The sequence below is a fragment of the Chenopodium quinoa genome, unplaced genomic scaffold, assembly GCF_001683475.1.
Source record: "Chenopodium quinoa cultivar QQ74 unplaced genomic scaffold, ASM168347v1, whole genome shotgun sequence".
NCBI lineage: Eukaryota > Viridiplantae > Streptophyta > Magnoliopsida > Caryophyllales > Amaranthaceae > Chenopodium > Chenopodium quinoa.
The window spans coordinates 1,551,176-1,695,354 of record NW_018744895.1 but is presented as its reverse complement, the minus strand read 5'-3'; the positions used below and the strand labels follow the sequence as shown (position 1 = coordinate 1,695,354).

General features: G+C 37.4%; 2 protein-coding genes, 3 long non-coding RNA genes and 1 pseudogene across 6 annotated transcripts; 3 read left to right on the top strand and 3 right to left on the bottom strand.

The window, feature by feature from the left end:
- Positions 1-8,644: 8,644 nt before the first annotated feature.
- On the bottom strand, positions 8,645-10,684 carry LOC110706016. The gene is made up of 2 exons (XR_002508186.1): positions 10,451-10,684; positions 8,645-9,130 (listed from the first exon to the last, which is right to left on the bottom strand). It is a non-coding gene; the product is annotated as an uncharacterized LOC110706016 (long non-coding RNA).
- A 196-nt stretch (positions 10,685-10,880) lies between these two features.
- On the top strand, positions 10,881-12,660 carry LOC110706015. Its single transcript, XR_002508185.1, has 2 exons — positions 10,881-11,060; positions 12,300-12,660. It is a non-coding gene; the product is annotated as an uncharacterized LOC110706015 (long non-coding RNA).
- Positions 12,661-25,018: 12,358 nt separating this feature from the next.
- On the bottom strand, positions 25,019-33,142 carry LOC110706014 (metal tolerance protein 11-like). Of its 2 annotated transcripts, none has more exons than XM_021883928.1 (6): positions 32,257-33,142; positions 31,021-31,130; positions 30,658-30,903; positions 28,307-28,387; positions 27,928-28,161; positions 25,019-25,846 (listed from the first exon to the last, which is right to left on the bottom strand). In XM_021883928.1, exons 1-6 carry the CDS (start codon positions 32,456-32,458, stop codon positions 25,499-25,501), a joined length of 1,221 nt encoding a protein of 406 aa, XP_021739620.1. In that variant the 5' UTR covers positions 32,459-33,142; the 3' UTR covers positions 25,019-25,498. The 2 variants fall into 2 exon arrangements, with proteins under 2 accessions (XP_021739620.1, XP_021739621.1); XM_021883929.1 differs by lacking the exon at positions 32,257-33,142 and adding an exon at positions 31,569-31,760.
- Positions 33,143-73,956: 40,814 nt separating this feature from the next.
- On the top strand, positions 73,957-76,595 carry LOC110706099 (annotated as a pseudogene).
- Positions 76,596-81,972: 5,377 nt separating this feature from the next.
- Positions 81,973-83,066, bottom strand: LOC110705983. The gene is made up of 2 exons (XR_002508164.1): positions 82,646-83,066; positions 81,973-82,089 (listed from the first exon to the last, which is right to left on the bottom strand). It is a non-coding gene; the product is annotated as an uncharacterized LOC110705983 (long non-coding RNA).
- Positions 83,067-99,039: 15,973 nt separating this feature from the next.
- Positions 99,040-105,214, top strand: LOC110706012 (potassium transporter 8-like). Its single transcript, XM_021883927.1, has 8 exons — positions 99,040-99,228; positions 99,425-99,911; positions 100,059-100,118; positions 102,751-103,011; positions 103,089-103,141; positions 103,224-103,347; positions 103,456-103,710; positions 103,878-105,214. The coding sequence occupies exons 1-8, from the start codon at positions 99,193-99,195 to the stop codon at positions 104,921-104,923; spliced, it is 2,322 nt and encodes a 773-aa protein (XP_021739619.1). The 5' UTR covers positions 99,040-99,192; the 3' UTR covers positions 104,924-105,214.
- The last annotated feature ends 38,965 nt before the right edge of the window (positions 105,215-144,179 follow it).

The following is a 144,179-nucleotide window of genomic DNA, read 5'->3' as shown; positions in this document are numbered from 1 at the left end:
GTTGGGAGAAGCAAGATTGTGGCTATGAGATTCATGAAAGACATAAACCATCCATTTTCCATCTAACGTTCCCTAAACCCAATCATTGCATTGCATCCAACACGATTTAACGTTCTTTTTCTAGCTTTAGGCTTTTCATCTTTCTTAGCAACTCTTGCTTTAATTTCACCATCCTTCGTAAACCCTTGATATTACAGTATGAATATTTCAAGTAGACTTTATCACTATCCTTAATTCTCTTTTCAGTACCTAGTCTTACCACAAACCCACCAAATCTAGCATATTGCTTATAAAAATCAACACCTTTAAGTAAGGAATCAAAAAGCATACCAAGTGTAGGCTTTAGTTCAGGGGGACAACACGGTATGAACTCTTTTGTTCCTCTAGGAGTGTAACACACACTTGGGCCCTTTAGTGACGGCAAGTTTTCAGCAACATTGGTAGTTGTAGATGTATTTGAGGAACTACCTTCTTCTGATTCCTCTTCCATTATCTGCATATAAAATCAAATAATATGGTTTAAAATGGGTACCGTAATAAAATAAATATGACCATTCCATGGTGCAACTAACTGAGCACCAACAAAACAATCTACAATATATGGTTATAGTATCATAAAAAAGAGTTACTGTATGGTATTGAGCAAGGTGTTAGTCATTCAAGCAAATACACAAACACCTTATGTGCGACAATTTCTCCTAGTGTCTAATATCATATATCCAAGAAAAAAACTTCAATACAAAAAAAAAATATTTATATTGCAAATTATATTGGTTGAATCGTTACAAAAACGAAAAAAGAGCATAGAAAAAAAAACTTCATTTGAAACTAAAAAACAGAGCAAATAAAGTCATTCAAGCAAAATCACAAACACCTTATGTGCAACAATAGAAACCTTCACAGATGAAATGATTGAAACTTGTAACCTAAAAAATCAAGGAAATAATATCAAAATAGCATATTTATATGAAAAAAGAACATAACATAAACTTAAATTCATGGAAAACGAATAAAAATCAAACGTGATACATAGATAGTGATTTCAGCAACATTGATAGTGAAACGAATTGGATGAAAAAATATACCTCAGAATCCATTCGTCAATGTGATTTAACAGTTCGTGATTCTTAATTGAAAATTTTTCGTGGAAATTTTGATAACTAATCAATGAATTTTTCACAAAAAAATTTGGGGGAAAAAGGTTAGTTGTAGGAGAGAAAAAGCTTGGGTAAATCCCTTTGAAATTTCTGGGTTGTATTTCAACCGTCAGATTATCTCATTAATCATCAACGGCTGAGATTTACTGTTTTTAGTTTTCACTATAAGCCCTATTTTCAGCAGAACCCTCATATATATATATATATATATATATATATAGGGTTGGGATCCGGTGAGAACCACCCTTTATGTGAGAACTCACACCTTATGTGAGGACAAATCTCAGCCGCTATATTAGATCAAATCCAACAGCTGAGATTTTCTCTCTTCTCTTCAGATTTTCTCTCTCTTCCTCCAAGTTCTCTGATTTTCTATGCTCTTCCATTTCTTCGCTCTTCAATTTCTTTGCTTTTGCTCATCAATTTCTCGCGATAATCTGTTAAGGTATGTAAATTTCAATTTAATTTTGAATTTGATCGATTTTGAAACATGTTTTTGCGATTTTGATTTCGAATGAGTTCAAGTCGATTTTTGATTTTTCTGATTTGATTTTCAATATTTTTGGCGATTTTAGGGTTTAAACTTCAGTGATTTGAGGGCTGGAATTTTCAGCAGATTTAATGTTCGAATTTCAATGATTTTAATGTTCGAATTTCAGTGATTTTAGTGTTCGAATTTCAGCGATACTACGTAATTTCAGCGCTACTCTTGATTATTATTGTTTGATTTTTTATTTTATTTTTTGCGTCATTTTACCATTTTTTGTGCGGTTTATGTGCAGTTTTATTGAATAATTTTGTTGTGATTAATTAGTTGGTGTGCTTGTATTTTGATGTTACTGTGTTAATTGAGAATAATTTATATTGGGATTCTGGGTTGTGTTGAGGATTGAGAATAATTTGGCTACTTCTATTGTTCTGTGTAGGACTCTAAAAGAATTGGTATGGTCACACACTCACACTTCGATTAATTATGTATATGTATATACTTTTTTTTTCAGTTCCTTCTAGCAACTACATGAGAACTTCAAAGGTCGGAATGTTTAAAATCTCGGAGGGATGTTGCTAATACTCTTGCAGAAAGAGCAGCTCGTGGTGATTTAAGTGGTGAAATTTTCCATTGGGCTAATGGTAATCATCATAATGTTCGTCTATATGAGAAGTTGTTGCTTAGTGTCTTTGACAGTCTGGATGAGGGAAAGCTTACTGAGGTCAGTATTCTTAGTCCCGTCTTCAAAAAAATCTGGGGATGCTGGAAATTCAAAGTGATCATTTGATATTCCTTTACTAATTATTCCATGATAATAGACTAAGAAGTATCAGGATTGTGGCTTTCAACTTGTCAGCTTTATAAATGAATCTCATTTGAATTTATGTTGTACTCAATCCTTGAGTTGCTGTGTATCATATTTTATTGAGATAGTTAATTTAATTTATTTCTTATAAATGTAGGCAGTAGGCCTCCCTAGCCTTTCAAGAATGTCACTTGATTACCTTTTAGTTTACCAAATATTCTCTTTGGTTTGATCTTTTGAATTGTCTGGTATAATGCATATCTTTTTTAATGCATTTATGTTAACAATAACCCATCTGTAATACAGGAAGTGGAAGAGATACTTGAGCTTTTGAAGTCAACTTGGCGTGTATTGGGAATAACAGAGACCATCCACTATACATGTTATGCTTGGGTATTATTTCGCCAGGTATATGAATTATGATACTCCTTTACCTTGAACTCATCAAAATATGCCTTATAAATTAGCATTTCATTATATATGATACACATTTCCTTGAAACTCATTGATGATTCTGCTTCATGTGTGTGTGTGTTTGTGCCAAAAAAGTTGATTGGGTGTAAGAAAAAGTTCCAAGTTCCAATGATGGGCTGTCGGTCCGATCCCATTTTAAGAGGGGTAAGATGGTGAAGGGGTATGCCAAAATTGAGATTGAGTAGAAAAAATAACCATAAACGAAATGCCGGCTTTTTTTCAGCTAATCGAAGTGAGAAACAAAGTATGTAGCTGAAGGAAATTGACTTCTAAAGGGTATATAATGTGATATATAAAAGAATAGATTATATAAAAATGCTTCTGTTGGTAAAATTGTTCATTGTGCTCTCCTCTTTTATCTGCCAGAATAGCAAACTCTATCAATCTCCAATCAAAAGATTATTGTCTAGGAATAAGATAAAGAAAGAAAAAAGGAGCAATACTTCCTTTTTCTCATATATTTTCTGTTTGGAGATCATTATTGTCAGAGCTGGAGCTCTTCAAGTTTATTGTGGAAATTAGGATTAAAAGTGTTCTTGCTCTTCTGTCAGTGTTTAACCTTGGTTAACTATTAGACTATTAGGTGATGTTGCCCCACTCCCCCTGCTAGCATCATGTTCAATATTCATTACTTTCAAGGTAATTTATCAAATGAGCAAACAATTCTTTGTTCATTTATCAAATGAGAAACAATTCTTTGTTCATTTTGTCAAAATGAGAAAACAATTCTTTGTTCATTTATCAAACGAGCAAACGATTCTTTTTTCATTTATCAAACGAGCAAACAATTCTTTGTTCATTTATTAAACGAGCAAACAATTCTTTGCTCATTTGATAAATGAGCAACAATTCTTTGCTCATTTGATAAATGAGCAAACAATTCTTTGCTCATTTATCAAATGAGCACATAATTCTTTGCTCATTTATCAGACGAGCAAACAAATCTTTGCTCATTTATCAAGTGAGCAACAATTCTTTGTTCATTTTATCAAATCAGCAAACAATTCTTTGTTTATTTATCAAATGAGCTGATTAAAAATTTATAACATAGAAAATGATTTAAAACATATGATAAACCTATTAGCTCAAATGGTAGAGCACTATGCAAATGCATAGGGAATGTAGGTTCAATTCCTACATAGGTTATCTCTATAAACAAAATTAATAAAAAAAAAATCAAATTCGTACTAAATTATATGAGAAAAAAATGGTTTGAAATGATTTATAACTATATAATTTTTTTTACAATTAAACTCTCATACAAACTTGTGTCTCCACATTACATAAATGAACTACGTGGGATTTGAACCCACATCTTTTGTGTATTTGCACAATGCTCTACCCTTGAGCTAGTAGGCTAACGTTTAAAACATTCAAACACACTAAAAAATGAGCATTAAATAGTTTGCTCATTTGACAAAGGAGCATTGAATTTTTTTACTTTTTTGACAAATGAGCAAAAATTAATTGCTCATTTGACAAATTAGCAAAAAACAATTGCTCATTTGACAATGAGCAAAAAATTAATTGCTCATTTGTCAAATGAGAAAATACTTAGTTGCTAATTTAACAAATGAGCAAACACTTAGTTGCTCATTAGTCAAATAAGCAAATAGTTAGTTGCTCATGTGTCAAATGAGCAAATAGTTAGTTGCTCATTTGTCAAATGAGCAAACATTTCTTTAATCAACAAGCATTTCTTTGCTCATTTGTGAAATGAGCAACCATTAGTTTGCTCATTTGTGAAATGAGCAACCATTAGTTTGCTCATTTGTGAAATGAGCAACCATTAGTTTGCTCATTTGTCAAATAATCAACTAATTAATTACTCATTTGTAAAATAAGCAAACATTCTTTGATCATTTAATTCGAGAAATGAGCAATCAATTTTTTGCTCATTTAGCAAATGAGCAAATAGTTAGTTGCTCATCTGTCAAATGAGCAAATACTTAGTTGCTAATTTAACAAATAAGCAAAAACTTAGTTGCTCATTTGTCAAATGAGCAAATAGTTAGTTGAAACATTTCTTCAATCAACAAGCATTTCTTTGCTCATTTGTGAAATGAGCAACCATTTGTTTGCTCATTTGTCAAATAAGCAAATAATTAGTTACTCATTTGTAATATAAGCAAATATTTTTTTAATCATTTAATTTGGAAAATGGGCAATTAATTTTTTGCTCATTTAGCAAATGAGCAAATAGTTAGTTGCTCATTTGTTAAATGAGCAAATACTTAATTGCTAATTTAACAAATAAGTAAAGAATTAGTTGCTCATTTGTCAAATGAGCAAACATTTCTTTAATTATTTATTAAATCAACAAGCAGTTCTTTGCTCATTTGTGAAATGAGCAATCAATTATTTCCTCACTTGACAAATGAGCAAATATATCTTTACTTGTTTGTCAAATGAGCAAATAGCTCGTTGCTCATTTGTGAAATGAGCAACCATTTGTTTGCTCATTTGTTAAATAAGCAAATATTTTTTTTGAAGGAAATAAGAAAATAATTAGTTACTCATTTGTAAAATAAGCAAACATTTCTTTGATCATTTAATTTGGGAAATGGGCAATCAATTTTTTGCTCATTTAGCAAATGAGCAAATAGTTAGTTGCTCATTTGTCAAATGATCAAATACTTAGTTGCTAATTTAACAAATGAGCAAAAACTTAGTTGCTCATTTGTCAAATGAGCAAATAAATAGTTGCTCATTTGTCAAATGAGTAAACATTTCTTTAATCATTCATTAAATCAACAAGCATTTCTTTGCTTATTTGTGAAATGAGCAATCAATTATTTCCTCACTTGAAAAATGAGAAAATATTTCATTAATCATTCGTCAAATGAGAAAATAGCTTGTTGCTCATTTGTAAAATGAGAAAATATTTCAAATAAACACTAGGTATAAAAGTCACCATAATATAACTACCACAAAAGTCACCATAATATAACCATCACAACAGTCATCATAATAAAAAGTCACCACAAAATATCCAATTTCGATTCAAATATAACCACCATTTTTACATCATTCAAAGACTAACAAAGATCTAACCACCATTTATAAAATGAGCAAATAATTCTTTGCTCATTTATCAAATGAGCAACAATTCTTTCATTCTTTGTTCATTTATCAAATGAGCAAACAAACAATTCTTTACTTGAAATTATATGAGCAAAAAATTAGCTTGAAAATAATTAATAACTATAGAAACTTTGTTACAACTAAACTCTCATACAAACGCTTGTCTCTACATTACACAAATAAAACCTACGTGGGATTTGAACCCACATCTTTTGTGCATTTGCACAATGCTCTACCAATTGGGCTAGTAGGTTGATGTATATAAAACAAATAAGCTGAAGGAAACTTACGCGCCAGTAAACTTTGGTATTACAAAAATATAAGATGTGAGTGTACAATTACTTGAAAGAGAAAAAAATATTGAAAACATTTAATAGAGCATGAGTTCACTTGCATCCTTATTGAACATTTATGAGTCAGAAAAACAAGCTACTACAATGGTAGCGAAGTTTATTCAAATGCTGATTTTGCAAAGCATGATTGTCAGCAACTTATTGAAAGGTCATAAATAACCATTATACTCATTATAAAGGGTCTCCAGTTTTTCCCATTCACAGTCTAAAAATTACTTAATAGATGTAAGCTGAGAAAGAAGAGCTTATATTCAAATTAGGAATGCACAAATTTTCAACAAACTACTTAAGATATGTCATATATATATATCATATCTTATTTGGGAGTATTTGAGGACTAAAAGCATAGTGAAATTTATTAGTAATTCTTAGTGTTCAGGCAATGCTCCTATTAAGATGAACATTGCACATTATCAGATGCACAAAATCCTCTCATTCCAAAGCAGAGTAAACAGAAAGAACACATATCAAAAACAAACCTGTATATACGAATTCGCTGCAGATACAAGATTCACATTCTTAACTCCCACAAAAGCTGAACGAAAACACGGAGATATGAAAAAAGAGATGGTGGCAGTCTGGGGATGGTGAAACAACACAATCTACTCAATAGCGGAAATCAAAATCAAAACAGAAAAATAAGTTATTTTCATGAGAAGTTGGCATGTGGATGTGGTAGCAACAAAGTTCCTATACTAGTTTCAATTACCAGTTAAAGCCCATTCACCGAAGCCTTTTGTCAGTAAAAACAACAGCAATCCACTTGCCAGACTTATGAATGTTAACATGGATATCTGATGCTGCACTTGATCCTCATCCTTTTTCAATTACATGCAAGTGAATTGTGACTTTGTGTGTAATATTAAATAGCAATTACGAATCACACTATATGCATATTAGTAGATTACACAGTCTGATTTGATAGTCATTGTTGTTCACAGATAGTTCCAATTCCCACAACTATTGGTATAAAGTATAGAAAATTGTTGGGTACCTTCAGTAGTTGTAATCAAATTCAGATATAGTTTTATAACTAAATTCTCTAAAGCTGTAAAAAAAACGACTATTTATGCCATTTGGAATCTCAATTACACATATATCAGTAGTCATCCATAATTTTAATCGCACTAAAACTCAGGATTCAATATAACTAGAAACAATATTTGCTTGACTAATAATTCTATTAACTTTATAAAAATCATCATCTCTATAATTTAAACCAAGTACAACTAGCACACAATCACATAACCGCATAACACCACAAAAGACAGGAAGGGAAGAAACAACAGGGAAGTAGCAGGGCCGCAGCAACATAGCGACATGTAGTAGTAGAAAAGGGAAAAAAAAACTAAAAATAAAAGGTCAAGAGATTATCTTACCTCATGAATTGTTTCAATGGATTAGAAGAGTAACTCTGAAATTGCTTAAATGGATAAGTTGGAGTTCCCGGAAGTAACTATTAGAATAATCCTCAAAATCCAAACAATTCAAAGAACAAGAACACAAACTTAATACAATTAAGTAGAAAAATTAAACACAATTGAAGAAATTAAGCCGAAAAATCAAACAAAAATCAAGGTAAAAACACAAATAATTAATAATTACTCAAATAAAACTAAAATCAACTTAATAATTATTCCAATAAACCTAAAATCAAACTAAAATTAACGTAATAGCACAAATAAGCATGATATCTAAGTTTTTCGAGAAAACAAATATATATACATATATATATATATATATACGAGGAGGTTCCGCTAAAAACAGGGCTTATGGTGAAAACTAAAAACAGAAAATCTCAACCATCCATTATTACTAACAAGATCTAACAGTTTAAAAAAATAATAATAACGTAGAGTCACTATATATAAAAATAATGTAACTATATACAAAAATAGGGTAACTATATCAATTTTTACAACATTTTTCACTATATACAAAAATAGGGTAACTATATCAATTTTGATCCTATTCATAGAAGTCACTATATACAAAAGTAGGGTAACTATATCAATTTTGACCACATTTACATAAAAGTCGCTATATACAAAGATAAGATAACTATATTAATTATAGCTTGCAATGTTGCTGAAAATCCAGCAAGCTTATGATCATCGCCATACCTATTACAAGACGACAAAAGTAATAAGTGATATTTTGGGGAAGAATTTGAAATAAGAATCATGATATGTTGCAAGTTGAAGCTTTAAAAATGGAAAAAATTAAAACCAAAGGAAAAACACCAAAATTAAAACATAAAGAAAAATTATAACTAACTATATATAAAAATAAGATAATTATATCAATTTTGACAACATTTACATAAAAGTCACTATATACAAAAATAGGGTCACTATTTCAATTTTGACCATATTTACACAGAGGTCACTGTATACAAAAATAAAGGGTAGTAAAAAAGGTTTTAACTCTGGCAGGCTTCTCCTTAGATTGCTTGACTACTTTATCTTAGCTTCTGCATTTGCATTTTGCTCTATTTTTGAAACCTCTTCATCCTTCTCTGTCTTTCTTTTCTTTTTCTTCTTCTGCTTCTTTTTCTTGTTCTCAGATGCATCTCCATTAGCAACTTTAATACAGCAAAATGCAATTACACAAACAAGCAGCTTACAAAGTAAGAACATCAATCAGGAGATCAAACATAGAAGACAATATTGCAAAGGTCCCTCCTTTTTTTAAAAGTCGCACCACCTCTATTTCTCACCATAGGAATATAATCTAATCCAAATCGAATGAAAATCCTTGTTGCACCCTGTAACAAGACATACGAAAAGATAAACAAAAGAAACCAAAGTAGTTACCTCTTTTTATAGCATAGTGACCTTTTTTTTAAACAAAACTTTAAAAAAAACATAGTCCAACACCCCTCCAAAACCGGACACATGAAACACAATCACCATCTGGTACAACTAAGCTAGCAAGGTACAAGCTAGGAAACAACCAAAGCCAAAACAAATAAAGGCAAACAACAAGACAACAAAACACCACAGCAACAAACAAAGCAACACAAATAAGCAAAGACAGGTTGTAAGAGAGGAACACAACAACATCAAGGAACACCAACGCAGGATCAGAAAACATCCAAGCATAACAGCAGCCCACAGCAACAGCACAGCTGAAAAACAAGCAGCCAGCAGCAAACAGAAGAAACAAAGCTTCACAGAACAGCACAAACAGCCTTGCAGCAGAGAGCAGCAAACAGAAGCAAGTCAGCTCCTAGGCAAACACAGCAAGCAGCACAGCATAACACAGCAAACCCCTGTCAAACCCAAACAAACCAGCACGCAGCAGAAAACAGAGATCACATAGGGCTATACATACACAGACACACACCCATAAATTGCATTTTAGCTATTCGCACCCCAAACGGCCATTAATTTGAAATCAAAATCAGCTAAAATCAAACCCTAAATTCGAACACTAAATCTCTGAAATTCGAAATCTAAAATCGAACTACATATCTGCAAAAATAAGCGAAAATCGAACCCTACATTTGCAATAATCGAACTTAAAAAAAAAAATCAAACTCCATGCAAAATTCTTAAAATCAAATGAAAAAAAATCGAACTCAGGAGCAGCAAACAGAAGCAAGTCAGCTCCTAGGCAAACACAACAAGCAGCACAAAGTAGCACAACATAACACATCTAACCCCTGTCAAACCCAAACAAACCAGCACGCAGCATGAACAGAGATCACATAGGGCTATACATACACAGACACACACACACAAATCGCATTTTAGCTATTTGCACCCCAAACAACCATTAATTCGAAATCAAGATCCGCAAAAATCAGCTAAAATCAAACCCTAAATTCGAACACTAAATCTCTGAAATTCGAAATCTAAAATCGAACTATAGATCCGCAAAAATAAGCAAAAATCGAAGCCTACATTTGCAAAAATCGAACTAAAAAAAAAATCAAACTCCATGCAAAACTCTTAAAATCAAATTAGAAAAATCGAACTCATGCAAAATTCATGAAAATCGAACAAAAAAAACGCAAATATCAAATCACAAAAATCGCTGAAAATTCGTGAAAAAACAAACAAATTGTCGAATATAATCATACCTGAATTGTGATATCTAGAGTTTTTTCGCCAAAATTTGCTCTTAACACAGTAGAGAGAGTAACAGAGAAGCTAGTTGAAGAGAGAGAAAGTACGAAAGAGGAGAGAATAGAGAGGAGAGAGAAAATAACGTGAAAATTAAGGAGGAGAGAGAAATTCAGTAATGTCTGAAAATAAGAGGAAAGAAATCTCAGCCATACAATTTGATGAACAGCTCAGATTAAAAGTTTTCAGTTTTTATTTTAACTCTTGTTTTTACATGATCCTATTCCTATATATATATAATCTCGATTCAAGACCTATAATATAAACTAGGAATCCTTATACACCGTTGATTGCATTTCATCGCACAGTGCAGATTTCACCCGCTTCATTAAGGGTATTTTCGTAAATATGCGTTATGAATGACTTCTGCTCTAATTTTTTCGCTGCTTCCCTCCTTTCTCTCTCTTCTTATGACTTTCTCTCTCTACCTTCTAATTCTCTAAACGACGATTTTGTTCTTCGATTTTGCCAATCTATTTCTTTGATTTTGCTCATCTATTCTGACGAATTCTTCAATTTCGTTCGTCATGTTGTTGAATTTGGTGTGATTTGATCATTTCTGCAGAGGTAATTCTTCCGACTTGGGTTTTGTTCTTTGTTTTTTTTTTTTTGAGTTAATTTTATTTATTAGGGTTTTTCGCATATTAAATTTGTTTATTTTTTCTTGGATCTTAGTTGTTGGCTAATTATGAGCAAGTGTGTTAATTGAAATTCGATTATCGTTGCTTTCTTCTATTGACTTTTAATCAAACTTAAGCGATTTAAATTGTGAAATTTAGGGTTTTTTTGCTTTCTTTATTTTATTGTTATTTTTTAGTAATGTGCAGTTTTACTTATTTTTGTTGTGATTTTATTGCGATTTTTTTTAGTTCTGTCACAATTTTCTTTCCAGATTGAAGAGTTTAATTTTTTTTTTTTTTTTTTTTTTTTTATTGTTGGTTCTTTAACTAGCTTTCGATTGAATTTATATTATATAATTTTGATTTTGTTTTGTGTTTCTCGATTTAGACTTTTCCTGTGTGGTGTATCTGTGACTGTTTATATTATGCTTTTATTTGGGGGTTTGATTTGTTGGCGGTGTATTCTTAATGCGTGTATTAGGGGAGTGAAATTAGAGTTGTGTATGGTGGTGTTTGAGAGTCCATTTGTATTACTTCTAAATAAGGTTTAATATGGGGGAGTTTAAGATGATTCCAGCCTTGTCTTATACTTTATAGATTAAATAGTTTTCTATTTACTTTTAAGTAATATTGATTTACTACAAATAGTGTTTAATGAAATGCCTAACTTAATGGAATGAATGTTATACTAGGTTGCTAGCTCAGGTAGTTAATGGTAGTTACTTTTGAGTTGTTGGTAGTGACTGAGTGTGGTATATACTTGTGTGCATGGAGTTGATGGTAGTGGCTGCGTGGGGAGTTAATGTGTGGGTAAAAGTCATGAGGGTGTCAAGGGTTTCTTTGTAGCCTTGGGTGTTGTGTGAATGGTGTGGCTCTATGTGGCCAAGGAGCACGAGGCAAAGTGTGTGATGCTGTGTGTTGGTAGCTATTGTTTGGGTGGGCAAAGTGTAAATTTGATGAATAATTGTGTGTGTGTTAAATCATTTTTAGAGGTTTTGCTTGAAGTTTTGCTAGATATATTTGAATAGGGTGGTTTAGTTACATTGGAATTAGAGTACCTTTCACTGATCCTTCTATTATGAAATTGATATGCTGTGAACATATGGTCTCATAGTAGCTTTTATGATCTGTTGGCTGATGCACCAACTTCCTTTTTGGCTGATCGGTTTTTGTGGGCTGCAAACAGGCTAGACAAAAAAGAACTAAGTCTATTCTGTACTCTGAGTTGGGCATCTTGGTTCTGCAGGAATATGAGAGTGCATCAGCCATCAAGAATCGGTGTCTGACCCCTGCATTGTGGCTGAGTGTAGCTATCTTGCCAAGGATGCTGCAGCTGCTGCCCTACCAAGGTTGCTGCAGCTGCTACCCTGCCATGGCTTGCTGCTTCTGCTGCTATGCTACTTCTGGTCTTCCACCTGCTGCTGTAAATGTTACATGCGTTTCTGTGAATAAACTATGTAGCCTTGTATAGTCGTATTATATTTTTGGATGAATTTGTAATATTACAGCTAAGTGTTAATATAAATATCCAAGTTTATATATATATATATATGTTAGTGTTTGTACATCAATTAAAGTGAAAAAAGTCCAAGTCTATATATATTTTTTATTTACTTCTAAGATAATTTTATTTACTTTTACGATTTTTTTTATTTACTTTTTCTTTACTTCAGATGTTAATATATACTAGCCTACTAGCTCAATTGGTAAAGCATTGTGCAAATGCGCAAAGGATATGGGTTTGAATCCTAAGTAGGTTCATTATGTGTAATTGTTTAACTAGCTTTCTACCAAAAATAGGATTATTTACTCTTTGTACTGTTTTATATACTTTTTAAATGAAATCGTTTACTTTAACTTAAACTCATATACTTCTTTTTTAGTTGATTACTATTCATTTTTATTTACTTTACTTTTGAGATATTTTGATTTACTTTTGCAAAATTTCGAATTTACTTTTTAGTATTTTGTATCTACTCTTGAGACATATTAGAGGATAACTCAAAGTATGATATGAGAGGGAATGCAAGTTTCTCTTTCTTACTAACAAATATTGAAATGATATCAGATTGAAATCATCAACTATTAAGATTATGTGCTATACAAGGCTATAACACAATTTCTAACTAACAAGTATCGAAATCATATCAGATCTTTATCAACATATATGGTGGATGGAGAGCTCATAGTGGTAATGCTTTCTATGGCAAAGACCCAACTAAGGTGGATCCTATGTTGTTAGAGTATCGTAGCCAATAGGCTGGCTAGAAAGGTTATTGTGCATGTATTATATACCATCGGTGTTTCTGACCCGTTGTTTGTATTTGTTAACACCTACGAAACCAGAAATATTCCAGCTGATCTGATAAGGTGATCCTTATGATTGTATTGTTGAACTTTTTTTTTTTTTTTTTTTTTTTAAGCTAGTTTGATTTACTTTTTAGTTATTTTAAATTAATTTTTAGCTACTTTAATTTACTTTTGAGATATTTTGATTTACTTTAGTGTGTTTTATATTTATTTTTAGAGATAACCTATATAGGAATCGAACCTACTAATAGGCTGTCGCACACCTAACAAAAATAATAAAAGCCTAACTAGACCTCCTAATTATGTAGTAGGGAAAGTCAGGGTCGATCCCACAGAGAAGGTAGTATCAATATTGAGTTGCTATGAATTATAACTAGTCGAGTCAATCAAAATACGGTTGAAAATATTATACTACTAAAGCAAGAAAATCAAATAATAAAAACATCTAGAATTAAGTATCACCACTAGCATAATCAATACAAAACAAATTCATACCCCAATCAATTAATTATATGTTCACAAGGAAAGGTACGCCTTATACATACCAAAGATCTCTCCCGAGTTGTCAATGGCTTCCCTAATTAACAATCAAACCTACTTCCGTGGAATCATGTAAATTAAAGACATTAAATCCGACACCCTAACTTCCTAACAATCCATTCTACCTACTTCCGTGGAGAATTTCATACCCTTAATTGATCTATTCAAATCCGTCAAAACCCAACTCCCGTTGCGATCAAGACAATGGAATAATAACAATACCAATTATCCCTAATCTAGTATTGGCATAAGCACAATCAATTAAGCATGAAAAATATAAATAATTAATTGAGAATTTAAAAGAATAAATCAAATATTAATCATGTCTAGGGTTTAACCTAACCCTAGAATAATAATCTACATGAGCATAATAAAGACAATAATAAACTACGTAAAAGAGAGAAAAACTAGGGTTTAGAGTAGTATAATACTAGGGAATAATAAAAGATGATTTCTAAGTGTGGTTACAAGGGGTATTTATACCCTTAAAAAGATAGAAATTCGAAATTAACTAAAACGAGTTCCGCGCAACGGTGTCCGGTCTGACCGGGCAAGGGCTGCCCGATCGAGCGGCTAGAGTACGGCATCTGCTTCTGCAATCCTCTTCTTCTGCCCGGGCAAGCTATGCTCTGTATGTAAATCCCTTATATATATATATATATATATATATATATATATATATATATATATATATATATATATATTTCAATGGGATTTACCTAAGCTTCTTCTCTCCTGCAACTAACCTTTTTCCCCCAATTTTTTTTTTGTGAAGAATTCATTAATTAATTATCAAAATTTCCACGAAAAATTTTCAATTAAGAATCACAAACTGTTAAATCACATTGACGAATGGATTCTGAGGTATTTTTTTCATCCAATTCGTTTCACTATCAATGTTGCTGAAATCACTATCTATGTATCATGTTTGATTTTTATTCATTTTTCATGAATTTAAGTTTATATTATGTTCTTTTTTTCATATAAATATGCTATTTTGATATTATTTCCTTGATTTTTCTGGTTACAAGTTTCAATCATTTCATCTGTGCAGCTTTCTATTGTTGCACATAAGGTGTTTGTGATTTTGCTTGAATGACTTTATTTGCTCTACCTTTTAGTTTCAAATGAAGTTTTTCTTTTTTTTCTATGCTCTTTTTTCGTTTTTGTAATGATTCAACCAATATAGTTTGCAATATAAATATTTTTTTTTTTTTTTTTTTTTTTTTTTTTTGTATTGAAGTTTTTTTCCCTGAATATATGATATTAGACACTAGGAGAAATTGTTACACATAAGGTGTTTGTGTATTTGCTTGAATGACTAACACCTTGTTCAATACCATATAGTAACTCTTTTTTATGATACCATAACCATATATTGTAGACTGTTTTGTTGGTGCTCAGTTAGTTGCACCATGGAATGGATCATATTGATTTTATTACAGTACCCATTTTAAACCATATTATTTGATATTATATGCAGATAATGGAAAAGGAATCAGAAGAAGGTAGTTGCTCAAATGCATCTACAACTACCAATGTTGCTGAAAACTTGCCGTCACTAAAGGGCCCAAGTTTGTGTTACACTCCTAGAGGAACAAAAGAGTTCATACTGTGTTGTCCCCCTGAACTAAAGCCTACACTTGGTATGCTTCATTCCTTACTTAAAGGTGTTGATTTTTATAAGCAATATGCTAGATTTGGTGGGTTTGTGGTAAGACTAGGTACTGAAAAGAGAATTAAGGATAGTGATAAAGTCTAATTGAAATATTTATATTGTAATAAACAAGGGTTTACGAAGGATGGTGAAATTAAAGCAAGAGTTGCTAAGAAAGATGAAAAGCCTAAAGCTAGAAAAAGAACCATAAATTGTGTTGGATGTAATGCAATGATTGGGTTTAGGGAACGTTTAGATGGAAAATGGATGGTTTATGTCTTTCATGAATCTCATAGCCACAATCTTGCTTCTCCCAACACAATGAATTTTTTGGCAAATGTTGGAAACCTTAAACTTGGCCAGAAAAAATTCATTTTTGACAACTCTAAATTGAACATTGGTCCAAACAAGTTGTATAAGTTGATGAAAGAACATCTTGGTAGCTATGATAATATAGGTGCAACATTGAATGATCTCAAGAACTTTAATCGAGATTTGAAAGCTTACATATAAGAGAAAGATGCTTCGTTGTTTATAAATAATTTGAAAGAAAAAGCTGAAAACAGTGAAGGTGCCTTTTTCGTTGAGCATTGTATGGATGAACATCAACGCTTGACAAGAGTATTTTGGGCAGATGCAATTAGTAGAAAAAATTATTTGTTGTTATGTGATATGATTACATTTGATACAACATGTGACACCAACAAATACTCTATGGTTTTTTGCCCCATTTACGGGTGTTGATCACAATGGTAAGTGTGTGACTTTTGGGATAGGCTTACTTGCAAAGGAGGATATTGAATCCTTTGAATGGTTATTTGAAACTTTCTTAAAGGCAATAGATAACTGTCAGCCTACCTGTATCATGACAGATCAAGACCCTGCGATGAAAGTGGCAATTGAAAAAGTTCTTGATAAGGCAAAACATAGGTTTTGTATGTGGCACATTATGAAAAAAGTGCCACAAAAGATTAGGCCCAAATTATGCTTAGAAACTGAATTTCTTCATAAACTGAACTCTGTTGTATGGGATAGAGACCTTGAACCAGAAGAATTTGAAATTGGTTGGCAGTCTGTGATGTCTGAATTTGATTTAGTGAATGAAGATTGGTTTAAAAATATGTATAATATAAGGAACATGTGGATTCCTTCCTACTTTCGTGACCTTTTTATGAGTAGGATTTTAAGGTCAACTCAAAGATCAGAGAGTGAAAATAGCTTTTTCACTAATTTCACAAATCAGCATTTGTTATTGGTTGAGTTGTGGTTTCGCTATGAATCTGCAATCGATGCTCAAAGGCACACACAAGACAAGTTGAATGCTACTTCGAAAACTACACATCCCCAACTTGTCACCCCCCTGCACTTGGAAAAGCATGCTGCATTAGTTTACACTCATAATGTATTTTACATATTCCAAAAGGAATTCAAGCATGCTTTGTACAATTGTGTTATAAGTAGTGTTACCATCAAAGAAGAAGAAAGGATTGAGTAATATAGAATTGTTGACAACACAAGGACAAAAACTTATCATGTCACATATGTTTTGTGTTCTAATGATGCCTATGCTCTTGTAAAATGTTTGAATCTATTGGAATATTATGTCGTCACATTCTCTTTGTCATCAAAGGAAAGTTCTTATTTGAGATTCCAAGGCAATATGTTTTGCATCGTTGGACTAAAGAAGCTATGAAGAAACCAATTTTTGGCTTACAAAACTTGCTTGATGGGGCAGAGAAGGATAAGAAGCAAAAGCTAGTTGGTGACTTATGGTACTGGTTTTTTTCATGTGTAAGTCTTTGTGAGGAGAAAGTTGAATGCCTTGAGTCATTATTGTCTAAGCCAATATCTTTTAAAAATGATATGAAAGACTTGGATTTTGAAAGTCCAGTTGATAAACGTGAGGCAAAAAATAAGCACATCGAATTATTTGTTGGATCTAATGACATTATTGTTGATATTCTTCCTCCAAACAAGTCTTCCAACAAAGGTAATGACTCAAGGAAAAAAATCTGACAAAGAGATTGCTATTGAGGAAAGCCAAAGGAAAGATAGACTTTGTAGAACTTGTGGTCAGAGAACAAACCATGATAGTCGGAATTGTCCCCAAAAAAAAAAAAAAAAATCCAACTTGAGTGAGGTATTTTTTTTAGAAAAAAATAAATAAATTTTGTACAGCGTTTACTTCCTACTAGATTTTCATTTTATATATGTTCATGTACATGATTTCAGGACTTCAAAGAAGAGTAGAAAGGCTGCAAAACGACTTCATATTTACAGGAAGCAACATCAGCTACTGACGGCCTAGTGCTAAAATAGAGGAGGTGAGAGGAGAGAAAGAACATAGTGTTATAGTGCCCTTTTTATGATACAGTGACTGTTATTGTTACACATATATTAAACAGGGACCTTTTATTGTTAAAATTTTATTGATAGGCTGACCTTTTATTGTTAAACTTTTTATTGACCTTTATATTGTTATTTTGATGTAGTGACATATTGGCATATAATAACTTCAATTTATATTATAGATGTGTTTTTAATGTCATAGTAAGAGATGTGTTTTTAATGTCATAGTGACTTTTTTTCATCGTATTGGAACCTTATTCTGTGGGAACCTTTTTAGTGATATAATGACCTTTATTATCATATAGGAACCATTATAAAAAATTCTCACATTTTCACAAATCTTCTAAGCCCCCCTCAGCTCCCCTAACCCACATAGATTAAGCCAATAAAAATTTAGGGAAGGAGGGGCTCGTTCTTTTAATTGATATACTAATTGAATAGCTTAAGAATAGATTAATATAAATACGACACTTTTACCTTACATAGTGACCTTTTTATTTAAATAGAGACAAATTGTTATAGAAATCTTTTTAATCACATAGTAATGCTCTTGCATCTCATAGTGATCCTTTTGCATCGCATAGTAATTGGCAACTTTTAACTCATATGATGCCATTTTACTTACATAGTGACTATAAAAAGTCATATAATATCCTTTTTCAAGTTTTTTTTTCTCTTTTTAAGAGATAAAAAAAGTTAGGTATTTTTAGGTACATATTTATTATAGGTCCTTGAAAACTTGTCACATATGTATACAAAATAGAATAATGAATATGATGATAATTTTGCATTATAACTTAATTATATATAACACATTAAACTAATAACATTTAAATATATAGTGACAAATAGAAACCTTTTAAATTACATAGATACCTTTTTAAATACATAGTAACCTTATAATATATAAACCTTTTAAATAACATAGATACCTTTTTAAATAACATAGATACCATTTTTTATAACATACGCACCAAATTTATAACTAATATATATTTCACTAAATTTCTTGAATGTCAATTAAGGATTACATATCAAAAAAACTACCAATACCACCAATTCAAAACCTTCATATGAACTGAAATCATATCATATTGTTCTACATTAACACTTATACAAATTCGTTGACTATTCATTAGTTGATGCAAACTAGATCATTACATTAGATTTCCTACTTATGAGCAAAAAACTTCATCCACATATTTGTTAGTTTGCCTATACTTTCTTTTCCTTTTTACCTTGCTTTATTTTCTTCTTCCACCCATCAAAAACATCTTTTGCAACTTGACTCTTTCTTGAACTGAATTCAGATAGCTTTTTGAGAACTTCATCTCTAACAGTATTCATATCAGACAATACCAGAGTAGCAGCAATCTGAGCTCTCAATACCCGTCTAATTGAAACCTAATATATTAATTTAAAACAAAAATTAGAATAAAAAAGCTAGTTAAATTCCATGCAGGAAATAGTTAATATAATAAAAATTGAAAGTCAAATAAAAAAAATGAAAATAATAACCATTCTCAAAACATCGCAGTTGATCACATTAGCTCCATCAAAGTAAAGCATGCTGACCATAGTATAAATGCCACTATCATTATTCTGTTTTCCACACTTCCAATTTAGAGAAGGTGACTCCAAAGTGTACTCAACCATGTTCTTCACTGAGTCATTTCTTTGAGGAAGGCATTGATCAAGAAAAGTACTCATCATATCACTCTAGGCAAAATATAATAATACTTTAGGTTCCACACAGCATATCCTAAATAGAAAAATACAAATAAAATCCAAAACATCACATTTTTACCAGAACATCAGAGGACTTCTCAACCTCACTCATGTACTTCGTATCATAACTCATATTATCAATTAACTGAAGCTTTTCTTCCTTCAAATTCACAACAATTAGGAAGAAGTGCTCACTCAAGAGTATAGGAACAAAAATTTGCAATAAATAAACAACTATTAAGCTTGAAAAACTTAATATAAAAGTACTTAGTTGAAAAATGATTGTCAACATTTGCAATGTATTACCAATTCAACATTTGCAAAATCAAAATCATTGCAAGGAATGAACAACCATCTTGACCAAATGTCAAATAGCTTGTCAATTTCTTGTGTGTTACTATCTTTGTTTGCAACTTCCAATAAAAAAGCCTAAAAAAGATCAATCAAACATTAATAAACATTAAAAAAAATAGAAGGTAGAGCTATTATTTTTAAATATGATTACTTGAATTATATAGTGAAATTAAATTATGAATCTTTTATAATGAGCAGCTACATTTATAATGATATAGTAACTAAACAGCCGAAAGATACTTACACTTTGAGAGACACCAAAATATAGTTCTTGAGGTCCATGTGCACTACTCTTCTGGTTTTCATTAAGCAACAAAGCCCAACAATCAATAATACCAGAAGATATAGCAATAGTCGGTTCACCTAATGAAAGGAATTCATTCCTTGTAATCTCAAATAGTTTGCCAGAAGATACCAACACCTCACTGTACAAGGAAATAAAAATACACATGTATATTAGCATAGTCACTTATTATTAAAATTTGAAAAATAAATAACAAAAAGAACCATGACATGACTTACTTGAGATTGAAACCATGGTAATCACTAATGTAGTAGTCAACAAGTTCCTGGACAACTGTATCCAAAATCTTCATATCCTTATTACTTGACTTCATATATTGAGTTACATATGTAACTTTATCACCAATTAGACTAACATCCATAGCAAGGGAACATTTAGATTTTCCATTACTCAAAACATGCTCAAAACCTATCCTTGGAACTTCACCAACTACAACATTAATCTCTTTTGCAGGTGCACCATTATCATCAATATCAATACCAACATCATCCAAACCATCAGGCATTACAAGAGACACAATCTCATCAACAATATCATGAACACGAGGATCCATAAAGAATAAATCGCTTTGGGACATTGGAGGTATCAAAGTGGAAGCATCATTAGGTTTACGAGTCTGAAATAAGACTTTCAACTCATCCATGTAGAAATTTGATACCACTTCCAAATCTCTTTTCACGAGCAAAAACTTTTTATAAACTTCCTATGAAAAAAAATGTAGCACTTAGATTTAGTAAAATAATTTGTGACCAAAAAAAAAAAAACAAAAAAAAAAAACGGGATTAAGGGCAAAATACTTACATCAATAGCGATTGAACGGATAACCTCATTAGAAATTGAACTAGCAGGTAGCTCAAACTGAATAACACCCTTAACATTGCTACGAACACCTTCATTAACAAGAGCTTCCTTGAATTGATTATTAACAACTTGTCCATCCTCAAATTGCAGCTTCTCGCTCACTGGATATGTATCAAACTCAAGAATGCACCACCTCTAGTTCTCACCATATGAATATAATCTAATCCAAATCGAATGAAATGAACAAAAAGTGAGAAAATCATTTTGAATTATTCCGAATAAAATATATACATTGGTACAAGTTGGACATGTCCATTTCAAGGCCAGAGTAGGAGTCATAATTAAGTACACCAGCATACATCTAAGTTCATGCAACTGCTCACCCTTCATCAATTAAATATTTTTACGGGCCTCGGTTTCTAGTAACTCATTGAATTACTGACATTTTGGTGAGTATGGTGACATTACAAATGAAACAGGAAGATCACTTCAAGTTTACAAGATTACTCTGTAAGTGTATTACTGGGACTTTAGTAATTTACTACGAAATTTGCTTGCTTCTCAGTTTTTTAGAATTTAGTAGCCAGATCCTAGAAAATACAGTGAAGGCCACAGAATGAGGAACTTTGAATAGAGTTCACTTCTTTTGTTCATTCGTATTCTCAATTTATCTGGAAACCTTCCAAGTTCAACCATTATCATGCATTATGCCACATTTATAACCACTTTTTCGTAAAACAAGAAGATATACTTCCTCTGTTTTCTTTTATAAGAAAATATGGTATACTGCTTTTTGAGGTGCAATGAAGAAAACAAAGTGGCATTTGACTCGGCCCATTAATTCATCAAGCTCTAACATTTTTTTTTTCTTCCAAAAATCTAACAATAACCAAATGAAATTCAACAAATTTAAAACTCAAATTCAACTCATTGATTCTCAAAAATGCAATAATATCTACACCTGAATACAATTGAAATCAATCTAATAAAAAGTATCAAACATTCAGAAGTAATAAAACAAAGCGCACTCCTCATCAATCAACAAAAGAAAAACAGAGCAAAGATTTCGATCAATAAAAAAAAATGAGTAAAAAAAATCTGGAAAAAAAAACTCTGAAATTATCAACTATCATTGATAAGTTATGATCAGATTTTCATGCTTCACTAATTTGATCGGCAAAATTCAAAATCACACTAAGGAATAAGGATCTCAATCGCTAAGAACTAACAAGAAAAGAATTAAACAACTAAAAAACAAATCGATTAACAACAATCAACAAATCGATTTACAACTAGTAAAATAATTAAATAGGCAATTTAACCAAGCCAATCAAAAAACAAAAAATAAAGAAAGAGGCAGACAAATTATAGCATATTTAATGACAAGATCGAATCGCATGAAATCCAAGCAAACAAAATTTCAGAAACTTAAGTACCTCAAATCATGCAAAAAATAGCGAAATTAACACAAAGAACTCACCTGATAATAGATCGCAGAGTTGAGAAATTGCTGAAAATCAAAGTAATTGAAGCTGGATTTGAAAAAGTAGCATGAAAATTGGGGGAAAAAATTTCGAGAAATTAGGAGAGAGAAAGTAGGAGAGAGAAGGTAGAGGAGGAACCTACATACATGCAAATGAAAGAGGAGAGAGAAATTGTAGACATTTTGCATGATAATTGGGGGAAAAAATCTCGACCGTAAGATTTGATGGGTCAATGGTAGATCACAATCTACGTTTAAGATGTCATGTTTTTAGTTTTCAGCGTAAGGTTGGTTTTCACATGATCCAACTCCTATATATATTATAATGTGGTATTTTGTTAAATTCGTCTCAATTAGTAACTTTTAAACGTCAATTATTATTATGCATTATTGAAGGACCGATATTAATGTTAAAGTATGCATTTTATCCGTTTCTTTTTACTTGCAACATCACTTCAACTTACACTATTCATATACGCTCTATAAAACTTTATAATTTTTACTTATTGATATTTAAATATGATAGTGTATAAAATATATTTCTGGACCTCAACCATAAGTTTAATTTTTTTTTTGTTGAGATGGCCTTTTAATGGTATTCGAATCGGCACGACAAAAGGTCACGAGTTCAAATTTAATTCGCCCCTCATTTTAAAGTGGAGTATTAAGCGCTGGGTATGGTGGAGTTCATGCTCATCTAGTCATCCACAATCTATAGCTCGATGAGCCCTCTTGTGAGGGACGTGGTAGAGTGTAAAATCTAAACCTGGTTTTCAACCATTAGCTTAAACTATACCTTTTGGTAGAGTTGGTCCTTTAATAAAATATATTAATTGTGGTAGCGCACGATAGCCCAATTTTATGATTAATATTTATAAATTTTGCGTTAATAATGATTATTTAGTTCGTAATGTACTGCACGATAGGCTAACTTTGCTAAATACTTGTAATAAGTTTATTATGGTTAATGTATACATAATGAATATTTGTTAGTATTATACTTGTACCATATTGCTTACGCTAGAAATGTTCATTTAATTGCGCAACTATGTAATTTTATATAATATACTTGTCTGTAGATTATTTATGGAATAGTTTGTAAGGGAAAAAAAATGTTAATTTGATTGATGGGTATGGGAGCAAGTATATTATATATCTATTTGATCAAATGATAAGAAAATTTGAGCAAGTATAAAAAAGTTTTGAGGATTGAGGAGTGGAGGGATGGTTGGTTTCTCTATCTTCTCTAGGCGTGACCTGGGTTTAACTCCTCATCCCCCTCCTGTGATCGATTAGATATGTTGATATTAAGTTGAGCAATGTAATGTAAGAATGCTTGTGGTTTAGCGGTATGATGCACATATTTTATAGAGAAGGTGTGGAGTTTGTTATTCCTAGTGTTTTTTTTTAGGTAATCCTAAATTCCTAATTCTTATATTTCTACTTCATAGTTTTAATTTTTTGCAAATTCAAGACTCTAACTACTTCGTATAAATTTGAGAATTCTTGACAAAAATTTGTGGATCGATAAGATTAAAGTATATTTATTCCTAAAATGTACAAGTTATCTTTTTTAGCTTCTTGCCTTCTTATATGTAGTTCTAATAGCCGATAGGACTTTGTTTATCATTTTCTTATTTTTTTAAGTCTTTTATTGTTGTTAGGAGTATTTTTTTTTTTTCATACGATTAATTATAAAAAGGCCCAATTTTATATCATCGCACAGGGACCCCAAATTTCTTTGCCACGCCCCTGTACAGAAAGAAATAAATGAGACGATAGATATTAATTTAGAATTAAATAATTTTATAATAGTGAGAGAAGATAGTGAGGAAAATATTGAAAAATGGAATGGTGGGGATCAATAGTGAGGACCAATGTATTAAAACATTGTTAAAACTTTCCAAAATTAGTAATAAATCACTTATTAAAAATAGAAGGGCTTGGTTCTTTTTTTTTTTTTTTTTTTTTTTTTTGAAAGAGTTTTCTAGATCACTTATATTGTATTCGTATTACATACTTATTGCTACAATTATGTAGCAATTAGCACCCTCTTCCGTTTAGACATCAGCTCGGCAGAAAATAATGCTGCATAGGAGATGAGATACCTCCAGGGCATCCTGACAAAGTTCAACCCTGGAATCTCTATTCAACTCTAGAAGCAACAAATTAGAAAACACTTTAGCAAATAAGTTGAATAAATACGGCAAGATAGGCCATCAGCTTTATAAGCACATTGTCGAACTACTAGATGATATTTCACACGCAAAGAGCTTGCATATAGAGCTACTCGTAGTAACTAGTAAGATATAAGCTTCTCACCCACCTCCTAGCATGTAGGTGAGTTGTATTTTTATGATTGTTGTTCTAAAAACAATATTTAGTCATCATCGGATAAACAGTTTGATGCAATGCGAGTTAATCATATACATTGAGAGAACAAAGTCATGATACATAGAATTTGGGTATAGCATATACACATCGAACCAAAAAAATCATTAACCAGATAAGAAGCTCAATACAACAATAAAGGGTTACAGAGCATATAACTTCCCTATAATTATCAACCTTGACTCCCTATGCATTCAGAAATTCCACAGCTTCACGGCTCAGAGTTAAACTCATTCTACTCATTACTTCCGAAGTTCTGATGATGGTAGATGGTTCTGGTATTGTAGAATGCATAACACCCAATTCCCATTTCAAAATATCATATACGGGCTCTGTTCAGTCAATTCTTCCTTTCAATAGTCAGACAACTTACTATCCAAATCTCACATTCAGACTTCCGTCATCAAGCATATCCAGCATAAATAAAGAAAGAATCCAGAAGGAAATGATTCCTTCACCTGTGGACATTCATAGATGAGCTTGAGCATGCTCAGGTTTGTGAGTGTATTCATAATCCAGGTGAACAAAAGCACGTTCAATCTCAGGTAAGAGTTCAAGTTTCTCTTGCAAAGTTTCCCCAATGTCATGCGCTTCTTGCAGAGGCATGCTTGCAGGCAGTACTATGTCAACCTCGACAAAGTAGTGGGATCCAAACGTGTATGCTCGAACTGTATCAATGTGCCGGATTGCCTTGTGGTGGTTCCAACACAGGTATGTTAATTTCTGCAGGAAGTCTGGTGTAGCAGATTTTCCAACCAATGAGTTGACATTTTCCAACACTGTCATTGACCAAGTACGTATTGTGTACAAAGCAAGCTACAAGAAGAGAAAATGTCTATGAGCATTTAAGTATATTTAATACGAAATAATGAGTTTAGGGGGAGGAAAAAGCATGTATTCATGATCAAATTTGCAAAATATTAGAAAGCTCTGAATTAAGGGAGCTGTAAGAACTTCATACCAATACGGAATCTTTTTGACAAAGAACCACGTAACAATGTAACATGGGCTTGCTGACAGTAATACTAATCATTATGGTTCGCTCAATAAGAAATAAAGATTGAATTTGAGTATGTCCAAAGAAACAAACACCCTTACCTCAATACCAAGATCAAGTATCATGCGTTTTTTGAACAAGTTCACCTCATCCCTCCTACTAGACAGCTACATCATATTCACAATACCAAGGACATCCAAACTCCAAGAGACCCCTAATACATGTTCAAGAGGTCATGCCAACATTCCAATACTCAAGAATCCTACAACCCTATGTTAAACATTGGCATGCCAGCTTCTCAAACATTAGCTGGACAAACCACACTCCTTAATCTGAACAAGATGATAAGAGAATCTCTAGAATTTTCCTTCATATAGAGTATAGACCACCATTCTATTATCCAAGACCTAACACTAGTTGAATACAAAGTAATAGATGAAGTATAGCATATAGTTTACATAAAAGTTTGAATTCAACATTAGAAAGTGATGAGCAGTTTTATCATATTACGTACTTGTTTCACAGTATATTTGAGATACATTAAGGTTATGAAGTTGACCCCTACTATCTTAATGTATCCATATAATTACACTGCCAAGATGTTATTTTTATCTGATAAAAAAAAAAAAAAAAAAAAAAAAAGTTGATGAGTGTAGTTTATAATTATAGCTAATATATGGCTGTCTTCCCACCTTATATCCCATTATGTGAACTTACCTCTTTAGCATTAAATTGAACATATTGGCCCTTATAAGTTTACATCTTATTGATACTTGTTTGAACTGACTGACCCCTATCTAAACTTTGACCCTTGTGCATTTATGCGTTATGCAAAAGTATCTTTATTGAAACCTTTCTTTTAAGGTGGAACGAATCAAAGAGCAAGCCATAATGGTGATAAACAATGGTCAAAAGTTTAGCCAACACGATTGCTTTGAAGCATCCAGAAAACTGTTTTGAAGCATTGGAAATATTAAATGTTTATTTGGTTGGAGGTACAAAGCTACTTTTCTAAAATGATAGGCACTGTTGGAAAAGTTTTTTCTTGTGAAGTTTAAAAACCTGTTTGGTTTGACGTAGGACATAGAGGCTCTTGTAGTTGTGAGAACTACTAACATATGTAGGGAGAGTGAGCAACAACTTGATTTTGAAGGTAGAAAATATACCAAAAATACTTGCAGATTGTTATGAAACAAACAACTTCATTAGTTATTATAATATCATTCCAACTTTAATACCAACATCAACACATGATCTAAACTACATTACTAACACAACTCAATGTACTTAAATTAGAATGTAAATAGTAAATAGTTTGAGAGTTATGGTTTTCAAGAAAATTATCATACGACCATACAAATAAAAAAATACTTATCGAATAATTATCAAGTATTCGAGTACCCGTTACTTTAAAATGATACTCGTAATAGTATCTAATAGAGAAATTGAGTTCTCAATATGAAAACCATATTGGTTTATGTATCCAAAATTTTGAATCGAATATTGGATTTAGATTTTCGGTTAATTTCACTTGAGATGGGGGTGTTTGTTGTGAGACAGGGGGAGTTTGTTTTTTATTCACTAGTACTCAACAAAACAAATGGTGGTCAGGGGGTGTTGTTGTGAGACAAGGGGAGTAACTACTTACAACGATATATAGTATACAAAGGCACTACTTGAAGTCGCAAATGCCTTTGACCCTTAATAATCACTTTCAGCTCTTCATGAGAATTTCCTATAAGTAACTACTTAGAAGATAAAAAAGCAAAGCATAAAAAGACATTGCTTGAAGTCACCAGAAACATCCAATCTAACCTGGTTATGGCATTAAATTACAGATAAAATTACTGTCTTACTGCAAAGCAAAATATGGAAGAAAGAAATTACTGATTGCACTTACAATGATAGCTCCAACAGGATCCATCCAGTCACTAACATAATTAGCCAGGAGAGCAGCAATAAGACCAATTATGTTTGTAATAACATCAAAGAAGTGGTCCTGGGCATAAGCTTTGACTATCTCATTAGTGAAAGAGCGGCAGTAAAGGACCAATAGAAGTTTAACAACAGTAACTGAAAGCATGATGCCCACAAGCCAGCTTTCTTGTTCCTTATTCAAGCTAAAATCACTCTCCTGAAACAAACAATTTAACAGTACATCATTTGCAAAGCAGATAGAATTGTGAGAGTTCAATAGACAAAAGCAATGATGATTCAGATGTGTAAAAACCCAACTACAAATCTACTTTATGACAAATACTTCTTAAAATATGACTTACATCAGATAAAAGCTGCCGAGTAGACTCCAAGATAATCTGCAATCCTAGCGTAGCCATGACAGAAGCAAAAACAAGAATTCCCTGCCCAAAAACATTTCCAATATACTAAATATTAGTGATTCTCTCACAGAAGTTGACATTGAGTCCACCAAATTAGAAGAAAACAAAATGAGCCAGTACAGGCAGCTCAAGCTATTTCAATAGTTCAGGCACGAATGTAATTACCAGCATCAAAATAAAAGAAAATAATAAAAAAACAAATAAAATTGACAAAAATGCATGCTATAAAATCAGCATTGTTAGTGTTGGATAAGTATACACAGTTACGATATTAGTTGAAGAACGGAAAATTATTTTTAAGCTTCTTGCTAAACAAACTTGACAAGAAGGGATAATTATGCCCCTTTTTTCCACTATATATCATATGCATCTCCAGCTAAATTATCTAGCAGTAGATTTCAAAGGCATACATACAATAGAACTGCATGGTGCTCCCCCTGGTCCATTTTATTTGTTACGCATTCCGATTAGGGTAATCCCCTTTGCTAAAATTTGGAATCATTCTACTTATATCATAAATCTAGTCTTTTTTTTTTTTTCCTTTCAAATTTACCTCTAATTTTCCACTAAAATCTGTGTCCCTCTAATAATTTATTCGTCAAATCAGCCTTTACTTACCTTTTGCCTAAGAATCATAATTCAAATCTCCCATATCTATTCCTTTTATCCATCACAACCACATCTCTCACTTCATATCCCCTCCTTTCCGTGTATTATGATGCTATGAAAAAAAAAAAAAAAAAAAAAAAAAAAACCAAAGTGTTAATGGCTGTTTGATGAAAATCAGTGGACTACAAATTTTTATTTATTTTATTTGGCTGTAAATGCCACCTTGTTGCTCATGACAATAAGTATCCAAGTGCTGATACCATGAGCAGCAATCAATACGTTAAAATCTTTATTTTTTATAGAAAATAAATAAATAAATTCTAACCCCACTTGGTTTTGCCTTATAGTGAGATATTCATATTGAACATCACTCAACCTAGCCTTTATAGTTTTCTAGCAACAGAAACTAACATGACCTATCCATAGTATATGTAAACAATAAAAAATCATAACAATTACCACACTACTAATCTAACCAACAAATATTAATGTTTCACATTATAATATACAATCATAGGTTCATAATGTGCATCCAGTAGGTGAAGAGTGCAGTATCATAATTCTTGACACACTGAGTCATTTCAATGAGGTGGTCCATTACAAGAGGGAAGCCTTAATGGAAAAGGAAAAAAAATATGAGGACTGCTACTGTTATATGGAGTAAACAATAAGGAACCAGCTTCTATACATGTTCTGCATACAAAGATAATATTTTTTTTCTTTGAAGGGCGTTCAAGGATAATGGAGAGGATATTAATTACATTATCAGTTTATCAGGGCCTGAATTCCTACCTTAACTAATCAACCAAGGTGAGACTATGCATAAATCATATTGTATGATTTGCATCTCATCAATACACAAAACATTATTGGCTGATCAACCACAATTAGAGAAAAATGTTTGGGATTGGTAATGTCGAATATAGTAATAGAAACAATCTGATGTTCCCACAAGCTCTTGGGTCCATTACAGTTTGTACTAATAGCTTTTAAGACCAAAGTTAATCAAAGACAGAAATAGTAAGCATCTTTTGGGTGGCCATCAATGAAGTCAAAATTTTAATTATACTATATACTACTCCCTGGTCTCCCTCTGTCCTAGTTCATTGAAATTTCTTTATTCATCAACCAATATCATCTTTCATGCATGAGGAAGCACAAGATTCCTTGTCAAATCTTTAAGATATGGGGAAATTGCATTACTCCATTCAACAGTAGGAGATTATACAGCCTACATGGATTCTTTACCATAGCCTACATGGATTTAGGAGGAGAGTCAAAAGTAAATCAAAAGCTTTCCAAAGCACAGCCCTTACTAACCCACTAGGTACAAAGGAACACAAACTAATGCTTTTGGAATAAGCAACTTTATTTACTTCAACCATCAAAGATACTTTACAATTGAGTATGTATTCCTATTACCTAAGACCCTATTTAATTAGGAATGTCCAAAATGCCCCTATGTATGCCGAAATCATCCTACCAATGCCTTTGTGAAGGAAGGGATTCCACTCTCAAAGATATGTCTATCAGCTTCAGATAATGTTTGGCAGCTCATTTCTACAACCTTTATACTCAATTAGTCACTCCATCCTTAAACGTAGATGGCTCTAGGGATACTTTGACATGCACAAATTAACAAAAGGTGCACATAAGATAATTAAGTTAAATCAAGAACTCACCAGTGGCTGCATACGTTTCTTTCCAATGGGGTATTGATATGGATTAGGTGTTGACATAGAAAATGCAGTGAACCACAGTATAAAACCCGATAGCAGATCAAGAAGTGAATCCAACGTGGACGCAATGATTGCTAAAGAACCACTTTTAATAGATGCATAAACCTTTGCAATGAAAAGAATCATATTGGCGATATTTGATATCCTAATAGCAAATGTTTCGCTTCTAGCCAAGCTTTCCCGTTCTTCCTGCAGTAGGGGAACAGTGACCTCAGACACAAATCTGGAGGACATTTCACTTCAAAAGAGCAGAAACTAGCATAAATCATGCTAAGGTAGAGACAGCCAAACTGTTGGCATACACACCTGTGACATCCCAGGAACAAACCCACGCTCAGCCAAGGCATCCATTTCACTAAAACCCTCCAGCATTTCTACCTGCTGCTGATAGTATTCGGCTATATCATCTTCTGGCCCTTAACATATCAAAATAAATAGATATAATTAAGTAATAAAAGAGTAAATACATATTACATGAGAATAATTCAGCTAGAGTAGCTCAACAACAATTCAACCTTCAAGGTAAACAAATAACAAATACCAAAATGCTCATTCGGCACTTCCTAAACTATCAACGCAAAGAAGTTTTAAAATACTAGCCAATAAGAGAAGCAAACTGCTAAATTATAGTATACAAACATTAAACAACCAGAAAACATATGACCAAAGAAGTAAACCTTATAAAAGAATTGCTTCCATCATCAAATCGTATAGCTTCAACTTGACCATTTTCAAAACACACTTCCTTTAACCATAAACTACAAAGTTCTACACACTAGCCAACTAGAAGCAAGAAGCAACAACACAACGAACAAATAAATTAAAATGACTAATAATCAACCGAACTAACTTACTATTACCATACTTCGGAGCTGAGTCTACCCTCTCCATCACACCTGAGCTGCCCGCGGTTGTTTTTCATACAAGTGAAACTCGAATTAGCTAAACCAATACTACCAAAAACTTCAACAGGTACCACAAAGCAGTCTTAAGCTACACCTTTTATACTGATTAAACAGCATCTAATACCTCCACATAGGTCTAATAAGTAATAATTAACCTACAAAGGCTATATAATTTTCAGAATCAGACATGACCGGAATCGAACCAGAAAAGTCGAATTCCCTGTCGACCACTCAAAACTCCATACCACTTATATCAATATACTACATATACAAGCACACAATATAGTCAAAACTGTTAACCAAAAAGACACCAAAAGCATCATCACAAACTATATAAGATAATTTCACATACTAATAGTACACTCAGAATCTATTCCAATACTTAAACAACATTATTAGAAAATCCAAATACAAGAATCTCACCAAAAAAATTACTCAAAACAATCAAAATAAAGAATTATAACCAAAATAGTAAACGAATCATTCAAAACCTTCAATTCCACCAAAATTCACTCCAACTAACTAAATTCAACCAAAAAAAACTATAAAATCCTTAACAAAACCAAAAGTAAATTAACAAATTACCACTAATAATCAAACTTTTTTAAAAATTTCAAAAATTAAGCAGTGAAATTACCTGACACTCCAAGACAATCATGAAGTTTACGAGGCGGTTTTTCCTTATGCTCAGTAGACACTTGATAATCATCAAAGTTCAACCGCCATGACCGGTCACCGGTTGCGCCGCCATTGTCGTAGCTAGTGGGCCCAGCATCGTTAAGCAAGCGTTCGTCAGAAGCGTCATCGTGACGTAAGTCTAGTCTCACCATTTCTCTCATTTTTTCTCCCTCCTGTTTTTCTTCTTCACTGAGAAAGAGGTAGAAAGTGAAAATTTAACCACAATGCAGGGGTATTTTACGAAAATGGAGGATATTTTCGGAGTTGGGCGGAAGTTTGGTGAGTGAAATTGTGAAAATCGTGGGAGGCGGAAAGTTTTGAGGAGGAGAGAGAAAATGGTGGGGAAGAGCTAGAAGAGAGGTTTACTCACGCGCTTCTTAAGGTACGCGCTTTGTGATTCGTTGATGTTGTGACGTGGCGGGATGTGGTTGGTGGAAATGGGAGAGTGAGAGTGGGGAAGATTTGAGAAGATACGAAGGGTTTTGTTTTTTTATTTGGAGTGTATCAAAAGAGAGTGAAAGGAGTGAAGGTGGAGATATTCATGAAGTGGGAAAAAAAGGGTACGTGGAAGGAGGTGAGTGGTTGATTAAGATGTGAGGGCTTTGAAGAGTGATTTAGTGATTGATGCAAATTGTAAGTTAATGTTATTTATTTGTTGAGATGATCTACTAGTTTTGTACTAGAATAATTAAACTTTGTGTTGTTGTTTGTTGAATTGTTGATAATAGTGGTAGTGGTGTATGAATGTTTTGGATAATGTGAGATGTGACAAAGAAATGGAAGGAAAGAACAAAACGTATGTTAGGGAAAAAGAAGTGGGGTATTTCATATTTGCGATAAGAATAGGTTTATTTTATTTTTTTTATTTTTTTGTGTTTTTAAAATTTTGTTCTTGTTCGGCATTAGCTTTTGAATAGCTTTTAATGGTTTAACTTATTCAAATCATTATTTTCGGCGTGTTCGACATTAGCTTTTGAATAGTTTTTAGGAAGCTTTTAGTGGTTTAACCACTCCTTAACAAAAAATGCTAAACACTAATATTTTTTACTAAGGGCGTGTTCGACAAAATATAGCTGTGAAAGAAGCGGATAGTTGTAGTTGTAATTGTTAGCAGTGTAGGAAGCTGTTAGCAGTCAACAAGTTGTTAGTTGTAAAGATAGATAATTTAGATATGAGTGTTCGATAAAGTAGCGGTTGACTAATCGTTACATATAAAAATCAATATTTTTTCGTAAAACTATAAATTAAATTTTCAACAGCTATCTCTAACTTCAAAAGTTAATATTTCTAACTTTTGATAAAAGCTACTTCCACCACTAAAAGCTATCCCAACCATTAAATTGCTAAACACTCATATATATATTTATAACGTGGCATAATGAAAAAGAGTCTAAGTGGTACATAGACGTTTGTAGGAATGCCTTTTAATAGATTAGTATAGATTATGAATTAAAATATTAATTTAATAACAATAATTTGCCAAAATAATCTATATTTTTTAATAAACAAAATAACTTTAATTTTATATGTATATTGATGTTAAGAGTTATTGATTCATTACACTGAAAAGAATGGTGTTCTTCGAACAAGTGTATTAGTTCGATAGAGGGTTCAGAATTAATTACAGAGTTAATTATTCAGTGCGGTCAAGTGATCGAAAAGTCGGGCTAGTGGCCATCTCCAATAATTGAGATTAATATAATTAATCTTACATCTTTCCTTTGATTGAACCCAACGGGTCACACCCAAGCGTGCAACCAAACTAAGACGATGAATTAAGCTAAAGGCTTTAATACGTCGATAAAGATAATTCGTAATCAAATGTCGGATTTCGAGCTTAGAGCATCGGAACCAAGCGTCAAACGTTAAGTCAATTCTTGGAATTGACTAGACGATAAAATTAGCCGAATGACAAATTGTACTAGGCTCGGAAGCCTAATACAAGGCCTTGCCATACCACGAGAGTGGGGCAAGGCCCATGGCGCAAATGCGTGCCAAAGGCACTAACCGCAAAGGCCGAGCATGCTAGCTAGCCTTGTGCGTGCTGGTTGGTGGCCTTAGCACGAGGCCTAGCTAACATGCTAGGCCATGCTGGTAGCAAGGCCGCCCAGAACAAGGCCCAGCGCGCTAGGCTGGCATGTGCATGGGCTGGCCGTAGCGCCGAGCAAGGCTGGCTGCCAACCAACCCTTGCGGCAAGGCCCAGCAGCAACTCACCTTGGAGCACAAGGCAACCAACGCAGCAAGCCTTACTGCCTAAGGCTGTTGTCACTTGCCGGTTTGTGGGCGGACAAACCTTGGTCCCCAAGGTTGGTGGTCCTCCCTCCTACCCTCCTTGTTTTACGCCACTTGTCATTTGCTAATTGGTTCAGGCTTTTAATTTATTTTGGAATTAAATTAAATGCTAGAATTTCACTTTTATTGAAAGTCGCACATGGAAAGATTACTAGGGATGTCAATGGGGCGGGGCGGGTTTCGGCATTCCCATTCCCATCCCCATCCCCTCCTCACATTTTCATCCCCATCCCCACCCCCACCCCCACGGCGGGTCTGAAAATTATCCCATCCCCGCCCGGGCGGGTCCAACTCTAAACCACTCCGCCCCATCCCCACGTGGATATCCATCCCCGTCTCAGCCCCGCATAATCCCCGCCCATCTATACCGATCTATGTAAGTTTTCTTCAATCTCTTCTCAATTTTGCTGAATTTCGAACATGTTCTTCACGAAATTTTCGAAAATTCAAATTGGGTTTTCGTTGTTAGCTCAATTTTTATTGAAATTCTTGTCATGAATTTTCTTGTATATGTTTGTATGTTAGTTTATGAGCAATTTGACTCTATAATTGCTTGATTTGGTGAAGAAACGAACGATCTGCCATTGTTGAACACCCTTAGTTCGTGAGTACAATGTAGTTTATCCTTCATGATTTTTCTTGCTTTTTTGCTCTTGATTTGTTGCAACAATTGTCATAGACTTGTAAGAAAGCATTTTAGCATGCAAAATCCTCATCGTTGTGCGAATCAAAATCATGCTCTGTTTTGTACTTTCGAACTCTATTTTTGACGAACATAGTATCATGCGACTAGGAGAACTTAGATACTCTTAGACAATTAATTTATTGTTGTTATATCAAAAATAGCATGCCTCGTCGCCGCGGTTTTGGTTCACATTCCCGTTCTTCGCACCGAGAGGACGATCCCGTTCGAGAGGTGGAAGGCGATGAGGGTCGCGCTTCTAACAGCCAAGCGTGGTCTCTTCCTGCCTGGGATAAGCACATCTTGGCTTTTGAGCCTGTTCACCACATTTACCAGCGATTTTGCTGGGTACAACAGAGGAGAACATGCGTTGCCACGGCTCGGGCAACGAGACTATCTCGTTTTTGTACCACCACCACATCGTCATGAACGATGCGGTGAGGATTATTTGGGAGTCATGTGGGTTGACTTCCTTACTACGTGCTACTGAGGCCTTCTAGTCTTTTCGGGAGAGCCGTTTCATTCTTCGAGGTGCCTTGGAGTTATTGTTCATAGGGCCACTATAGACGCGAGGGAGATGAACTCAAGTATGAGATCAGTTCGTACTCGCGGCTGCTAGCTCGCGCTTTCGACGACCCCAGGACCACGCCGGAATAGTGGGTATCGCATTTTTGTTCTTATCCTCTTGTTGGGGAATATCTCTCCTGACAGGGGGAGTTGCTCTTTGCTGTGTTATCTGCCCGCCTTGCGTGATCTTTCACGGGTCGACACCTTTGACTGGGCGAGCATTGGCTACGGTGATCTTCTTCTGAGTCTACGGCAGAGATGCCGTCAGCAGCACAGTGGGGTGGAGATCTCCGTCTGCGGTCTCTGGAACGTCATAGAGGTATATCTTCCTTCAATCTTGTGATTTCAACTCAAGTCTCGGTGTTCATTAGTTTTTAGAATTCTTGAATTCTTCGCAGGTCTAGCTCTACGAGTACTTTCCTTTCACTGGCTCCGAGGAGACCTAGGGGCAGAGGGCTTCCAGTGGCCGCTGTAGACACTTACTTTTGGCCTCTGGTCCCGACGGGAAGTTTGATGATGTTACAAAAACTCGTTCTTCATGCTAGATCAAAGTTAAAGTGTTTATGGACTTCGAAATGCATTATGAAGTAAGTTAAAACCCATATTTGAGACCAAATTATCGTAGAGCCTAGTCCGATTACTAATTAGGCCTAAAACATGCTCATACATGTTTAATATTGATTATTAACGGACCTAAATGCATCATATGCAATGATTGGATCAAATGGATCTTACATTGTTGAAAACCGAGCCAATCAGAACATTTAACCACCCAATATATGTTCAAGGCCTGTACAGTTGGATAAGTCTTCAAAGAGCTTTCCAACGGTTATAAGCCCAATTCTGAGTTAAAACGAAGAAGTTATCATCAAAATACTAAACCGGGCCCTAAAACCGACACCCTTGTACTCAAACGACTATATTTTTTGATCCATAACAGATTTTAACCTAATTCTAATGGCATTGGAAAGTAGACATTTAGAGCTTTCCAATTATATCTTATTTTCTTTAATCCGAATTTGCAATCAAAAGTTATGGAAGTTTTAAAAACGCGTTTTCGTATAAGGCAAACCGCACCGCGCGCAACTCTCAAAGTTGTGCGCGCCTGCCGCGCTTAAGTATTGGAGTTGCGCTCAGCACTCCAGCGCGACTTTAAGAGTTGCGCGTGGCACCTGACGCGCGGCTCTAAAACCCTAAATCTAGATTCCTATGTCTATAAATAGGGATCTTCGCTTAGACCTAAACACAACAGAAAAATCAGAATTAAAACCTTAGCATTGTGAAATCCCTAATCTCTCAAACCCTCTTACTATCATACTACTTTTCTCCTCTCTTCCCAAATACTCTCCAACCCTAATTGATTCCATTGAAGCCTTGGAGGTACGAAGATGAAGGAAGGTCTACAAGCATCCAAAACAAAGATCTAGCAAACAAAGGAGAATAGTTAGTTTCTTGAGCACTTAGATGATTCACTTTTCTTTTCTTGTTTAAATAACTTTAATCAATTAATTACTGTTGTTTGATCACTTTAAACAAACTTTTAATTAATTAATTTCACATAGTATCATGCGTTAATTAAAGACTAGAATTGGAATAATTAATTGTTGTTTTATCACTTAAGTCAAGGCGAATATTGTTTATTTCTTGTTTTTTTCACGAATTTGAATAACAAAGAATAACAACATTCGTTGCAATGTAATCTTTATGTGATTAATGCTTGTAAATAAAATCAACTAACTTAGTTTTTAGGAATCGTGTTGCATATATTGTTTAGTGATGAAATTGTTAAAAAGGAAGAGCTAGTAGAGACCGCACTTGGGCTAGGATAGTGATTCCCTCCTAAAGGGAACGATATTTTAGTACTCTCGCTCCCGAACTCATTTCTAGTACAAGTAGACCAATTTGGGCATGGGTAAACTTATGATTCATGCTATCCCTTGAACTCTATTTGGGAGAAAGGCATGAACGAGGTTTATGAGTTTTCCTAAAACTCATTGGCGACTCCCTATTAGTTTCTTACAAAAAAGTGTAATGATGATAGAATCAATTCTAATTCAAGGTCCCCCAACACAGTCAGGAATTCAAATCCTAACACACCTTCAAAGTGTAAAATCCCAGGCTTTTAAAGGGCCATGGGCATAGAGGAAGTGGGATCCCCAACGACGGGCTACCATCCTCACAGTGGCGACTCCGCTGGGGACTTAGAGGTGACAAGATTAGCTTTTGGTTATAGTTTAAGGTTTCCAACTTAGGTTACCTATGAGTTGTAACGAAGGCTAACTTGGATAATCTCTAGTTAGAGAGCGAGACTTGAACGCATAATATCTTCCTTTTTCACAAGTGTAAAAGCCAAATAAGCAACATTGCATCATGCATAATCATAGCACACTTTAACCATTGGGGATTGGCTCATTGACTAGGGGTCGCCAACACTAGGCTTCTATCCCAAAATCAATGACAATCATCCCACCCATATCGCCAACAAAATGTTGGGAGAACCATGCCATAGGTCAACTCATTGAGTGATTGATTCATACATCGTTCTTAAGATATGGTACCTTTGGACACCCAAGCCTTGACCATAGAACGACATTATATGCTTTGACGTTTCCTTTTATATGCTTATGTGACTACATGAATATATGCTTATATGTTTCGTGTCTAATCTAATTAATTCCAACTTGTTACCTAGAGATACCAAAAAATTCGAAATAATGTAGTTCGACAAAAAAATAAAAAAATAAAAAAAAATCAAAATATCAAACCTGTCAAGTAGCGCTCGCAACTGTCAAAGTTGCGCGCGCCCTCCAAGCGCAAGTCCAGAAGTTGCGCGCAGCTCTTCCGCGCAACTGTAGTTCTTGGGCGCGCCCACTATTCAATGTTAATTTTGACTCATTACGAGCAATATTATACGGAGAGAACGATATTACCGCTTCAAGGTTAATCATTAAGTAGGTGCTAATAATATCTTTTTGGCTAATGAGGTTGTCTAACTTAGTTGCTTTTACTTTGTTCGTCTTTTCTTTAAAAAAAATCCAAAAACTTGTCTTTTATCGTTATTTTATTTTTGTGTTTCGCCAAACAAAAAGAAAAAAAAAGCGTTATCTTTTATTTTCGCAAAAGAAAAAAAAAACAAAAACGTATGTGGCAGGCGCTAATCTCGAAGTTGCACTCTCCACCTTAGTGCAAGATGAAAAATTGCACGCGATACTATTTTCGACTATGATAATTCGGTTACATACCTTTAATCGAACAAATGACATTACTTCTTATAAGGTTCATCATTAGAATTTCACATCCCTTGATAGGACGTCATCAATATTCCCATTCTTAAACGTGCCTATTTTCGTGGTCGTCATCTTTAGCTGTAATTAATCAATCTTGATTTAAGAATATAATTTATTTACCTCTTCTATGGTTTAAAAAGAAAATTCAGAGAACCTCACTTGGGATGATTGCCTCAATAAAAAAAAAAGAGAAATAGAGCAAAAAAAAAAAAATTCAAGAAATCGTTCTAAAAAAAAGAGTATGATACAAAAAGAAAAACTCAAAAAAAAAAATTTATTATTTCTCAACAAAAAAATAAAGATAGAATAAAGAATGATAAATTCGAGAAAATGATTTAATTATTTTTTGGGTTTCACGTTCGAAGACAACCATTCTATTTAAACTTATAGTAATATCGTTTAATGATATGAAAATCTGAAAATAAAGATCCCTATTGTAATCTAAATGATCAACAAATACCACATTCTAATATATTGATCATTTTAATGAGTTTATTCGGGTTGATTAATATTTCTAAAAAATTTAATGAGCATTTTTTAATCCAACTTCCATTTTCATTCTCTTCTACCTTTTTCGAAAACAGTTCACCTAAAGTAAAATCCTTAGATGATTACCTTGTTAAAGTCAACATAAATCATAACATTCCATTAATGATTGTTCGCAAATTTATTGACATTCTTCATTAACAAACTTGCTTAAAGTGAATTCGTATTAGTAGGATAAAAAAAAATTATTTTGACTTTTGTTCATTGTTTGAATGCTTGGCAGAAAAGGCTTTAAGTGAACGCGCTCAATTTCTCGTGATACACATTACTAGATCATATTCCACATTCGCATCCTAGTCCAATCATGGGTGACAAAGCAGCATTGGAGAAACTTAGAGAGGAAATCCAAAACCTAAAGGCCCTACGAGAAGAAGAAGCCCAAATGAAGGCTCATTGAAAAGCATTAAAGCAAAAAAAAGGCTAAAATAAAAGCAGAGAAAGAAAAAGAAAAAATTTGCAAGAAAAAGCAAGAGCTGAAAGAATAGAGGCCTTGGAGAAACTTGACCTTTGAGCTAGCTCAGGGACTAAGTTCTTCAATCATGAGCTTGCACCACAACCTAGTGGCAAGACTCTCCTAGAAAAAGTTCTTGACTATGGATTTACCAACCTTTAAGGTTACGGACAATCCTAGGACTCACTTAATGAGCTTCCTTGGAATTATGGCATTGAAAGGGGTTGAGCATAGCTTATATGCATGTACTTTTCCTCTTTCATTGGACCCAACTACTAGATCATGGTTTTATAACCTTGATGCAAAACAAACTTCTACTTGGAGTGACGTTGTAAAAGCGTTTTTAGCCCAATATGGAGATAACATCGAGCTCATAACTACCTTGCACGATCTTGAATTACTCAAGCAAGGGGAAGAAGAAGGCTTCATTGACTTCTTTTCTAGGTGGCGATCAAATGTTGCTCTTCTTTCACAAAGACCTTCGGATCATGAACTTGTCCCAAAGTTCATAGACAATATGTCTCCACCATACAAGTGCCACTTACAATACCTTGGTTTAGACACATTTCGTAAAGTATATACCGTGAGAACATTAATTGAAAGGGACTTGGTAAATGAAACCATGAATCAAATAGATGGACTAGATTTTTAGAGGATCTCACCTACGTTAGAAACGGACAAAGCTCGAAGACACAATCTCAAGAAGTTGTCAAAAATTCAAGATTTAGCATTTTAGGTCTTGTTTTGTTTCTTTTCTTTTTGTTTTCTCTATGATAGACTAAGAGATTCATGCTGTCGAATCTACTTATTATGTACTCTCATTAATTAATGAATAAAAATTCTATTTTCAAGTACGTCTATTTTGTTCTTTTTTTTCAATCACTTTGTTATTATTAGCTTGAATTAAATGAAATACACATACAAACAGGTAATATCAAAAAAGGCATACATACTCATTACTTTAAGAATCTTGAGGAGCTTTGTCTTACAAGATTTATCGAATGAAAAGAGGCCCATTTTTGGCCCACAAAGAAAGGATATGATGACTACACCAACATATGAGGCAACTTGAAACTCCATGAAGATGACCCCATGTTTTTAACCCTAGAACAAATCCATTTTTTGGCAGCCCTTTTGAGCCTTGTTAATTTAGCCTTACTCATTCAACCTACATTATTCCAAACCTTGGGATGGAAATGGTGCAAAGACATACAAATGAAAATTGGGGGAACGAAACATAAGAGTAGGACAAAAAGTTAGTCTAAACCCAAAAAGAAAAAATCCCATGAAAAAGCTAAAAATCGTTCTAAACCCAAAACCAAACTTGCCAAAAAAAAGAGAAAGAGAAAGAGAAAGAAAAAGAAAAAGGCAAGAGAAAAGCACCTAATGTAGAAGTGGTTAAACAGACTAGGAAGGTTTTAATTGTAGAAGCACCAAAAGTAAGGGATTAAGGGAGTATACTTGAGCCTGTCCATTTTTTCAAACCCTGAGCCTAGCCGCGTTACAACATTGGAAAGGTCCTCCTTGAGGTAGACCATAACCATGTGCCACGAAAAATCATCATGCTACAAAAATACGGCCCACCTTAGGCCTTTGCACATGTGGACCTACTATTGAGTAGTTATGCCCATACATAAAGTGCATAAAATGTTGAGCAATGATTACAAAATCGAAAAAATTAGATGATTTGATAGCCATTGGCTTGATTACATAATTTTTGTAGAGCAATCGAATCAAATTTATTCGATGTTTTCCACATCTTTCGCCAAGAAATATTAGGTGACTACCACTTCCAAAAACAATCATCTTATTATCTTTTGATAATAGGGCTATTTATTACCAAGGTGATTCAAGTTCTATATACGTTGCCTAGAAAAAAGACGAGTGAATGCAGTTAATTGATTTGATATATTGACAGCCTCGACGTCAACTTTAGACGTCTCTTACACTTCTTGAGCATTAGCCATCTCATTTAGAGCAATTTATATGGCCGCCTGCGTGACATATATTCATCCTCTTTAAGCGAGGAACATTGATTGAACATGATCAATACATGAAAAAATGATCGTTATCGCTATTACACAAACACCTCACTGCCAAGTCATGACAATGATTCAACTATTAAGTCAATAATCCTTACTTTTCAAAAACATGTCTACTTCTCTATCTTTATTCTTCTATGGGAAAGTTGGATTCCCCTTCCTTTTTTTATGCAAATTCGTCTTTTTTGTTCATTTCTTTTTTGGGGGATAAGTCGGGATGATCCCTCCCATTTGCAACTAAAACTCCAAAAATGGTAAAATTTTTTGCTCTTTGCCTCAATGGGGGCTCAATAAAGCCAGGACATCCCCACTTCTCTCTATTTACAGATTTGAACACGCTAATTATGTTACAAAATCAAAGTCATGCAAAGCTTATTACGAACCATCTTAATAATTTTAAATGACAAAGGGAAGAACATTACTTCCTACTTGATCAAACAATTCATGATAAACATATGCAAAACCCCACAAAATGGAAATACAAATCTTGGGGCTTCAAATAAACATGAGAAATATCCCCTAGTATATGTATACATGAATTCCAAAAGTCACCTAAATCTACACATGGGGGCTACAAAAATATAGGTTTATTCTAACTTTTGTTTTGTATTAAGACCATATTTTGGAAAGTGATTCGAATGATTTTATGAATTATTCTAACACTCCATCAAACCTAAGTTTGATAAGTTTCATTTTCAAACCATGGTGCCTGTTTAATTGGAAAGAACTTCACTTTCAATTAACAAAAATATGACAATGATGACAAACACTAAAAAAAGGAGAAATAAAAAGATTAGATATACAAAAGTTTGCTCACATTTTCATATCATTTTTGAATTTAGTTGCAAATTACAACTTACTTTCATCAATTTTGGACAAAAAAGTCACACTCAATTACGAACTAGGCTTTTCTTTCCATTTTAGGTCTAGTTTCTAAAAGAACATGTTTTATGTACTAGAAATAATAGCTTTACTTTATTTTCAAAACAAACTTTCATTGGACCCTCTCCAAATTTTGAATTCTAGTTTGAAATAATGTATTTCCTATTTTCAATAAATAGTCTTCAAAATTCCTTTTCTGAATTTTGTTTTATTTTCTCAAAATATATAAATTTTCAGATTTTCCATAACCTTTTGGACAATATATGCGTATACATAAATATTTCCAAAAGGAATGAACTAAGATTCGACTTCTTCTTAACTCGAAGTTGTTCTCGCTTAGTCATCGTGTAAATATTGGCTTAGGAATGGTTAACGAACCACTTACAAGATCAAAATCAAAGATTGATAAGAACAAAGAAAATATACTAAACCTTAGGTAAAGTTTACTAAACCTTAAAAACAATTGTTTTTGGTTTATAAACAAGCAGAGAACTAACTTTCTTTCTTAAACAGGACTATAGCTAAAATGCGTAAGTCATGTTACAATCCTAAATGTTCCCAACACACAACACATGGGATACATAGGCCTATTTCAACATCGTGATCATATATAGCCTAAACAATAGCAAGTCTTTGGAATTACCCTAATTTCAGGGCTCCAACACTTGAGAAATAGCAAAAATTGCACATAACCCAACACATGGGGGCTCCAATATCCACAATAAACAAAATGAGATATCCATGCCATTCAAGCTACTTTCGAGAATCGCCTAAACTATAAATACTTTACGTAGATCTCAAGACTTCCAATTTTCAAATGCATCACAATGATTCAATAATTATTATGTTCACTTGAAAACTAAGTTTGCAACTGAACTTGGCAATAGAACAAGCTACATATTCAAGTCATTTTCAAGTTCAACGTCAAAAACTAATCTTAGTGCATAATTGTTGTTTCAATACTTCAATTTACTCTAAAGATTAGAGAGTATGACTAGTATAGAGTAAAAGAAACAAAATCATGAGTATAAAAAAAAAAAAAAAAATAAAGAACTCAAATGCGTACGACATGCCTTCTCAAACGAAAGTTTAATACTCAACCGTTCATCATGAAAATGGTATTGAAACACTTCATTAACATAAGACAAACAACTTCATGAGTTAAAACGTAAATAAGACTCCTAAGTTCAAAATTAAGGGGTCTTCATTTTAAATTCTCTACTGTTGCACGAATGAAAAAATTGAAAACATTGGAATTTTGCAAAGAGGATGATATCTACTTTTTTGAGCTTCAATCAGTAACCATGGATTTGAGTTCAAAGGAAAGAATTCAAAAGTAGCGAGAATAGAGGAAAAGTTAATCAACATTTCATTTTCCCTCTTACCTGTTCTAACGAACGACCAATATTACTAGACTTAGCAAGTTTCCTTTGTTAAATCTATAAATGGTCGAAAATGATTTAAACACACTCGTTTAATCGTTTCCAAGATCATAGTTGTTATCATAATAAGACGAAACACGGGATTTTTAGACCCATTTCGAGCAACATGAAAGGGTCTAATTCTTAAAACAATCAAAGTCATCGAAGCTACCCAATATTGGGGGCCACGACACTCAAAAATATAAAATGGGGGCTCGAAAGCCCGAAATATAACCAAATTACACCAGTTCGATGATGTCTTCAAATTTCTTAAACTAACTAGTTTTATGAAAATCTTAAAATCATAGTTTTATAAGTAAATAATAATAACTATCGATTATTGTTATCATTGATAAAACCAATTCTGCAACTTAAGCATGAGCCGCAAGAACAATTTTATGCCATTATCAAAGTTCAAAGTTTCAATCCTAATTTTAATGCATAATTGTCGTTCCAACACTTCAATTTACATTAAAATTGACAAGTATAGTCCATGTGAATAAAGAAAAAATAAAGAAGAAATAAGTTCAAGCACGAATTCGGAAATCAAATGAAGAAAAAAAAATATATATGCTTGTGTATGCTCATACATGACTCAATACTTGACCACTTCACCTGAAATTTGTTGCAATATATTCCTTAAACATGTCACAACGACATAGAACAACAAATTTATGAAAACAAGTTGAATCGAATACCCCCAATTTTAAAATTTAGGGTTCTTATTTCGATTTTCCCCATTTTGTTGACCAAATTCAAAATTTGGTACAATGAACAAGGAGCAAGATTTACTATCCTTAGCTTCAAACGATAGCGAAAATGGAGCACTAGAGAAAGAGATTGAAAATGGCGAATGATGAAGAAGAGCACGAGCCGCGGGTCATGTTTCTTCAGAATTGTTCGTTGTTTAAGTTCGGCGCGCAACTCGCAAAGTTGCGCGAGACAACTGCGCGCAACTTCTAATATTGCGCGCGACACCCCAGCGCAACCCTCGAAGTTGCGCGCGGATACTGGTCAGCCAAAATGACCATTTTCTTGGTTTTTGTTTTGTCTTCCAAACCAAACGTTTTAGCTCGTTGAATTCGCGCCTCAATAGGCTTTCTCGTGAAAACCATCAAAAACCTTTTATTGCTTTGCATCTAGTAGTTTCTTTTCTTCTTTGATAGTATTTGGCATCATCCTGCATGCACACCGTGCGTTGTGCCTGCCCCAAGTGATTAGGGGATTTTCACCCGCCACGTGGACCACTCAAGCCCTGCCACGTGTCATCCACGTGGACTAACTAGAGTCTTCCACGTGTCACCTCCTGAGAGATCCAAGGTGGACCAATCAGGCCACGACACGTGGCAAACAGATAGCCCATTAGGAAAATGGCCTCACACGACCCAAATTCCTAGGCAAAGCCCAGTCAGTTCTAGGTTTACTAAAACCTAGTACTGGGCACGCTTTCCAACACCCTATAAAAGAGAGATATTTCCCTCTGAGAAACATTATTCAAAAAAACATTTAATTCACATTAACTCTCCATCAGAGAAAGTCAAACACCTGACACCTCGAACATAGCAATTACACATTGCAGACACTCTCTTGGAATCCAAGAGAGACCTTTCACTTTCCGCACTTTACTCCTCAAACACGTTCTAACTTGATCGTCGGAGGTGGAACTCCCACCCACAGGAGTCTTCGTTGTTTTGCAGGTACAGGTAGCCGGAGGTGAGTCTTGGTGTCGTAACTCTCCTGTAGGACATAAAAAAACCCCGAAACATTTAGCGCCATCTGTGGGGAGAGTACTTCTGAGATGACTTCACAAGAACCTGTACCGCTTCTTAATGAGAAATGGCCTATGGCCGATGTCCAGGTCTACTCAGACCAGGATACAAATGACGACTATGAAGTCGCCACCCACACAGCCCCTGACGGGTCCCTAAGAACACGGCGCATCCGTCCCACTGAAAGGAAGGAACGCAACACTGACGAGGCAGGGCCCAATGAAACAGTCGGCCAGCCAACTAGTCAGCTCCAGGTGGCTGTAGGATCCACCCCCATCACTAGAAACGAGCTCATGACAAGTTTCAAAGGGGAGATAAAGGATTTTATTGATAAAAAGACGGGTGTCCCTACCAAGGAACTGTTGGCCAAGAAGTCCTCTCATTCTGGGGGGAATAAGCCGGTCAAAGACCGAGAGGCCACTCCTTACCCTAAACCAAGGGAGGGACAGAAGCCCTTGATAAACTTGGCTAGACTTCGGTTCCCTGAGCAAGGGAAGAGGAAGGCCATCCAGCATGTACAGCCGGATGGTTCCAAGAAAACATAGTCCGATGCTCGGATGATAATCCAGCAAAAGAAGAATATGCAACTGTCAGAGTCGGCCTCAATGTCGAACTTCAATGATAGCTTTCAGAATACCTCAATGAGGTATTCTCAATCAAACCGAGAGGACCAGACATGCGACATGTCCGCTCACTCTAGTCCTCAGATGTTCCAGGCGGCCCCGTATGCGCCTCAACAGCTATACATACCGTATGGACAACCAAATATGCAGCCTACCCTTTTCGGGGGGCAGGCGGCACATAATGTCCAGCCCTTGGACTGGCAGCTCCGACTGCTAAGATTTGGGGAACAACCTTCAGCTTTCTCCAAGGAAATAACTGAGACCGCGCAACCGACCAAGGTGAAGAATGTGTTGGTAGGCACTTATGATGGTACCTCCAACCCAGAAGACCACCTGATGGCATACACCAACTTTATGTATCTTCAAGGGTTGTGTAGATGCTTCCCGGCCACGTTGAAGGGTGTTGCCCGACAATGGTTCGGCAACCTGCCAGCAGGATGCATCAATAATTTCAAGACGCTTGCCTACTTGTTCGCGCCAAACTTCTCAATGAATATCCCTTCAAAGAAAACAAGTCTTAACTTGGGAGCCATACAACAGGGAGAGAAGGAAGGGCTACGCTCATATATCAGGCAATTCAATTTGATGAAAATTCAGATTCAAGGACTGTTTGATGAGGTAGCCTGTACAGACTTTTCTAAAGGTCTGAAGGACGGGTTGGCCTTCAAGTTCGACCTCGTCAGAAAGAGGGTAGCTACCCTCCAAGAGGCACTGATGGAGGCGGACTCCTATATACAGGCGACCGAGCTCTGTAACATCAGTAAGCAGTCAGACTCAAAGAGGTCTGACAAAAGAGAGAGTCAGCCATCACAGCCGGCTAAGAAAGAAGAAAAGAAAAGAAAAGAAGTCTGGGTGGTTGATACTACTGAACAACCATCTCAGAAGAAAAAGAAAGAAGCAAAGATGTACTACCCGAAGTACGTTTTCAATAAAGACAGTTACTCCATCCTCATGGAGATTAAGGGCCGGGTCTCTATTGAGAAACCGGCCCCCATGAGAGGTCCCGCCAAAAATCGAAACATAAACAAATACTACCACTACCATGAGGATATTGGCCACGACACCAATGTATGCTATAGCCTCAAGCGTTTGCTGGATCGCCTGGCTGACAAAGGGGTACTCAAGTCCTATGTTCTGAGGTCCAAAGTTACCCTACAAACTAACACGGGGCAGCCTGATAAGCGCACTTTAGGGCGCGCTTTAGAGCATATTTTAGGATGATTTTGGATGTATTTGGGGCCGCTTTGGCCGATTATTACCTTGTTATGCTTACGTTCCCCATATTACGTGCTTCACGGGTTTTCGGTTTGATTTTGATGTGTTTTCAGGTAATATCAACCGAGTTTAATCGGATCCCGAGCCCTTGATGCGTAACCGAGCTAGCCTTGACCGAAGTCCGAGGAGTTAAGGAAGTTCAAGTGCCGTGCATTGATTACATAGCACAGGCAGCACGACCGTGTTACCATAGGCACACCCGTGCTGGCCTATAAGCAAGCAACCCCAGGCAAGGCAGCACGGCCGTGCAAGCCAATAGCACGGCCGTGTCAGTATCCACGCACCCGCACGGCCGTGCAGGCCATTAGCACGGCCGTGCCAGATGTTGCCCGTGCCCGTGTCAGCTTCAGTATGAGCCCCGTGCTAGAGCATATTCAGCACGGCCGTGTCATTTTTAGCACGGCCGTGCCAGGAAGCTGCACGGCCGTGCCATATATAGCACGGTCGTGCCAATTTGAAGAAGAAATCCAGTTTACTTACTGACAAGCTAGCACGGCCGTGCCAAATACAGCACGGCCGTGTTGATCCAGGGTTAACTGCGCGCTTGACTTCTCCGCATTAGAAGACGTATATAAGGCCCAACTTTAAGAGGATTCCACATACAGTTTTTTAGAGATAGTTTTGAGAGCCTTTGTAGAGAGTTATTGGAGAACGTTCTTAGTATTAGCGATTCATTAGTTTTCTTAGAGATATTTCTAGAGATTTTAGTTTTCTTGGATTGATTTGAAGCAAGATTTGCGAAGATTCTTTGTATTATTCATTGACGACGGATATCAAAGTTCTGAACTCCTACACTACAACTCCGGGTTGTTTTGGCGGCAAATCACGGGGAAAATGGATCGAGATCCCCGTAGGGATAAGGCGACTTCCATCGTCAATCCCGCCTTTCGGTTGTCCCACAGGACCTTCTCCTCTACTATCTTTGCTAGAGGAGATAGTTCGGGTGTAGTCTCCATTAGGGAGTTACAGTTTATTTGGCACCTCACCCGTGGGGACGGGCGTCTAGACATGGGAGCGTGGTTACTAGACCACCTCGACGGTGTAGCCCGGGGTAGGGGTGATATTACTATCGGTGGCATGATCACCATTCTTGCGCAATATAATGGGATTGATTTTTCTGAATTGCAGGCTATCCCAGGCACTACGAGGCTTGATATGCGCACCTTGAGAGCCATGCAGTGGCTTGAAGGGACATCCCAGCAGGATTGCTATTTGTGGCTCGTAGCAGGCAAGCCATACGCCTACTTGCCCGATCCGGAGAGGACGGTGGTTTACAACAAAGACAACTGGATCTTCGACCCCGACTTCGCCTGGCACGGGGACGGAGGCACGGAGTATGTAGACCGCAGTCCCCAGCCTCACCAGGGGGATGAGCAGGCCCACGGGGGCCAAGGAGGTGACGATGCTGATGATGATGATGATGACAAGGAGGGTGGCCCGGGTGCGGCCCAGCAGATCCTGGCGCAAGACTTCGCCTGGCTCCGCCAAGGAATGGAAGATTTGAAGCTCGAGGTAGCGGATTTGCGCCGGTCGAACGAGGATATGACCTCCGCCTTCAGAGACCTGAAGAGGAGTGTTGATGATATGGACTCCCGTTTCCCTTATGGCCCGGGCGGGCCTAGCTCGTGATCCCTTTCCCTTTAGTTACCTCCCTCTCCTTACTATTGTAAGTCCTTGATGTATAAACATTGAGGACAATGTTTGATTCTAGCTTGGGGGGGGGGGGGTCTTACTTGTATTCATTCTAAAAAAAAAAAAAAAATAAAGATTTACTGCTTTCCTAGACTAACCTTAACTTGTTTCCTAGTATGTCTTTCCTTTTTGCAGATTGGGAACATTCGAGACGCGGCATGAGTTTGAAGAACGATGCTATGGCCGTTAATTGGAGCTCCCGGGAAGCAAATTTGGTGAGATCTTTTCCTTTTTTTTGTGTGCTTAGGATAGTTTAGTTTAGGAAGAAGTTGAATGGTTCGAGGATGTTTGATCGGTTCTAAGGAACCTGGGATCGTTGGTGTTGATATCATTCGATCACTTGTTTGTCGATTGGGATTTTATGTGATTTTTATGCCTCGTTATGTGCCTTTCAACTTATTCAGTTGGCTTAGTTGTACATATGTTTGTGTTAGATAGGAAAAGCTTCTGCTCTGAGGATGTGTGGTTTAGCTTATATGATATGCCTCGTAGTCTTTTCCTATGTTTTTGGATCATAATAAACTTGTCTAATTGCAAAATTTTGGAATATTGTTCATGTTGGATTCGAAATGTGAATGAATGTGTATGGAATGTCTATTTCCACTTAAGCCAGTGATGAATACACAGTTTGAGTCTATTGTTGATCAATGTAGATGAGTCTAGGCGAAGGTAGTTGGTTAGAACACTTTTGTCATGTGAAACTCTATGCCTTTGGGCTGTGGTAAGATGGAGTCGCTTCCCATTTGTGGATTTGATCCCCTTAATTGGTAGTTGCTTTGTTTTTTAATCCCGTGAGGTTTTATTGTTCTAGCCTTCATAATTCTTCTTGAGTGGCATATTTGGATCCTTGATTACGCATGTTTCGATCTTTGTGTTGACTTGTAGCTCCCAAGACCGACTTGACACTTTTAAGGGAGGAAGAGGGCACCTTTTTCATTTTTCTTATTTTGTTCCTTTTGTTTTGTTACAAATTGATTTTCTTTTTACATCATCTTACTTGCTAACCATGTTGAGCTTTAATTCCATTCTTGGTTAACCGTGTTACAAACCCGATGGCCAATGTTTTACCAACCCTTAGTTGTGAAGCGTTTACCTAGATAGGTTTGTTGAGCTTATTGTTTACTAATCAAGAAATAAAGTTTGATAGTTGGTTTGAGCATGTGTGAAAGTGAGCCTAATTGTAAATATGTAATGTGAAAGTCATTTTGCCATCAATAAAAAAAGAAAAAAAAAGGAAGAAAAAAAAAAGAATTTAAAAAGAAAAAAAGAAGAAGAGAAAAGCCGTCCGAATTGTGAAAAAGGCAAGGACACATAAATAAAGTTTTGAAGTTTGAAAGAGGTCATTTGAGTGTGTATTATATGGATAATTTGGGATGTGTAAGAATGTGAATCAATGAGATTGTGGAAAGTGAATTACATCTTTTGAACTATTGTTTTTGAGAATTGTGATTCTTGCGCTTCATTTAGGAATTAACCCCACTTTTTTTAAATTGTTTTCACCTACCTTACCCATTTCCAACACATTACAACCCTTTAAGACCCTTAGACTTTAGAGGTGTTCGGTTCTCAAACGGTGGAGGGAGATACCTTTCAACCCTATGAAAAGATTATGCGTAATCGAGATGTCGGGATACCTTTGTTATTTCCTCAAAACATCACTTCTTCCGGTTCCTTCGAGGAATCACGAGGGGCCAATTAGGGTGGTGATTTGAAGCAAAAGGGGAGGACGTGGCCGGTTTGGTCGGGTTTAGAGGGAAGCATGATTTCTTTGTTCTCTATGCTTGGTTTAGGTCTTGTTCGCATTTGATCAACGATATCTTGGATTGTGTGTCTCGTTGCTTGTTTGAGTGAGTTTTCCTTCCGTGCATGGTTGTTCTAAGTAGGATCCATTGATTTCATTCCGTGCTTAATTTGATTTGTTCGCAATGGCATAGTTTATTTGATCTTGTGTGTGTTTCCCTTGGTTTTTGCTCGAGGACTAGCAAAAGTGTAGCTTGGGGGGTGACAAGCGCACATTAGGGCGCGCTTTAAGGCATATAAATGGGTGATTTTGGATGTATTTAGGCCCGTTTTGGTCGTTTATTGCCTTGTTACACTCGTTTCCTTCATATTACGTGCTTCACGGGTTTCGGTCTGTTTTTGGTGTGTTAACAGGTATAGTTGACCAAGTTATGTCGAGTCCCGAACCATTGGTGCGTAATCAGGCTATTATTGATCCTAGTCCACCAAGCTAAGGCTTTGCTGCGGTTCTCAAGGCCTTGAAAGGCAAGTTAAGTAGCAGGCAAGGCAGAACAGTTCACAAATATGACACCTGTTCACTATTTTGCTCACAACTTTCGGTATACAAATGATAATGGAGTGATTCCAATTGCATTGGAAAGTAGACTTGAAGAGCTTTCTAACGATATATTGCACGCCTCAAACGGAGCTCTGGATAAGAAGTTGTGACTGTTTTAAGAAGACCAAAGTGTCTGCAACCTTCCTGCCTATGCTGCACGGCCGTGCCAGATTCAGCACGGCCGTGCCAGATTCAGCACGGCCGTGCCAGGCATTAGCACGGCCGTGCCAGATTCAGCACAGCCGTGCCAGGCATTAGCACGGCCGTGCCAGATTCAGCACAGCCGTGCCAGATTCAGCACAGCCGTGCCAAGCATTAGCACGGCCGTGCCAAGCCAATTTCCATGCCCGTGCCAGTGCCAGATTCAGCACGGCCGTGCCAGGCATTAGCACGGCCGTGCCAGATTCAGCACGGCCGTGCCAAGCCTTAGCACGGCCGTGCCAGGCCTTAGCACGGCCGTGCCATATATAGCACGGCCGTGCCAATTTGAAGAAGAAACCCGGTTTACTTACTGACAAGCTAGCACGGCCGTGCCAAATACAGCACGGCCGTGCTGATCCAGGGTTAACTGCGCGCTTGACTTCTCCGAATTAGAAGACGTATATAAGGCCCGACTTTAAGAGGATTTAGAGAGAGTTTTAGAGATAGTTTTGAGAGCCTTTGTAGAGAGTTATTGGAGAACGTTCTTAGTATTAGAGATTCATTAGTTTTCTTAGAGATTATTCTAGCGATTTTAGTTTTCTTGGATTGATTTGAAGCAAGATTTGTGAAGATTCTTTGTATTATTCATTGACGACGGATATCAAAGTTCTGAACTTTTCCATTGATTCGCATCAATACAATTGGTATTATTCATTCTTGTTTATTAATCAAGCTTTATTATTCCTTAATCAGAATTCATGTTTATATCTATTATGCTTTTGGAATTCATTATTGCTTTGATTATGAATATGTGTGAGTAGTCTCCTAGCTAGGGTTTCGGGATGAAAACCGGCCTAGGTAATCTATGTAATTGAGGATTGATTTTGATAAACGGATTGTGATTAAATTGATTATATGCGATTGCATGTTAATTCATTATAATAGGAGTAGCTAACCTAGAATCTTGAATTTGATTGCATGATATTCTTGATTTGAACAAGAGATTGTGAATTGAGTATTTCATTATTGAATGTGGTTTGATTATGTATCGAGTAATGTTAAGTGCATGAGAAATCCAAGCTTAGTATTGCCCGTTGTCTTCCTATCACATGATATTGATCAGACTTATAGTCTTTGCATATCCCGTTTGTCTCTGTGATTCCTTGTTGCTTAGTTACCAATGGTTAGGCGGATTCCCGTTCTCCCTAGTGTCTTAGTTTATTGATTTATTCCATCTTATTAGTATTATTTTAGAACACCATTTTCCATTGATTTCGAACTAGCTTAGGTTTAAGATTGATTTGCAATTACTCTCGTTCCTCGTGGACCGAACCTTTATTTGCCATTGTACTTGGTTATAGGGTGTTCGTATAAGTATTGTTTGATTGAGAGTTAGATTGTAGCGACCGATTTAACCCTTGTCAAAATGGCGCCGTTGCCGGGGAACGGTGTTTGTTAATTGCTTTTTGATTTCTTGAGTCTAGTTCATCATAAAAAAGCACAAAAAGATTTTTCCCTTTTTGTTACACTTGTAGCCCTGCTATTTAATTGGTTTGGTTAGTGTGTATGCGCAGGTCTAAACAGAGAGAATTAATACCCTTCGATCCAGAAATCGAAAGAACTTTGAAGAGCAATCGTAAATCTCGATTGACGTCATCAAACTCTCAAGGAAAGGAACAAAACACACAACAGGTTCCAATGGCAGACATACCGCGCTAACCCAATCGGCCAGCACCACGACCCCTTAAGGAGTTGGGAACTCCTGGGGCGTATAGAGCTTCAAGTGGGATTGCTCCACCCACTACTGAGGCCAATGATTTCGAGATCCGGCCAGCTATGATCACCCTCATCGAGAGAAGGCAGTTTAGTGGTGCCAAGCATGAGAGCCCTTTGGCTCATTTGAACGAATTTGAGAAGTACTGCAATACCATCAAGGTTAATGGGGTGAATCAAGAGTTCGTGAGATTGAAGCTTTTCCCCTTTTCACTTATTGGGAGAGCTCTCAAATGGTTAGAGAAGAAGGTGAAGCCGAACTCTCTACACACTTGGGATGATGTCACGACAGCATTTTTGGGAAGATTCTATTCTCAAAAGAAGACGGCCGATGCTAGAGCCTTGATTCAAGGGTTTCGGCAAAGGAGTGGGGAGTCGATCTATGAAGCATGGGAAAGGTACAAGGAGTACCAAAGAGAGTGCCCACACCACGGAATCCCAACATATCAAGTTTTACAGATTTTCTATGGAGGATTGAGTCCTCAAGGGAAGACCAGTTTGGATGCGGGAGCAGGTGGCCCAATAATGAACAAAACTGAAGAGCAAGTCATAGATATTATCGAAGATGTGGTACGACACCACATGGATTGGCAAGACGGCGAGCGAGATGCTGTGAACAAGAGTGGAGGAGCGGTCTATTCAGTGGACCACCTCAATGCCATTAGCAACCTGACATCACAAATTACGAACCTCGGGAAGGAGATGTCAGTGATTAAAGCCAAGCTCGATTCCGTGCCATTGCAAGATCTTCCCTCCCAATCTAAGGGGAGAGGTATGAATCCTAATCCTTCCGTTTCTAATATGCCTGTAGGATGTATTTTCTGTGAAAACTGTGGGTCTTATGATCATTATACTAATGCTTGTAATTTTGATCCCTCATATGATCCTAATAATAATGATGGTAATAGATATAATAATGAACAGGTCAATGCTATGTCGTATGATAACGGACCTAGGAATGACAATAATAGATATCTGCCACCTAATCAAAGAGGGAACAATTATAATCAGGGAGGTAATGATTTTGATTATCAAAACCAGTGGGGAAATAGGGGCCAAAGGGACCAAAATTCCCAAGGACCCTATAATCAACATGGTGGTTTTGGAAATCAAAACCAATACCAACAGGGTAATCAAATGAATCATAATTCCCAAGGGCAATTCAATCAAGGGGGAAACGGCATTAATAACAGGGGAAACTGGAATAATAATAAGGGGTACTCTAATCAAAATCCCCAACAATCTAATGTGCGTGGTTCCCGAGCTACAAATGATAATTATTATGCTCATGGACCACCACAGAGATCTAGCTTGGAGGAAATGATGGAGTCCCAGGCCAAAATGTTCAACACTTTTATGTACACCACTGATAAAAAGTTTGGTGAAGTGATGACACATAATAAGATGCTTGAAACCCAGATTTCTCAGTTGGCTAGTGCTATAAAAGATGGGGTTGGAGTTTCAAAACTACCGCCTCAAGGTATTGACCCTAAAAACTCTGTAAATGCTATCACCACTAGGAGTGGAAAGACATTGAGGGGGAGCGATGAAGTAGTACCCCGTAGGAGTTAACCTGTAACTCCACCTATCACTGATAATGTTGTAGGAAGTGAGGATGAGAGGACCAGAGAAAAAGATAAAATTAATGAGGTCCCAAAGGAACAGGTGGGAGCACAAACCAATGAACCCGACCTATTACATAGACTCCCCTACCCCCAAAAATATGTGAGACATAAGCTAGATGCCTAATTCGGGAAGTTTTTAGAGACCTTGAGAAAAGTCCACCTTTCTATACCATTCACTGATGCTATCAAGCAAATGCCTAACTATGCTAGGTTTTTAAAAGATATATTGAGTTGTAGAAGAAACTGTGAAGGGGTAGAAACTGTTAACCTCACTGAACACTATAGTGCTATAATAATGAACAAAATGCCTCCTAAGTTAGGAGATCCGGGTAGCTTTTCAATCCCTTGTGCTATAAACAAAATGAATATTGATAATGCTTTCTGTGATCTTGGAGCTAGTGTTAGTCTCATGCCATATTCTGTTTATCAACGATTAAATATAGGAGAACTTCTTCCCACTAACATATCCCTTCAATTAGCCGATCGATCGATCAAATTTCCAAAGGGTAAAGTGGAAGATGTTCCCCTAAGGGTGGGGAAGTTTGTCATACCTGTTGACTTTGTGGTCCTAGATATGGATGAGGATGTTCATATACCTATAATTCTAGGACGTCCTTTCCTAGCTACTTCGGGGGCCCTTATTGATGTAAAGGGTGCCAAGATTTCATTGAAAGTAGGAAAGGAGGTTTTAGATGTTGATTTAAATAAAACTATGAAATATCCTTGTTCTAATTCTGATAATTGCATGATGGTTGACACTGTTGATTCCATTGTCTCTGATATGCGTAACGAATTATTCTATACTAATCATGATTGTGAGTTGAATGAGAACAAGGAAAACAGGGACATGGAGGAGCAATTTCTAGATGCATTAGATGTGGCCACTGCAAAGGAGGCTAATGAAGCACCAAAGGTAAAGCTTAAACCCCTTCCAACACATCAAGGAAGGGTTTCCCCTGTGTTTGTAGTACCTAAAAAAGGGGTGGTGACTATTGTCAAGAATAAGAATGGTGAGCTTATCTCCACTGCAATGGCAAGTATTGATTATGGGTAACCTGTAATCCATGTGTTGCGTCAAGCTAATGACGTTAAAGAAGCGCTTCCGGGAGGCAACCCGAGACCCAGTCAATGAGGTACTTTTCTCTTTCCCTTTTTTCCTTCTAGGTAGTCTCTCGATGCCTGACATTGAGGACAATGTCTATACTAGCTTGGGGGGGTGAATGGTTTCCTTGTTGATTTTCCCTTGTTTTTCTTCATATTCCTATAAAAAAAATAAAAAAAAAACGAGTTTCTTTTGGTTTTGTTTTGGTTTGTTTCTATCTAACCTGTGCAAATATGAAGACTCATGGAGGTAGCATTAGGAGCTTCGCCGCATCTCATGTTGTCTTAGTGTGTTTTCAAGAAGCATTTGGTGAAATCTTTCCCTTTTTCCTTTAGTTTTTTGTTTTTTTGTGCTTAGGATAGTTTAGTTTAGGAAGAAGTTGAATGGGTCGAGGATGTTTGATCGGTTCTAAAGAACCTGGGATCATTGATGTTGATATAAATTGATCGCTTGTTTGTCGATTGGGATTATTATGTGATTTTCATGCCTCTATATGAGCCATTTAGCTTGTTTAGATTACTTAGTTGTTTTTGTGTGCAATATAGGAAAAGCTTCTGTTATGAGAATGTGTAGTCTAGTTTATATGATTTGCCTCATAGTCTTTTCCTATATTTTTGGATCATGATAAACTTGTCTAATTGCATAAACTTTTGGAATAATGCTCATATTTGGATTCGAAACGTGAATGAATGTGTGTGGAATATCTATTTCTACTTAAGCCAGTGATGAATACACAGTTTGAGTCTATTGTTGATCAATGTAGACGAGTCTAGGCGAAGGTAGTTGGTTAGAACACTTTTGTCATGTGAAACTCTATGCCTTTGGGCTGTGGTAAGATGGAGTCGCTTCCCATTTGTGGATTTGATCCCCTTAATTGGTAGTTGCTTTGTTTTTGAATCCCGTGAGGTTTTATTGTTCTAGCCTTCATCATTCTTCTTGAGTGGCATATTTGGATCCTTGATTACGCATGTTTCGATCTTTGTGTTGACTTGTAGCTCCCAAGACCGACTTGACACTTTTAAGGGAGGAAGAGGGCACCTTTTTCATTTTTCTTATTCTTGTTCCTTTTGTTTTGTTACAAATTAATTTTCTTTTTACATCATCTTACTTGCTAACCATGTTGAGCCTTTAATTCCATTCTTGGTTACCCATGTTACAAACCCGATGGCCGATGTTTTACCAACCCTTAGTTGTGAAGCGTTTACCTCGCAAGGTTTGTTTGAGCTTATTGTGTATAAATCAAGAATAATGATCGATAGTTGGTTTGAGCAAGTTTGAAAGTGAGCTTAATTGTAAAGATGTAATATGAAAATTTGTTTTTGAAAAAAAAAAGAAAAGAAAAAGAAAAGAAAAAAAAAAAAAAAAAGGAGAAAAGCCGTCCGAATTGTGAAAAAGGCGAGGACATATGAATAAAAGCTTTGAAGTTTGAAAAAGGTGATTTGAGTGTGTATAACATAGAGAGTTTGGGAAGTGTAAAAGTGTGATCAATGTTTATTGTGGAATGTGAATTGCATCTTTTGAACTATTGTTTTTGAGAATTGTGATTCTTGCGCTTCATTTAGGAATTAACCCCATTTTTTAAATTGTTTTCACCTACCTTACCCATTGCCAATACATTACCACCTTTTAAGACCCTTAGACTTTAGAGGTGTTTGGTTCTCAAACGGTGGAGGGAGATACCTTTCAACCCTATGGAAAGATTATGCGTAATCGAGATGTCGGGATACCTTTGTTATTTCCTCAAAATATCACTTTTTTCCGGTTCCTTCGAGGAATCACGAGGGGCCAATTAGGGTGGTGATTTGAAGCAAAAGGGGAGGACGTTGCCGGTTTGGTTGGGTTTAGAGGGAAGCATGACTTCTTTGTTCTCTATGCTTGGTTTAGGTTTTGTTTGCATTTTGATCAACGATACCTTGGATTGTGTGTCTCGTTGCTTGTTTGAGTGAGTTTTCATTCTGTGCATGGTTGTTCTAAGTAGGATCCATTGACTTCATTCCGTGCTAAATTGGATTTATATGTAATGGCAATAGTTTATTTGATCATGTGTGTGTGTGTATCCCTTAGTTTTGCTCGAGGACTAGCAAAAGTGTAGCTTGGGGGATTTTGACAAGCGCACATTAGGGCGCGCTTTAAGGCATATAAATGGGTGATTTTGGATGTATTTAGGCCCGTTTTGGTCGTTTATTGCCTTGTTACACTCGTTCCCTTCATATTACGTGCTTCACGGGTTTCGGTCTGTTTTTGGTGTGTTAACAGGTATAGTTGATCAAGTTATGTCGAGTCCCGAACCATTGGTGCGTAATCAGGCTATTATCGATCCTAGTCCACCAAGCTAAGGCTTTGCTGCGGTTCTCAAGGCCTTGAAAGGCAAGTTAAGTAGCAGGCAAGGCAGAACAGTTCACAAATATGACACTTGTTCACTATTTTGCTCATAACTTTCGGTATACAAATGATAATGGAGTGATTCCAATTGCATTGGAAAGTAGACTTGAAGAGCTTTCCAACGATATATTGCACGCCTCAAATGGAGCTCTGGACAAGAAGTTGTGACTGTTTTAAGAAGACCAAAGTGCCTGCAACCTTCCTGCCTATGCTGCACGGCCGTGCCAGGCATTAGCACGGCCGTGCCAGATTCAGCACGGTCGTGCCAAGCATTAGCACGGCCGTGCCAAGCCAATTTACATGCCCGTGCCAGTGCCAGATTCAGCACGGCAGTGCCAGGCATTAGCACGGCCGTGCCAGATTCAGCACGGCCGTGCCAGGCCTTAGCACGGCCGTGCCAGGCCTTAGCACGGCCGTGCCATATATAGCACGACCGTGCCATATATAGCACGGCCGTGCCAATTTGAAGAAGAAACCCGGTTTACTTACTGACAAGCTAGCACGGCCGTGCCAAATACAGCACGGCCGTGCTGATCCAGGGTTAACTGCGCGCTTGACTTCTCCGAATTAGAAGACGTATATAAGGCCCGACTTTAAGAGGATTTAGAGAGAGTTTTAGAGATAGTTTTGAGAGCCTTTGTAGAGAGTTATTGGAGAACGTTCTTAGTATTAGAGATTCATTAGTTTTCTTAGAGATTATTCTAGCGATTTTAGTTTTCTTGGATTGATTTGAAGCAAGATTTGTGAAGATTCTTTGTATTATTCATTGACGACGGATATCAAAGTTCTGAACTTTTCCATTGATTCGCATCAATACAATTGGTATTATTCATTCTTGTTTATTAATCAAGCTTTATTATTCCTTAATCAGAATTCATGTTTATATCTATTATGCTTTTGGAATTCATTATTGCTTTGATTATGAATATGTGTGAGTAGTCTCCTAGCTAGGGTTTCGGGATGAAACCCGGCCTAGGTAATCTATGTAATTGAGGATTGATTTTGATAAACGGATTGTGATTAAATTGATTATATGCGATTGCATGTTAATTCATTATAATAGGAGTAGCTAACCTAGAATCTTGAATTTGATTGCATGATATTCTTGATTTGAACAAGAGATTGTGAATTGAGTATTTCATTATTGAATGTGGTTTGATTATGTATCGAGTAATGTTAAGTGCATGAGAAATCCAAGCTTAGTATTGCCCGTTGTCTTCCTATCACATGATATTGATCAGACTTATAGTCTTTGCATATCCCGTTTGTCTCTGTGATTCCTTGTTGCTTAGTTACCAATGGTTAGGCGGATTCCCGTTCTCCCTAGTGTCTTAGTTTATTGATTTATTCCATCTTATTAGTATTATTTTAGAACACCATTTTCCATTGATTTCGAACTAGCTTAGGTTTAAGATTGATTTGCAATTACTCTCGTTCCTCGTGGACCGAACCTTTATTTGCCATTGTACTTGGTTATAGGGTGTTCGTATAAGTATTGTTTGATTGAGAGTTAGATTGTAGCGACCGATTTAACCCTTGTCAGGGGGTTTTGACAAGCGCACTTTAGGGCGCGCTTTAGAGCATATTTTAGGATGATTTTGGATGTATTTGGGGCCGCTTTGGCCGATTATTACCTTGTTATGCTTACGTTCCCCATATTACGTGCTTCACGGGTTTTCGGTTTGTTTTTGATGTGTTTTCAGGTAATATCAACCGAGTTTAATCGGATCCCGAGCCCTTGATGCGTAACCGAGCTAGCCTTGACCGAAGTCCGAGGAGTTAAGGAAGTTCAAGTGCCGTGCATTGATTACATAGCACAGGCAGCACGACTGGTTACCATAGGCACACCCGTGCTGGCCTATAAGCAAGCAACCCCAGGCAAGGCAGCACGGCCGTGCAAGCCAATAGCACGGCCGTGTCAGTATCCACGCACCCGCACGGCCGTGCAGGCCATTAGCACGACCGTGCCAGATGTTGCCCGTGCCCGTGTCAGCTTCAGTATGAGCCCCGTAATTGAGGATTGATTTTGATAAACGGATTGTGATTAAATTGATTATATGCGATTGCATGTTAATTCATTATAATAGGAGTAGCTAACCTAGAATCTTGAATTTGATTGCATGATTTCCTTGATTTGAACAAGAGATTGTGAATTGAGTATTTCATTGTTGAATGTGGTTTGATTATGTATCGAGTAATGTTAAGTGCATGAGAAATCCAAGCTTAATATTTCCCGTTGTCTTCCTACCTCATGATATTGATCAGACATATAGTCTTTGCATATCCCGTTTGTCTCTGTGATTCCTTGTTGCGTAGTTACCGATGGTTTGGTGAATTCCCGTCTTCCCTAGTGTCTTAGGTTATCTGGTTTATCCCATCTTATTAGTAGTATTTTAGAACACCATTTTCCATTGATTTCGAACTAGCTTAGGTTTAAGGTTGATTTGCAATTACTCTCGTTCCTCGTGGACCGAACCTTTATTTGCCATTGTACTTGGTTATAGGGTGTTCTTTTAAGTATTGTTTTATTGAGAGTTAGATTGTAGCTACCGATTTAACCCTCGTCACAGCCGCCGAAAAAGAAGTCCCACTCTACAAATAGTTCGGATACTAATGAAACTCCAATCTATACAATAGCAGGCGGCTTCGCTGGAGGCGGCCCTACCATCCGGGGTAATAAAGACTACATCAGGCGGCTCGATGTTAACTCAGTCGACGAGGGGCAGGTGTCCAAAGATTCTTTCCCCGAAGCTGTAGTTACTAAGGATGATAGGGGCAAAATTAGAAGGCCGCATGATGACCCTATTGTCATCGAATGCTAAGTGGTCAACCAAAGAGTTGGCCGGATCCTCATTGACACTAGGAGCTCGTTTGACCTCATCAGTCACAAGTGCCTGACCAAGCTCAGGTACAAGCCCGAGAGTATGCACCAGGTCTCTCATCCCTTAGTGGGATTTGGGGGTGGTGTGGTACATCTAGTAGGTCGAATAGACTTACCTATTCGTCTGGGCGAGAAAGGGGAGGGACGCCACATGGTGGTCCGGTTCTTAGTTGTTGAAGAACTAACGGCCTACAACATGATTTTGGGGCGTCCCACCCTGAATGAATCCAAGGCTGTTATCATTCCGTCTCTCATGCTTCTTAAGTTTAAGAGGGATGATGGAACAGTCGGCTCCCTACAGGGAGACCAGAAGATAGCCAAGGAGTGTTACCTCTCTGATGTCAAGCCCACTGTGGTCGCAGCCGGTCTCAGTGTAGAAACTACTGACCTTGACCAAGTCAAGGAAGCCACGCCTGCTGTAACAGCAGCCGGTAAGAAGAGAAAGGCCAACCAAATGGTGGCCTAGAAAAAAGACCGGCAATAGCAATCACTGACTGGTCAAAGGCCGGATGAACTCTATCCCGAGCCGGCTGGTGAACACATGGACATCGTCCTGGATGACTCCCGTCTTGACCGAATTGTTAAGGTTAGGACGACTGCTTTTGCTAAACTCGGTGCAGACTTGCACCACTTGTTAAAAGAATTCAAAAACATCTTTGCCTTTGAGTTGGACGAGATGCCAGGCATTAGCCTGGATCTAGGTGTCCATAAATTTGTTGTGGATCCCAAAAAGAAGTCGATAAGGCAAAAGAAGAGGAACCATGGTGAAGAAAGAAGCCAGGTGGCAGCCGCCGAGGTGAAAAAATTGTTAGATGCTGGTTTCATTCGACAATGCTACTTCCCTGATTGGGTTGCCAATGTTTCCTAGTAAAGAAGCCGAATGGAACCTGGCGCATGTGTGTAGATTACACAGACTTAAACAAGGCATGTCCGAAGGATAGCTATCCTTTCCCAAAGATCGACTATCTGGTCGACTCTTTAGCCGGCCATGCCTTGATGAGCTTCATGGACGCCTATTCAGGCTTTCACCAGATACCCTTGTGTAAAAAAGATCAAGAAAAGACGGCATTCAACACTGATCAGGGGTTATTCTGTTACACTGTGATGCCGTTTGGTTTGAAGAATGCGCTTGCTACCTTCTAGAGAGTGATTAATACAGTCTTATTAATCAAATTGGAAGGAATGTGGAGGCATACATTGATGATATGATAGTAAAATCCAAACTTTAGACGGACCATCTGACAGATCTCCGAGAAACATTCGCCACACTCAGGCGACACCAGGTCATGCTGAATCCCAAGAAATGTGTTTTTCGTGTTGAGTCTTGGAAGTTCCTCGGATTTCTGATTGATTAAAGGGGGATAGAGGCCAATCCAGAAAAAATACAGGCGGTCATAGACATGCAGTCACCCCGTACTGTAAAGGAAGTTAAAAAATTAACAGGTTTGAATGGAGGACGGATGCAGAGGCGGCCTTCCAAAAGTTGAAGGAACACTTGCACTCTTTGCCAAGGCTCGTCAGCCCTTTGTCAAAGGAAGTGTTATATATGTATTTGGCCGTCTCTGATCATGCTCTTAGTGTCGTTCTCCTTGCTGAAAGAGACCGCTGCAAGCTCCTCGTCTATTTCATCAACCATGTTATGAAAAATGCTGAGTTATGGTACCCCATGGTTGAAAAATTTGGCCTGGCCCTCTTCATGGTAGTTAAGAAGCTGAAACCCTACTTCTTGGCACATCCGATCGTGGTCTACACTGACCAACCAATCAAGCGGCCACTGACAACCATGGAATCATTCGGCCGAATGATTAAATGGGCAATTGAAATGCAAAGCCTAGAAATTACTTTTGAGCAAAGGAAAGCAGTAAAGGGGCAGGCGCTTGCCGACTTCATTATTGAAATGACTAGGCCGGCTGATCCAGAAAATCCTGACCAAGTTCGGAAGGTATATGTGGACGGGAGCTCCACAATGAACGGTTGTGGTGCAGGCGTCATATGTCAGTCTCCTGAAGGGGACAAATATGAATATGCAATGCGTTTTAAGTTCCAAGCCTTGAACAATGAGGCCGAATATGAAGCCTTACTAGCCTAAATCCGCATGTGTAAGGCGGCTGGGGCAAAGAGAGTGGACGCCTGTTCTGATTCACAATTGATCGTCAGCCAATACCATGGTGACTATGAAGCCACACATCCGGCTTTGATTAAGTATCTACAGGCGGTTAAAGAAGAGGCTGGGACACTTGAGGATTTCCATCTAAGTCAAGTGCCCAGGTCTGAGGATAACCAGGCGGATGCCCTCTCCAAATTGGCATCATCCGCTTCTTGTGACACACCGAGCATTAAGGAGGAACCCATTGGAGTCCTTGATCAAAGCTCAACCTGGATGGATGGCATTCGGGCATACTTAACAGACGGCACCCTGCCGGATACTTACCTAGAAATGATCATAATGAAATAGCGTGTGTCCAACTTTGAAATTCATAAAGGGGAACTTTTCAAGAAAGGCTATCTTCAACCTCTTTTGAAGTGTGTTACCCCAGAAAAGGGTCGAGAGGTCCTCGAAGATTTGCATTCAGGGTTCTGTTCTTCCCACATAGGTGGTAGGACCCTAGCAAAGAGGGCCAGGCGGCAAGGCTACTTCTGGCCTATCCTAGAAGCAGACGCCATGGAGATGGTGAAAAAATAAGACAAGTGTCAAAGGTTTGGCAAGCTCATCCATCGTCCGGCCACTAACCTGACGTCTATCCATAGCCCGGTACCATTCGCCAAATGGGGCATGGGCATTCTAACTCCTAATTGGGATGGCCCCTATCGAATCTATGAAGAAGTTAGAGGCGGCACCTACTGCCTGAAAACACCAGACGGCAGGCAGCTAACCAGAACTTGGAACGTAGACAACTTGAAAAAGTACTACTTCTGAGATTTGTAAATTATTTGTATATGTAAGCATATCAATAAAATTGGCAATTTATTTTTCAGTTTATGCAAGTCTCCTCAGTGGGGCAAGCCGCCTGTACACAGTCGACCTTGTTTCTTTTAATCACTCTCTCGCATGAGTAAAAATGTTAAGTCTAGACAACTTAGCAAACTATTCTTCTCTGAACAACCTAATGAGGCCACAGGCCGGATGATCAACCTGAGGCCCATGGCCGAATTATGAAATTAAACTAATATGTCTGTCCCAAAAATGAGTAGGCGTCCAACGACATCCATCCGGGTGAATTCGTTGCAGAGAGCATCTCCCATTTGGGTGGCACATTACTCAATAAACCTAAAACAAACGGCCCTACCGAGTGTCTCCAAGACAACCTCGCAGTCGTTTGACCTGAGACGAAGATAAACATACCGCTTTACTGCGAACACGTGGTAGACAATTAAAATCTAAGTCGGAAACCTGGTGTTATTGCTTGGGACAATACAGTCGACATAACTTGAGTAAATAGCTAAGCAAAACTTGGCAAATAAAGAGGTACCATGCGGCCAAAGCCGCCTGTTTCTTCTACTCACTCAAATCAAAGTGAGAGATTGATTAACCCAAAAGGTTAACTCATAGTCACACCAGCAACCTTGGAATGGAACCTAAACGGTGCGAATCAAACCGCCTGTTTTTTGGCAAATAGACAGTATTCGACCACTATTCCTTCTAAAAGTTAGCAAGCAGTAACCGCTTGTAAACCTACAGGCGACTACTACGGCTGAATATTCCAAGCGCCGCCTGTTTCCATATGAGAAACGATCAATGGCCAACAACTTTGAAAATAGAACACTACATATGGCTACAATCGGCTGTTTTTTCTGTTTCATTCAAGTTCAAGTGACGGAGACTGATTAACCTCAAAAGGTTAACTCATAGTCACTCACCCAACCTACAATGGAATCTAAAAGGTACGAATGAAGCCGCCTGTCCTTGTAATAAACAGACGGCATTTGGCCACTATTCCTATTTAGGTTAGCAACACTGTGGAAACTACTTTGATTAAAAACATCCAGATTGGCGCCTGTTCTGTATAAGCACCAAGTAGATGGACTATTTACAATCAATAAAAAAACTAAGTAAAAACTTAGTATATTGCGGTTTACTATTAGGCCGAGAGCCAGATAATGCTGAGTGTCCGCATGTCGATAAGCCGGCTGTCCGCCTGGTTTGGGGCAATCAACATAGTGATTGATTGACCTAGAAATCAGTCATACTCTTTCAAGTATCAAAGATTTCAAAGTCTATCCATCAACCTTAGAAAACCAGGCACATAGCCGGCCAGGGGCAAAAATAGTCTGTATACCAAAACAATCGGTACTTGAAAAACGCAGCATTCATACAAAAAGGCAAGCTACACTTAGCAAAATTCATGTGATGCACCGCAAAATTACATGAAAAGCAAAATTCAAAAGTAAAAATTGAAGAAAACGGCCAAAACGGCCGGATGTTTAATATAAATAGTCGGCCAGGAGACCGATTGAAATGTTAAAAATGGAAATTATCAAGTAAACCCCGACCCCTTGGTCGGGTAATGATACAAAAGCAAGTGGTACGCAGGCAAAAGAATTAAGCTTCTGGAGGAGGCTTCTCAGATTCAAGAGCCGCATCCTTCTGGTCCCCAACCGACTACTCCTCCTTGTTCTCGCCATCCGCCTCCTCTTCCTCCTCATGGCTCGACTCCCCAGAGGTGGAATCAGATGACTCGCCACCCTCCTTCTCTTCATCATGGTCTTTCCCCATGATCTTGTCATTGTACTCTCGGGTACAGGTGGTAGAACTGATTCTTCAAGCTATCATAGCTGGTCTCTGGGAAGAGGGCCGCCCAGGTCATCTCCATGATGAAGGTGGTGTCCTTCATTATGCCCTTAACAAGCGCCTTCTTCTCCTCATCGGCCCTTGAAGTGTATTTTTTGGCAAGCTGGGTCTCCTAGTTGGCCAGCCGCTGCTTTAGTTTGTCTACCTGACTGCGGAGGCCAGCTGCTTCTTGGTCCGCCTCCTTTAGAGGCGCGAGCTCAGCCTTGAGGTCCGATATGGACTTCTCCAGTTCTGAGATCCTCTTCTGGGCCGCATCTAAGTCCTTCTTGACCTATAAATTGGCAGATGCCTGATAATACAGTATGTCAGTGGTCAGAATTTCGTTTTGTGCAATCTGGAACATAGCTTTGTCATAATCAAAGGTGGCTCGGGCCTTTGCAGCCTTTACCTCTTTGTTCTTTTCGCTTAGGGGCTTGTGGAGACTATACACTCGCAGCATAGACTACACTCGGCCAAAAACAGTCGTCAGTTACAGGCGCTAGGCAATTATTTAAACAAACAAAGAACTTTTTACTAAGTATACCTCGGCCAGGAGAGGCAGGATGGCTTCAAGGTTAAGGGTGCCGACTCCCTTAAAAGACTTCTTGTCCTCAACAGGGATGACCTTCAGCATGGACCTAGCCATCTGAACTAGATCCGACCTTTGAGGGACATTTGCACAATCAATACCCTGTAAGTACTTGGTGTAAATTCGGCCAATAGACTGACTTCTCTCAGAGGTTCTAGATGACTGCCAATTGAATTTGACCCTAAGAGGGTAAGGGAAAGAACACAAGTCTTTGATACCTTCAGTAGCCACCTCCTTCTCCTTCCCCTGCTGACTGCAAGCAGGGACGGTTGGAGATTTTGGGGGTGGATTGCCTCCTGGCTTTGAGTCCACATGCTTCCTGGCTCTCCCAAGAGTCATCACATCACCAGCCGTCTGTTTCCTAACCTTAGGATTCCGCCTCATTGTTCAAGGCTTGGAAGTTAAAACGTAGAGCATACTCGTACCTGTCGCCTTCTGGCGACTGACATATGACGCCTGCACCACAACCATTCGTAGTGGAACTCCCATCCACATAAACCTTCCAGACTTGGTCTGGAATTTGAGAATTAGAGGGCCGAGTCATCTCTACTATAAAGTCAGCAAATGCTTGTCCCTTCACGGCTTTCCTTGGCTCGAACGTAATTTCAAGGCTCTGAATTTCTATTCCCCATTTGATCATTTGGCCTGACGACTCCATGGTTGTCAACGGCCGCTTGATTGGATGGTCTATGTATAACACGACCGAATGTGCCAGGAAGTAAGGCTTCAATTTTCTAACCGCCATGAAAAGGGCAAGGCCAACTTTTTCCACTAGGGGGTACCTTAACTCGGCATTCTTCAACACGTGACTGACAAAATAGACCGGGAGTTGGCAGCCGTCTCTCTCAGCAAGGAGGACGGCACTTAGAGCATGGTTAGACACTGCTAGATACATATAGAGGACTTCTTTTGGCAAAGGGCTGACCAACCTTGGTAAGGAGTGCAAGTGTGCTTTCAGCTTCTGGAAGGCCGCCTCTGCATCCAGCCCCCATTCAAACATATCCTTCTTTTTTATTGCCTGAAAGAAGTAAAGGCATTTGTTGCCTGATCGACTGAGAAATCTCCCCGGGGCCGCCAGACAACCTGTTAATTTCTGGACCTCTCGGTCTGTGCAGGGCGACTGCATGTCTATGACCGCCTAGACTTTTTCGGGGTTAGCCTCTATGCCCCTTTGATTGATAAGAAATCTGAGGAACTTCCCAGACTCAACTCCAAAAACACACTTCTTGGGATTGAGCATGACATGGTGCCGCCTGAGTATGGTGAATGTTTCTCGGAGATCTGTCAAATGGTCCATCTGGAGTTTGGACTTCACTATCATATCATCTATGTATGCCTCGACGTTCCTCCCAATTTGATCAAAGAACACCGTGTTTATCATTCTCTGGAAGGTGGCCGGGGCGTTCTTTAGACCAAACAGCATGCCTGTGTAACAGTATAGGCCCTGATCTGTGACAAAGGCCGTCTTTTCTTGGTCTTTCTTCCATAGAGGAATCTGATGGAAACCAGAGTAGGCGTCCATGAAACTCATTAAGACGTGGCCGGCTGTAGAGCCGACTAGACTGTCGATCTTAGGCAATGGATAACTATCTTTGGGGCACGCTTTATTCAAATCTGTGTAGTCCACACACATGCGCCAGGTACCATTCGGCTTTTTCACAAGCACAACGTTTACAACCCAGTCAGGGAAATAACACTGCCGAATGAACCCTGCATCAAGTAGTTTTTTAACCTCGGCGGCAGCCGCCTGGCTTCTTTCTTCACCAAGGTTCCGTTTCTTTTGCCTGACCGGCTTCTTTTTCGGATCCACAGCTAACTTATGCACCGCCAAGTCTGGACTGATACCTGGCATCTCATGTACTTCAAATGCAAAAATATCCTTGAATTCCTTCAAAAGTTATTGAAAATCATCTCCAAGTGCCGCAAGAGCAGTCGTCCCAACCTTAACTGTTTGGTCAGGGCGTGAGTCGTCCAGGATGACATCCACATGTTCACCAGCCGGCTGAGGGCGGAACTCGTTTGACCGCTCCTCGGCCAATGATTGCTATCGCTTTGTCTTTCTTTCGGCCCCCAATTGGGCGGCCTTTCTTTTCTTGCCGCCTGCTACTTAGGCAAGCGCATCCTCCTTGATTTGTTCAAGGTCCTTTTTCTCTCCACTTGGGCCAACAGTAGCCACAGTGGGTTTAATATCCGAGAGGTAACACTCTCGTGCTATTTTCTGGTCTCCCCTTAGGGAGCCGACTGTTCCATCATCCTTCTCGAACTTGAGCAGCATGAGAGATGGAATGATGACAGCTTTGGAATTGTTCAGGGTGGGTCGCCCTAAGATCATGTTATAGGTAGAGAGCTCTTCAACAACTAAGAACCAAACCACCATGTGACGGCCCTCCCCTTTCTCGCCCAGACGGATGGGTAGATCCACTCGTCCTACTGGGTGTACAACGCTTCCTCCAAACCCCACTAAAGGGTGAGATACCGGATGTATGCAGTCAGGTTTGTACTTGAGCCTTGCCAAGCACTTGTTTCTGATTAGATCAGAGGAACTGCCAGTGTCTATGAGGATCCGGCCAACTCTCTGGTTGGCCACTTTACATTCAATAACAATGGGGTCGTCATGCGGCCCCCTAACACCTCCCAAGTCTTCCTCTGTGATGACAATTTCTGGGAATGAAATGTTGGAGGTCCGTCCTTGGTTGACGGAATTAACATCTAACCGCCTGATGTTGTCTTTGTTTCCCCTGATAGTGGAGCCGCCTCCTGCGAAGCCGCCTGCTATAGTATAGACGACGGCGTCGTCAGTATCAGAACTGTCAGCCGACCGGTGCTTATTCTTGGCCGCCTGTTTCTGTTTGGGAGGAGCATTCCCCCTGGACTTCTTGACATAGGAGTCAAGATCACCTTTTTCAGCCAGGCGGTCCAGAATGCCCTTAAGGCTTATACACTCATTGGTTTCATGTCCAACGTCTTCATGAAAATGACAGAATTTGCTTTGGTTCCAGTTGCTAACCGAACCCTTCATGGCGGCCGGCTTCTCAATTGAGATCCGGCCCTTGATTTCATTGAGGATAGCGTGGCTATCCTTGTTGAACTCATACTTAGGAGAGTATGGTTTAAATTCTTTCTTCTTTTTCTAGGACGGCTGTTCAAAGGTGTCGGCCGCCCATATTTTTTTTCTCTTTTTCTCTTCTTTATTTGCCGACTGCTTTTGTCGGCTTTCTCTTTTGTCGGGCCACTTGCTGTCCGACTGCTTCCCAGTGTTACAGAGGTCGGTTGCCTGAATATAGGCATCTCCCTCCAGCATGGCCTCTTGGAGGGTGGTCACCCTCTTTCTGACCAGATCAAATTTGAAGGTCGACCCGTCTTTAAGTCCTCTGAAAAAATCAGTATAGGCTACCTCATCCGGCAGCCCTTGTATCTGAGTCCTCATCAGGTTAAACCGCCTGATGTAGGAACGGAGTCCCTCCTTCTCTCCCTGTTGTATTGTCCCCAAGTCAAGGGTCGTCTTCTTAGCAGGAATGTTCATCGCAAAATTGGAGGTAAATAGGTAGGCCAGGGTCTTGAAATTGTTTACACAACCAGTCGGCAGGTTGCCGAACCATTGTTGAGAAATACCCTTTAATGTGGCTGGGAAGCACTTACACCATGTGGGATCATCCAACCCTTGAAGGTACAAAAGGTTGGTGAACGCCATTAGATGATCCTCTGGGTTTGTAGTGCCATCATAGGCTCCTACCAACACATTCTTCACTTTGGCCGGCTGGGCGGCCTCAATTATTTCCTTGGAGAAGGCGGACGGCTGTTCTCCAAGTCTAAGCAACCTGAGTTGCCAGTCCAAAGGCTGGACGTTTCTTGCCGCCTGTCCTCCAAACAGAGTAGGCTGCATGAAATATTGAGGTTGCGGCACGTATGGCTGGGGTGGCACAAGCGGTGCCGCCTGGTTTCTCTGGGAGCCGGACCGGTGGGAGGTACCGCCTGTCTGGCTCTCATAATTTGAGTTTGAATACCTCAAGGAGGTATTGTGTAAACTGTCTTGAAAATCAGACGTTGAGGCCGACTCTGACAGTCGATCATTCTTCTTCTGCTCTAACAACGTTCGAGCATCAGAGTATGTTTTCTTTGACCCGTCCGGCTGAATATGACGGATGGGCTTTCTCTTTCCTGGTGAGGGAAAGTGATACTTCATTAGGTCGATCACTGGCGGCTCCCACTTCCTAGACTTAGGGTAAGGAGTCGCCTCCTGACCCTGTACAGGCTTCTTCCTCCCAGACTGAGAGGGTCTTCTAGCCGACTGCTCCTTGGATGGAGCAGGCGTCTTCTTATTGATGAGATCCTGGATCTCCCCTTTGAAGTTATTCATGAAAGTCATGAGTTCACTTCTAGTGATGGGGGCAGATCCCTCGGCCGCCTGTTGATGATCAAGCGGCTGGCCGGCAGGTTTACTGGATCCCGCCGGGCAATCCTGTCGTTCCTTCTTTTCGGAGGAACGAGTTCGTCGAGCTCTTAAGGTCCCGTATGGGGCCGTGTGAGTCTCGACCTCGACCTCATGGTCAATATCCTGGTCAGTATAGACTTGAGGGTCGTCCATAGGACGCTTCTCGCTTTGGTTCGGTACAGACTGTGATGCCATCTCGATAGTACTCTCCCCACAGACGGCGCCAAAATGTTTCGGGGTTTTCTGATGTCCTGCGGGAGAGTTACAATTCCGGGACTAGTATCCTTGCGCCTGTACCTGCAAAACAACGGAGACTCCTTGTGGTGGGAGCTCCGCCTCCGACGGTCAAGTTAGTACTTGTTTGAAGAGTAATAAGTGCGGAAAGGTAAAGGGTGAGAGATCTGGTTCCTCAAGGTGAGGAGTGATCAATGTGTTTTGGCTTCTCTAGGTGAGAGTAATTAATTGCTTAACCCCCTTTAATGAGGATTAATTAGTGTATTTATAATCTTGGGAAGCGCGCCCAACTCTAAGTTTAGGTTAACCTAGAGCTGATTGGGCTGTTCCCAGAAGGTGGGCCTAGGTGGCCATTTTCCTAGGTGGCAAACAGCAGGCCACTTGGCGTGGCATAATTGGTCCATGATGGACAAATGGCTGTGTGCCACATGGCAGGCCCTAAGGGGTCCAAATGGAGGACACTTGGCAGGACCTGATTGGTCCACGTGGCGAACACTGATTGGGCGGGGAAAATCCCCTAATCAGTATGTATACATATATATGTATGTATGTATATATATATGTATATATATATATACATATATATATATATATGTATATATATATATATACACATATATATATATGTATATGTATATATGTATATGTATATATATACATATATACATATGTATATATATATATATATGTATGTATATATATGTATATATATGTATGTATATATATGTATGTATATATGTATGTATATATGTATATGTATAGATATATATATATGTATATATGTATATATATATATATATATGTATATATATATATATATGTATGTATATATATATATGGGATCATGTGAGAACACATCCCTTATGTGAGAACCTAGTATATGTGAGGATATATTAGAACCGTTGGATCAATTGCATCCAATGGTTACCATTTATCCCGGTCAAATATAATTTCAAAAAAAAAAAAAAAAAAACAACGTTTTCTCTCTCCTCCTTCATTTTGCAAGTTATTTTCTCTCTCCTCCTTCATCACCATTGCTAAATTTCCCTCAAGTGCAGCTATTCTCTCTCATCTCCCTCTAGATTTCCAGCAAAACCTACGATTCTCCCCCTCTTTCTCTCAAAACCCTAAAATCAATCGGCGATCAACGCATCAAAGATCAGCATTTCACAAAAATCGATTTCTTAGACGCCGAAATCCTGTTTTTGCAATCCCTGAGTTTCGAGTTTGGAACCATGATGAATTCGATGTTTTTGATGATTGAAGAATTGATGATGAAGCTTAAAGAGGTGGCTAAGGTTGATGAGATGGTGAGCATCGAGGTTTTTGTTGCGATGTCATAGATTTGATGTACGAGAACGATGAGAATTTGCGGATGTTCGTGGAATCTCCGGTGTACCTTGCGGCGGCGATTGTGGTTAGTTTTTCTGATTTGTTTTTTTGTTCTCATTATATTTCTTTGATTTAATTTTGATTTTGTAACAAGTTTTTTCTGCTTTTGATTGCAAAATTTAGGGTTTTCCTGATCATTTGTTTGTGTATTTGTGATATTGATTGTTATTCATTCTAGGATTTATGAAAACTGAAATTAGGATTTATGATCTCGTCCTTTCTGATATGATCAAATTATAGAAAAATTGATTATGCAAATTTGTGACTTATTTCTTCGATTTTCAATGTCATTTTCATAATTATTGCTAAGAGCAATAGAGTTCATATCTAAATAGGTTGACTGCTTTATGTTTGTTTCTAAAGTAATTGTGGAAATTAGCATTCTAATGTTGTTTTCAACCTCGTCTCTTCATTTATGGAATCCTAATAATTGACAACTGTGATGTCACAGAAGAAAGGGTTGCTCATAACCATGGGAATACAAAAGATTCAGACTGGTCACCAAGATACAATCCATGATTTTCAAATGGATTACTATGGAAAACGTATAGCCACAGCGTCATCTGACCACACAATCAAGATTATTGGGGTGAGCAACAACTCTCATCAGCATCTTGCTACCTTGTGTGGTCATCAAGGTCCAGTTTGGCAGGTTTCTTGGGCTCATCCTAAGTTTGGGTCGATCCTGGCTTCATGTTCTTAAGATGGAAAGGTTATAATCTGGAAGGTAATCAGAATGAGTGGTCACAAGCTCATATCTTTGACAATCACAAATCCTCTGTTAATTCAATCTCATGAGCACCTCATGAGCTTGGACTTTGTCTTGCAAGTGGATCATCAGACGGGAATATTATGGTCTATACTATGAGGTCTGATGGTGGTTGGGATTCAAATAAGATAGACCAAGCTCACCCAGTTGGAGTGACCTCTGTTTCTTGGGCACCCTCCACTGCTCTTGGTGCTCTTGTAGCATCTGGAGTCCATGATCCTGTCCAAAAACTCTGTTCAGGAGGTTGTGACAATACAATAAAGATTTGGAAACTCAATAACGGGATTTGGAAGATGGATTGCTTCCCAGCTCTCCAAATGCTCACTGATTGGGTTAGGGACGTTGCTTGGGCACCAAATTTAGGGCTCCCAAAATCTACCATTTCAAGTGAATCACAAGATGGGAAGGTGATTATGTGGACAGTCGCAAGGAATGGTGATCAATGGGAGGGCAAGGTCTTGAATGATTTCAGGACCCCAGTCTGGAGGGTGTCATGGTCCCTAACGGGTAACATCTTGGTTGTTGCTGATGGTAACAACAACGTGACATTGTGGAATGAGGCTGTTGATGGGGTTTGGCAAATGGTTTCTACTGTTGATTCTTGTGATAGAACAAGCTATTTTGGAACTTTATCTTGGTATGTTCAGTGTATGTTATCTTGTAACTGTGCAGGATTTTAGTTTAATTTTCTGCTTCTCTCGCTACTTTTGTCTGTCCTCTTTGAATTACATGATAGTGTTCTCTGAAATCAGCATGGAATCTCATACATTTTTCTATATTATGTGGTTTCAACTTTAAACTATAATAGGTAAATGTCAAAAATCCTGAAGAGGCATCATTCTTTGAATCATATGAACCAGCTCACTCTTCCCATTATCTGAGTAGCTCCATAGCAAAAGTAAGTATTGGTTTTTACTACTTACATTCTTTCTGGTCTATTTCTCTAACTTAAAGGTTATCGAGTCAGAGAGCTGCTGCTTCGAAGCACTAATGTTGGATCTACTAGCTATTCTACTATGGTTTCTTGTTAACATGCTTTAGCTGTTCTGAGCATATAACTTTAGGAATTTTTCATTGCACCAGCAGTGTTTCATGATTTTCTATTTAAATTTCAACTTTAAATACATAGTACTACGTATATTTTTCCTGAGTGGCTAGCAAGGAACCACTCAGGAAAAACAATAAGCGAACATGGACTCTGAAGTTCCTATACCTTCTGAACAGCGGAATTATCTGTTTCGTTGTAACTAAAATTTGGTTAGTTGTTAGGAATGAATGTAAGAATATTGACATTAAGAAACACATTTTATATTGATAAAATGTGCAAATAATTTTTTGCTCATTTATCAAATGAGCAAATAATTTTTTAAATGAGCAAACAATAATTTGCTCATTTAAATGAGCATTAAATAATTTTTTGTTCATTTGTCAAATGAGCAAATAATTTTTTGCTCATTAATCAAATGAGCAAATAATTTTTTGCTCATTAATCAAATGAGCAAAAATGTGCAAATAATTTTTGCTCATTTATCAAATGCGCAAAAAAATTCAATGCTCTTTTGTCAAATGAGCAAACTATTTAATGCTCATTTGTCAAATGAGCTAATGATTTTTGCTCATTTTGTCAAATTAATGCTCATTTGTGAGTGTGTTTGAATGTTTTAAATACGTTAGCCTACTAGCTTAAGGGTAGAGCATTCTGCAAATGCACAAAAGATGTGGGTTCGAATCCCACGTAGGTTCATTTATGTAATCTGAAGACACAAGTTTGTAGTGTGAGCAAAGAAATGAGCATAAAAATGAGCAAACTACACTCAATTGGTCTAGAAACTCAGAAACCTAAAAGGGGTATATTTGGGGATATTAGAGAAAAATAATGGATGGTTTTGAGAATTTGAGGAAGATTTTAAATTGATATGCCTTGTTTAAACATTACAATTTCAGTTGCATATCCCCTATTACAAGATTGGAGTTCCTACTCATATTCCCCCAATATTATATGATTGGCGTCCCACATGATTAATTAGTTCTTCTTACGTATCGCGTGTTGATGAATATTGATCATCAATTCATTATAGCTTAGCAAAAGAAAGATGGTGATATTTGCTTTTTTTTTGTACAGAATATGCGCACAAGAAGAATATAGAGGTGTTACGCTTATATATAAATAATCCCTCAAATTTCAGTCCATCATGGTTTCATACACTGACTTAGAACAAGAAATAGTTAAAGATGTCAATCAGCAGCAATTGCACAATCCATCAGAACCCGGCGAAATCAATGAAATAGGCATGATGGCAAAGGATCAAGTTATTCCTGCATCAGCAACAACAAGATCTTAGCAAAAGGAAAGGAAAAGTTACAATCATAAAACCCGACTACAGCCGATCCAATTCTCACCCATGATCGTACCTTTGTCTACAAGAGATGATCAAAATGGGGTTGCTGCAAGATTTAAGGCTCATGTAAAGGAATTAGTAGATAATGTGAAAAGTACTTCACTTGAAACTGTAAGAGAAGCTACTTCAGAGCTCAGGATTTTAGCCAGGGACTTGGATAACCAAATCATAATAGCGAGTTATGGAGCTATCGGCCCTTTGGTTAACCTCCTTCATAGTTCAGACATGAATACTCAAGAAAACGCGGTCACTGTTGTTCTGAACTTGTCTATCAGTAACAACAATAAGGTTAACATTATGAAAGTTGAGTCCATAGCTGGAGTTGTTAGGGAATGGAACACCCCGTGGTAGGAAGGATGCGACCACTGCTTTGTTCTACTTGTCTACACATACTTATAATCGGCACCTTTAGTTATCTTGTCCATGTTCGGAACCTCAAGAGCCAAAGAAAAGGTATGGTACGGTACAACTTTTGTTATTGGTTATTACTCCTTCCATCCCAAAATGAACTTCCCACTTTTCATTTTCGGGTGTTTAAAAAAAAAAAACTTCCCAACAATGATCATTTGACCAAATAACTCAAATGGCCCCTATTAAATTTAAATGGGAAGAGTAGGAGATCTAATGGGTTTGATCATCATTTATCGAGTGTTTTTTTTCTTACCCTTTTTGCTGTATTGCAAGCTAATAGGGTTCTTTAGCATTTGAGAAACCTACAAGCAGCTTATAAAGCCAGGGCAGGCAGATATACCTGAAATACAGCAAATGTCGTCTGTGATAACTTCTATTTATGAATCAGTTGATGGATACATACATATTAATTTAGTTCTTCTGAGTGGTTTAATCTTCTGTGGATATATAAAGAAAAAGTATAGAACAAAGCATAGTTGAGCAGAAAAGGAAACATGATCAAGTTTTTTTTGAAGGCTTTTTTTTTATATAATTATTTATAATACAGCCTTTGTAGGATTCGAACCTACATCATCATTTATGTAAAGTAGAGACACAAGTTTGTATGAGAGTTTAATTGTAACAAAGTTTATATAGTTATAAATCATTTCAAACCAGTTTTTTGCTCATATAATTTAGTACGAATTTGATTTTTTTTTTTTAATTAATTTGTTTATAGAGATAACCTATGTAGGAATTGAACCTACATCTCCTATGCATTTGCATAGTGCTCTACCAATTGAGGTAATAGGTTTTATCATATGTTTTAAATCATTTTCTATGTTATAAATTTTTAATCGGTTCATTTGATAAATCAACAAAGAATTGTTTGCTCATTTGATAAAATGAACAAAGAATTGTTGCTCATTTGATAAATGACCAAAGTTTGTTTGCTCGTCTGATAAATGAGCGAATAATTATGTGCTCATTTGATAAATGATCAAATAATTGCTTGCTCATTTGACAAATGAGCAAGATTTTTTTGCTCATTTGACAAATGAGCAATAATTATTTGCTCATTTGACAAAATGAGCAAAGAATAATTTGCTCATTTGAAAAATGAGCAAATAATTGCTTGCTCATTTGACATCATATAAAAGTCAAAGAAGACAACTATTATGCATCATCTCTTATAAGAAAATCTTGTAATACTTGATGAGGGCTAAATAATAAGACAAATATTATGCACCAATTTATTCCTTGCTTTTTCTTATTTATACAGACAACCAAGAATTAATTTGATCATTTGACCAAAGCTCTTATCTTACACCACAACTCCACCCTCACCTTATACCACAACTCCACCCTCACCTTACCTAATCACACGCACAACTCCACCAAAGCTCTTATCTTACACCACAACTCCATCCTCACCTTACCCAATCACACGCACAACAGCAGCAATATCACCACAACAGGCCACACATCCTAATATCGGCGCCACCAACCATGCCCTGTTACCAGCAATTTTGCAGCCATCGTTCCCAGCCAACACTAAGCTGCTGCTACAGTCCTCCCACGCCACACATTACAACACACCAATTGCTCGTCTGATAAATGAGCAAAGAATTATGCGCTCATTTGATAAATGAGCAAAGAATTATGCGCTCATTTGATATATGGACAATGAATTTTTGCTCATTTGACAAAATGAACAAAGAATTGTTGCTCATTTATCAAATGAGCAAAGAATTGTTTGCTCGTTTGATAAATGAACAAAGAATTGTTTGCTCGTTTGATAAATGAAAAAAGAATCGTTTGCTCGTTTGATATATGAACAAAGAAGTGTTTGCTCATTTTAACAAAATGAACAAAGAATTGTTTCTCATTTGATAAATAAACAAAGAATTGTTTGCTCATTTGATAAATGAGGAAAGAATTATTTGCTCATTTGATAGATGAGCAAAGAATTGTTTTCTCATATGATAAATACCAAGATTATCATCTGTTCGAATATCACCAACTAAGACATTAACCAACTACCCCCGTCTGCCACACCAATCTGACTACCCCTAACAACAAAGGGCAGTTCATTTTCCGCATCAAAAGTATCCGAAGTAATATCTACGAACTCATTCAAAACAAACTCATTGATAATAGAGTACCAAGTCACAAGATTTCTAACAAGCATTTTTCGGTTATTTCAACCTGTAGACATAGCACCTAAATGTACTATCATCCACTCTCTCTATCCTTTCTGCATACAACACTGAGTACTAACTTGCTGGCAAGCTCATATACTCCACTACTCTAGCAAAAGCAATTAGTTGATTTGAATTTATCAAAATTCGAACAAGTTGATTTGAATTCATCAAAATTCGAACGAGATGATTTAAAATCATCAAAATTACAAAAATCAGAACAAGAAGATTGGGAATTCAATTGAAATTATCAAAATTAAAATTAAATTAAGAAAAATCCGAAAAGTAATAATTGAAATTATCTAGCAGTGAACAAGAGGAGAGAGAAATTGTCAATCTTCAGTTGTCTCCATTGAAATCCCACCTTCAAATTTTGTAGAGAGAGAAAGAGGAGTATACAAATTATACGTAATTGGGGCTCGTAGTTGTTGCAAATTTACTAAAAATAAAGTAATTACACTAAAATTAGCTGCATATATTTGCAAATTCATCAACAATTTGTTGTTTTTCAGTTTAGCTAAGTGATTATATTGTTTTTATGGTGAAAATTTTGAGGCTCGTAGTTATGCAAAACTTCAGAGATGTTGGAATTAATTTCTTTTTTTTTCGGTTATTTATTGTCAGTATGATCAATTTAAAGTTCATAATACTGAAAGTCAAGTTATATAAAAATTTTGAGGTTAGAAATGATTTTAGAGATTGTTTTTTTTTCGCTTGAATCCTAAACAACTAGATTTGAAAACTAGCCTAGAATTCAAATTTATAAATCAATTAAATCTAGTTAAATCAATTAGAGACAAGTAAATTTTCATATTGTTAAACGAGTTATTTGTATTGGTTGAACTGAGAAGATGTAGTACTAGTTTCAATTGTTCTAGTGTTAATATTTGTTGCAAATTTACTAAAAATAAAGTAATTACACTAAAATATTTTAATGTAAATTAAAATGGTTCAAATGTAAATAAAATCTCTGTAAAGTAAAATTATTCTTGGTAAAGAGTGAAATAGGTCATTTCAGAACCTAGTTCTTATAATGAGAACAAATTTTTGTAAAGTTCAAAATTCTGTGAATTTTTTGATATTTTGGTGTATGAGTTTGTGTGAATTATTAAAAATATTGCAAACTAAATTTGATTTTAGATGCTGCTAGCAGTTGTGTTGGGTGTTGCGGTGGCATTGATGGTTGGGGGTTTGCGAGGTTTAGAGAAGGGGGGAAGATAGATGCTTGTGTGTTGTGTGTGAGTTCTTGATCGAGGATATCCATGTGTTTCTATTTTTTGAGTTTGAGTGTTTTGCAATGTGTTGTGCTGGTGTGTGTGAGGTTTGTGATAGCATAGCAGCAGCAAGCCATGGCAAGGAAGCAGCAGCTGCAGCAGCAGCCTTGGTAGACCCTTCGTAAGGTTGCTTATCTTGCATGGGCTGCCTGGTTCTGCCAAAATAATGCTTTATTTGAGTAAAATACCCCTGATCATGTCTCAGTTGCAAGCTGGTATGTTATTAGTGTGAATGTGAAATTAATATGTATGGATAATATACTTGTAACTGAGTATCTTTGCTAAATGTACCAGTAGTAGTAGTCAAATTTTATATCTTGAGAGTGATTCTAGAAGAGTATAAAAGGCTTATTGAAGGGATTAAAGCCGGACATACAATATTTTGTTCTCTACTCCTGCAAAGAGGTTTGATGTTTTTCATATGATATTGCACTTTGTATGGCCCATGAGATTAAACTTTGAGACATAGGTAACAATAATTGAAACATAGAGAAATGATAATAGGATTTTTTATTTTTTTAGTGTAATACAATCATTTTAATCTAATCAACTGACAACAGGATATACATACAAATGTTGTTATTCGATAACAAAAGTAAATAAAAAAGGATTATCTAAACCTATTAGCTCAAATGGTAGAGCACTATGCAATGCATAGGGGATGTAGGTTCGATTCCTACATAGGTTGTATTTTAAAGTATATAAAAAACACTTTAACGTTAAAAAAAAATTAAAAAAAAACACTCAAATGTAGATCAAAAATCTATAAACTAAATACTAATAATGTTAAAAATAAATCAAAAGTAAACAAAAAATATTCAAAGTAAAATGGAATAACTTAAAAGTAAATTAAAAATAAAAAGAACAAAAATGTCTTTGAAGTATGTGTATAATTAATTGGTATGACAATTTTAGTTCTTTGTTGTATATAGTCATGTATATAACTTTTGTTTCCTTAATAATGAAAAAATACTCCAACACTAAATCAAGAAAATAAATGTAAATAATTTTATATCAAAAGTAAATTGATAAAACTATAAAGTAAATATGAAAATAATAAAAGTATATGTATAATGAAACGACCCGAAGCGATAAATTGTATTCATAGAAACTCTAAGATCACCTATCCAGCAGAGGAGAGAATCTGTTTTTGCTAAGTCGCCTATCCAAGATGAGGCTCTTGCACTTGCATGCTTAAGATAACAACGGTCTGAATGGCAAGGAATTAAAATCAGGACAAAATCGAAAAAGCTCGTGTGATATTCCCAAAAGCAAGAAATCGCTGCTCTGGAGGTGCTATCTTATTAAAAATCTGTCTGAGATTAAACTCTTTCCTATTTTTGGCATTAGAATGGTTAATCGAAACAATGTTGTTCTGGCTCATAACCTGACAATCAAATCTAGGAATAAGGTTTAGTTTTTGCTTCCTGTATTCTTGGTTGTCACCAAAAAAAAAAAAAAAAAAAAAAAAAAAAAGAAGAGAGAAACTCTAAATAATTGACCTTCATCTCTCAATAAAATGAGCCAGCCAACAGTGGCGTATCCAGGAATTCCGAACTGTGGGTTCGAAATCTTAAAAAAAAAAAAAAACGATGATCATATTTTGATTAAAAATTCAATACATAAATCAATTTTTTATCACGGATGAATTACACAATAAAAAAAATTAAAAAAAAACCTACAAAAGCATTCTTCGAGTTTTCCTACTTTGAAAGCGTGCTAATACATCATCATCACTAACTCTTGCAAATAAGTCTCTCTCAAGATAAGTAACTAAACTATCATTCAATAGTTGATCACCCGTACTATTCCGCAACTTATTTTTTACATAATACACAATTAATTATCAATTAAAATCACAAGTCCCCAATAAACACAAATTTGACAATATAAACTTCTTCTAATTATCAAATTTCAATTAACAGAACAAGTAAAAAATTTATTTCAAAAAAAAAAAAAACAAGTAAATTTTTTTTAATTCTAACTTCTAAGTTTCTACAATTCAATTTCTCAACAATTCAAGAATTCAACAATATATCAAAACCATAAACCAATTTAAAAAATAAAACAAGCAATACAAGATTAAGAATTAATAGGAGTAGAGGAATAAGAGATTAAGAGGACTCACAATTGTAGAAGAACTCTGAAGTCTGAATTCAGAACAGTCGTCCCTCGTCCGTGTCTCCGTCACTCCGTGAGGTCGTCAGTGCTCCCGGTCGCCGGTTGGTGTCTCGGTGTGCGGTGTCGCGGCGGCTAGTGGCTACTGGCTAGGGTCATAGGGTGTCAAGGTTAGGGTTTTGGTGTTTGGGAATTTGAGGAAAATAAGAAATGTCGATGTTTGATTTCTGAAATCTGAAATTTGAATGTAAGGAGTAAAAGAACAAAAAAAAAAAAGTACAAAAAAAGAGGGCAATAGGAGTCGAACCTAAGACCTAAGACATTAAAAGGGCGCGCTGCTCTATTATTCAAAGCCTTACCAATGCACCAAACTTACCCATGTGATTATTATTCTCACAGAAATTTGTATTAACCCTTTTTCTTTTTTCTTTTTTTTTAAAAAAATTAAAACTTATAATTTTTTTCCAAAAAATCTGTGGGTTCAATGAACCCCCTTGAACCCCCCCTAGATCTGCCCCTGCCAGCCAAAGTATACTACTCTACAAACATGAAGAGTGTAATTAAAAAAGAAAAATATGAGGGCAAAGTAAAGGTTTTCATATTACAAGTAAATAAAACAGTACCAAAAGTAAATATGAAATGTAGAAATCTAAATTAACCCACAACTAAGATCTAATACAAAGTCTAAACTCTACAATACACGAATGAGCCTACATGGGATTTGAACCCACGTCTTTTGAGAATTTGCACAATGCTCTACCTATTGAGCTAATAGGCTAGTGTATTTAACATTCAGAGCAAGGAAATCTCAAAAGTATATAATATCTATACATTCATGTTGTCACTTAAGTGTATTGCTTTGATAAGACATTTCAATATCTTCGTTAAATAATAAGGTTTTCTTTGGAAGGTTTTGCTGCCCATAATTATGTTGAGATTCATATAGCATCCTTTAATGTTTACAAGCTAACACAAATAAATCATCCTTGATGAAATGTGTTGAATTGTTATGTAAAGTTGCATCAAATTAACCAGTATTAGTTTTAGGCAGACTTTGTCTTGTAATGACTTCAGGCCCCAACATTTTTTGTGTGTCAAGACTGTCAGCACTCTACAATTTTACTGTACCTAACAGTACGTATAGCAAACAATTTCAATAGAACAATGTATAGAACAATTTCAATCGAAAACATAGTTACAGAAAATCAATATATAATAAAATCGTAATACTTTGGCCAACCTACACAGCCCTAACATTAACAAAAATTAGTATTTCAACAAAAAGCACAATAAAATAGCAAAATTGCAAATTAATCAAACAAAAAAAAGCATAAACCCTAATTTTAGAATTGAAATCATTAATTCTGAAAAACTATAACATGAGTAGAACCCCAATACACCAAACTTTCACATAATTCTCATAAAAATATTGTCATAATCAACAAGTGATCAATCAAAAGCAATATTTCTTCAATCAAAACACAAATTCAATCAATTAGAAATAAATTAATATATTAACCAAAACTCTAAAAAATCGACAATAAGAATTAATTCACTTACCTCCAAAGTTAATTGAGATCAACAAGGAGCAAATATTAGATGCAGAGGGAAAATCAACGACGAAAGTGAATTTACAGCGAAATTGCGAAATTGAAATTGCTAAAGAGAAACAAAAATCACAGAGAGGAATAGAGATAAAACTTAAGAGGAGAGAGAAAATTAAAATAAGAGAGAGAAAGAGAAATGAAAGCAGTTTGTTTAAAAAAAAGAAATGAAAGCAGTTGAAACAAATTTAAGTAGGTTTTCAAAAAAAACAAATTTAAGTCATTCAAAACGCAAATTTACCAAAATACCCTTATTTAGGCGGGCGAGACTCATCCGTTGGATCAAACTTAATCAACGGCTGAAATAAGTTCCTAGTTCTTATTATTCACCTTGGTTCTCACATGATCTCAATTCTAATATGGATCGGGATCCAGTGAGAACAGGTCCTTATGTGAGAACACTACTAATATATGAGAACAAATCTAGGTCTTAGGATCAAACGTCATCAACGACTCACATCAAAAGAGCTCCATATCCATTCCATTTGTTGCACTCCTAAACGACCTCTCCGATACCACCGTTCATCTTCTCCAACTTTCCCGCGCTTCTCCATTTCCAACTCTTTCCAGGTACTTCCTTTCTCCTCTATTTCCGCCATTTTTGGACCTCAAGCTTTTTCTGCAAGTTTTTATTCTTACAACATTGGAGCTTATTGTATAGTCGGAAGGCTACAATGATCCGAAACCGACCACAAATTTGGTCGCTGACTGAGTCTCTGTCAACAACAATATCGCTCGAGCTTGCCTATTTATGTCGGCGGTTTCTCTCTCCTCGCCTTCAATCATACTGTTTCCGGCATTGCTCCTGTTGCCAACGCCAGTAGGTCATTAATTTGACTGGCGAATTTCCCGAGATTGTTGTTTGATTTAATTGTTTTGCCTGTTGATTTCATTGTATTTTGTTTATTAGTTATCGCTTTGATTTTCGAATTTAAATGATCAATTTTTATCTGGAATTTGTAATTTTGTTGTTGCTACGACAAATTCAACCTGAGATAAATTAGGGTACATGCGATTTGGTAATTGCTGCAAATGATGTCGAATATTTGTTGTTTAATCATGTTTCTGATTTTTGCATGAATGAATCGTATTATGTTGTAATTGATAGGACTAGTTTTTAAAGTTAAATATTGGTATTTTAGTTGATAATTGAAGGCATTTCAATGGTGAAGGTTATGAGAATAATTGAAGGCATTTCAATGGTGAAGGTTATGAGATGGTACTACCTAGGTTAGAATGTTGTGGAAAATCGTTCCCAACATCCTATTTGGAACCAAAAACTAGAAATTTGATCTACGGAGAGTTGTGAATTGTGAGTTTTTGTAGGAAGACTACAGGTTGTGCAAGTATATTGTAATACTTCTAGCATCTGGTATGGTGATTTATGACAAGGAGAATGGTAAGTTGTTCTCTTCTACAAGAAAGCAGTGTTTCTCAAATACTAGTAGATAAGTTATGTCAGCATAGATTTTGGTTGATGTTAGTAGTGCAATATGCTGGACTCCTGGATTAAATTTCAATTCATGATATTCTTTGTGCTAAAAAGTATTCTTTGTACATTCTGCAGCAAGTCACTGACAATACCTAGTATCGAGTTTGCAAGTTAGCAAATTTTTGAGAATTAGACACGTTGTTGCTTTGTTCTTGGAAGATGTAAGTGTACATATATACAGTACATGCTTGCGGACATTGTTAAGCGAGAATATTATAATTTGGTTGTTGATGATATATTTAGTCTACATATATGTACTGCTATTGCTTCATACTTCATGTTAAACAAAGATTCAGAATTTCAAACTTAGAATTGCAAGTATTATTGGTGTTTTGATTGTGTTTCCTACCATTGTTGTTCTGATAAATTTCAATAACTTCTCTGATTAGATTGATTATACGTGCATGATAATATTTCTGGTTTAATTATTTTGCTAATTCCAACATCATCATTAAAAGTAATATGATAGTAGCAGCCACATTGAAATATCTATTTTATACACATAATGGATTGATATTATGTAAACTCATCGATCTGAAGCAGAACTTCTCTTGTTTACTGGTTGAATTTTATCCTTTCCATAGTTCTTAATATAACATATGCGAAGTCTACTACAAATGGTAGTCTTCACATAAATTGCAAGATAAAACAGTACTCTTCATAATTCATTATTGTAGAAAACTTCAACAGTCTTCCCCTTAACAGCCTTATATACATACTTCGGTCCATCCTTTACCATCTAAGGCTGGGGTCGTTGTTCTATATCTGCTATAGAGATAGCATATGACCTTCAGGAGAAAAGTACATGAGCCATAAGGTCATCACTTAGGCCATCAGTGCATATAAGCCAATCTGAAATGTGAATAATGTGATGAAATACACAAGAATGATATTTGTAGTGTTCTAATTGCAAGGCTAACCAGTTTTTGTCACTGCAAGAAATAAATGAGCAATCAATTTTTTACTCATTTAGCAAATGAGCAAATAGTTAGTTGCTCATTTGTCAAATGAGCTAATAATTAGTTGCTCATTTGTCAAATGAGCTAATAATTAGTTGCTCATTTGTCAAATGAGCTAATAATTAGTTGCTCATTTGTCAAATGAGCAAATACTTAGTTGCTAATTTAAAAAATGAGCAAAAACTTAGTTGCTCATTTGACAAATGAGCAAAAACTTAAAACATTTCTTTAATCATTCATTAAATCAACAAGTATTTCTTTGCTCATTTATCAAATGAGCAACAATTCTTTGTTCATTTTTATCAAATGAGCAAACAATTCTTTGTTGATTTATCAAATGAGCTGATGAAAAATTTATAACATAGAAAATGATTTAAAACATATGATAAACCTATTAGCTCAATTGGTAGAGCATTATGCAAATGCATAGGGGATGTAGGTTCAATTCCTACATAGGTTATCTCCATAAACAAAATTAATTAAAAAAAAAATAATCAAATTCGTACTTAATTATATGAGCAAAAAAATGGTTTGAAATGATTTATAACTATGTAAACTTTGTTTTACAATTGTGTTTCCACATTACATAAATGAACCTGCGTGGGATTCGAACCCACATCTTTTGTGCATTTGCACAATGCTCTACCCTTGAGCTAGTAGGCTAACGTATTTAAAACATTCAAACACACTCACAAATGAGCATTAATTTGACAAAATGAGCAAGAATCATTTGCTCATTTGACAAATGAGCATTAAATAGTTTGCTCATTTGACAAAGGAGCATTGAATTTTTTTGCTCATTTGACAAATTAATGCTCTAATGAAGCTAGATAGGATCTGATGATCAAAATTGTTTAGTTTGTGCTGATGCAAATGAGACTCGATCTTAGGCAGTTGAACAAATGGTATTTGCTTGTAACTTTGTGAGTAGTATATGATATGTTGTGATACAGTAGTATGTTGTGTTTGCTCTTATTATTATACCAGCTAAGAGCATGATATTCATCTCTTTTCAGAGACTCAACAAAGAGTCAGGATGCAAGAGGACAAAAACAACTTATATCAACTTTTAAAGCAGAGAAAGCCCTAGAATCAGATGGATACATGTCCAAATTCTAATGGTAACACGCAAGAAAAAGTCCTAGAATCAGACTAAAATATTTGCAAATTCTAATTACAACACACCAGAGAAAGTCCTAGAAACAAATAGATACATTTTCAAACATGAAAATACACTCATCGGTAAAAAAAATATTTGGGTACTCATCTACTTTATTTGTTCATTTTTCAAATGAGTAAATAATTATTTGCTTATTTGATAAATGAGCAAAAAAGTATTTGCTAATTTGATAAATGAACAAACAATTATTTGCACATATTTGCTCATTTGTAAAATGAGCAAATAGTTTGTTGCTCATTTATCAAATGAGCAAACATTTCTTTCATCATTCATTAAATCAGCAAGCATTTCTTTGCTTATTTGTGAAATGAGAAAACATTAATTTGCTCATTTGTCAAATGAGCAAATAATTAGTTATTCATTTGGAAAATAAGCAAACATTTCTTTGATCATTTAGGAAATGAGCAATCACTCTTTTGCTCGTTTAGCAAATGAGCAAATAGTTAGAAGCCCACCTGATGAGCAGCCACTACATGTGAACCCATAGACGTAGCAAAATATATAAGTAGAACGTAGAAGCCCACCTGACACGAAATATGATAGCTTACATAAACTGCAGTAAACATTTTACATTGACCATGAGAGATCAAATTAACAAAATCAGCCCAACCTTTCCTGCCAAAATTTTGGATTCTCCTAGTTTAAGCGGGTGTTGCTAATACAGAGAATGAATGCAACAAACTTTATGAGATCTAAATGAACTTTTGACCTGAAAAAATCAAGGATCACAACAGAAACGTAAAAGTACAAACACCCACAGTAGCTCCCCTGTTGAAACTACCTATCTGGTTGTGCCTAACCTCGCTCAAGTTGTTGACTGACTAATTTTACAAGAACTATTGTAGTCCATATACTTCATATCACACACAAGAAAAAAGGAATAACTGAACAAAAGTCTTCAGCAAGAACTTCAAATTATTACTTGATAATTGCACAACACATCTAAATCACACTAGTTCACCATGTATTACAGCAATATATGACTGCAAGTTCACCAAGAATACCAAAATCTACACCAGTTAAAGGAAGATTTACAGGGGAGGCAAGCAAGTGAGAGACATCATAGTTGGTTAACTAAAATAGACTACAGGGTCCAAATCAAACAAATTCCTATTGCTATTCTTGCAGATTCCTATTGTTTCTTGACTTTTGCAGAATGGGTTGTGATTGTTATGTTAAGCGGAGTAATAATCAACACTTAGTAACCTAACACTTTGGAAAAAAACCAATTTCATTTAACTATTTTTTCCTTTGACTCGTGCATCACACAGATTCAGAAGCTAGTCTAGCTATATGTAAAAGGAATGAGAAAGATATGGTCAATCACGTACCATGAAAAAAGCATCAACATAGCATAAAAATAATTATATGTTTAAATATGTCACAATAGGAAGCAACAAAAAAGTTTGCTCTGCATCCTAAAGCTATTCAAGAATTCAATAAGTGATAAAAAGAATACTATAAATAATCCAATCTTATGTTGCATAGACTCACTCACTCACTCACCATAAGAATCAAACTCTTTAGAAGCATCCAACAGAAATTAGTCATTTTTTTTTCCTTTCTGAAAATTCCTATTATGTATCAGTAAAACAATTTATATACTCTAGCATCCACGTCCATGTACGATAACATGTAAAAGTATAGAAGGAAAATTTGAAAGATATGACCATCATATAACGCAATAAACACATTAAATGCCCAATTAATGATAAATGGAGCAAATCATTTAAGATAAACTATTGAAACATAAAAATTAGATACCTTGCTTTCTGCAATCCATGATTTTATATGTAAAGGCTTATCTTATCACTATTTCCAAACTATAAAGTAACGTTTCTCCATCTCGAATTAGATGATTTTCTCAAGAGTATTTCAATTCTACGCGAAACCACTTCCAATGACAACTAATAGACCGTTAAAATTGGCATGAGACTTTCAAAATCCGCGGATTATTTAAATAATTTGTATTCCATTCCATCGTATCACAAAATATGCACTATTCTCAAATTACTTGTCAACTTTGATCACCAATGCAATAACTCACAATTCCATTCCATTCCTCTTTCGTTTTCCTTCCAAATCTCTCCCAACAATGGAGGGATTCAGTTTATTAAAGGGGAAGGATAATGGATCCTTCCAATTTCCTTCCCTTCCCTCCATTAAGTATCCAAACAAAGGATTGTTTCCTTTTCTCTTCTCTTCCTTTCCCTCCAATTCTCTCTATCGAAACATAGTGTAAAAGGCAATAATACATGAAGTATAAGCAGTATAATCCTAAACCCGAAACGAATTACAATCACGGCAGTGTCCCAAACTCCCAACACACAAGTAAAACATAGAAGTATCATTAAAAGCGACAATTACTCAACAAACTGAAGCAAACAAAAATCAGTAGAAGCTAATTGAAAGCGAAAAAACTCTGGAAATAGCAAAGATTGAGTGAACTTACAGAACATGAGGTAAGAAAGACCGACAACACATATCGGAAGAATGGCAATTCGCTTCTTAGCTTCTTCAACCAAGTCACGAGTAGTCACTAACTGCCAACTCATATCATTCCTAATTTACCATTCCAATCTCAATTGAATTCTACAAACATCTTTCAACTCAATCAACAATTCATACTAGAATCCAAAAATTAGCAAAATGCTGGGAATTTCAAGAAATTTACTCATAATCAAGAAACCTTCAGCTGAAATTGATCAGCAAAAACATTAAGATCAGTGATCAGGAATTGATTACCTGTTTCAGACGAGACAGATTAGCACCACCTTCACCATACACAAGACCAAATACATGAGTAGGAACCACAAGACAGATTACCTGATCTTTGATGCGTTGATCGCCGATTGATTTTAGGGTTTTGAGAGAAAGAAGGGGAGAATCGTAGGTTTTGCTTGAAATCCAGAGGGAGATGAGAGAGAATAGCTGCAATTGAGGAAAATTCAGCAATGTTGATGAAGGAGGAGAGAGAAAATAACTTGCAAAATGAAGGAGGAGAGAGAAAACGCTGATATTTTTTTCTTTTTGAAATTATATTTGGCCGGGATAAATGGTAACTATTGGATGCAATTGATCCAACGGTTGTAATATGTCCTCACATATACCAGGTTCTCACATAAGGGATGTGGTCTCACATAAGTCATAATTGCATAATTCAAGGTAGAGTTTTCCTTACTTAGAGTCATGTCATCAATCCACAACCAATTAATTCCATAAAAATTAAGTTAAAAATGAAACAATTCAATATGGGTAAATCTTTTTGAAATGCCCAAAATAGTATATGGGACTAACATTATGAAACGGAGGGAGTAGATTTTTATGAAATTACTACTAACTCTTGTTATGTAGAACTAGTGTTCATATGTCATCTGGGAGTTTTCTTAAATTCAATCATTTTTCTAAATTATGAGTTATAATCATAAATTGAGTGTATAATATCTAGTATTTATATTTGATAAAATTAATTTAAGTTCAATGAAAATAATTCTTTTTTGGTATGATATGTTAAGTTCAGTAGAGATAAGTCATGTTCAATTTTTTTTTTTTTGAATCAATAAGTCATGTTCATTAAAAACGAAATAAGTCTAGTTAATAATAAAAAAAAAATTTAATTAATTAAGATAATTTAAGTTCAGTAAAATAAAATTTTAATTAATAAAAATATTTAAATTTAACAAAAATCATTTTATTTCAGTACTAAGTTCAGCAATAATAATGTCAGTTTAGAGAAAAATAAATAGGTTGGCAAGAACAATGTCTTATCATACCTAACATATTTTTCTGAAATTCTTATTTTTACTATTTTCTTAAGAGAAGATAACAAGGTTGGAGAGAGGAGAGAGAGAGAGACTGAATATATACTATATACTTAAGGTGAAGAGAATAGGTCGTATAGAGAGGAAGCGTGATGGGCCGCTACCAGGTATGAACCATACCAAGGGCGAGAACAGTATAAAATCAACAATAACAATATTAAATCAGCAATAACAGTATTAAAAAAAATACACTCTTTTATCTTTCCCTCTTTCTCCATCGGAAATCTCGCTGGAATAATAACAACATAAAAACAATATAAAATCAATAATAACAGTATATTACTAATAATAGCAGTATAAATCGAAACACAAAAAGAATTTGGTATGGACTATACCAGGTATAGGCAGTTGCATATCCAGGAGTTCAAAGCACGGTGTGCACAATTATATTAAGGATTCAATGATAACATTTGAACATGATAAATCATCGTATAATTCAAAGTAATAAAACGTTATTATAAGCTATAAAGTTATAAGTTATACTTCCTCTGTATTTTTACGTGCAGTACTTTTATTTTCACGCTTGCCGGTGCATTTTTCAGTCGTTAAGTTCTTCAATTACCAATATGTAAAAATTATATACATTTGATATTAAAAAAGTTTAAGTCGAGACTAATCTAACAAGATCTCACATAACTATATTTTTGCTTAGTTAGATTTATAAAAGCTATTTAAGTAGAACATATAAATAGTGTAAAAGTCAATCTGGTACAAATAAAAATGGGAATATTATATACACCCGGGTGCACCGTATACCCAACTAACCAAGGTTAGTTTTGTTCTTCATTTGATAATTAAATGAAAAGCAATCAACAAAATACTCATGGGTGTACGGTACACCCGGGTGTATATAATAATCTCTTAGGAAAAAAAAACTCGGAGGAAGTAATAAGTACTTCGTATAAGATAAAACCTTATAAAAATTTAAATAAAATCCACAACAATTTAAATTATAAATCTTGTAAAGTAAAAATTTACTATTTACAAACTTTTCCTTATTGGGTGTGGTTCGTAGAGTGATATGGGTTTGGAATTAACAATAGGGTTAAAGTGGTATCGGGTTATAACTTGATACTTAATACCATGTGTTTGGTTCAATTCTGGAATGAAATCTCATCCCCTTAAATACCATGTATTTGATACTTAAGGGAATGGAATGAGCCAAACCCACCTCCCCCCAAAGGTTTCTAAACCCCATACCTCATGGGTTTGAGGTATGAGTTTAAAATTCATACTTTTGACAACCAAACATATGTATGAATTTTAGTCATTCCAAAACCATACCTCATATATTCTGCGAACCATACGCCTAAGTACTTCATATAAGATAAAACCATACAAAACTTAAATAAAATCCATAACAATTTAAATTATAAATATTGTAAAATAAAAATTTACCATTTACAAACTTCCCCTTATTACCTACCTTTCACGTGATGCATGAGGTGATATTTTCTTTTGTTAAAGAAAATATAATTTTTTTTTCCAACAGGGACATGCACTTGCACGCCCTTGTTGTGCATTGCATCCGCCTCTGGGTATAGGCCTATACTTACTCTTAGAGAGAGAGAGAAGGGGGGAAGGTATGTATCGCCGTCAATTTTTTTTTTTTTTTTTTTAAAAGGGTCTTACAAAAATTTCTATGCAAAATTTCTTAATGGCTTATTAGTAAACTGAGGCATGTATGTGATTAAGGGTAGGAGAGAGAGAGAGAGAGAGAGAGAGAGAGAGAGAGAGAGAGAGAGAGAGAGAGAGAGAGAGAGAGAGAGAGAGAGAGAGAGAGAGATGATTAATTTAAGCCACCCACCCCAGGCCAGGCCAACACTCAAAATTCCCACTCCACTAAGCCACCCCCCAAAACTAACATGCCGCCTACCAGAATACCCACCCCACCCAAACTTAGCCATTGAATTGAAACCACCGTACTCGATCGCCCCACCACCACCAAGATCCTGACATCCATCTCTTACCCACCCAACCATAACCACCCAAACCCTCAGCGACCCCGTCTCAACTCCGTAACCACATCGACTTCAACCTTAGCAACCTTGTAATTTAAACACCCTCCCAACCACCCATAACCAAATTAACCCTCCCTAAAAACCTCATCCCCACCCTCTCGAAGCTACCATACCCACCCCATAACCTCATCCCCGCCTTCTTGAAACTATCATACCCACCCTGAAGTACCTCCACACACACACACACACAAAACCAACAACCTTCACCAAAAAAACCACTACCACAAACCCCTCTCCTATATATATATATATATATAGACACAAGCAACAACCTTAAAATATGAACGAAAAAGGTAAAAAAAGACAAATTATTACTTTCTCATAAATGATAAAAGACAGTATTTGGTCTGATTTGACTACAAAAACTTTAGATGGTCAAATATGGCCATAAAACCTTTAAGAGCTTTAGTGGAAATGATGAAACAAAAAGAAAAGGAAGAGAGAGAAGGAAGAGGCGACGATAAAGAGATTGGGGTAGATCGAGGTAACTTCGAGCGAAGAAAGTGGTGGTCGCTATTGACGATGGCGATCAAGATGGGAGGAGAGGTAAAGATTGAGAAGGGAAATTTATAGGTAGTTGAAGAGAGAGTAGAGATCGGTGGTGGTGATGGTGGTGGTTGGAAGGGATGGTGAGAGAGAAATGAAATTTGAGTAAAAAGATGATTTGAGTTAAATTTAAGTAATGGTAAATTAATAAATTCATTAAAAAATTACTAAAAAAGGAAAATTTTAGTTTGATGATTTGATATAATGTGTAGCTTTTTTTTTCTTTTTTTTTTTTTGTGCAATTGTTGTATATACTATGTAGAGCTGTCAAATCAGGTAAACGGGTCGTGTTTAGGTCAGGTTAGGGTAGGTCAGGTCAACTTGGGTCGGTCAATTCGGGTTAATGTTGTAACCTATACGGCTATATGGTTCGGGTTCAGGTTGGGTCATGCTTGAGTCGGGTCACGTCGAGTCATACATCGTATCGGGTTTGGGTCGAGTCAATAACAAGTTCGGGTCGGGTGAATAATAGGTCGGGTTTAATTTGGGTTTTAACAGGTTAAAACGATGTTAGGGTCATTCTCGAGTTCGGTTCAAGTCAATAATTTGCGGGTTATAATTAGGTCGGGTCATTCCTAGTTAAGGTCATGTTCGGGTTCGGGTCTCAAATATTAGGTTAATCTGGGTCTCTGGTTGAATTCAAGTCGTGTCATATCGCGTTCGGGTACATTTTTCGGATAGGTTTCTTAACTGTTCATGTATTGACGTGTCATGTTTAATCATTATCAATTTTTTCATTTATTGTAAGAGTAATAATTTCAGATAAGTTCATATTCGAGCTAATAAGTTTAGACTACATCTTTTTCATTTATTTTAGGATAAATAATTTCATATAAATTCAATTTTGAGTTTGGATAGTCTCACATGGTGGTACATAATTGAAATATGACAACATAGATAAATCAAATATAAGGTGTTTACATTAATTTGGTTGTGCCAATTTAATACTCCATTCTTTATTATTAGCTTTATAATTCGGATTACAATCCTTCTAAATTAACTAGCTTTATTAAGGGAAACATTTTAAAGCCTTAATGTGCTAAACTAGATTACTTGCTATATTAGATAAGAGTATAAGAGTTAATAAGATATGTGTATGGTGTGAGAAAGTTGATTTAAGGAATCAATGTATAAGCAATGTTAAAGGTAGATTTGTCAATTTGAGTGTTTGGGTCGAGTTAGCTCGGTTCGGGTTAATTTGAGTTAATTGCATTACTATTCAAGTCGGGTTACATCAGGTTTAGGCCAGGTTAAAAAGATCGGGTTGAATTCGAGTCGGCTTAGTAATAGGTCGGGTTATTCCAAGTCAGAATAGTAATAGGTCGGGTTGATTTCGGGTTTCACCGGGTTAAAACGGATTTGGGTCAGGTTTGGTTCAGGTCAATAATTGACGGGTTATGTTTAGGAACGGGTAATCTCAGGTTAGGTCATGTATGTTTGGGTTTGGGTCACGAATTCTAAGGTTAACTCAAGTCTCGGGTTGGTTTCAGGTCGGGTCACCAATTTCTCGGGTTCAAACAAGTCAAATCATAATCGAGTTTAGGTAAAATTTTCGGCTCGGGTCAACTTTTAACAGCTCTAATAATATGTAACCGTAGACACCTGATTGTGTCTCCCCAAAAACCAAACTCAGTGATGAGTACCTTTCACGTCTTTGATTATCGAGTTAGGTGAAAAGTTGAAGAGTCTCGTGAATTTCCCTTAAGCCTCGACCATATCTAACCTTTCCTTAAATGTTTTAAGCCAAAATCATTCATTTCGCGTCATTTAAAATAATTCATTTCATGTCCCATTTACAAAAACGTCCAAACCTGTCTATTTTAGTTCATGATCTCGGCCCAATTATTGATTAGATGGATGGGGTTTGAAAAGAGCTTTCTAGTGATATATTATAGGCCCAAATCCGATTTATAACGAAGAAGTTATGGCAAAAATACTAAACCGAGCCCGAACCAAGCCTTACCTACGACCCAATGATCACGTGGATGGTCAATTTACTTTAATCTCATTCCTAAACCAATTAGGATATATTACAAGCTTCTAGAATCATCTAGAAGGTTGTTTTCAGCTCTAAATCCATTAGGATTTATTATAAGCTTCTAGAATCTTCTAGAAGGGTCTAATTTATCCTGTTTTCGATAGATAAAGATAAATAATTTGATATCGAATAAAACATCTCTTTTTTGATGATCTTAGTCCTGGTCAAAATAGAACACGTACGGATATTTGGTTAGCCCAATCCGATTGGGAATCAAACTCCATACGAATTCTTATCTTCCCAAAACCATCGCAGAACGACAGCACCATCGCGCCGCGATAGTCCCATCGCGTCGCGATGGACCTGTCGCGCCGCGATGAGACTTGTTTTAGTCCGATTTGAATTCTAACTCTTTTCTGATCCTTCGAATCTCTTTTTTCTCTATAAATAGAGGTTGTGACCCCGTTTTCAATCACCAACACATCATAATCAATACCCTCTCTAATACTCTCTCTATCTCTTAATTTTTTATGTCCGTAGCCTAGCCTAAACACATCCTTGATACTCTCCCCAAACAAACACCATACCTCATTCACGAGATTCGAATACCCCTTGCCTTCAACGTGAAAGGTTGATAGTTCTGAAGGTTTGTTCCCAAATCTATATTTCAATTCATATTTGATTTATTTACTTTCTTGATTTAATCTTTCTTGAAGTTTTCTAACGCGTGTATTGTTTTAATAGCAAGAAAGCCAAGACATTAAAGTGAATAATTCTACTATCTTTACTCTTAGATTTTGAAGTAGAAATCATGCTTAAAATATTATTTTAATTCCTAGTATCATGTTGGGATGTCTTTATGATTCCTAGTATCTTGTTAGGATGTTTTTATGATTTCTAGTATCATGATTAGGATGTTTTTATGATTTCTAATATCATGATTAGGATGTTGATTTTTGATTGTTAGCATCATGTTTAGGTTAAAGCTTTGATCTTGATTATTAGTTACATGCTAGAATTTGTTATTAATTCGTTTAGTATCATGCCTAGGAACTTACTAATCATGTTTGATGATATTGTTATGATGATGATTGTTGTGTCAATTATATGTTGCTTGATTATTCATGATTTATAGTTATTGCTTGATCACGCCCTTTTTGCAGGATTAAAGGAAATTTGTACTTGAAATCACGCCTAATAAGATAATTAATAATTTGAATTTAGGCTAATATGATTTTAACTCAAGTGATCACCAATAATAGATTTGATTGTACATTAATAATTAACCAACGTAGATTAAGCAGGTTTAGGATTAATTTGATGGATGTATGTTGATCGAAAAGCGCACATGAATATCATAAGTATTTAGTAGAGGCCGTTTAGGGTGGGTTCAATCTCTTTTAGGTTGGATTCGTACCATCATCCCCGAATATCCAGTCATGGTTTCGGACCACTATGGAGTTAGCGATCTTCGTGATCATGAATGGGGTGTAACCTTCACACCCGTGAACGGTTTACAAGTTTCTAAAACTTGTTGGCAACTCTTCTTTCTCTAGCTTCCTTCCCTTTGGATGCCACCATGTTTAAAAACATGATCACAGTGGGGCTCAAAGTTGAGTTTTAAAAATTCCCTACAGTAACGAAGGTGGTATATTTTTTCATTCTCTTCACAACATTTATTTTGCAACTGTTGTGTAAAGTGTTAAAACAACACCCGACCTGACCCGATCCGAAACCGACCCGAAAAATATCCGATTTATATTTTGACTCGCGTGAACACAATAATTTAGTATTACTCAACTTTAAAATTTGACCTGACCCTACCTCATCAGACCTGATTCGATCATTCGAATTGACACATCTAGTTATGTCGTATCATGTCCAAGTCCATTTAAATCTTAAAATTGGGTTTATGATCACTGCCTTTATGATATGTGGACCAAAAGTGGTCCAAACCCATTCCAGGCCCATCCCTCCTTTAAAACAACATGACTCCTCCCTCCTCTCACCTTAGCTCAATAGTCCACATCAATTAACTTGATTAGAAACCACTGTATAGAAAAATACAAAAAAAATATACACAATAAATAAATTTCCCTCCATTAGAAAAAGTATAGTACTCCATATACAGCAAAACACCGGCCCAATGAATATATCGTGTCAGAAAATAACATTACCCCACCAAAACTCCAAAACCAAGGTTTTTTTTTTCATTTTTTTTATTTATTTTATTTTAATTTTATTTTAATTTTTTTTATTTTCGGTGCGTTTTCTGTGTAGTCGATTGACACATATTGAAACACTGATTGACTAATTCCTAATCGACTGAGTAACCCTTGATTAAATAACTCATGATTAACCGAGTAATTTATGGCCGACTGAGTAACTCTTAGCTGACCGAGTAACTCCGACCACAAAGTGTTGCCAACCACAGATGAAACTTTATATTTAATTTTTATTTTGCTTTTTTTTTTTAATAATTTTTTTTAAACATTTCATTACCTGACACTACATAACATAATGCCTGCTAGCCTAAATAAAGCGCAAATTACATAAAAACACTCTTTCCCTCCTCTTTCTCTCTCCTCTCATTCTTCTTCATTCTCTCTCCTTATCATTATTATCTATCACTGAGTTACTTCAACCGCCTTTCCTTCCATTTCATTCCTTTGCTCTTTCTTTCTGTTATTGTTCTTGTCTGATCTCCCATTCCTATTATTATTATTATTATTATTATTATTATTATTATTATTATTATTATTATTATTATTATTATTATTATTATTATTATTATTAATAATAATAATAATAATATTACTACCTATTTGATCTATATTATTGCCAACATAATTTTGTCCTAGAATTTCTGATTTTTCCAACTTGTTTGAACTAAGGTAGCTATTTTAGCATCTGGGTCATTTTTATTTCCACTTTCAACTTCCATGAACAGAGAATTATGGATCTAGAATCAAACAACAATAACCCATTCAAGGTATGACACCTGTACAATTCTCATTGTCTCTTATTGTAGGACCCATTATGGTTACTTACCCCTGTTTTTTCCGTCACTAAAGTTCTTCCTGTTTACGGTGATTGTGCCGTAATGGCAACCGGGGAAAGTGAGTACTCCGTATTTATTTTTTTCTGACAGAAGATTGACTAATGGTGTTTTGGAATTTTTTTTGCAGAAGGAATCTTGGAGAACAGTTTTAACTCTAGCATATCAAAGCTTAGGAGTTGTTTATGGTGATTTAAGCACTTCCCCATTATATGTTTACAAAAGTGCATTTGCTGAAGATATTCATCATTCTGATACTAATGAAGAAATTTATGGGGTTTTGTCCTTTGTTTTTTGGACATTAACATTAATCCCATTGCTTAAGTATGTCTTCATCGTACTTAGAGCGGATGATAATGGTGAAGGAGGTACATTTGCGTTGTACTCTTTGTTATGTCGACACGCCCGTGTTAGCTCTTTGCCTAATTGCCAGATTGTTGATGAAGAACTTTCTGCTTATAAGAAGGATGATTTCATATCTGCTGATAAAAATGCTAATTCTAGCTTGAAATCGACATTAGAGAAGCATAAGACTTTGCATAAGGTGTTGTTGATTTTAGCTCTTATTGGTACTTGTATGGTAATTGGTGATGGAGTTCTTACACCAGCAATTTCAGGTAATTTACTCCTACTCTTGTTATTTTTTATTTTTTTTCGGTGTTATTTGAGTTGTAACGTTACTGGTTCAAATTATGTAATCGACGTGACAACTAATCCGGGCCGGAGGAGTAATTTCTCACAAGTTTTTTTGTTGTGAGTTGCAGTTTTCTCAGCTGTTTCTGGGTTGGAGCTCTCACTTACAACAGCTAGGGCGCATCATGAGTGTGAGTTGGTGATCTATTTTTAGTTAAATTTCATTTTAGATAACAAATTGAGAGATAGAATGAAACTGAATCTTTCTAATTATAGGGAATCTTTTTGGAATTTTAACATACATTGTACAACATTGATTAGAATGGAATTTCACTGTTAGCAATATTATTTTCCATGATATGATATATCATATATGCCAATGTTAAATAACAGGACATAAAGTTTAAATTCATATAGGATGGTTGAATTAGGTCATTTTTAATATCTTCAAACCATGATGATTTTGTGATTTTATTTTTCTTTGCAATTTTTTTAACCATATATAAAGTGTATAAATAAAGTTCACAAAAAGTTAATAATTATTAGGTTTTATACTCTTGGTTTGGAATTAGCAAAATCATGTGTTACCTATACTTAGTAATATAAACCATGAAAAAAATAATTTTTAAACAGATGCACACTGTGGTGGGTCCAAGGAAATCATGTTCAAGATAGACTTTTGCTCTATTATTATTATTATGATGCTTGCCTAATTAGCCATCTCATGCACAAAAGGAAGTTTCAGTTCACATTGTGAAATGACATGTTCATATGAATAATAGGTTTTGTGGTACAAGTTTAGGCAGAAATTGTGGGTTTGATTGCATCTAATCATTTTTTGGTCATTGTTTGGTCAAAAATTGGTAGTTTAATTGGAATTTGGCTCATAGAAAAATAAATACTGTATTTTAAAAGGCAAATTTGATTTTGATGGATTCTGTTAGTTTTCATGAATTTAGTTGGTGTCTAACTTGTCCCTTGAAGGTTTTTTGTCACCTACCGTCTTGACCTATGTTACTCGGAATTGGGTTGTTGTGTAGACAAAGTATGTGTTTGAGTTCTACCTCAGATACTTATTGCAAAATTTCAATGTTTAAAATAAGTTTCTAGATGTCATACGTATTAGAATGTTGAGGGTTTGACATCGGTTTCTAAGGTGAAATGAAGATGAATCATAGACCTCGACTATTAGACAGATCAACTCTGTTTCATGGAGAAACTGTAGTAATTTAGTTTAATAGGAAATGCATGGAAATGAATAGAGAAAAAGGGACAAAGAATGGATTAGAGTTGCATTTGAGGAAGGTTTATATGGTCGCGTTAATTTTGACTACTAATCTGATTCTTTATACTGACTTCTCTATAATTGAATGGACATCAAATATTCTATCTGGCCTTTTATTAACTGGATAATGTTTAATACTTATGGCAAGTAGATTTCAACTTAATTTTCGCCTACAGAATTTTTTAATAATGCATGTTAAGCTGTCTCTTTTCTTTGCCATGGCTAACGGAACGTGATTGGAGATCGATAAAGGGAGCATCAACAAAAAGTTATTTGAAAAGAACTAGTCAAGCGTTGCCCTACATGTTCGAAATCTTTAATTATTCTATTACATCTTCTGTGATCGGTTATAATATATTCTATTACCATTAATCCATCATGTTATTGTTGTGATATTCTGATAATGGTGGATTTCCTTGTTTAGTTGTTGAAAGCTTGCTTCTTTTAATTGTCATTGCTAGCTTTACCTCGCTAGTGCTTATCTATCAATAGTTTATCGGATTGTAGCATCTTGATGACAAAAGAAGATTCTGGACACTATTCATCCTGATTTTTTTTTTTTTGAATAGATTTATCCTGATTATTAAAGGGAATCGTTACATTAACTTATTCATTTGTCATTTATTCTGAAAATGGCGCGTTCATTGAATCTCATATGAGTCATATCAGCGTTCATAAGAGCATCGATTGTGTCCTTTGCTGGTGTATAAATTTTTTTAAGTCTAGGTCTGTATAAATGGCGTCTTCTCATTCTGTGTGATATGCTTTAGTTTGTTTGTATATAGAAAAAAGTCCATTGCTATCGCCGTTCCATTGAACAAACCGCTGTGCTATGATGTGCATAAGATTCTATGTTTTTATGTGACTGCAATAATGTAGCCGTTTTGTAGCTTTAATATGAATATTTTAATTCGTATAAATCAGTGCTAATTGGTTTCCTACAAAATCAAATATTTAATATTCTTTGAATTTCTACTTTGTTGGGCTAAAATAATATACACTGAAATTGTTAGATTATTTATTTGTCGATTGGAATTTGGAAGGTTGATTATAAACAAATAATTGCAATAGATGCATTTATGTAATCATGTGAATTTCCTACCCTTTCCAAGGTGGGAGCTTTTTGAAAGGCATCAGAGAAATATTGAGGTCAATGTTGGCCTGGCATTCGGTATTTAGGCTCTTAAAAGCAATAATTCTGTGTATGGTATTCAAGGAGTTTAAAGTAGATTGATTTTAATATTTTCGATTGTCTGTATCAAATACAAACTTTCATTTATGACTAAACTTCCAGAGCCCGGAATTTAGTCCCTTGATAAGACTAAAGCTGGCCTTTGTTTGCATCATTTTTTACAGAATTTTCTTTCTCTACTTTGTTCATAATCTTTTCTGCATCCTTCTTGTTATGCTAATAGGTTTTTCAATATAGTGTATGTGGGCATTAATTTGCTGGGGTTTGTCAGAGTTTGATATTAAAATTATGACAATGCATAAGTTTTTTCAAAGTTACCAACCCATTAAATTCTAATTCTTCGCAGATATAGAAGTTCCAGTTGCATGTGTCATATTAATTTTGTTGTTCGCCCTCCAACATTATGGGACTCATCGCGTAGGAATTCTATTTGCACCAATAGTGATAACATGGCTTATCTGCATCAGTGCGATTGGTGTATACAACATTGTGCACTGGAATCCCCATGTATATCAAGCTCTCTCTCCATATTATATGTACAAGTTTTTGAGAAAAACCCAGAGAGGCGGGTGGATGTCTTTGGGTGGAATCCTGCTATGCATGACAGGTAAAGAGATGTGCTGATGGCGTCATTTACCACTGATGACTTCAGATTTGTCTAATATTGAGTTATATCTGCTTCAGGTTCGGAAGCTATGTTTGCAGATCTCGGACACTTCTCCCAGTTGTCTATTCAAGTATATGCTCATAGCAATAATTTTCCCTTTATTTTATTTTCTTGTTCTGTTTACCTTGGTTCCTGAGACGTCCTCTCTACAGATTGCATTCAGTTTTATTGTGTATCCATCTTTGATCTTGGCATACATGGGACAAGCTGCTTACCTGTCTAAGCATCATTCTCTACAAAGTGACTACAGGATTGGATTTTATGTATCTGTACCAGGTAAGTTTGTATAAATCTTTTGATCTTAATTATCTTATAGGTAAGAGACTAAGAGTTTTTGTGAATGGTATCTAATTATATGTAAAATTTTGGGGGATGGATTTTCAGAGAAAATAAGATGGCCAGTTCTAGGTATAGCCATTCTTGCTGCAGTCGTAGGAAGCCAAGCTGTCATCACAGGAACGTTCTCAATCATCAAACAATGCTCTGCATTGGGCTGCTTTCCTAGAGTTCGAATAATTCATACATCCTCTAAAAGACATGGCCAAATCTACATCCCAGAGATTAACTGGATATTGATGCTGTTGTGTCTTGCTGTTACTATTGGTTTCAGAGACACGAAACATTTGGGGAATGCATCAGGTAATTTTTGTGAATTTTCAGCTCGTTTTTGTTCTTTGTTTAGTTTCCTGTCAGATCTTGCTTGAATTAGTGAGACAAGGTTGAACTATTTTAGTTTTTTTTCACAAAACTATCGACATTTTCTGCTTAATATGTGTTGATTCTCATAATGATTTTCTCTGGAATAGGTTTGGCAGTCATAACAGTGATGCTGGTAACCACCTGCCTAATGTCTCTGGTTATTGTATTATGCTGGGAAAAAAGTATATTTCTTGCTATTGGGTTTATATTCTTCTTTGGATCCATAGAAGCACTCTACTTCTCAGCGTCACTTATCAAGTTCCGCGAAGGGGCTTGGGTCCCAATTGCCTTGTCCTTCATCTTTCTGATGGTAATGTATACATGGCATTATGGCACTAGAAAGAAGTATGAGTTTGATGTTCAGAACAAAGTTCCCATCAACTGGCTCCTTGATCTGAGTCCCAATCTAGGAATTGTCCGAGTACGTGGAATTGGTCTCATACAAACCGAGCTTGTGTCTGGCATACCTGCCATTTTCTCTCACTTTGTTACCAACCTTCCAGCATTCCATCAAGTGCTAGTCTTCCTGTGCATAAAATATGTGCCTGTTCCTCATGTTCAGTCTGAAGAACGCTTCCTTGTTGGAAGAATAGGCCCCAAGGAGTATCATATTTATAGGTGTATTGCTCGATATGGTTACCGTGATCATCATAAGGATGAGGTTGAGTTTGAGAAGGATCTTGTTTGTAGCATAGCAGAATTCATTCGCTCAGAAAAGCCTGATGGCAAAAATAATCAAGAAGACGAGGATGAGGAGAACCTGACTGTTGTAGGGTCTTTCTCAACTAAGCGGGGAGTTAAATTGTCTGAAGATGAAGAAGATAACACTGAGATAGTTGGCACATCCGAGCTCCAAAAAAGTGACTCTTTAGATAAGCCAAGGAAGAGGGTAAGGTTTGTCGTCCCTGAGACTCCACAAATTGATCGCGAGGCACAAGAAGAGTTGCATGAGCTGATGGAGGCAAGGGAATCTGGGATGGTTTTCATACTAGGACACTCATACGTGAGAGCCAAGAGTGGTTCGAGTTTTATTAAGAAAATGGCAATCAATTATGGTTATGATTTCTTGAGGAGAAACTCTAGGACTCCTACTTATGCAATAAGTGTTCCTCATGCCTCGACGCTGGAGGTCGGAATGGTGTCCCACGTCTGATTTTGTAGGTGAGACAATGTAGCTATCTTCTGCATGACACTTTGTTCCTACTGGGTTGTGTATGTACATGTTCAACCGAAATCCAGTTTTATGTTGTGCTAAATTGTTACTATCATACTCAGGATACAGACTAATTTTTGCCAGTTTGTGTATGCTGCCTTTGTGATACCCTATTACTTCCAAAATTATGTAACACTAGGTCCTACACTCTAGAGTATGGTGTGCATCATGCACGGATGCATCCGACAAAATATATAACAATAGAAGATTATAAAATTTTTATTTTTTTTTTCAAATATATTTCTAGTGACTCTTAATAGCATTATTTGGAGTTTACAATTAATTAAATACAAAATTTACCAATAATATAGTAAATTAACTTTAAAACTAATTACAGGATGATTTTGCTCAACAATGATAGAACAAAAACAAATTCCCAGACATTGGTTTTAAAACAAATTCCCAAAACATAGTCCATGTAGGATTGGTTTTGGGGATTTGTTAAAATGTACTTTGCTTTGGAACATAACCGCTAATATCATTAACGGCTTTATTAAAACTGCTATTAGTATTAGCGGTTATATGGGTTAACAATGCAGCAAACAACGACTTTCACATAAAGAAAAAAAAAACTAAATAAAAAAGAGACATGTCAATCTAGAGATCAAGTCTCCAGGTCTCTTTGATCTAAATCTACAAATTCCCACGTTCTCCCCGCGACCTACCACTGCAACCTTTTTTTTTTTTTTTAAAAAAAAATCAAAATAGTTTTGGGCCAGGGCTATGCCCCGGATTATTACATGGAACTGATCATTAATACTCGTTGTAATTTATTATAATTCAATTTTCTTGTAATTAAATTTGTTGTTCAAATTGTCATCATTTGCTACATATTAATATATTAATTCAAAAGGTTGTATAAAAAATCACATAGCTTGGTGGTAAGACACTTAGTTCTAGAATTATAGGTTGTGTATTCAAATCTTGTGGAGAACGATTTTCTTAAAAGTGCATGACATGCAATAAAAACAAATGGAAGAGAGAGCCACGTGGCGTAATGATTAGTTGAGTGGGTAACGTGGCGTAGTGAGAGGGGTTTACGTTACACGTGGACGTTCTTAGGTACGCCTTTTAATATATTAGTATAGATATGTTTTGTCATTTAGTCAAGGAGAAAAAGAGAATTGTATTATAAAGTCACGTCTCATTGAATTTTTTTTTTCTTTTGAAACCGCTAATGAATAAGAAAAGCTAAGTAGGGGTTTTAAGCTAAACCAAAGTAGACACTCTAAACCAATCCTACGTGGACGGTAGATTGAGAATTTATTTTAAGACTAATGCAATTGAGTATTTTATTTTTGTTTTATCAATATTGTGGGAAATAATCATCCCTAATTACATAAGCTAATATTACTCAATCAACCTATTCTTGTTTTGAATCATGCAGTTATTATCTTTGAGGATACTCCTTTTCGGCAGCATTCGAATAGACCTTGTCAATTGGACAATTGGTGCCTCAATTTCCAACATATTCATGACTTTGTTATTCAAACTTGGAAAATATATAGCAATGGATCGCCAATGTTTTCTCTCTCGAAGAAACTAATCTTTGTTAGGATCTTAATGAGGAATTGGTGGCTCAATAATAAGAAATTCTTGGGGGTCGACTGAAAGAATTTCACTAAGGACTTCTACAACATGGTTAACAAAACGTACAACAAATCGATCATGGTCCGATCTCTTAAGAAGACTTTCAAATGTGATTTAGTTCCAATTTATGATCCGGAGATAGATTTTATCCTTCTAGAACTGCATGTTCCTAAGTTTACTTCTCCTTAGATTAGTAATCTAAAAAGGCATGTTACATCAATCTGAAATATAGGACACAATGTTTGATTTGGGGAATGATAATTCCATAGGTGCAGATGGTGTTATGGCTGAATTTTTTAAAATTCATTGGCATACAATAGTTGAATCAGTGGTCACAACAATTAAAGATTTCTTTCATACTAGGTTTCTCTTGAAGGAATGGAATCAATCTCTCCTTATTATGATTCTAAAAATATCCACGCCAATAGAGGTGAGCCATTTACCACCTATTAGCCTTTGTAATACACATTATAAATGTGCTTCCAAGTGCTTAGTTGCTAGGATTCGCCCTTACATGCCTTTACTTATCTCTAATTCTTAACACACCTTCGTCCAAGAGAGAGTTAAGACAGATAATATTCTCATGTCACATGAATTAATGGACAAAAATTATTAATCTTTAAACACTGGTACTAATTCGCTAGCTATGCTTAAAATCGATATGAGTTAGGCTTATGATTGAGTGCACTAGAGTTTCTTATTACGAGTTCTCAAAGCCTATGGTTTCCCTTGCTCGATGGCTTCAAATGATTTAGTAATGCGTTTCTTCTGTCTCTTATAAATCTCCCACCAATGGCAATACTTCGGAATCTTTTAGGCCTAATTGTGACCTACGGCAAGATGACCCTCTTTCCCCCTACATGTGCCTTTTTTGTATGGATATTTTCTCCAGAATACCGCATTTGGGCTATGATTTACAGACGTTTCAATTCAGGGAATCAAAATCTCCGGAGATAGTCCTAATATTTCTCACTTATACTTCACCAACGATGCCATAATTATTTTCTAGCTAATAATACTGCATGCTCTAAAGTCCTTGAGATCAAAATGTCGGGGGAAGAATTGAATCTCTCAAAATCTCTGATTAAATTTAGCCCCAACACTACTCTACTTGTTCAAGAAGAATTCAAGGCGATTTTTAGAAAGAAACAAATTCAGTTGTCTGATCATCATCTTAGGTCCCCATTGATATCTATGAAAGAAAAAACATCTGTTCAGTTTATTATTGACAAATTCCTTGGGCGTATTTTGACGAAGGATGAAACTATGTCGTCGATAGTCTTCCTAAGTCAACAATATAAGAATTTCAAACTTAATCCTAATGACAGGGTAAGTCCGAGTCGAACTACGAGGAATGGAAAGCTATTTGCATTAGTCATAGGTCAAGCTATTTCGAAACATGCACAAGATTGTTATGTGAACTATACTAGACAAAAGCAAGCAACATATTTTATATTAACAATCAAATATCAAAATGCTAGGGATTAGGGTCCACATGCATTCATGATAGGTTCACCAATTTGGGGTAAATCTAGCCAATCAAGTATTGCGAGGACTAATGGTAAGGGCTATCGAGAGGGATCGAAAGGTTATCTCCTAATTGTCAAGCTAGCTTTCCTCTAAGAATGACAAATCAAGAGAATCACAAATCAAACCAATCAATAATTGCAAATCCAAAATCAAGTAGTAATGTCAAAAGGATTTACAATGTAATCTAGCTTAGTCATCAAGGTTAATTGGCCACTCAAATCAAATTAAACACATGCACACTTCATTTAATCAATTCAATCACATTATTCAATTGACCTTAATCCCCAAATTAGAAGCAATCCATCAATCATACATGCTTTCCCACACCCTAGCTAAGAGAATTACTCACTAAGCATGTTTAATTGGAAACTAAGATTAATCTAATCATCATCATCATCAACATTGGAATTGAAATCAAAAACTAAATCAATAAGCAAACAATTAAGATCAACTTGCAATTTCATCAAACAACAAATTTAAATGCAATAAAATGAAACAAGAAGAAGAATACTTGATGATCAAAAGAAGAAGGAACTTGGATTGATTTGAAATGAAGATCAAAGGTTGAATCTACACTTTCTCTCTCTACTTTCACTCACTAATTAGGCTGATCTAATCTTTCTAAATTTGCTAAAATGAACTCTAAACCAAAAATAGAAGGTCCTTACTATTTATATCTATAAGTAAAATAAAAGAAAAAGTGCGCAAATTACAAAAGAGGGTAGCTCAGGCAAGTGGGTTGGCGTGAGAATGACCTTCATCTTGCTCGAGCTACCCATTTCTGAGCTCGGGCAGGTGGCCGAAAACTTTCTCGAGCTGTGGTCGAGCCTTGTTGTTGCTGCGAGAGTATGGCCGAGGAAGGTCGAAGCAGGGGAGCTCGGGCAGAAGGGGGTGGCATGGGCACGCGACTCATCTTGCTCTTAACATGGACTTTTCTTGATTTTCAACTTCAAGGACTTGGGCAAGCTTGCAAATCTTGCCCAAGGTACTTACCCGAGTCTCTTTTCCTTGAGTTCTAACTTTGCTTGCTTGCGCTCTAACTTCCCGAACTTAGTTTTTTTTACTTCCAAAGCTGATGTTGGCTTCCTCCTCGATATTTAAACCTTGGCAAATCCTGACATACCTGCAAAACAAGTCAATTAAGCATACGGCAAAGCGAGATAATAGCCAAGAAATGTGTAAAAATGATAATAAAACAATTAAAAACACGCATTTCTCTAAACTAACTACAAACACGCAAATCAAGTATTAGTACCTAAAAACACGACTTGACAAGCTAAAAACAAGCACAAAATAATAAAATATAGAAGAAAACTACCCTATGAGTGCCATAAATGACACTTATCACATCTCGACGCTGAACGCTATAATAATACCCCGTATTTTTGAGACGTATTTTCCAAAATAATTAATTATTATTTCCTAAAAAGGGTATTTTAGTAAATTATTTCCCATTTGAATTTTGGAGTCAAAATGGTATTTGAATTTTGGCGCCAAAAACATTTTCAAAACTCAATTATTATTTTGGATTTTGGATAAGATTTATCATCCATTTATTTTATTTTAAAAACTGGATTATATATATATTTCGAATATTTTAATTAAGCAAAAATTATATTTTTTCATTATTTTAAAAGGGTCGAATTTCCTAATTATTTAGCTAAGAGTTTCGGATTTTCTAAGTGTAGAAAATCTGATTTTCTTAGTTAGATTAGTTATTAATTGATATTTTACTAATTAATTATTTTCTACAAAATATATTATATACACAATTAGTTTTAATCCTTAAAATTTAGCAAAATAATTCCTAAAAACTAGCATTAGAGTCCAAAAATATGAGCTTAGGAAAGCTCAAATTTTTTGGCCACCATATGATATTTGTGAGCAAATTATTTTGGTAATTTTGTATTTTAATTATCTTCCTTAAATTCTATTATTTCCTTGATTTCTATCTTCCATCTCACAAAGATTTGATCATCTTATTTATTTACCTTAAACCTTTCTTTATTATTCCCCAAGAAAAGCTTACTTACCATTTTATATATCATGATCAAGCACTTACCTTATTTCTTCATTTCTTAATCACCATAAACTAGACTTTCCTAAATTCTTTAAGCATCTTTTCCAAGTAATTCCGCCTTAAACTAAAATTACCATAATTCTTCCTACAAAATCTTACCTTAATTCTTTCATTCATGAGCCTATAAATACCCTCTCATACCTCTCATATTCTTTACACCAAAAATCAATTCTCTTCTTTTCTCTTACTCTTCTTTTCCCTCAACCTTTTCCTACTTTTCTTCTCCTCTTTTCTAAAAGAAAATCAGTTCGTATACTTTTGGAGCTAATCTGGAACTTCTGGTCACTTTTGGGGTTTTGCTATTTCTCAGAAGATTGTTCCTCTGGAAAAATCCTTGAGGTTAGGCTTAAGAATCACCCAATTCGAAGTTATATTGAAAGAGTTATAGCCTCTGCAAGTTCTACCTATTCTTTCTAATGCAAATTCAATTCTCTTTAATCGTATTCCTTTATTTTTTTCATGGTTAGTTTTCTAAAATATAAATACTTATTTCAAAGCTATAATTTTATATCAAAGTATTATTTTTTAAACAGTTTTATAGTCCATGCACATTAGTTTTGGGTTTATGTCTAAAGATGTTGTGATAACCTTATGGTTATGTTAATTGCAAGGTGTATTCGTGATTGAACTTTGAAAGTGTGAAGTGTTGATTGAGATTCGGAATCAAGGTACGTTTAGGTGGCTAGATACTTTTGAAAGTGATTGGTTTGAGTAACATGTTTTATATGATTTTATTGGTGATTGAATTAAAATGATTTGAATTATGATTTATGAAATAAAGTATGTTTGGAGGAATTGATATATGTTTTAATAAATGTATTTGAAGGATTGATTTTAATATCATGTTTTGAATGGTTTGAATTACTTATCATGTTTAAACAAAGGAGTTGATTTGAAAAGCTTGTTGAATTAAATAAAAGGTTTTAATCTTTAAAGAAAGGGTTATTGATTTTCGAAAAGTTATTAGTATGAGATTTAATTCTCAAGTATTTAATTAAAAGGTTGATTTTTAAAAGTATGTTGAATTAAATAAAAGGAGTTTTGAATTACTTTATTATAAAGTTTGATATTATTCAACAGAGGAATTTTATGAGGATATATTGAATTATTTATTAAAGCTTTACAAGCATAATTATATTAATCCCACTATGAGGATTTGGTTGATAAGACTTTAGATTTTGTAACGTATGACCGAGTCTTTCCTCAAGGATAGCTTTTCAATATAAAGATACTAACTTGGGGGGTGTGCACACTTAGGAGAGGAATTGGGTTTTAAAAAGCAATTGATTTTTATCACTTGAATTATTATTCAAATTATTATTGAGCTATTGGAATTATTTTGAGAATCTTGAGAATTGGTTTTGAATTATATGGTTTGAGTTATTGAAATAAATATTGGAATTTCATGATTGGTTTTAAAAGCATGTTTGCAAATAAATTGAGTTTACTTATCTTGCACTTATCGTATTTAGCATATTTTACTAATCTCTATTTTGTATTTGTTTTGGTTCGCCCTGTTTACCTTAATGATAAGCAATGTTGACTATTTTCAGGTGGAGTCATGAATGAGCATATGGGAGTCCCGAGATTTGTTTCACCTAGTTTAGGAATGTTGATTTTGTCTTTATTTTGAGTACTCATAACAATGTTACTATTTTTATAAGTATTAATAAAAGAAAGTTGAGTTTTCCGCTGCAAGTTTTGTTATTGAGTTAAGTATTTTTGAGTAGCCTTGCAAAATCACGCGGCGGTAATACGCCTAAGTCTTTCTCTACGATATAATTATACGTATTATACTAGTAGAGGGAGATTTGGGGGTGTTGCAGCTATCTCTGAAGTTAAATTTCATTAACTCTATTCTTATAGCTATGTCATCTCATATTCTTTCATGCTTTGAATTGCCAGTCTCAATTACATCAAGAATTGATGCCATATTATTGAATTCTTTCTGGTCAAACTCGGGCAATAAAGTTATGCATTGGGTTCGTAAAGGAAAAATGCATTTGCCTCGAGGTATGGGAAAATTAGAAATTAGATGTATCTCAAGTCTAAATAAAGCCCTTCTCATGAAGCAATTTTGGAGAATTGTTGGTGTGTTATCGAAGTGCATAAAAAATTAAACCTTATTCACTTCCTTAACAAAAGCTAGGGCAAGTAAGATTCGATCCCACAAAGAAAGTAAATCTAAAGTAACAAGTTACAAAATTTAAGTTCCACGAAGAGTAACACGATTTAGGGGGGGGGGGTTTGATATGAGAAATCTAATCTCAAATAACTAAAGGAACAATATATAAAAGGAGTTTTAACTAAAGAACAACCAATCAATGGAGAAAACACTTAATAGATAATCAGATTCTAGCCATGTAACTTTGTAAAATCACTTACACAGTAATTTACCCTCTAGGAACAACTTGACTTATGAAACAAGTTCTTCTGTTTTTCCTTATTAATAGTTAGATTCGGTATGACTTTCACTAACCCTGACCAAAAAATAACCCCTATACTACGAGCAAGGAATTTAACGTGTTGACAACATTAGGAACTAGGAAAACATCAAGCCTAGACAACCATGACATTATTGGAACACGAGTTCCTCTATATCAAGAATTACTTCACAATTAATAGAGTGGAATGACCTCCTATACAATTGGTTGCTATATCATTAACATTCCCAAGCAATTACTGATTTATTAAAATTAGTTATTAATAGAAATCAAACCCTATTAAATAGTTACGCACCACTAATAAGAAATCATCATTCACATAAATTAACAGTAATTCAAGTGTATTCCAAAATGCATTAATTAAGTGACATTAAAACCAAACAATTTTGTCTCAAATATAGATTACATGGCTTCCTCTAAATACTACTGAGTATAAAGAACTACTCACTCATGTTAGGGAGCAAAGAAGAAAAGATTTTGGAGAAAAACATGTCGAGTTCCTCTAGGCAGTTCCTACTAAACGGGAGCACAAGTGAAAGATGAATGAAGAATGGATGCCTTGAACGCTAATTAAATCTGGGATTTTATAGAGTTACGATAGAATTATTCCGCAAGAAAAATCCTTAAAAATATGGAAGATATTTCTAAGATAAAGAAATTAGTTGGATAGAATCTAAGAAATTATATGTTTTTCCAAATCTTTTCCTAAATGGTAGGATCTTCTTCTTATCAAATATATCCTCCTTCCAACTACAAATATTCAAGAATTATTCTCTAATTAAACAAATATCACATTGCAATGAATCTGGACAAATCTCGGACTGCTAGTAAGTTCCTTTGCGTCTGCGTTAGTTTAATAGTTCCTCCGTAGGATCTTAGCATATGTTCGTTTGGATTTGACATTGGCTCCTTCATTCATTTCATCTTTTTATCATCCAAAATGACTCAATAACATATAAAAACATACAATAAGGAAATAAATCACAAATACATAAAACCTAAATAAAAACACTAAAATGCTATAGGAACTAACCTAACATCAATCCTATGAACATGAATAGAAAATAGTGTCATAAATAACACTCATCAATTGTTAACCATCTATAGCTATTTTTCTCTAAAATCTTTACTGCATGAACTCAATTCTTATATGATAACCCACATCCTACATAACAATATTCAGGCCGGAACTTCTATGGCATACGTACACTACTTAGAGTAGACGCACTTTTGTCAATGGGGTGTAGTTGGAAAGTGGGCAACGGAAAGTGCATACTTGCTAGGAATTCAATTCTAATTGGGTCAACAACACTATTAAAAAATTTAAACCGGGCATCCTACTAAACTAAAAGAATTGGACTAAAAATTACTTTATTCAACTACAAACACACTCCTAGGACACTGCCAAAGTTGAGCAGTGATTCTAATCAACTAATGCCTCCGCAATCCTTACTATGGAATCTCCAGCTGTTATTGAGGTTGACTTTCGTTTTGGATGCATATTGAAGGATTTGTGTCTTCGTCAGGTGCAATTACTAGATATATTTATGGATCAATATTATGGAGGTAATAAGTTCATTCTTTTGGGTCAACATTATTTGTTGCTAGACATGATCAATGATCTTTGGGCTAGTCAAATAGTCCAAAGTCTAATAGAATGGATCCTACAAGGTCACGCAAAAGGCTGATGGTTGAACAAAAAAAGAGGCCTATTATTGGGCCTCATAAGAGGTGGCCGGTCACAGAGATTAAAGAGATAGAAGTTTGGGCTTGGTTTGGACTCTAATTATATGTGCATGTGATGTATAAATAGAGGCCTTGCCTAGGGTTTGATATACAACACAATTATTAGTCAATTGAGAATTGACAAGAAAGCAACCAAACCCTAGCCTCACGTAATCTCTCTCTCCTCTCTCCTTTTCTAACATCCATACAGCCGTACGAACGCATGGTGCAAGGTGATGCACGGTGGTGGTGTGGTGGTTTTCGTGGCCGGTTTTCTCCTCCACTCTCCGTAGAAGGTGGTTCGAAGTGTTTGTGCCCGACTATCTAGAAGTAGTGGAGGTTCAATCCCAGCCCGTGGACTGAGTAGAGGAGCAAAACTTGGGGCTCTTATTCTCCCTTCATTGCATTCAATCATTTGTGGAAATACGCGTCGAATGTATGAATTATGTGATTGTTTATGTTTTATGCTTATAGATCCTATTAGGTGCGAACGAATAGGATTCGTTAAATTCCGCAATATAGTACCTAAATCCCTAAAGTGGTATTAGTTAGCCTCTTGCATTTACAAATATTGATCACAATAATTTGATTATTTTGATGTCCTATTAATAATTTTAATTCAATTAAGAGAGAGAATTCTAATTATGGTTCAATCTTTATTTTAAATGGAGATTTAAGGTTTGGAATTTGTTTAAATATGATATAAACTACTTCATCATTCCTAGTAAAATCGAATCAAGCTAAGCCCTAGCATGATCGGAAATTTCGAACTCTAACCCTAATTGTTTGAAAATTTCAAAACCCTCAACCCTAGTCTTCGAAAATTTCGATTGAAATAAGCTCTGAATTTTGATTTTTGTGCTTAATTTTAATAAATTTCGAATGTTTTATGCTTCATAAATTTAATTGAGTTGATTTGATACATGAACTATGATTTTTTTTTTTTTTTTTTTTTTTTTTTTTTTTTGTTTGTATAATCAATAGTTTGATCTAAGTGTTAGATTAAATTTGAATTAATTTTAGAAGAGCCCTAATATTGAAATTGAATTATGAATTTGATTCCGAAATTGAATTAGGCTTAAATATTATGTTTAATTCAAAGGATCTAATTTAATTTAATCTTACAAAAGTTGTTAAATTAAATTAAAACTAAAAAAAAAAAAAAATTTGTTGAGGTGGAGCAGCCACGGATTTGTGGTACAACCCGCCTAAGCAGTGCCACAGTGGCTGCCCTTGCAGGTCCGAGAGAGAGGGTGGAGAGGAGTAGGATGTACGGTGCCTGGCAGGGTGCTTGCAGGGTGTTTTTATGGGTGCAACAATAGTGAGCAAGTGTTGCACCATCGCTAACGCTACAGTGCTTGGGTGCCGCAAGGCGCCCAACCATCGTGGCAGGCCACACCAAGCTGGCTGGCTGCACAACAACCCTGGTTTTATTTTTTTAAAAAAATTATTATTATTATTTTATTTATTTATTTTTAGATAAAATCAGATTTTATCTACTAGAACTTCAAATTTTAATGTTTTTTTTTTATCTTTGAAATACTTTAGGATAATTGAGCAAGATTCCAAAAAATAAGGATTGACTTGGTAATGTGATTATCCATGATTTGTTTGGTAAGTAATTTAAAATTATATGATTGGCTAATAATTAGGATAGAATCTGCTAAGTTTGTTAGGATAATCTCTAAAGATAAATATGATTTATCTTTTAAGATTAAAATATTATTTAATCCTATACATGCTTAATTTAAAATATATGATGTTTTATTGATGGTCATGAATAATATATGATATTTTTTTAAATATATAATAAAATATGGGATATTTTAGGAATTTTGTTGCCTTAAATATGAAGATTCGATGTTGTAGTTTAGGCAAGCATGCTTACGTGATGTTATAATGTGGCAATTTTATAATATATGATATTATATAGCTATGTAATGACTAGTTTGACCCATTAGATTACTAATTACGATCTGTGTATCGTGATATATTTTTGTAAACTAAGTACGGTCTGCGTGCCGTTAAATATTTTTTTGTAAAAAGTTTATTTTATATTAGATAAAATAGAATTACAGGTTGCAGTTAATCCAAGAAGCCCATGAAGTGAAGGCCCAAGGTGAATAAGGGATGGTGATCCATATAGATTCAAGTGGGAGCATTTGCTTTATTAGTTTTCTTAGGATAAGAGACCATACTATGTCTTGTTTATTTATGCATTAGTAATTTATGCATGCTAGGTTTTATGATGTTGATGATAATGCGCTTGAGTTCAGTAAATTAATTACAATATAATAAATCTAGGTCCCGGAAATATTGAGATTGATTATCCTTTTAAATACCCAACAATCCCTCGATCGTGAGTAATGGGTCATGCCAAAGCTGGGTATCATTTGTTATCTTGGGTAATTTGGGGTAAATAAAGTTTTACGCATTTAATTGGTTGTGCTCATCAAGATTAAGTTTAGAATCTTGAAGCAAAGCATAATAATTAAAAATGTGATGGTTAATTATTCAATCAAGAGTTGCAATAAGAGATGCTTAGTAAAGAGTTTACTTACCTTGAAAATGTAATGGTTGATGGTAGGGCTAAAGTCTGGTCAACTATTACACGAATAAAGGATCTTGGAATCACTTAATTCAAATGAGACAATTATTTTGAATAAAGTGTTAAAGTTGCCTATGGTTCTAATTTTGGTGCTTTAAAGATAAACATAGTTGAATTTTGCGTTTATTAATAAGTTATATAAATATGTTCTAGTTTTATAATTATATTTTCTCATAAATTGAAATAGACTTGAGAAAAGTTCTCAAAAGTTCAAAAGATAATCCGTAAACCTATATCCCAATTTTGCTAAGATGGTTCTTAAAGGACAAGGTTTAGAAACCCATGTCACACGTCTAAGGATGGTTTTATTCAACCTGTGAGGAGGGTGGCCCATAGTTGGGGATCCCATTTCCTCTATGCTCTTGGCCCTTTAAAAGTCTAGAACTTTACACCTATTAGGGTGTGTTAGTATTTGAATTCCTGACTGTTTAGGAGAACTTGAATCAAAATTAAGTCCGTCTTTACTTTATTTATTTATTTTTATTTTTTTATAAGTAACCAATGGAGAGTCGCCAATGAGTTTTAGGAAAACTCATAAACCTCGTCCATACCTTTCTTCCAAGTAATGTTCTAGGGAGGATAATTAGCATGAATCATAAGTTTACCCATGCCCAAATTGGTCTACCAAACCAGAAATGAGTTCGGGAGCGAGGGTACTAGAAAAACTTTCTCTTTGAGAATCACAATCCTAGCCCTAACGCGGCCTCTACTAGCTCTTCCTTTTTCACAATTTCATTACCAAATAATATATGCAATGCGATTCCTAAAAACTAAGTTAGTTGATTTTATTTACAAGCATTAATCACAAAAAGTCTACATTGCAACGAATGTCGTTATTCTTTTTTTTTTTTTATTAAATTCGTGAAAGGAACAATAAATAAACATTATTCGCCTTGACTTAGGTGATAAAACAACAATTTAATTATTCGATTCTAGTCTTTAATTAATGTAAGATACTATGTGAAATTAATTAATTAGAGAGCCGTTTAAAGTGATCAAACAACACTAATTAAACAATAAAGGAAAAGTGATTTAACTAAGTGCTCAAGAAACTAGCTATTCCCCTTTTTTGCTAGATCTCCGTTTTGGGAATATATGGACTTCCCTCCTTCTTCGTACCTCCAAGGATTTCAATGGAATGGATTAGGGTTGAAGGATATTTGGGAAGAGAGGGGAAAATTAGCATGATAGTAATAGAGAACTTGAGAGATTAGGGTTTTTTTTTTTAGAATTCTAGGGTTTTTAATTCTGATTTTTCTGTTGTCATTAGGGCTAACGAAAACCCCTAATTATAGGCGTAGGAATCTAGGTTTAGGGTTTTAGAGCCGCGGCGTCAGGAGGTGTGTGCAACTCTCAAAGTTGCGCTGTAGCGCCGAGCGCAACTCTGGGACTTGTGTGCGCAGTGGTTTTCCTTATACAAAAACGCGTTTTAAAACTTCTATAACTTTTGATTACGAAGTCGGATTAAGGAAAATAAGATATCATTGGAAAGCTCTGAATGTCTATTTTCCAATACCGATAGAATTAGGTTAAAATATCTTATGGACCAGAAGATATGGCCGTTTTAGTGCAAGGGTATTTATTTTAGGGTCCGATTTAGTATTTTGATGATAACATATTCGTTTAAACTCGGAATTGGGTTTATAATATATCGTTGAAAAGCTCTGTAAAAGGGTTATCCATTTGTTTAGGCCGTGAATGGATATTAGGTGGTTAATTTTTCTGATTGGCTCGGCTTTCAACAATGTAAGAACCATTTGATCCAATCATTGCATTTGACGCATTTATGTCCGTTATTAATTAAGATTAAACATAAATGAGCACGTTTTAGGCCTAATTAGTAATCGAAACAGGCTCCAACATAATTTGGTCTCAAATACAGGTTTTAACTTACTTCGTAATACATTTCGGAGTCCATAAACACTTAAAATTTGATCTAGCATGAAGAACGAGTTTTTGTAACATCATCGCACTTTTTGTCGAGACATGCAGGAGGCCATAAGTAGGTGTATGGGATAGCTCCTGCTGAGATATCACCACGCTCCCAGCCTCGCTCACGGGGTGCGTGCACATCGCTGGAATAACACTATAAGGGGCTCACCAGCCCGATAGAGTCAGCTCACAGGTTGACCAAGTATGGCTCCGCCCAAAGGAGATCGTACACCTATAAATGAGGAACCAAGTACAAGGGAAAAGAGGTTAGACACACAAGTTATTACACACTCTCTCTATCTAAGTACACTTTCTCTCTCTAAATACATTCTAACTTAAGCATCAGAGGAGGGGTTCCTCGAGCCACCCTGGACGGCAGTTACGTTTGTCACCTTGTGTAGGTTACCCAGCTGGACCCAACCTGCTCCAGTCAGAACCCCCAAATCCATACCCAGAACAATTGGCGCTAGAAGGAAGGGGAAGGATCATCTTAACCTGAAGTTCGCCAACTAAGTAGGGACCGGCTGGTTAACCGCCATGGCCACAGAGGAAGCGACGCAAACACCAACCTCAAAAGCAATTGAGAGCAATTAGACACCATAAAAAACAACCTCAGTAACCATCGATCCTAAGGGATCCATCAAAAAACCTAAATCAAATGTGACACAGAAAACCAATCTCGCCGGATTAAGACCTGGTGTGTCGAAAGCGGTGATGAAACCAGTATATCGGGTAGGATCCAACTCTTCTTTTTAGTTTAGAACCAAGTGACAGGCCTGAACAATGAACCCATCATCTAAACACCTGTAACCCAGAAATCTCAGCCTGTCAACATGCCAGCCATCCTCCAAAATATTTCCAAATGCAGCAAAGAGCAACTGTTGGCAATGACAGTGGTACTCACTAACTTTGGCAAAGGAACAAGCTTAACATCAGCTTCTGCTACTTCAGAGCCTATATTCAAGAAGCTTGCATCTCCAGCCCTCACCCCGGAGCAGAAGGAACTAATTCAGTTAAAGAAGAAAGTGATGGAGTTGGAAGCTCGTAATCTGAACCAGGAGTGGGGAGTGGATGCGGCAGTAGGAAAAGGTAGCCTGGAGGTAAGAGCCACTCGCAGCAGATCTCTGATCTCAGAGCGAGGGCCAAGCCAGAACAGGGGGAAACGCGCGGATCTAGGTGATTCCAGATGATTCCCCATTTTGTAAGGAGATTCTAAAAGAGGTAATGGAGAAAATCAAGATGCCCAGCTGTAAGTACAATGGTACAACAACACCTAAGAATCACGTCTCAGCGTTTGAAAACCACATGGTGTTGTACACTATGACAGACTCAGTCTGGTGTAAGGAATTTCCCTCCACCTTAGAAGGGCTAGCTGCTGAATGGTGCGAAGCCATTCCGAAGGGATCTATTTACTCTTACAACCAGCTGAAGAGAATGTTCATGGAACATTTCGTCACGCTGGTAGATCGCACTAAAATGACCATGGAGCTAATGTCATTAGTCTAGGGGAAGGAGGAGCCCCTACGGGATTTCATTACCTGATTTAACAAGGAGGCAACAACAATCCCATATATGAGCTAGGAGGTAGCCTTGCTGGCCATGCAGAGTGGACTCCTGCCCGGCTCACCGTTCAGAGCTTACATGGGACGAAAAAAATCTTAAGACACTAGCTGAAGCACTGGGAAAGGCTCATAAGCTCATAAAGGCAGATGAGACTAACAAAGCCATGTTGAGCAGGAGAGCTCCAAGTGACCCAGCCAAGCGGGCTGAAGCCATTCGGGCTGAGAGCCCAGCTAGAGGGGATCAGCCAAGCAAGGTTGAGCAAGGTCGAAGAGATGTAAATAGGTCAGTAGGAGTCAGGAGAACTAACCACCGACGAGGAGTACGAGCCCGGAAGTTGGAACAGTACACTCCGCTTACTCACTCAAGGTCTCACATCTTCAGTGTGAATAAATCTGATGACAAGTGGCAAAGACCACCCAGAATGGTGAATAGAAACCGTGACCCCAGCAAGTGGTGTGACTTTTACAGGGCCATGGCCATATTACTGACGAATGTACACATCTGAAGGACAACATAGAAGATTTAGTCCGACGTGGGTACCTGAACCAGTTTAAGCAATACTCTGACTACGGTCGACGAAGAGAGGAGGATAAGTTAGGCTATGACCATAGAAGGGGTCAAAAGGATCAGGGTGAAGGTAGGGACCAATACAACAAACCAGAAGGAAGAGTATACGTCATCAGCGGTGGACCAGTGGCACGGTGAACAGGGCAAGAGCTGACCTGCGTGCAATGATCCACCAAATAAACTACAATGATAAACGTAGGTGGCCACCTTTACCACCGCAACCACGAGCAGTGTTTAATGAGTATGACCAAAAGGGCATAATCTACCCTCATGATGATCCGTTGGTAGTCACGGTGAGAATTGCAAACTGGGAGGTGGATAGAGTATTGATAAATGGCGGCAGTTCAACCAACATAATCTTCATCAATGCGTTCAAGGATTTAAAGCTTGATAAAAAAGAACTAAAAAAGGTGAGTTATGATGTCATCGGGTTCAATGGATCAGACCTCATACTAGAGAGTATCATGGAGCTGTCAGTTCGAGTAGGGGAGGGATCCAGGCGGCATGATCCGGGCTGAGTTCTTGATAATAGACTCACCCTCACCCTACAATGTGATTATGGGAAGACCACTTATTCACAAGATTGGAGGGGTAGTCTCCACCTACCATCTAGCTATGGACTATATAACTAACGATGGAAGATCTGCCAAGCTCAGAGGAAGTAAGAAAACAGCACAACAGTGCTACATCACAGCATTAAAAAGCCAGCAAAGGCAAACTGCAGTCAGGTTCAAAAGTGTAGCAAGAGGTTCAGGGTGAAAGGAAATATCGTAAGAGAAAAAGAGAAGAATACCGCAGGGAAAAGGACAAGCAAAAGCTAGCTATGGAGAATTTTGAGCCTGCAAAGGAAGAAGCAGCTAGACCAATACCTAGCGGTGAGCATGAAGTAATTGAGCTCACAGAGGGAGATAGCTCCAGCATAGTAAAAATTGGGAAAGACATCGAACCTGAGGTGAGGATGAACCTCGTGGAGCTGTTGAGAAGAAATAAAAACATCTTTGCATTCTCAGCAGAAGAGATGCCCGGAATCGACCTAGAGGTCATGGTCCACAGGCTGAACGTGAAAGAAGAAGTCAGGCCTGTCAAGTAGAAAAAATAAAGTTTCTCTGCGGAAAAGAACCAAGCCATACAGGAGGAGGTGGATAAGCTACTAGAGGTAGAATTCATTGAGCCATGTGATTACCCTGAGTGGTTAGCTAACGTAGTCTTGGTAAAGAAGGCAAACGGTCAGTGGAGGATGTGTGTTGATTTCACGGATCTCAACAAAGCATGTCCAAAAGACTGTTACTCGCTACCACGAATTGACCAATTTGTAGATGCGACAAGTGGGCACGCATTGCTAAGTTTCAGGTCGCTTTCTCAGGATACCACTAAATCAGCTTACATAAACCAGACAGGCAGAATACTGTATTCATCACCGAAGGGGGAGTATATAATTACATCGCCATGCCCTTTGAGCTGAAGAATGCAGGGGCCACATTCCAAAAAGCAATGGATACGGTGTTCATATATCAAAAAGGTCGAAACGTGGAAGTGTTTGTGGACTACTCGATCGTCAAAAGCATTACACAGGCAGGACATATCTTAGACTTGGAGGAAACGTTCGCCACGCTGAATAAGTATCACATCAAGTTGAACCCGAAGAAATGTGTCTTTAGGGTGAGCTGTGGAAAATTCCTCGGTTTCATGGTGAACGAGAGGGGAATGGACCCCAATCCTAAGAAGGTAGTAGCAGTTCTAAGTCTCCTAGAGCCTAAGTGCACTAAGGACATTATGCGTTTAACGGGAAGGATGGCAGCACTGACCCACTTCATCAGTAAGTTAGCGGACAAAGCCTTACTATTTTACCAACTGCTGAAGAGAATAGAGAATTCAAATGGGGTGAAGCAGAAAAGAAAGCGTTTGTAGGGATTAAGGAGCATTTAACCAAGCTCCCCACAATTATCAGTTCGGAGCAAGGTGAAAAGCTCCAGCTGTATATTTCAGCGTCGACGCATACCATAGGGGCAATCCTCTTGGTCAAAAGGAACAAACAACATCGATAAGTTTATTTTGTAAGCCACGTGCTGACCGAGGCTAAACAAAGATACCCGCCGGTGGAGAAGTTTGCTCTGGCCGTAGTAACAACAGCAAGAAAACTCAAACCCTATTTTTATGCACACGTAGTCTAGATTCTTACAAACCACCCACTAGAGAAAGCCTTGTAGAAAATGGAAGCCTCAGGACGACTGCTGAAATGTGAGATTGAGCTCTCCGAGTATGAACTACAAGTTAAGCCTAGAGCAGCCATAAAGGCCTTAGCTCTAGCCGATTTCATAGGGGAAGCCTCGTACAAAGAAAAGGAAGATGATATGGGAATCTAGAAAGTAGCGGTGTATAGATCGACGACCCAAACAGGCAGCGGCGTCAGAATAATCCTGACCTCACCTGAAGGCAATGTGTTCGAGTATGCCATCAAGTTTAAATTCAAGGCATCAAACAATGAGGCTGAATACGAAGCAACCCTAGCTAGATTGCGAATGAGCATCGCAGCCGGAGCGAAGAAAGTACACTTACAGACTGACTCCCGGTTGGTAGCCCGTCAACTGAAAGGGGAGTATGAGACCAGAGCCTACAATGCTGAAATACGCAACCAGGGTGAAAGAGTTGGCAGCCCAATTAATGCATTTCCACGTAGACCAAGTCCCTAGAGCAGAAAATCCTTAGGCTAATGCACTATCAAAATTAGCTAGCTCCACTCTTTAGAGCCTCACAAGAATAGTCATCGTAGAAGTTCTAGAAGAGAGAAACATCGCTGGAAATAAACAGGTGAACTGCACCACTCAGCAACAAGCACGGTTCTCGGACATACTGGCATATAAGATGCATGGCGTACTGCTAGATGACGCAGTAAAAGCCAAGAAGGTCTAGAGAGATGCCAACTGGTACGTAGTGATGAATGGAGAGCTAAAAAAGAAAGGGTTCTCTAAGCCTCTCTTGAGATGCATTTTAGAGTTGGAGCTGAAAGGAATCATGGAGGAGGCACACTCAGGAATCTGCGGAAATCACATTGGTGGAAAAGTTCTAGGATTTGAAGTACTTTGAAGAAGAGCATACTGGTCAAAATTGACACAAGATGCCTTAGCATATCTTAAAAATTGCGCAAAATGCCAGAAATATTCCCCAATCATCAACCAGCCAGCAAATGATTTAACTCCGATTCTCTTAAGTTGGAGTTGTTTAATTTTCATTTTGCTCTAAATTGGTTCTAAAATAAATTTAGAATTAATTTTATGTCACACAAATATCGGGGTTAAAATCCCGAGATAAAAGAACGCAAATCGAGGTAAAATCACCCAAGCGCCACCAAGGCTAGCCGGGCTGCTCACGCAGCCCACATGTGGCTGCCTAGGTACGCAAGGTGGTGCTCCTAACTCAACTTGATGCTGCTGTGTGGCGGGCTGGGAGTGTGCACTTAGTGCGTGGCAACTGGACGTTGCTCACAAGAGCTGCTGGGCAGAAAGACAGCGAGCCCTAGCAAGCCCAGCCACACACTGCCAACGCCAGCACGCATGTTACGATGCTACTGGTGCCCACAGGTGTAGCGTGCCTTTGCTAGGCTAGCATGCCTGCGCCCAAGCCCGCACAAGCCCAGCCTTGAAGGAATGGGAGGAAGGAACCCCCCGACAAGTTGGCTTTTAAACTTAACTTGGTCAACTTAAAGGAATGGGAGGAGGAACTCAAGAAAACTCTTCGGAATTGTTCCTTGGAGTACACTCTTGATACTCCCATTCCAAGCTTCTTCTCGAAGGGAATCATGAGCAATGAGGCTCATGATAAATGGTCTTCCGATTGCAAGAAAGTCACACATCTAATGGCTAATTGCATCCCGAAAGATTGGAAGGAAAAGCCCACCTTCTATTTTCCGGACATATTCCTCAAAGCACTTGAGGATGTTGTCAATGTAAGAGTCACTAAGAGTGACAATGGCAACTATGATGGACTCGTGTTTGATTTGACTAAGTCACTCTCAAACATGAAGATAAAGCCACCGGATGTGGGTTGTCTTGCTAAGGAAAGGCGCAGGCTTTGGTTAAGGGTTTACATTACCAAATTGAGACCCGGTATGCCCCTCCGACCTCATGTGATTGGAATGACTAGGCTCTTCAAGCACATGCAACTTCTCGGAATCTCAATGGAGGATGAGATGGCGGGACATATCTTGCTTTCTTCACTCCACCGGGCTATGATGCACTTAGAGTGCATATAGATTCGGGAAAGGAGACACGCTCTTTAAGAGAGCTGGTGCAATTGCTTAGCCGAGCCACCTCCTATGGAGCGACCGAAAGGCCCTTGAGAGCAAGGAAGAGGGAGTTCAAGAACAAGGCAAAGATGCGATGCTTCTATTGTGGTGGGCAAGGCCACTACAAGAGGGAATGCAAGCTCTTCCGAAAGGATGAGGAGGAGAGGAATGTGGCATCTGCCTCAGGTATCTTCATTAACACTTGTGTATAAAGCTATTCATAGGTATTGGATACCATGTGTAACTCACTTTATGTTTCCTTTTCGGGAACCAAGTGAGAGGGATTCACAAGTGGATGTGCAACGATAAGCGGACGACAAAGATGGTATTTCGATCGTGCTTGTAGGCACATTTATTTTGTCTATGGCTCGTAATTAAACAATGGTTGTTTCTCATGCTTTTGAACATACTTTTGATTTATGGTGTTGGACACCGGGTTACTTTGATCACAAGACTTAATCCATGGTTGGTTTTTTGAAATGTCTTGTTTATATGTTCTATAAAATTGCACGTTTTACATATGTTCAGACAAATTAATGATACCGCAAAAAGAACTAAGACCATTGAGTCGAATCAAACCTACTTGTGGCATTGTCGTCTTGGCCACATTAACATCAAACACATCAAGAAACTTCTTCAAGAAGGTCTTCTTGACTCATTCGACTTAGAGTCGTTTAAAAATTGCGAAGGATGTCTATTAGGCAAGATGATAAAGCAACCATTCTCCAAGTTAGGAGAAAGGACTAGTGACTTATTAGGTCTAATACATACAGATGTATGTGGACCAATGAGTTCACCCGCAAGGCATGGTTATAGATATTTCATTACCTTCATGGATGACTATAGTAGATATGGCTATGTTTATCTTATGTCAAACGAATCTGAATCTTTTGAAAAATTCAAAGAGTTTTAGTGAAGTTGAAAATCAGCTTGGCAAGAAAATCAAAGCACTTCGATCGGATCGAGGTGGCAAGTATTTTAGCCATGAATTCGACGATCACTTGAAAGAAAATGGCATTCTTTCAGAGCTGACACCTCCCGGAACTCCGAACGGAGTGTCCGAACGGAGGAATCGAACCTTGTTAGACATTGTTCGATCAATGATGGGTCTTAGTGAACATTCTATCTCTTTCTGGGGACACGCACTTCTAACCGTGACACTAACAATGAACCGTGCTCCGTCAAAAGTTGTCAAAAAGACTCCATATGAATTATGGACGAAGAAACCTCCATGGTTGTCTTTTCTTAAGATTTGGGGCTGCGAAGCATATGTCAAGAGATTAATTTCTTACAAACTTCACCCAAAATCTGACAAGTGTTTCTTTATGGGCTACCCAAAATAAACCAAGGGGTATTACTTCTACAGCAAATCCGAGAACAAAGTGTTTGTTGCTCGTGATAGTGTCTTTTTGGAGAAGGAACATCTTTCCAAAATGACAAGTGGGAGGAAAATCGAACTCGACGAAGTTCGAGAGGTCGAGCAACAAATTCAACTTGAAAAATTGACAATCAAAGTGATTTAGAAGCAGCTAATAACATTGGTCAGAGTCAAACTGACAATGCAAATGCTCAACCTATTACCCTGCGTAGGTCGTAAAGGCTAAGATCTCAACCAGACAGATACCTTGGTATTGTCTTAACCGAAGATCAAGACATCCTAGTTATGGATGGTGATGAGACGACAACTTACAAACAAGCTATGACGAGCCCCGACTCTGCAAAATGGCAAGATGCCATGAAATCCGAGATGGACTCCATGTCTGAAAATCAAGTCTAGGACTTGGTTAATTTGCCCGAAGGTTACAAACCTATTGGTTGCAAATGGATTTTCAAGTTGAAAACAGACGAAGATGAAAAATTTATCTATATACAAAGCTAAACTGGTGGCAAAAGGTTACAGGCAAATTCACGGAGTTGATTATGATGAAACCTTTTCTCTAGTCGCAATGCTTAAGTCCGTCCGGATTATCCTAGCGATTGCTGCATATTACGATTATGAAATATGGCAAATGGATGTCAAAACCGCCTTCCTTAATGGGATTTTGGAAGAAACTATGTATATGACACAGCCGGAAGGTTTTGTTGATCCAAGCAATGTTGGGAAGCTATGCACGGTTAAGAAGTCCGTTTATGGACTAAAGCAGGTAAGCAGAAGTTGGAATCTGCGATTCGATGAAGCCGTTAGTAAGTTTGGTTTTATCAAGGATCAAGATGAGTCTTTTGTTTACAAGAAGGTCAGTGGGAGTGACATCGCATTCCTAGTCTTATATGTCGATGACATATTACTCATTGGAAATAGCACTAAAATATTAGAGTCCGTAAAGGGCTGGCTTGGTAAGTGCTTTTCAATGAAGGACTTTGGAGAGGCACAGTACATATTGGGCATCAAGATCTATAGGGATAGATCTAAGAGAATGATTGGATTGAGCCAAAGTACTTATATTGATAAGGTACTAGCACGATTCAACATGGAAGGGGCCAAGAGAGGGCACCTACCAATGTCCCATGGCATAACCCTCAGCAAGAAGCAGTGTCCACAGACACCTAATGAGCGAGAGAGGATGAGTCAGATTCCATATGCTTTGCTTATTGGATCGGTCATGTATGCCATGATATGTACTAGGCCGGATGTATCGTATGCCTTGAGTGCTACGAGCCAATACCAATCAGACCTAGGAGAGGCGCATTGGACTACGCCCAAGAATATCCTAAAGTACCTTAAAAGGAACAAGGATAAGTTTCTGGTCTATGGTGGCTTTAATGATTTGGTTGTTGAAGGTTATATTAACGCGAGCTTCTAAACTGACAGAGATGACTCCAAGTCGCAGTCAGGGTACATATTCTGCCTAAATGGAGGAGCGTTGAGAGTTTAGTTGGAAGAGTGCTAAGCAGAGCACCGCTACAGATTCTACAACTGAAGCCGAATACTTAGCAGCTTCGCAAGTAGCTAAAGAGGAAGTTTGGATTCGTAAGTTCATTAGTGAACTTGGTGTTGCCATCAAGGGTCCGATAGACCTCTATTTTGACAACAATGGAGCTATTACTCAAACCATTCAATTTTGGAGCAATTAAATTTTCAGCAAATTTATTATTATTCCACTTCTATTTAATTGTGATTTAGAATTAAATAATGAGTCCATTCGATTGCTAAGTATATTCAAAACAGGGTATCAAGATCATGTCTTGGATAAAGAAACACCTGTTAAGTGAACATTGAATATTTTAATCGAAAATCATCCCTAATCAAGGTCATTTAAACAATGGACGATTAATGACCACTTGAGATTAGTGTGTAGTATGATTTATAGCACTGTTTATTGTGCTACGAGGACATGATTATCATAAATCATTCTCACAGATACTAGTTTGGAACTGTACCACATCGACCTATGAGAATACTTTAAGAGATATAAAATCGTCATAAGTATATTTCTCATTATAGCTATCAGAACCTTTTTACTCGTCCATGAGTATTGCAAGTTCTCTTATTTGAGTACTAGTCGTTTTGATGTTGTCAAACATTTGCCGTAAATGGGGTTTATAACGACAACACTAAGGCGACTAGGTCCTCTTAGTTAGGGAAGCTTACAATACAAGACTGGTAATGTCCCACTATTAACAATAGGGAATATGTCTTTGTTGTTTACAAGGCCTCTCGAAGAGCGAGACTGTGAAAATGCATGGTCGTTCTCAGATGGATTTTAGAAATCATTTGTTTATTGACAGTTAAACTCGGGAATCGAGAAACACTTCTAGACGTAATAAGGATGACGAAGAATCTTACCTTATAGTCATGAAGAGACATTAAGCGACATAGGAAAAGGGCTATACACTAAATTGCACACTTATCCGGAAAGACAATTGGGAGATTGAAAGGAATGGTGTCCTTCCAATAAGTGTATTATTCCGATGGAAGGTTCGAAATTATTAGAAAGCTAATTATTTAGTGAGTTTAAGTGATCGGAATGCCTAGGTGGAGGCCGCTTCCGATCAGTAATATTAATGCATAATTAATTATTCGGCTTAATCTTGACTGAAGCCTTTGGGTCACACCCCAATCGAATAACCGATCTGAATCGACGAATCAATCCGAAGGATTAGATGAGTCATTAGAGTATTACGAACAAAGACGTTGGATATCGAGCTTAGAGCGTCAAGACCGAGCGTCGCAAGTCGAGTCGAATTTAGAATTCGACGAGACGCGAAATCAAGCAAGCGACAAGTTTGAGCCTAGCTGTAGCCTCGCATTGGCCTAGCCATGCAAGCACTAGGCTAGGCAAGGTCCCAACCTATTGTGCCTATCATCTCTTAGCACACGCACATCGCATGGCATAAGCATCGCAAGATGCGTGCATGCGTGTGTGTGGTGTGGCTGTGCATGGCTGGGTGTGCTAGCATGGCAGCGCCAGCCATCGCATCATGCTAGGCATGGCCAAGCACAGCCCGCAAGCATCGCAAGCATGGTGCCTTGCGTGTTTGCTAGCATGCTAGGCCAAGCACCTAGCCCATCGCTAGCACGCAACATCGCAAGGCTAGGCCTTGCTAGCACGAAGCATCGCACATGCTAGCAGCGTGCTGCGCATGCAAGTGCTAGGGTGTTCGTGCTTGCTAGCCAAGCTGGGCCAGGCATCGCTGCATGCTGTGCTTGTGTGCCAGCGTAGGGGCACCAAGCAGCTGCACGCTATGCGTGCTAGGCATCGCATAGCAGCAGCCCAGCACCTCGCACAGCAGCGCATAGGCATCAGCCCAGCATGCGTGGCTTGCTAGCAGCACGCATGCATAGGCGTGCTGGCTAGACATCCCAGCCTTAGTGCTAGGCGCCAGCTGGCAGCCTTGGCAAGCTGCCAGCCAGCCATGTGGCGTGGTTAGCCGGTCAAGGAGGGGACCAAAGGGGATGGTGCTTGGCTTAGGGAGCAAGGTGAGTTGGTCCCCCCTTGGTGGTCTTCACCTACTCACTCTCCCTCCTTGTGCCACTTGGTAGCTTGTTGATTGAATTACATTTTTATTTTGTTTTTGATTAAAATAAAATAGAGGAAAATGCAAATCTCCCACATTGATGGGAGAATGGAGATCAAGTCTCCATTCCCTATAAATACCCAAGTTTTGGGTTTTGGAAAAAACACTTGAGAGGAACTGAAAAGGCATCTCCTTAGAAAAGTGAGAAAACCTTAAGTTCGTAATACACTAGTTTTTATTGGTCAAGTCCCGACTAACCTTCGGGTCTAAAACCGTTCAGGTCGGGTCGAGTGTGCGAGCTGTAGAAGGTCATCACACTTACGAGGCTCGGGTTTTGAAGTAAGAGCTCGTGAATCGAGCGAAGCATGCGTTAGGGGTAAGAATGTCTTTTCTCTTTCTATCTTTATGTTGTTAATTATGTAATTAAATATTCATTTTCTTTAATTAGTTAGCGGGTCTTGGGCGGTTTCTCTTCCGCATAGCGTTGCATGCTACGAAACCCAACAGGAAGCACGAGAGAAGAATCGAAGAAAGCAAGGTAGAGGGGGCGCACAGGCGGAGAAGCAGCAAAGGCAGCAGTCGTGGTCCGGCAGTGGTTGCCGTGACGCGGTGTACTCTACCGTGGCGCGGCGTGGCTACCGTGATGTGGCAATGGTTGTCGTGTCGCGGAGCCTGCTGCCGTGGCGCGGTAGTCCTCATTTTGTGCGCGGGCGCGCAACTTTGTATGCGATCGCACACAGGAGGCTAATTTTAGAAGCAGAGGCAGAATGTTTGCGTGGTTTTGGCGCCGACGCACATAACCACAAAGTTGAGGGCGCACAGCCTTGTGCGCGGGCGCGCAATCTTCGTGCTCAGGCGTGCACTTAGCCCCTGTTCGGCTTATTTACGCGGCTCTATAAATACGTTAGGCTTGTTTTGTACGACATCAATTAGACTTCTTTGATTCTTTTTAGATCTTTTTCCCTAGTTCTACGAGAGAGATTCTCTCTCTAGCTTTAGCTTAGGGTTAGAGTAGTTTAGAGAGAGAAAGTGAGAGATATTCAATGGTGGGATTTGGAGCTTGAAGATTCAACTTGTGACAATTGTTTTAGGGTTCTCCATATTAAATCAATGAAAATTTCTTACCTTCTCTCCTCTATATCTATTGTTTTATTTTGATTTTGCTTTAGTTGTTAGTATTGCTTGTTAATCATGTTGATGCTTGTTAATTTGTTGATTAATCTTGTTGTTAGCATGATTAGTGAGTATTTCCCCCATTAAGGGGATGGTTGTGGTGTAGTTGGATCTTGAACATGTCTTAGGGTTTGGAATTGATTTGTTTGTGATTAAAATGCTTTGTTTTCCATGTTCTACCAATTATTGCATTTGAGGGGGCCATCAATTATTGTAGTTAGGTGGATTGAACTAGGTTATTGCGATAGCGTGAATTAGGAATGTCCATTGAATGATTGGCTTGAATTGTACCTTGATTCACATGACTTATGACGATAATGTAAGTTAGGGATGAGATGGGAAAGCAATTGACCCTGATAGGTGGTTGGATTGTGCTTTAAATCATTGACATGAGTTACTTAGTTCGTATTTCGATTCAATTCCATGCTTTGTTTATATTATTCTTAAGTGAATGCTATGCCTAAACCATTTCCTTTAGTGATTTACTTCTTGTTTTAGTGTCATTAGACTTTATATTAATTCCCCCTATCCTGGACTAGTTTAATTGTTGGTAACATTTGGTGGTGTTTAATCATTCTCTGTGGTTTGACCCCTATGCTTACCTTATACTCGTATTAGGTTTGTTTAGGTTTTACAAATTTTATTTGATCTTGGGATAGACAATTGACGACGCATTTATTCCCTTATCAAATTGGCGCCGTTGCCGGGGAACGACTTCCATTACCATTATGTTATCTTATTTAGACTAGTCATTTGTGTATCATTTTCTTTTGGTTTGTTTTCTTCTTGTTTTTCTTTTTGTTTATGTATAATACTTGATATTTCTTGTTTGGTTGCTATTTGTTTGTCTTCATTGAGTCATGGATCAATTTGCCCAAAATGAGATATCATGTTCTTCTTTGCCTCAATTTGAATACTAATCCTTTTAGGTTTATTTTAATAGGTTTGAAGACTTCTCTAATTGTCATGGTTGTTCCTTATGGGAGGCTTGTGAGGTCATCTATTGGGGTTTGAATGAGTATACTAGGAGGGTGATTGAAAACATGTAATGATTAGGGGATTTTTCCCTACCAATCACCATCTGACAAGTGGACCAATCAGGTTCTGCTATGTGTCCGCCACATGGGCCAATAGGAGCCTGCCACGTGTCAGGCCTTGATCTGTCCGCCCTCGACCAGTTGAGTCGCGCGACGTGGCCTCCCCCATACCAAATGGGAAAACCAGCCACCTAGGCCCAAAGACTTGTGGAAGCCTAATCAGCCCTAAGTTGACCTAAACCTAGGACTGGCACGCATCCCAAGGCATATAAATATTCCCATTAATCCTCATTAGAGGGGATTACACCAATTAATTACTCTCACCTAGAGAAAACACTTTACCTTTTTCTGCATTAATTACTCCTTAAACAAGTACTAACTTGACCGTCGGAGGCGGAGCTCCTACCACCCGGAGTCATCAGAAAACCCCAAAACATTTTGGCGCCGTCTGTGGGGAGAGTACTTTTGAGATGGCATCAACGTCTGTACCGGATCCAAAAGAGAGGTGTGCAGTGGACGACCCTCAAGTTTACTAAGACCAAGACACTGAGAATGAGGTCGAGGTAGAAGCTCACACGACCTCAGACGGGACCCTAAGGGCCCGACGCGCCCATCACACAAAAAGGAAAGAACAGGTAGATTACCAAGCTGGACCCAACAATCCAGCCGGCCCACCACCTGATCAGTAACAGGCGGTTGAAGGATCCGCTCTTATTATAAGAAACGAACTCATGACCTTCATGAGAGGGTTCAAAGGAGAGATCCAAGAATTAATCAACAAGAAGACACTTGCTCCCTCCAAGGAGTAGGCGGCTAGGAAACCTACTCAGTCTGGAAGAAGGAAGCCTGTTCAGGGTCGAGAGGCGACCCCCCACCCTAACTCTAGGAAGTGGGAGCCGCGTTTGATCGACTTAACAAAGTATCATTTTCCCTTACCAGGGAAGAGAAAGCCAATTCGTCATGTACAAGCGGACGGGTCAAAGAAAACATATACAGATGCTCGACTGTTGCTAGAGCAAAAGAAGAATGACCGACTGTTAGAGTCGGCCTCCACTTCAGATTTCCAAGATAGTCTGCACCATACCTCAATGAGTCAGACAGGCGATACCTCCCGTCGGTCTGAATTTCATAAAGAACAGGCGGTACCAAACACGCCGTACGTACCGCAACAACAATACTTTTTGCAGCCTCCTCTGTTTTGGGGACAGGCGGCAAAAAATGTCCAACATTTGGAATGGAAACTACGGTTGCTAAGACTTGGAGAACAGGCGTATGCCTTCTCCAAGGAAATCACAGAGGCCGCCCAGCCGGAAAAAGTTAAGAATGTGTTATTAGGCTCCTATGATGGCACTACTAACCCTGAAGACCATTTGATGGCGTTCACCAACCTAATGTACCTCCAAGGGTTTGATGATCCCACTTGGTGCAAGTGTTTCCCAGCGACTCTCAAAGGAATCACACAACAATGGTTCGGTAACCTGCCGACTGGTTGTGTGAATAATTTCAGGACGCTTTCCTACTTATTCACCTCCGACTTTGCTATGAACATCCCTGCTAAGAAGACGACCCTTGATCTAGGGACCATTCAGCAGGGTGAGAAGGAGGGACTCCGTTCCTACATCAGGCGGTTCAACCTGATGAGGATTCAGATACAAGGGCTGCCGGATGAGGTAGCCTATACTGATTTTTTCAGAGGTCTTAAGGATGGGTCGACTTTCAAGTTCGACCTGGTCCAGAAACGAGTTGCGACTCTTAAAGAAGCTTTGATTGAAGCTGAAGCCTATATACAGGCGAGTGATCGCTGTAATACTGGAAAATAGTCGGATGGACGGAGGTCTGACAAAAAAGAAAGCCGACCAAAGCAATCGGCCAATAAAGATGAGAAAAAGAGAAAAAAAGTCTGGGCGGCCGACTCCTCTAAACAGCCGGCCCAGAAAAAGAAGAAAGAGCTCAAACCATACTCTCCGAAGTATGCGTTCAACAAGGATAGCCAAGCTATCCTCAAAGAAATCAAGAGCCGGATCTCAATCGAGAAGCCGGCCCCTATGAAGGGTTCTGCAAGCAATCAAAACCAGGACAAATTCTGTCATTATCATGAAGACGTTGGTCATGAAACCAACGAATGTATAAGCCTCATGTGCTACTTGGACCGCCTGGTTGAACAAGGCGACCTTGAATCCTATTTCAAGAAGTCCAAGGGGAACACTTCCTCAAAGAACAAGCAGTCGGCCAAAAAGAATCATCAGTCGGCCGACAGTTCAGATACTGATGACGCAGTCGTCTACACCATAGCAGGCGGCTTCTCAGGAGGCGGCCCCACTATTAGAGGAAACAAAGACAATATCAGGCGGTTAGATGTTAATTCCGTTCACCAAGAACGTACTGTCAAGAGTTCGTTCCCAGAGATTTTCATCACATAAGAGGATCTGGGAGGAGTTAAGGGGCCGTATGATTACCCCATTGTCATTGAGTGCAAGGTGGCCAACCAAAGAGTTGGCCGGATCCTCATAGATACCGGTAACTCCTCTGATCTCATCAGTAGCAAGTGTTGGGCAAAGCTCAAGTACAAGACTGATTGCATACATCCGGTATCCCACCCTTTAGTAGGGTTTGGAGGAGAAGTCATACACCCAGTAGGGCGAGTGGATCTACCCATCCGCCTGGGTGAGAAAAGGGAGGGCCGTCACATGGTGGTTCGATTCTTAGTGGTTGAGGAACTCTCGACCTATAACATAATCCTGGGACGACCCACCCTGAACAACTCTAAAGTTGTCATTATCCCCTTTCTTATGCTTCTCAAATTTGAGAAGGATGATGGAACAGTCGGCTCCCTAAGGGGAGATCAGAAGATGTCTCGAGAATGCTACCTCTCAGATATCAAACCCAGTATGGTGGCTACTGGCCCAAGTGGTTAAAAAACTGACCTTGAACTTATCAAGGAGGATGCGCCTGCTCAAAAAGCAGGTGGCAATAAAAGAAAGGCTGCTCAACTGGGGGTCAAGAGAAAAGAAATTAGATAGCAATCTCTGGCAGAGGAGCGATCGGATGAATTCCACCCTCAGCCGGCTGGTGAGCATACGGATGTCGTGCTGGATGACTCACGTCCTGACCGAACATTCAAGGTTGGGACGACTGCTCTTGAAATTTTGGGTGAAGATTTTCACCAACTTTTGAAGGAATACAAAGACATCTTTGCATTCGAAGTTCATGAAATGCCAGGCATCAGTCCTGACCTGGCGGTACATAAATTGGCTGTAGATTCGAAAAAGAAGCTGGTCAGGCAAAAGAAACGGAACCATGGTGAAGAAAGAAGTCAGGCGGCCGCCGCCGAAGTGAAAAAATTGCTTGATGCAGGGTTCATTCGGCAATGTTACTTTCTTGACTGGGTTGCAAATGTGGTGCTAGTAAAGAAGCCGAATGGTACCTGGCGAATGTGTGTGGATTACACTGACTTGAACAAGGCGTGTCCCAAAGATAGCTATCCTCTGCCCAAAATTGACAGTCTGGTCGACTTAACAGCCGGCCATGCTTTAATGAGCTTTATGGACGCCTACTCTGGCTTCCTTCAGATTCCTTTGTGGAAGAAAGATCAGGAGAAGACGTCCTTCGTCACTAATCAAGGGCTATATTGTTACACGGTCATGCCGTTTGGTTTGAAAAATGCCCCGACCACCTTTCAAAGAATGATAAACATGGTCTTCTTTGATAAAATTGGGAGGAATGTCGAGGCATATATCGATGATATGATTGTTAAGTCCAAGCTTTAGACAGACCATCTGGCAGACCTCCAAGAAACGTTTACCACACTCAGGCAGCACCATGTCATGCTCAATCCCAAGAAATGTGTTTTTGGGGTTGAGTCTGGGAAGTTTCTCGGATTCCTCATCAATCAGAGAGGCATAGAGGTGAACCCTGAGAAAGTGCAGGCGGTCATTGACATGTAGTCGCCTCGCACAGTCCGAGAATTTTAGAAGTTAACAGGTTGTCTGGCGGCCTTGGGAAGATTTCTCAGCCGGTCAGGCGACAAGTGCCTTTACTTTTTTCAGGCAATAAAGAAGGCAAGGTTTGAATGGGGGCCGGATGCTGAGGCGGCCTTCCAAAAACTGAAAGTTCACTTGCATTCCCTGCCAAGGCTGGTCAGTCCCTTGCCCAAAGAAGTGCTTTACATGTATCTGGCAGTATCTGACCATGCTCTATGTGCCGTCCTCCTTGCTGAAAGAGACGGCTTCCAGCTCCCGGTCTACTTTGTCAGCCATGTGTTGAAAAATGCCGAGTTGAGGTATCCTTTAGTGGAGAAATTCGGTCTTGCTCTCTTCATGGCTGTTAGAAAATTGAAGCCTTACTTCTTAGCGCATTCAGTCGTTGTGTACACAAATCAACCGATCAAGCGGCCACTGACAACCATGGAGTCGTCAGGACGAATGATCAAATGGGCAATAGAGATTCAGAGCCTGAAAATCATATTTGAGCCCAGGAAAGCAGTAAAGGGGCAAGCCTTTGCTGATTTTATTGTAGAAATGACTCGGCCCTCTGATTCTCAAATTCCAGACCAAGTTTGGAAGGTCTATGTGGATGGGAGCTACACCTCAAATGGTTGTGGAGCAGGCGTCATATGTCAGTCGCCAGAGGGCGACAGGTATGAGTATGCTCTATGTTTCAACTTCCAAGCCTCGAACAATCAGGCAGAATATGAAGCTTTGCTAGGGTGACTTTGTGCTAAGAAAGATGGAATCAATCGGTAGGGCTAATGAGTAAGGCAAGCTAACTCCCAATTGGGAAGGACCCTACCGAATTTATGAAGAGTTCGAGATGGTACCTACCGCCTGAAACAACAGATGGCCAACCCCTGCCTCGAACCTGGAATGTAGATAATCTCAAAAAGTATTATTTTTGAATGATGTAAATAGCCGAGAGCTACTAATAAAAGTTTGCTATTTCACTTCATCGATTTTGTAATAAGAGGGGCATGCCTACTGTTAAACCAGTCGGCTACTCTCCATACTTTTCACATACGCATTCAATAAAGAGGGGCATGCCGCCTGTACCTAAATACTTAGTTCACCGTGAACTACCTAAGGCCTTTGGACGAAATGATCAGACCAGGCGCCCAGCCAACTGATCTAACTTTTAAGAACTAATCCGACTTGTCCCAGTATCATAGCAGGCGTCTGGCGGCATCCATTTGGATAAAATTCGTCGCAGAGAGCAGCTCCCTTTTGGGTGGAACATCTATACGACTATCCACAAAGACAACCACGTAGCCGTTTTTGAGACTAGGATAACTCTATCACTGATTCAACGAGTGATTAGCAGTTAACATCCGCGTCGGATAACCGAATGTATTACTTGGGATAAGTACAGCCGGTACCTCTTGAGTTAATAGCCAACAAACATTGGCGAATCAAGGGATCCAGCCGGCCTCCGCCGCCTGGTACCTCTATTACTCAAACAGAAGTGACGGCGACTAAGTAACATCAATGTTAACTTATAATCACTCCCTAAAACTTGGTTCGAAATCTAAAAGGTTTTTGAATTGATCGCCTGTTTCTTAAACAGGAGCATTCAAACCCCTATTCTTACTAAGTTATCGCATCTTCAGTAAATAACCAACAAAATTGGTGAATCAAGGGGACTAGCCGGCCTACGCCGCTTGATGCCTCTACTACTCAAGCATTAACATAACGATTGAGTAACCTCAAAGGTTACCCATAATCACTTTCATACTTAGCTAGGATTCAAAAGGTATGACGAGTCCGCCTGCCTAAAGGCGAACCAGAACTCTCGGACCCTAACCCTGGTAAGATATTTTCTCTTCAAACCAAGCATGTTTGAAAAGTTGGTTCACAAGTCGACTACTTTTTGGCAAGCAAGGACTCGAGAACTATTCCTATTTTCCTTTCTAACTTGTTTCAAGTTAAGCAAACGTAACGTATTCATCAAAATATGTCGGGTTTCGACTAGGCAAATGGCCAACTAAGACAACCAGTCGTCCAGGGGCATAGGCAGCCCTCACATTGTACCTATTTGCAACGTTTGGCCATACAAAACAGTCGGTATGACATATAAGCGGATATCAAGGATCCTCAACACTTAGCAAAAAATTCAAAAAACAAAGCAAAATTCGAAACCTGGATAAGCAAAGACGACAAAAAAGATGGTCGCCGAAATCATATAAACAGCCGGCCATAAAGACCGACAAAATATTCGGTACCCCGGCCCCTTGGCCGGGTAAAGAGACAAAAATAAATGGCACGCAGGCCGAAGAACAAGTTGAAAATATAAAAGCTTAAGCATTTGGAGGGGCATCAGTATTAATGGCCGCCTGATCGGCATCAACTGTGGGCGCTTGGTTCTTCGCAGCACCCTTCTTAGTTGATTCACCTTCAAGGGCCGAATCTTTGTTCACCTCCACCTCCAATGGGTCAATGGCGACCACCACCTCTTCCTCCTCGCTGACCGCCTGCGCTTCATCCGCCACAGCCACCGCCTCCATAATTCTTCGATTATACTCTTCAGTACAAGCTTTGAATTTCTTCTCCCATGAGACATAATTGGCCTTTGGGAAAGAGGCGAGACCTGGTCATTTTCTGGATCTTGGCCAGGTCCTCCATCATAGACCTAACCAAATCCATCTTTTCAGTTTCAGCCTTGGCCGACAGCTCTTTGGTGAGGGCCGCCTCCTAGACCTTCAACTGGCTATTGAGATTCTCTACTGATTTCAGCAAAGATTCATTAAGATGCGCAGTATGCTTGAGTGGCTCCAGCTGCTCTCGGAAGGTCTTGATGGTGGCCTCCAGCTCCGTATTTTTCTTCTTGGCCGCCTCCAACTCAGTGCGGACCGCCAAAGTGGCCTGCGCCTGATAATAAAGAATATCAGTTGTCAAAATTTCATTTTGGGCAATTTAAAACATTGCCTTATCGCAGTCAGAGGCGGCCATGGCTTTAGCAGCCTTTACCTCTTTGTTCTTCGCACCGATTGGCTTGCGAAGGCCGTTTACTCGGAGCAGGGACTATAAAAGAAAACAGGCGTCAGATACTAAGACAAAAGGCAGGCGTCCTGGAAAACAATGACAAAAATACCAAGTGTACCTCAGAGAGGAGACCCATTATACCATCAAGGTCCAGGGTACCGACTCCCCGGACCGCGTCCCTCTCCTCAAGAGGGACGGCTCTCACCATGGACTTGGCCATTTCGACCAAACCCGGTCCCTGATGACCGCCTGTATCAAAAGGTAAAGCATCAGCACGATGAAGTAAAGTGAAGAAATTAATCGGCAAAACAGGAAGCCAGATTGTATCTCTTGGGGGCCGGCTAGGGACTTGAGTAGTTTTACCCCCATATTAGGGGGTGACCGGCTGCTTGTCAGCCGCCTGTTTCCTGGTCGAACCAGGCGTACTCCCACCAGTCAGTTTCCGAACCTTTGAGTCCAATTGATGGGAGGAGGAGGGTTTAGAAGCACCCGCCTGCAAAAACAATGGGTGACTAATGTTAATAAACACAAATTTGAAGAAGACAAGGCTAGAAGAAGTCCAAACTCACTTGGGGCTACTCCTTTGAAGAAGGTTCAGTGGAGGGCTTGGGACTGCCCATTACTGCGGCTCTTAGCATGGCAGCTGCCTTCCTGGACGCAATTATACTGTCCATAGCTTCCGCTGAAAAAATACAACCTAGAGTTAGGGAAGTTAAGAGGAATAAAACCACATCTGCTTCAAAAAGAACAAGGTGCCGGCTACCTCTCGAGACCCGACTACTCAGGCCACAGGCGACTAGGAAGAATTCGTCATATAGCCACCTAAATTTGGGGATACAGTGTAGAGGCACCTGCTCCCGTTCCCCACTAGCAGGGTTGAGTTGTGTTTTCACCTTGAAGAGCCCTCGATCCATGATCTCTTCCCTCGCTGTGCGAGGAACAGGCGGCATGGCAGCACCGCCTGCAAGGAGGGGCGGATTCCTATTCCATCTGTTGTACCGCTTGTTCAACAGAGGATCAGAGGTTTGGATAAGGTAGAAGGTGCTCCTCTAGTCCTTCCACTTATTTTCTTTCCCTCTTGTCATCAAATAGCCCTTGTGGCTTGATTACTGGTACCACCCGGTACCGCTTGCTTTGGGGGTCCAACTTAAATAGTTCATATGGGTGAACGCCTCAAAATTTAGCTCCACCCCGTGCATTTCACATCCGGCCACATAGAAAAGGATGTTAAACCAAGAGTTAGGGGCTAGCTGCCATAGCCCCACCTCGTACCCATCGAGGATTTTCTAAACAGCCGGATGCAAGGGAAATCGAAACCCCGCTTTAATGGCTGCCTCATAGCAACCAAAGCAGGCGTCCCCATAACTGATCCTCTCAGGCCAGACTACCGCATCCTCAACATCTGGCACGAATAAATCAAAATCTGGACCCATCACATGGTCCGATAGAAAGAAACCAATTTTTCTTTCATGGCCTTGATGCGGCCCTTTGGGACATGGCAGAAATAAGCAGTGTTCAACTCCCAGTTAGAGGCGGATGGTTCTGACCATTTGTCCCCTTTTTCAACCGCATGAGAGATTCTTGACTCATGTAGTCGGGAGTGCCTCTCCTTTGAGTTCAGGGAGTGATGGCTTGAGGAACTAGAGCTGGGCTCACTGTTAGAAGAGTCCGACTCCTCATCTCTCTTGGAGGGGACTAACCCCTCTCCTTCTGTAGTGGTCAACTGTCGACTGGCTAAGTCAACAATGAAATGGGTAGGGAACACCTTGGCTCCCTCCTCTAAGCTCTCAGCGACAGAGCCGCTTTGGTTGATTTCAGTATCAGACGCTTCGTCAGATGTCTCGCTGACCGGCACATAAAAGGAGGAGCCATCAGAGTTGGTGATCTTGGTTGTTCTCTTAGTTCGAGCCATCGTGTTCTGCGCAGACACAGAGACAGTCGGGCTATGTATAAAGGGCAAAGTTTGGCCCGAAAAGGGGCAGGCGCCACTCCTAGTCCTAGATTCAGCCGTCCCGGTGACCGACTGATCACTACCTTAGGTCGTGTCAGGTGCTTTTGAGGTACCAAAGTTCAAAAGAAATAAAAAAGAAAAGTAAAAGAACAGACGATTACCTGAATAATTAAAGAAGTAACGTTATAAATAGCAGAGATCTGAAAAATCAGCCGGCTTGACAGATCAGGCGGTAGGCTATTAATGTCCAAAAATGTCAGAGCAAGTTTAGGGAACCGAGTGTTCTCTTTCAAAAGATTTCAAATGTGAAAATAAATCTGAAGTCAACACGCCCTTATATAGGCAAAATGAGAAGTCGAAGGGTCACTTCCAAAAATTCAAAAATGAGCGGGAAAAAACCTTCGACCACTCACCAAGCGACACCTGTAGCAGGCCGTTGCCTGTTACAGGCCGATACCTTTCACAGGTGACATGTGAACAGTCACGTGCCACCTGTGAGGGGCAAATGATTAGGGGATTTTTCCCTACCAATCACCATCTGAAAAGTGGACAAATCAGGTTCTGCCATGTGTCCGCCACATGGGCTAATAGGAGCCTGCCACGTGTCAGTCCTTGATCTGTCCGCCCTGGACCAGTTGAGTCACGCCATGTGACCTCCCCCATGCCAAATGGGAAAACCGACTACCTAGGCCCAACAACTTGTGGAACCCCAATCAGCCTTAGGTTGACCTAAACCTAGGACTGGCACGCATCCCAAGACATATAAATATTCCCATTAATCCTCATTAAAGGGGATTACGCCAATTAATTACTCTCACCTAGAGAAAACACTTTACCTTTTTTCGCAATAATTACTCCTTAAACAAGTAGTAACTTGACCGTCGGAGGCGGAGCTCCTACCACCTGGAGTCTCCGTTGTTTTGCAGGTACAGGCGCCCGGTTCCAGTCTCGGAATTGCAACTCTCCCGCAGGACATCAGAAAACCCTGAAACATGTATAATGGTGAATTTCGAGCCAAATCTTTGGATGAGGCTTGGGATTTCTATATGTGGTTTGCTAGGGGTAGCTATTAGCAAGATACTTATGCAAATTGTAATGATTTTACTAGTTCTTGCATGATTTCCAATGATGAATCTTTTGTTCCCCAAGATGAACCCATAATGCATGATGCCAATCCTTCCCCCTTGTATGCTAATTGTGATGAGATACATCCCAATGTTGATAATGTTCATGCTCTTTCTCAATGTTCTTCAAATATGTGCATGGACTTCAATGAAGCTCCCCAACCCCAAATTCTTAAATGCATGATCCCCCATCTTCATCTTCTTATTCTTACATGGCTTCAAATGATTCTCCTTATGCTTCTAATGAATCTTTTTATGAGGGTCATTCTATGGAAAATTTGATAGAAGAGAAGATGATGGAAATGATGAAGATGATGGGGAAGGTTAACGAGATGAGGGAAGTTAGCCTAGAAAGTATGAGAAGGGAAGAAGAATTTAACAAGGAAATGAAAGCTAAGATGTAGGCGCTTAGGAGCCAAATTTCCTACCTAGCTCAATCTAGAGCAATTGCCTTCCTTCTTCTCCCCCTCCCATATGAGTGAACCCAATTGGGCTTTTGAGTGCATGGTTAAGGATGATTATGATGACGATGTTGAAAGTGATAGAGGGTGTATGGAATATGATTCATTTGATGAAACTTTGAAAACCACCCCCTTTATCCAATTTGAACCTCAACACTCTTTGCAACCCATTGAAGATCCCATTTTGGTGGACCTAAAAACTGGTTTGAGGTTGTTGAGAGAAAAGATGGGTTATGGTGATGATGAGATACTCATGTTTGATCATGTTGAGTTAGGAAATATTGAGAATGAAAATCATAATCTTGTTGAGAGTGAAGAAGCCCAATTGGTGGTTGATGACATTTTCAAACTTTTTGAGGTTAGTGAAGATGTGTTAGAAGGGCATTCATTGGACGAAAAGTCTTCTGTTTCAATGCAAGGTGGTGTGATTGAAGTTGTGAGTGAGGTACCCATTCAAAGTCCTTTAACATACACCCTTTTTCAAGAAAGCTTACCAACATTCCTTCTTACCCCATCTCACTTCCCTATTTTCTCAAAGATCCACCAATTGAGGAGCCCATTATCTCTCTAGCTTCCCATGACCTTTCTTTTGAACTCAATGATGGGAATTCATCTTCCAAACAGCAACAAAATGAGTTTGCTTCCCCTTTCTCCTTTTCTAGTAATAGTTTTGATTTTTCTTCTTCTTATTTTCTTAATTTTTCTTTTGATTCTTTTACTTTTTCTTTTCCCCCTTCTCTCAAGCATAAAGTCACTTAGAACTTTGTGCTTGCTTGTCATATGAGCATCGTGTATGCTCTATATCTTGGTATGTTTTCCGGTGCATATGACAAGCTTTTGCGTTCTATGTCGGGTTATTTACTAGAAAGGTCATGCTTGGACGTTAAGAGAGCCTTTCCCGGGAAGTAATCCATGTTTTATTACTTTCATTTTCTTTTCTTTTAAGTATAGATTCTCTCTCATGGAACTTTTTATGTGCCATATTCTAGGTACCTAATGACTTGATATACCCTTATGCATTGGTATTGGATCAAGAATCAAGGAGGTTTGATTCCACATTTTCTTGCATTGAGCATACAAGGCATAGCTTTGGAGGAAATTTTCCAGCTTTAAAAGGTTTTATTGGCTCATTTGCGGGTATTTATACCCACCTATATTCAGTAATATCTTTCCTTGTTCTTTCTCTTATGGTTGGAAATAGG

What these genes read in the sequence shown, in the direction of transcription:
- LOC110706014 (XM_021883928.1), bottom strand. Translation starts at nt 32,458, where the DNA reads ATGAGAGAAATGGTGAGACTAGACTTACGTCACGATGACGCTTCTGAC. An exon ending in TTGTTCCTGGGATGTCACAG is followed by an intron (nt 30,904 to 31,020) that starts GTGTGTATGCCA and finishes CCCCTACTGCAG; the next exon opens with GAAGAACGGGAAAGCTTGGC. An exon ending in ATCCTGTTGGAGCTATCATT is followed by an intron (nt 25,847 to 27,927) that starts GTAAGTGCAATC and finishes CTCTTCTTGTAG; the next exon opens with CTTGCTTTGTACACAATACG.
- LOC110706012 (XM_021883927.1), top strand. Translation starts at nt 99,193, where the DNA reads ATGGATCTAGAATCAAACAACAATAACCCATTCAAG. An exon ending in AGCTAGGGCGCATCATGAGT is followed by an intron (nt 100,119 to 102,750) that starts GTGAGTTGGTGA and finishes AATTCTTCGCAG; the next exon opens with ATATAGAAGTTCCAGTTGCA. An exon ending in ATTTTATGTATCTGTACCAG is followed by an intron (nt 103,348 to 103,455) that starts GTAAGTTTGTAT and finishes ATGGATTTTCAG; the next exon opens with AGAAAATAAGATGGCCAGTT.